The 144,179-nt window shown below is 44.7% G+C and overlaps 3 protein-coding genes across 5 annotated transcripts; 2 read left to right on the top strand and 1 right to left on the bottom strand.

The window, feature by feature from the left end:
• Positions 1–37,541: 37,541 nt before the first annotated feature.
• cherp (calcium homeostasis endoplasmic reticulum protein) lies at positions 37,542–68,244 on the bottom strand. 3 transcript variants are annotated; one of them, XM_061737425.1, is made up of 20 exons: positions 68,076–68,244; positions 62,283–62,456; positions 61,981–62,019; positions 59,245–59,414; positions 56,899–57,036; positions 56,658–56,809; positions 56,351–56,462; positions 55,113–55,202; positions 54,752–54,992; positions 53,512–53,675; positions 50,291–50,545; positions 50,018–50,210; positions 46,478–46,776; positions 44,753–44,886; positions 44,580–44,666; positions 42,843–42,989; positions 40,950–41,063; positions 40,770–40,864; positions 40,512–40,697; positions 37,542–38,104 (listed from the first exon to the last, which is right to left on the bottom strand). In XM_061737425.1, the coding sequence occupies exons 1-20, from the start codon at positions 68,098–68,100 to the stop codon at positions 38,067–38,069; spliced, it is 2,853 nt and encodes a 950-aa protein (XP_061593409.1). In that variant the 5' UTR covers positions 68,101–68,244; the 3' UTR covers positions 37,542–38,066. The 3 variants fall into 3 exon arrangements, with proteins under 3 accessions (XP_061593409.1, XP_061593410.1, XP_061593411.1); XM_061737426.1 differs by having other exon boundaries at positions 55,113–55,193; XM_061737427.1 differs by lacking the exon at positions 61,981–62,019.
• A 5,166-nt stretch (positions 68,245–73,410) lies between these two features.
• Positions 73,411–91,636, top strand: rsph4a (radial spoke head component 4A; the record flags this gene model as incomplete). The annotated part of the gene is made up of 7 exons (XM_061737429.1): positions 73,411–73,516; positions 79,420–79,642; positions 80,478–80,747; positions 87,533–87,982; positions 88,061–88,208; positions 90,057–90,174; positions 91,396–91,636. Coding segments are annotated over exons 1-7 (1,542 nt in total), but the record flags the coding sequence as incomplete, so codon positions are not given.
• A 2,560-nt stretch (positions 91,637–94,196) lies between these two features.
• lonp1 (lon peptidase 1, mitochondrial) lies at positions 94,197–135,157 on the top strand. The gene is made up of 21 exons (XM_061737424.1): positions 94,197–94,773; positions 95,776–95,864; positions 98,255–98,374; positions 98,456–98,612; positions 106,265–106,378; positions 106,482–106,543; positions 107,594–107,723; positions 108,861–108,944; positions 109,021–109,089; positions 109,868–110,019; positions 114,511–114,649; positions 114,736–114,914; positions 117,224–117,311; positions 120,567–120,689; positions 120,768–120,884; positions 123,592–123,732; positions 125,183–125,348; positions 125,429–125,515; positions 128,476–128,603; positions 128,735–128,899; positions 134,417–135,157. Exons 1-21 carry the CDS (start codon positions 94,264–94,266, stop codon positions 134,564–134,566), a joined length of 2,970 nt encoding a protein of 989 aa, XP_061593408.1. The 5' UTR covers positions 94,197–94,263; the 3' UTR covers positions 134,567–135,157.
• Positions 135,158–144,179: the final 9,022 nt, after the last annotated feature.

Genomic DNA, 144,179 nt, shown 5'->3' with positions numbered 1-144,179 from the left:
CCCGCAGCTCAGACGGTGGAATGAAAACAAACACATTCCTGTGCAGTTGTGACAGGTGTGGACGTCCACTGGCAGCGTTGCGGGAAGGCCGAGCTCTCCGCAGAGTGTGAGAACATCCAAACACCTGAAGCTGGGCTGGATCAGCCGGGCACAGGCCAAACAGGACACATGGACTCTTTGATCTCAGCACCGTCCTGCTTAAACACTCAGGTCTTCACACCTTCAGGTGCAACCTCCTAAACCTCTCTGCTGTGTCTCAATGCTTTAATGGAGAAAACTCAGCAGTAAAGCTGAGTCAAACGGGCAAAACTGGAGGGAAACTGGAAGGACAAACTCGTGATACACGGTCAGGAACATCTGGCCTTATCAGCGAGGGCTGTACTTGGACGGTCAAGGTTTCAATCAACGACTTCCAGATGCTTGGACTGGAGCCGAATGATAAAGTTTTTCGGTAATCTTTCTCATGTAATGTTTTTTTTTTCCTTTCTTATCTTTAAAGAAAATTTCACTCCAAAAAGCTTTAAAAAATACCAGCTTGCTTCACTTTATTTCATTTCAGATCTGATTATTTATCTGCACATGATGACGTACACGCACAGACACATTTGTTGCATTAATGAAAGAAAAACCCACAGTGATCTCTGAAGTAACTTGAAACCAACTGAATAATTGACTGAACAGTGACTAATGAAAGTCTGACTTTGTTTTGCCATTTGGTGTTCAACAGATTTGTAGTTGTGTGTTTTGGATCTTTATCCCGTTTGAGGACCATGACCTGTGACTGAGACCAAGCTTTTTGACTCTGGACAGCACATTTGTCTCACTTTGGGGCCGTCCTTATCTTTGAACATGGTTAACATCAGGCTTCTGTTTCCACAGTAAAGTTTGAATCATCTTCAGTGAATGTATCTCTTTATTGTTGTGGTTTCCATGGAAACTCTTGTCCATCAGCTGTGGATGAATGCAGGATGCAGAATGGAGGTTAGGTTTGGTTTGTATGCCTGTGTTTTACTGCACATCGGCACGGAGCCTTTTTCCACTTCAAACCGCACTGTTGCCAAAAGGTGGTGCCTGGGAGTCAACCCAGAAGTTAGACGGTTGCCACTTGGTTAGAACTGGTCTCTGCTGGGAAACAGAGAGACAGGACCTGGTCGTCTCTGATGTGTTGAGGACAGATGAGGACTTGTTTAGGGTCAAAATGTTGGGAGACAGGGTTTAACAGGACTGTTACCTAGACGTGTGGAAGATATGAGTCCTTATCAGGGTTACATACGACACCCTTCCACGTCCTCACCATCTGTCCTCAGAAACGTCTTGTGAGGTAAAGAGGAGAGCGCTGCACTTCCTAGAACTCTTGGGATCTCCATGCTGAGGTCAGTTAGCCAAGCATCAGCTACTTGAGGGTCCCACTGGTGCCTGATTAAAGCTACACCAGATGTTGTTTGTTTTTTACATCTGAACAGAAGAAGGATGGACAAATGTGATCAGAAAGAGGTTTTTCGAGTCTGCGATGAAAACTCAGAGTCAACCGTTTGTTTTTTAGGTTGACCCCCAGGAGATAATCTTAACCTCCTGATGACCTGACATCATGTGCTGGTCGTCGAGCTTTTGGCTGTGACTGAGGAGGAAAGACAAATCTGGGAAGAAGTTACCAGGATCCTTGGCTCAACTGCAGGTGCAGAACCTCCACCACTCAAGACACCCGCGGATTAAAGGACTGCTAAAGGACTGTAGCAGCGCCACGTATGGCCAACGGTGGAGAGAAAATACTAGTCGTGTATATATATTTATACCAAGGTCTGTGTGAATACTCCATTCTGATTGGCTGGCAGGTGTCCATTAAAAGTGTTAATGGACACCTAGAAAACAAGTTCGGTCAAATTGCCTGATAACTTTAATATCATTGCGCTGGATCAACTGCCAGGTGGTAACCACGGCAACGGAGATTCAGAGTATTTGTAACTTAATGCAACGTTTATTTTTTTGAATGGTTGATCATATATGTAAGTTAATAAAACGATTTAGGAAACTATCTGTGGACTTTGATTCTTTGAAACAAATCTATTTCCTGTTTGTTACTGCAGCATAGCCGAGCGGAGCTGAGCGGACTAGAATATCTCCCGTTGCTAAGTTGTATCTGGTCCGTCCTAGTTACTGGAGAATCAACACTGTGTCCATTAAGGAGCTTATGGGACGGTAGTGATTGTTCCAGGTATTAGTCAGACCCTCAGGTGTTACCAAGGAAACTGAGTTATGGCTTGTTAAAAAACTTTGTAATTTACCAGGTTGCAACGGCTGCAGACGAGAGATTAAATAGTCGCTCAGCCGCTCAGCCGCGGCTTGTTATAAAACTAATGATTTCAACTGAAAACACATTAAAGCATGAATAACTGATTTAATATTTATGTTTTTCGGTAAGCGACCGTGTTATAAGCGGGATAATGCCCTTCAAGGTGTTTTGGCGTCGGACGGTTCACGCCCCTGCGTCGTCCATATGTTAATGGACACCTCGTGGGGCATTATCCCTTACATACCCAACTCTCTTTGGAGTGTAATCCCTGTGACCCCAGTGGAGTCCCGGTCCCCTGTTGTCCAGCAGCTGCTCCTGCAGCTGAGACCTCTGGATGGTCAGGGAGCTGAACAGGGAGCTGAACATCCTGGCTGGGAGTCTGAGGAGACACTGAACTCTGCTCTGTTTAGTTTCCCCTCTGACAGCCCTCTGTACTACTGTTGGACCCAGTATGTTGTTTGGACGCTGGAAATACTTTTTTAATGCCCTCTCTCTCAGACGCATGCATACGTTAATATAGTAATTCACCAAAATCAGTATTCGTTCTTAACATTCCATACATTATAATTTTAAAATGGAATAAAAAAAAGAACCTTTTTGACCATACTATATATAGTCATAGTATTGATCTCAGACAAACTCAGGCATACGACAACAACATAGAACATTTTCATTTTTCTATTATTTATTTAACAGAAATATAGCCGAAAAAGTAGGAAGAAGCCATTGGAACAATACGAAGCACATCCTTTCATCCAAGAGCTTGTTGGTCAGCATTCGTAACTTCAATAGATGTTTCCTTCAGCATCAGTAACTTCCTTCAGCATCAGTAACTTCAGTATATGTTTCCTTCAGCATCAGTAACTTCAGTAGATGTTTCCTTCAGCATCAGTAACTTCAGTAGATGTTTCCTTCAGCATCAGTAACTTCAGTATATGTTTCCTTCAGCATCAGTAACTTCAGTAGATGTTTCCTTCAGCATCAGTAACTTCAGTATATGTTTCCTTCAGCATCAGTAACTTCAGTAGATGTTTCCTTCAGCATCAGTAACTTTAGTAGATGTTTCCTTCAGCATCAGTAACTTCAGTAGATGTTTCCTTCAGCATCAGTAACTTCAGTAGATGTTTCCTTCAGCATCAGTAACTTCAGTATATGTTTCCTTCAGCATCAGTAACTTCAGTAGATGTTTCCTTCAGCATTTGTAACTTCAGCAGATGTTTCCTTCAGCATTTGTAACTTCAGCAGATGTTTCCTTCAGCATCAATAACTTTAGTAAATGTTTCCTTCAGCATTAGTAACTTCAGTAGATGTTTCCTTCAGCATTTGTAACGTCAGTAGATGTTTCCTTCAGTAGATGTTTCCTTCAGCATCAGTAACTTCAGTAGATGTTTCCTTCAGCATTAGTAACTTCAGTAGGTGTTTCCTTCAGCATCAGTAACTTCAGTAGATGTTTCCTTCAGCATTTGTAACTTCACCAGATGTTTCCTTCAGCATTAGTAACTTCAGTAGATGTTTCCTTCAGCATTTGTAACTTCAGCAGATGTTTCCTTCAGCATCAGTAACTTCAGTAGATGTTTCTTTCAGCATTTGTAACTTCGGCAGATGTTTCCTTCAGCATTTGTAACTTCAGCAGATGTTTCCTTCAGCATTTGTAACTTCAGCAGATGTTTCCTTCAGCATCAGTAACTTCAGCACATGTTTCCTTCAGCATCAGTAACTTCAGCAGATGTTTCCTTCAGCATTAGTAACTTCAGTAAATGTTTCCTTCAGCATCAGTAACTTCAGCACATGTTTCCTTCAGCATTTGTTACTTCAGTAGATGTTTCCTTCAGCATTAGTAACTTCAGTAGATGTTTCCTTCAGCATTTGTGACTTCAACAGATGTTCCCTTCAGCATTTGTAACTTCAGTAGATGTTTCCTTCAGCATTTGTAACTTCAACAGATGTTTCCTTCAGCATTTGTGACTTCAGCAGATGTTTCCTTCAGCATTTGTAACTTCAGCAGATGTTTCCTTCAGCATTTGTAACTTCAGTAGATGTTTCCTTCAGCATTTGTAACTTCAGCAGATTTGTTTCCTTCAGCATTTGTAACTTCAGCAGATGTTTCCTTCAGCATTTGTAACGTCAGTAGATGTTTCCTTCAGTAGATGTTTCCTTCAGCATCAGTAACTTCAGTAGATGTTTCCTTCAGCATCAGTAACTTCAGTAGATGTTTCCTTCAGCATCAGTAACTTCAGCAGATGTCTCCTTCAGCATCAGTAACTTCAGCAGATGTTTCCTTCAGCATCAGTAACATCAGTAGATGTTTCCTTCAGCTTTAGTAACTTCAGTAGATGTTTTCTTCAGCTCAGTAACTTCAGTAGATGTTTCTTTCAGCATTTGTAACTTCAGCAGATGTTTCCTTCAGCATTTGTAACTTCAGCAGATGTTTCCTTCAGCATCAGTAACTTCAGCACATGTTTCCGTCAGCATTTGTTACTTCAGTAGATGTTTCCTTCAGCATTAGTAACTTCAGTAGATGTTTCCTTCAGCATTTGTAACTTCAACATATGTTTCCTTCAGCATTTGTGACTTCAGCAGCTGTTTCCTTCAGCATTTGTAACTTCAGCAGATGTTTCCTTCAGCATCTGTAACTTCAGTAGATGTTTCCTTCAGCATTTGTAACTTCAGCAGATGTTTCCTTCAGCATTTGTAACTTCAGCAGATGTTTCCTTCAGCATTTGTAACGTCAGTAGATGTTTCCTTCAGTAGATGTTTCCTTCAGCATCAGTAACTTCAGTAGATGTTTCCTTCAGCATCAGTAACTTCAGTAGATGTTGCCTTCAGCATCAGTAACTTCAGCAGATGTCTCCTTCAGCATCAGTAACTTCAGTAGATGTTTCCTTCAGCATCAGTAACTTCAGTAGATGTTTCCTTCAGCATTGGTAACTTCAGTAGATGTTTCCTTCAGCATTTGTAACTTCAGCAGATGTTTATTTCAGCATTTGTAACTTCAGCAGATGTTTCCTTCAGCATTTGTAACTTCAGCAGATGTTTCCTTCAGCATCAGTAACTTCAGCACATGTTTCCTTCAGCATTTGTGACTTCAGCAGATGTTTCCTTCAGCATTTGTAACTTCAGTAGATGTTTCCTTCAGTATTTGTAACTTCAGCAGATGTTTCCTTCAGCATTTGTGACTTCAGCAGATGTTTCCTTCAGCATTAGTAACTTCAGTAGATGTTTCCTTCAGCATCAGTAACTTCAGTAGATGTTTCCTTCAGCATTTGTGACTTCAGCAGATGTTTCCTTCAGCATCAGTAACTTCAGTAGATGTTTCCTTCAGCATCAGTAACTTTAGTAGATGTTTCCTTCAGCATCAGTAACTTTAGTAGATGTTTCCTTCAGCATCAGTAACTTTAGTAGATGTTTCTTCCCCTGCATTGAAGCCTTTCACCAACTGGATGTCCAGTGCAAAGCTTCTTGAAGCTTCATTTGCTCTAGTGGGACATCTACTGGATGCAAAAATATCAATTGGCATGAATTTGAATTGTGTGGCATTTTGCAGAAAGCTTGTGAATAAAATTGTCAGCAAAATAAAGACGTATGCAAGTATTGCATTGTATTGTATTGTATTGTTAAGTATTGTAGTGATGGCAGTATACCGTGTGTGTGTATATATATATATATATATATATATATATATATATATATATATATATATATATATATATATATATATATATAGGTTTCTCCTGCGTTTGGGTTCTCATCTACCAACACGTGACATATTTCTGTTTTATTATATCGTATATCACTATGGATTAAGGCATCAAGGTGATATGCTGCTTTCAAAATACAGTTAAAGGGTTGGAATAAAATTTAGGTAATAGCACATTTATTTATTGTTTTATCTAACAAGAAAAAATGCTTTCTTGCATTGTTTCAGTATTCCACCAATGATGGTCATATCGTTTCTTCGTAGTATCTCCATCAGGGCGTGGCTAACTGGTGCTGCAGGTAAACCGGTTTCAGCCGGTGCATTACAGACCTCTGGCTCTGTAAGGCTTCCTTTCATGGCCATGTTGCACAGGACACAGCTAGCCAATACTATTGAGCACTATTTGTCGATTTTGATTTGATATTTCTTCATATCTATGCAATGTTTTAAGTTTCTGTCAACCAACAGAACTTTGCGTTGAGCACCTAAATACTTGTTAGGGGTTCCATGGATGAGGGTGAAAAAGTAGGGGGATCATTGTTTTGGAGTTGCTGGTTCCAAACTCTGGAACACACTGCCCCCTGAGTTATGAACCTTCACTGAACCTTCTCTGATCAAATCCAAACTACACACACTTGTTCACAATCACATTTGGTACATAATAGCTTTTATTCATATTTGATGACAATAATAGTGTACCTAAAGTCTTTAAAATCCAACAGTGACGGCAACATTTACCCATAGCCATTTACGGAAGTTCTACTCATGGTCTCAAGAAGAAGACACAAGTACATTTTACTCTGCAAACAGTCTACACATAAAAGTGTCATCAGCTATACTGACATTTCTATAGCCATCCCAAATGCCTCTGAGCCCAGAGATGTTGCCTCCTCTGGACACAGTTAACAAAACTCTTTGTTTCACAGTAAAGTTTAAAGTGTGAATGTAGCTCTGTCTTGTGCTGCTTGACGAAGGTTTCCACTGAAAGCCATTAGCTATGAGGTAACATTAGCTGTTGGTGAACTGATTTGTTATATCAGATATTCTGTTGTATACATGTTCAACATGAGCTTTTAACAATAATGCAAAAAAATCAAGAATTGATATGATTTATTCAACATGTAAACAACGAAAGGAAAAGGCCCTGAGAGCGAATCATGTGCCTTCTCTAGTATCCACTCAGGAAAAGTTTCAGGCCTGGTTTGGATCGGCAGTGCCCCCCCTCCCTCCAAAGCCCCGCTCTGTGCTGCAGGAATCCCCTCTTGGCTCCCAGTTGTCTCTTTATCCAGCCGTTAGTTGTGGTTTGGCAGCAGTGTGACATTTCTTCCTTGTCAGAGCTGTTGCGCCATAACAAGCTGATCTGTGGAAATCTAGCCGGAGCCGGAGCAGCCGGGTTGATGCAGAGGAGGCGAGCTCTGGAAAATACCCTGACTTTCTCCTAGAAACGCCTCCCTGGACACGCCTGCAGCTCTCCAGGGATGAGAGAAGTCGACAAGGCGCCCGGTCGGCCGCGTGTTATGTGCTAGTGTGCGTGTAGAAATGTGCAGCTGAATTTATGCTCTGAATGTGTGTGTGGCTGTTGAGAGGGAAGAAAGTGTGTGCGTGAAACTCCCCTCGCTGTGTTTGGGCCCCGTTCCTCCTGGCAACAGTGAAAACATGCCTATGATTCTTTAGCTCCATGTTATTTTATGATGTCTTCATGCTGCGTAGGACGTATGAGAGCATTTACAGCGTAATCGTCTGTCCTGTGTGTCGCAGCAATGAGCTCATGTGGAGTCAATTTTGACAGTTTTCCCTCAGGAATGCTGACTGAAATGAGCGATAAAGATGATGAAATCATGGCCCCATGTTTGTGTGGAGGAGACTACACGTTAAGTGTAACAGTCATGTATGAACTTCACCCTGTACTAATTTGTTGAAGCCATAAAAAAAAACAGCAGAACGCAATGGTTCTTTGCTCTCAGCAAATTGTTCAGATGCAGTTCTGTGCGTGTCTTTTTTGGACAGAAGATGTTTCCTCCTACAAACTCTTCCAAACAAACCAGACTTGTTCATGGACTTTAACATTTAAAATGCTCCGTAAGGCCTGTGAGCTGTAGATGTAGATTGTTTTTTTGCACTTCTCTGACAATTGCACGGTCTGATCTTGAGGTTACTTTGCTGGGATGTCCACTCGTCCTTTTTAAATAACTTTATAACCCAACCTAGAATGATGAGCAGGAATGATTGGTGTTCTAAGACCATTGTTTAGGTGTTGTTAACACACACCTGCATGCTTGTGACCAGCATGCTGACAAAACATTTGCTTTTGTTGAAGTCTTGACACCTGCTAATGATCAGTTCATCAATAACAATTATTAGAAGTTCCAGGCTACAACCTGGCTTACTTCTTATATTCTTACAGACATACAAGACACTGATAATCTCCCTCCATCTGGGGCTCCACCAAGATCTCACCCTGTGGGGTAAAAATGATCACATGAACGGTGAGTAAAGATCCCAGAACCACACGGGGACCTAGTGAATGACCTGCAGAGAGCTGGGACCAGAGTAACAAAGGAACCATCAGTAACTCACTACGATCAGGAACTCAGATCCTGCAGTGTCGGACGTTCTCCTGCTGAAGACAGGACATGTCCAGGTCTGAAGTTTACTAGAGAGCATTTGGATGATGCAGAAGAGGATTGGGAGAATGTTATACGGTCAAATGAAACCAAAATAGAACATTTTGGTAGAAACACAACTTGTCGTGTTTGGAAGAGAAAGAGAGCTGAGTTGCATCCAGAGAACACCAAACCTACTGTGAAGCATGGGGGTGGAAACGTCATGCTCTGGGTATGTTTTTCTGCAAAGAGACCCGGACAACTGATCAGTGTAATGGAAAGAATGAATGAGGCCATGTATGGTAAGATTATGAGTGAAAACCTCCTTCCATCAGCAGCATTGAAGATGAAACTGGCTGGGTCTTTCAGCAGGACAATGATCCAAACACATCGCCCGGGCGAAGGAGTGGCTTCATAAGAAACATTTCAAGGTCCTGGAGTGGCCTAGCCAGTCTCCAGATCTCAACCCCATAGAAAATCTTTGGAGGGAGTTGGAAGTCCGTGTTTCCCAGTGACAGCCCCAAAACATCTCTGCTCTAGAGGAGATCTGCATGGAGGAACGGACCAATCACTGCTCTAGAGGAGATCATGGAGGAACGGACCAATCACTGCTGTAGAGGAGATCATGGAGGAACGGACCAATCACTGCTCTAGAGGAGATCTGCATGGAGGAACGGACCAATCACTGCTTTAGAAGAGATCTGCATGGAGGAACGGACCAATCACTGCTCTAGAGGAGATCATGGAGGAACGGACCAATCACTGCTCTAGAGGAGATCATGGAGGAACGGACCAATCACGGCTTTAGAGGAGATCTGCATGGAGGAATGGGCCAAAATACCAGCAACAGTGTGTGAAAACCTGGTGAAGACCCAGTGACAGCCCCAAAACATCTCTGCTCTAGAGGAGATCTGCATGGAGGAACTGACCAATCACTGCTCTAGAGGAGATCATGGAGGAACGGACCAATCACTGCTGTAGAGGAGATCATGGAGGAACGGACCAATCACTGCTCTAGAGGAGATCTGCATGGAGGAATGGGCCAAAATACCAGCAACAGTGTGTGAAAACCTGGTGAAGACTTACAGAAAACACTTGACTTCTGTCATTGCCAACAAAGGGTATATAACAAAGTATTGAGATGAACTTTTGTTGTTGACCAAATACTTATTTTCCACTATAACTTACAATGTATATACAGTATTTATGTATATATGTTTGGGCCTGTCTCCCCTGTTATATTGAACCTGACCTTGACGTTGACCACTCCAAACACTGCTGCAACTATGTTCTGCAAAACACCAGCTTGAAGTTGGCCTATGGCACAGGCCCTATCCACTTCAGTCAAACGCGGCATGCCGATTCTAGGAGCAAACACCATGCTCACAAGTTCTGCCAATCAGGTGCATGATTGGCACCTGATTGGCAGCAATTGGGGGTACCAGAAGAGTCAATAGCAACAGCAAAATAAGCTGTTTGGCATTGGCAGAGAAAATCTGGCAAATGTTTCATGGACACAACCCACAGAGTCATCGCACAAATGCCTGATTCATTGCCATGAAGCATGGTTACAACAAAGACATTATAGACATACCGGTAAAGTAAATACCGGTAAAGTGTGCATGTGTGTATAAGGGTTGTAAGGGGATGTTTCTCCTTGGTATGAAAATAGCATTTTAGAGGCAACACAGTATTACTAAACAAGCACTTGTAAGAGTGTCAGTGTTCAGGAATGTCAGTGGGTGCCACAGGACTAAACACTGGTCACTCTGCGGTGGGGAGGAGTTTACATTCCAATTACAGGATATGTGTGACTTAAAGTGCCCTCTTGTGTATGTCTGCGTTCAGCATTACTGCCAACTACCACAAACACTCAGTCTGTCTGGTGTGTGGCATGACTCATCACAATCACAGATCCACATCCTCTCTGTCTCTCTTACTCACGACCTCCGTACACCGGTCTGCACATGTGCAGTCGCACCACGTGTGTACGCTTGTGACACCTTTGTAGGTGTTAACGGTTGTTATGAGGAGTTATAGATAAGAGGCTTTGGTGGACGGGGTTTGTGGAAATCTCTGCGGCCTTTTGCTTCATGTCCTCTACATTCTCTCTCTCCAGCCATTTCCTGTCTGTACACTTTGTATAAAGGCCACTAGAGCAGCCAAATTTAAGAATATTATGAACAAGCCCCTTCAAAAGCCTGTTCTAGCCGGTTCAACTAATCAACCTTATATAGTAAATAATCTGACACTAATGAAATTAAATAGCAGACATTTGTATTGTTCCAAAATAAAATATAAACACCACTGGCACAATTGTTTCCATCCATGAACGTCAGAAGCACATTTTCCAAATTTCTTTCCAAGAAATCTCAAACTTAGCATTCTTAGCTTTACAGTTAAGTTTAACTGGCTCGGGGCCCCCTTCTGGCTCGGGGGGCCCCCTTCTGGCCCGGGGGCCCCTTCTGGCTCGTGGGCCCCCTTCTGGCTCGGGGGGCCCTTCCGGCTTGGGGGGCCCCTTCTGGCCCGGGGGCCCCTTCTGGCTCGTGGGCCCCCTTCTGGCTCGGGGGGCCCCTTCTGGCTCAGGGGCCCCTTCTGGCTCAGGGGCCCCTTCTGGCTCGGGGGGCCCCTTCTGGCTCGTGGGCCCCTTCTGGCTCGGGGGCCCCTTCTGGCTCGGGGGCCGCTTCTGGCTCGGGGGCCCCTTCTGGCCCGGGGGCCCCTTCTGGCTCGGGGGCCCCTTCTGGCTCGGGGGCCCCTTCTGGCTCGGGGGGCCCCCTTCTGGCTCGGGGGGCCCTTCTGGCTCGGGGGCCCCTTCTGGCCCGGGGGCCCCTTCTGGCTCGGGGGGCCCCCTTCTGGCTCGGGGGGCCCCCTTCTGGCTCGGGGGCCGCTTCTGGCTCGGGGCCCCAAAAAGTTTCTAAAAAATGCTTTTTATGAACCTTATGAATCGTACTTCCACTTGTAAACACAAGTTCACAGAGTTCATGGCCTCTACTTCCTCACAAATGGATCAATACTCGTATATTGTTGACAAAATCTAAACAGGCTTTGTGAAAAGAAGGTCCAGCGTGAAAGGAGTCCAGCACCAGCTCTCTCCTGACTGCTGCACGAGCTGCTCTCACCGGGAATATTTCCATTTGTTTATCATATTCCTAGATCTGCTCTTACGTAGATGCAGTCTTTCCCATGGCTTCACGGATCCGTCTGACCTTCAACGTGCCTTTTAATTTTGTGTTTTCTTCCCTCGCTGCGGTTCGTGGCTTGGCTTGAAACGTGCACCACTTTCATGAGCTGCTGAGAGGAAGGCAGGCAGAAGAAGAGTGAACGTGAACGGAGAGCAAAACAACATTTTCAGACTGCACATGTAGGAATCAGGAAGGAATTTAACATTTCAAAAGATGGTCTGATCCCTGAAGACTGAAAGACTGAAGAGACTTGATACTGAAGCTTCTGAGCAGCCAAATATGAGTTTGAAGCTACGGGGAGTTAAAGACGTTTGGTGATTAGAACTCCTCTGGAACCTGGTCTGTGTTGTTAATCGCAGCATGAAGGGCAGCCGGTCTTGCTTTCACAGGTTCATGAACATGGTTCTCCATCTCTTCAGATGGCTTTGGTCTCTTGTCTTTACTAGCTTGGGGTTCTGGGTGCTAGGTGAAACTATCCAGTAAAGCTACAACAGCAGCTCCTGTCCTTGTGGGGGTCTCCACAGAGGATCAGCATCATGGTTCTACATGAGACGGCCTTGCTGACTCAGCCCTCCACGTGGATCCAGTCTTGGCACTGGCGTGATGAGTGGCTGGATAAAACTGAGGATTCAGGGTCCGGCTGTGGCTGGGTTCATGGTAACGGCACTTTTCCACCAGCAGTACCTACTCATCTCAACTCAACTGGGCCTGGTTTCTTTTCCACAACAATCCATCACCTGGATCAGAAGTAGGAGGTTGGAGAAGCTGCTGTGACGTATTTGATTGTGGGATCTAAACGAAGACGACAACAACACTAAAGATGTAGATGCAGGAATCGTTAGAAAAGTGTGAGATGACGTGTAAACAACCCGGACGAGTGTGATGGACACACACACATCCAGCACAGCTCTGTGCTCAGGGTGGTGGGGGGGGGGGGGGGGGGGGGGGGGGCTCCGTCAGCAGGGTGTCTGGATTTCATTTGTAAGTCAGATATGTTTTCAGAGCAGTTAGAGCCGAAGCCCACGGCGGCCCGTGTTCCCAGGGTTGCTATGGGCAACCAGGCACTGTGGAAACAACATGAGGCGCGCTGTAAAGGGCGACGGCGTACCTCTGGATCCGGACACGTGAGCGGGTTTGCAGAGGTGGGCTGCCAGGACCTGTCGGGTGCCAGCGGCTGCGTGCACGTTTCTGCATGTTCCTCCGCGCCACTCACAGCTGCCCACCAGTAAAGCCTGGATTATGGTTCTGCGCTACACCAACGCAGAGCACACAACGCTGCCGTGACGCCGTCGTGAACCCTTCGGACTTCTCCAACACTCCATTTCGCTGCGGTGCAGTACCCCCCCAGAGCGCTAGGGGGGAGCGTTCTTTTCCTGAATGGTTTATCCGACTTTTCCGGTCACAGTGAATCAAAGAGATAAGGACAACTATTGTGCAAAAAACCAAAACAAAAAAAATCGCGCACACACACGAAGAAAAGAGCGCTGAAAGTTCAGGACTGCTTCACGAACAGGAACCAGAAATGCGTTGCTACCAAGCGAACCAATCACAGCCCTGTCGGTCTGCGTTGGGTCTGTGTCGCCTCGACGCGTAGTTACAATTTTTGGGAGGTGCACGTCGGGCACGGCGTGGCGTGCGCCGTGGGGTGCGCGTCGCGGCGCAACCTGCGGCGCACGCTCGGCCTGGATTTAACGCAGAACCATAATCCAGGCTTAAACCGACCTGTAATCCGTGATGGCAGCTCCTTCAGGGGGGTCGACCTGTCCCGTTATAACAGCTCACCATAACGTGCACGAATGATGACGTTCCCGCGATGGCGCCTCACGGAGCCTAGTCAGTAGCAATCAGGGCCGGCCCAAGCCTCCATGGGGCCCTAAGCAAAATGTGATTTTGGGCCCTCTATTACTGCCAATAATACTGATTATTGATCATTCACACACCCACTATAAACTTATTTCATGTTCTTCCCTGTCATTACAAATACACTTGTAAAACTAGATGGAAGAACTTTTTGTTGTAGTTAGATTGTAATCCACAGTGATTAAGACCATGGAAGCTACAACAGATTAACAAATTTAAAGAAAAATCTTTCAATTCATATTTATAAATTCAGCAACTGCCCCTACTGGCCACACAGAGAAGCAGCAGGTCAAAGGTCAGAGAGCTGCACAGTTGCAGCAGTGTTGTTTCCATCATCCTACTGTCAGCCTGGCAGGTTTTTACCATCTATGGTTTTTAATCTGAAATGGAGCAAATTCAGCTACAAGAGCAGCCTGGGGGTGATTTACACTTAATATTTAAAGTGATATAGTACTAAGTGTGATGCTGAGTGTCATCTACAGACATCTACTAAAAGAAACAAGTAAAAAGAAATAAAAGTGTTTAGTCGACGCAGGGTTCATACAAAAGGGTGGTTTGTCGCTAAGCGCAGTAGCATGACGATTACAGATGAGGAAGTGATAGCAGCGAGCCATTGGCTGAAATCAAACCATTGAGACCAAAATAATTGACTGTATATGTGTTAATTTCTGCTCTAAAGTTGGACATTTTAAGCTGAAGGTGAAGGAGATTGACTCGCTGTTGGATCCAGAACTTTGTGGTCAGTAGAGGAGCTGTTTTCTATACTGTCTGCTTAAATTCAAGGTTTGCGCTTGGGAGAAAGGAGAATACAGATCTTCAAATGAATTCTAGAGCAGGAAAAAGTACAGATGGTCTTTATTGCTTATAGTTCCTCCAATGATATCCTTTAATTAATCTGTCGATTTGAATACTTTTATGAGTCTAGAATATGGTCTGATTAGAAATCTAAAAGGATTCATTTTTCAGTTATTCTGAATGGACCCAAAAAGAGCACGTTTCCAGTGTAAATTAAAACATTTACAGCCATTACAACAAATGTGACAAACAAACAGCCTCCTCAGTGATCTGGAAAAGGAGCTGAAATAAATTCAATTCAATTCAATTTTATTTGTATAGCGTCTAATACAACAGAAGTTGTCTCTAGGATCTTTCCAGAGATCCAGAACATAAACATAAACATAAACATAAACCCCCGAGCAATTATTATATAAACAATGGCAGGTAAAAACTCCCATAGTGGGAGAAAAACCTTAAACCAAACAGTGGCAAGAAAAACTCCCCTTTAGGAGGAAGAAACCTTGAGCAGGACCAGGCTCATAAGGGGGGCCCTCCTGCCGAAGGCCAGACTGGTGGGTCAGGGACGTCAGCAGCACACAGCAGGCAGGTGGAAGCAGCAGCGGGATGACCGGGGATGGGGGGGGGGGCCGGGAACACAGGCCAGAACGCAGCTCCTGAGGCTCCGGCCTGCAAACATGCACAAAAGAGAAAAAAGGGGGCCAGCACAAGAAACTACAGGAACGATGGACAAAAATGATAGCTATGAAATATTTATAATAAATAAAAATGGTAATGGAGAAGAGAGGCAGGGAAAAGGAGAGGATAGGGAGGGTGAGAGGCACCGCCCAGCGGATCATGTCGGTGCCCCCCTGCAGCATAAGCCTATAGCAGCATATATTTGAGACTAACTATTATAGTCTTGTTCTATAGCTGCAACTATGACTACTGACTCTAACACACTAGAGTTTACACTACCTAGAGATTTACCAACACCAGCTAGAGGTTTACTTAACACTAACTATAAGCTTTACTAAACAGAAAGGTTTTAAGTTTAGTTTTAAAGGTGGAGGTGGTGTCAGCCTCCTTAACCCAGATTGGAAGTTGGTTCCATAGTAATGGTGCCTGATAGCAGAACGCCCGTATGTTGTGTTTTTAGGAGACTTCTCCCAGAAGATGGTCTGTTAGGACATTAAACTGAAGCCATCGGGGTCGGAGTTTGTCTCTCTGGCTTTGCCGATGTGAGAAACTGAGGAAGAGAAACGGCTCCCAGACTGAACTGCCTGACTCCAAATAGCACTCAGGCGTGTATATGTTAAAGGTTTCTATGTTGTATAATTAAAAACAATCTTACCTCACTTTCACGTCCCCAATTTGGAATTGTTCACCTACATTAACTGTAAAAACATCCATCCATCATCTTTACTTGTGTGTTTCTGTTCAGGGTCACGGACCACACAGAGCAAACACACTCACACTCACTGTTTTGTAATTCAGAAGAAGCCGTTAACCTGACGTCCGTGTCCTGGACTTTGGGGGGTAAACCAGAGAAGCCACACGAGCATGAGGAGAGGGTGGAAACGCCTGGCTGGGATTCAACCCCCTAACCTTCACGACAGTGATGACCACCAGCAGAAAACTACATTCACCTTCCAACATTCAAGGGTACTTAGATAGCATATTTCAAAATGATCTTTAAACCAATACCTTTTTGTAATTCGTAAGCAGCAGTTAAGCAGTTGTAAATCGTGAGGCTTGTGTTGATCCTGATGGAGGACAACAGGGAAGGTCAGGAGAGCGTTGTAGATTTATGGAGCTTTTCCACCAGCACCTACTCAGCTCTAATCATCTCAGCTCAGCCTGGTTTCTTTTCCATAACAATCAGCACCTGGAGCAGAAGTAGGAGGTTGGAGAGAAGCTGCTGTGACGTATTTGATTGTGTATCTAAAGGAAGAAGACAACAACACTAACGATGTAGAACCTGGAGGAGATGATAGATGTGCTGCTGGGTCTGTGGCTTGTGTTGGATACCAAGTTAAAAAATGAGAGTAAGAAAAAAAAAAAAAAAAAAAAACTTCAAGCGGCGATGCTTTTTAATTTTTTTGTTAGTTTGTCTCGGTGCTGCTGAAAAGTCATCTGGAGCCGTGAGCAGCTATGAAGTTTAAGATTAAGATTCCCAGAATATTCTAATTTTTTGAGATAGGATATTTGAGTTTTCTTAAGCTGTAAACCATGATCAGCAATATTAAAATAATAAAAGGCTTGTAATATTTCAGTTGATTTGTAATGAATCCAGAATGTATGACATTTTTGTTTTTGTAATTGCATTACAGAAAATCACAATATTCTAATTTTCTGAGACAGTCCTGTAAATTGATGCAATAACAATGTATGTAAAATCATTGACAATAAATTAACTTAACTAAATGAACCTGCAGCCGGAATAAAATAGTAAAACCGAACTAACAGAGAGCAGATAACAGGAATAGTTCAGGTTACCCAACCCACAAATAACCATAAGCTTAGTTAAAAAGTCAGTTCTGAGTTTAGTCATGAAACGAGAGCGCGTCACCATCACCAGCTGGTAGTTGGTTCAGGCAGAGCCTGATAACTGGAAGACCTCCTCACACCCTGCTCTTAGAACCCCTGCTGGACAGAACACAGCCAGACGTTCTCTGACAGGATGGAGCTGGCCATGGATGCTTTAAAAGTGAGGAGAATCATTTTAAATCAATTCAGGATGAGAGGCTAAAATGGGAGTAATTTGACTTCTCCTGTGTGTCTTATTCAGAACTCTGGCAGCAGCATCTTTGGCTGATGGCTGTTTCAGAACAATCCTGGGACATCCTGGTATGAAGCTGCAATAATCAAATCTTGATCTAACAAATGCACAAATCAATTTTTCTGCGTCACTTTTTTGTTTTAAGATGTTTTCATGAAGGATTCTTCTAACTTCAGATGTGAGGTTCAGTCATCAGCCTGGTTTGAAATGTCCCAGTGGTTTACTTTAACTTGTGTTAATGTTGTAAACAGAGTTTATTTTGCACTCAATTAAATTGCAGAGGTTTTTGAATACTGTTACCCGACCCTGTCTCCTTGGGCTGTGATGTCATGTGTGCTCTGCTGTTTCAGCTGCAGAAACACTGAAACACGTGTGTTCGCCGGAGTCGTTTTAGCCGAGTACAAACTTCCCGCGTCCACACTTGATGTATGTGGACTGAGAAATGGCCATAGTCAGAAGAGCTAGAATAAATGGATGTGTGGATGTGATGAAACTCATCACTTGTTTGTGTTGTCTGCAGTAAGGAAAAACATATGACATGTTTAATTTTGAGTTTATGATATATATTATATATTAAAAATGCATATATATATGCCTTAAGTTTGTACCAACTTGGTATTAATCATTAATATCCATGCAGACATGTCTGTGAGTTCCTCCCACCATCAAACCTGCTGGTTTCCTACAGGTTCTGCAGCAGGACGACTGCTGACGTCTCTACTTCTGCTCAGAGGTTAATGGATGGGTTGAGCTGCTGCTAATCGTGTTTAAAGAGAGGTCACTGCTGACTAACCTCCTGGGAGCTCTTTCATTTGGGCAGCTACAGTAAATAAGACCCTCTCCTCATGTTTTCCAGCTTTAAAGAAAAAAGGAACATACAACGCTTTTTCTAATTTGCAGTTGCCCAAAATGTTGGGAAACTGTTTCCTAAAAGATAAACAGAAAGGTTCGCAGTTTTGGGTCAGAATGATGACAGATAGATGTCTAAGATATATTTTTTAGGATGTTCTTCAAAGTCAGAAATGTACACACACGAGTGGGCTGTAGCTAAATCCTTACAGCGAACATACATGATGATGTTTTTACATATCGAGGTGGGGTAGGAGGCTCAGTTGGTAGAATATGAACCTGAAGGTCAGGGGTTCCAGCCCTAGTTCCTCCACCAAAGTGTCCTTGGGCAAGACACTGAGCCCCCAGTTGTCAGGCCAGTGCCGTTGTAAGGCAGCTCAACCGTGTGTGAATGAGTGAGTGTGTGTGGGTGAATGTCTGCAGTGTAAAGCGCTTTGGGGGCTGTAGGAGCACAGCTGGAAAGAGCTGTACAAGTGTTATGGTTCTTTTCCACTAGTACCTACTCAGTCCGACTCTTGGTTCTTTCCCACTAGGGGTCTAACGTGCTGAGTAGATACTTTTCTGTAACTATTCTGCCGAGGTTCTAAGCTGCTGAGTCGGCTGTATCTGACATCATCACACTACAGGCCACCGATTGGTCGGGGGGTTGGAGTCAGACGTCTGAGTCAGGAGGAGGAAATCAGAGAAAGAGACTCTGATGGATTCTTGTTCATTTTATTCAACCAGCAACGGCAGCAAAAGTCTGTTTCATGATCCAACTCTGAGGGTCAGATGTTCATAAACCTGGTGCTGAGGAGAGAATTAAAAAGGGATCTAGACGGTGATAAGGAACGACCAGATCTACCAGGAACTCTGTCTCTTCATAGCTGCTCACGGCTCCAGCTGACTTTTCAGCAGCGCTGAGACAAACAAACTAAAAATAAAAACGTTGCCGCTTGAAGCTTCTTTCACTCTCATTTTTTAACTTTTTAACATCTTTAGTGTTGTCTTCTTCATTTAGATCACACAATCAAATACGTCACAGCAGCTTCACTCCAACCTCCTACTTCTGATCTGGGTGTTGAACAGAAATGAGGGTGAGTGGAGTCGAGCTGAGTAGGTGCTAATGGAAAAGCACCATAAGACTGGACCATTGGAGAAGCTTCTGCTAGGATAACTGACCTCATTTGACTTTTGCACGGTGCTCTGGATGGTTTTAAGCTCAGACTGCACAAAACAAGGGACCAAGCATTCGGTCACGTGAGCCATTGGTTTCTGGTTTTGAAGCCCTGTTTACTTCGTTCGGGGCGCAGCCATGTTTGCTCAGGAACACACCCACCACCTGTCAATCAAAGTGAGCCTCGCTCCCACCTGGTTCAGCCGAACCCTGCAGAAATATCTGCAGAGCTGCTGTCAGACGTTTCCAGCGGGATGATGACTCGACGGTGAAATCAAAAATGACTGAGGCGTGTAGCCGACGCTGGTCAATACAAACAGGTGGTTGTTAAGCTAAGCCCGGGAGCATGAAAACAGCTAGCTATCGGCTGAGATGACTCAATCAGTCACATTAGCAGTACATTTGGGGCCTGATCTACTAAAGGTTTGTGTGCGTAAAAACGTGTGCAAACTTGACATCACCCGCAAACCAAAGTGCCAGCTGATCTACTAACAGCGTGCAAAGACGACTGCGTCTCTCAAATGAGCAAAATAGCACACGCTGTTCATTTAGTACTTTTGCCCTGATGAATAATCAATATGGGGCGTACCCGCCAGAAATCGCTAAATACTGGGAGGGGAAGATGCAAATATGTCCATTTACCACACGCAATGAGATTTACCAAGCCTGAAAGTTTTTGCGGGGATTGTGATTGCGTCTGTATTTAATACGTTCGAAAGGAAGGTGCTAATCTCCACATGCAAAAGGAGAAATATTTTATTTGAATGTTAAATCGAGTATTATTCAGCAAAAGGTTGCCACAGGAGGCACATTCATTTTTTTATTTGTGATAATAAATAAATCACGTGTTTTCATGGAGAAAAAAGTGTTTCTCATTGTGCGCCTATACTTGTTCTGCAGTCTTCATACCCTGGTGTTGTGCCGTATTCAGCTCCCCTGTCGTGAAAAGAACCCCCTCGTCTGACAAAAATGATATTCTCATTCCGTGTCACGTTCTGTTTAGCGTCCAGTTTTGTGTTAATGATTCATGTTTAAATGCGCTCATGGATTCCACAATAGTCATACTTTCCCACAATCACAGTCACAGATAACAAAAATCGGGTAAATGGTTATTGATGTCATTAATTAATAGCCTGCTTACTGTGTTGTCTTCCATAATATTTGTAAATATATATAATATAAACTCCTAAGTATGTGTTTGTGTGAGTGTGTATATATAAATATATTGAAGTGTCAGTGTGTTGTTTTTTTTCTTGGTCTACTTATCATTGAATATACGAGGGGGTGCTTTTCACGGCAGGGGTGCTGAATACGGCACAACAATTTGCCTCTTCCACTAATATCTCTAACTCCAACTCGTCAAATTTCATTTTGCGCTTGCGACTATGTTGCTTTCCATCCAGACTCTCCATGGCGCAAAGTTTGCGCCGCAAACCGTAAGACACGCAACACCTCATTTAAATACTGCTGTTTGCGCCTGTTATCAATTGCGCACGCAATCTTAGTTGATCACCCGCAAACCACGCAACAACAGCACGTGCAAACTTTTTCAGTGCACACGCAATTTAGTACTCTTTATTTAGGATCTTAATAAATCGGGCCCTTAATGCTCTATAACTCTCCTGGTACAGAAACACTCACCCCCTCAGGGCTGTCATGGATGTGAATTCAAACCATTGAGACTAAAGTGGTTGTTGGAACCAGACTAAATATGTTTATTCCAGACATCAGGGGAGATGGACTCGCTTTTGGAGCCTCTAGTGGCCAGTCAAGGAACTGCAACAGATCTTAGTTTCACATGAGCCTCAGTCCAGAGGTTAGATGGTTGGCACCTGGTTTTAAGGTTCACCTTCAAAAATGGAGAAAAAATCAACATCATGGGGGAAAAAATCAACCAAGACATCAGGATTGGCCGTCACAAGTAAAAGTATTTAAGTAAAAATAAAGCTGCACGTTGTGCTCTATTGTGTCCTTATAGATCTAATGTGTCCAGCAGCATAATAATCTACGCTGGTTATCTATAAGACAAAAGGTCTAGTTATACTTTGTTACATTTCCTGAGGAATATACTGGTGAGATGATCTCCGAAACAACTGTATGTAAGATTATACTATCATTTTTTACAGAGCCATAGTTGGCTGGAACTCTATACTAGATCCAGATAGTCAAAGAAAGGGTCCAGAATCCGGTAGAATGAAAAGGGTTTGTTCCTCAGGGCAGAGGAAAAGGCTTCATACGGAATGACATTTGTCGCAGTCAGCAGCCATTGAGATAAAGTGGGATCTTTATCAGAGATCCACATAACCAGAATGCATTTTCGAGCACGGTGCAACAGAATATGTAGAAGATCATTGTTACTGAATTCAGCTGGAAACTCATCCTTTAATCCCAACAGGCAAGTTCTTGTGTCAACTTGTAAAGGGCGCTTCAATTTTTTATGAAACTGTGAAATATTGTAGACCAAAATTGCTGAATGTGAGGACAACTCCATAAACAGTGAAAGTGTGAACCTACATTGGCTTGAGATTTAATACAAGCATCGGAAAAGTTTGGGTTCAGTCTATGCTCAGCCTGAGGGGTGATATAGATCCTATGCAAAATCTTAAAGGGACCTATTATGGCATTTAATACCTATTTTAAACGGGCCTTGAATGTGTTAAAAACAAGCTTTTGATTGTTTTTTCTATATGAATTAGAAATTCAGCCTCTAAACCATGTCTTTATCTACTAATTCTCTAACCTCATTATCTATGCAGGATTCTGAGTGGGCGGGGCTATGATAATGAGGCTCTGTGCTGATTGGCTGCCTGAATGACGGGATACACCGCTACGAAAAAATGGAGGAAGCTCCGGCCGGTGGAGTTAAGCTTGAATTATGGTTCTGTGTTAAATCGACGTAACGCGGAACCATAAATCAGCCTTTACATCGTGTCCTAACTGCATGCGAGCGAGCGTCAGCGACAAAATCAATTCCATTGCTTTATTTTCTATTGGACTGTCCTAACTGGCCGTTTTGAGCTGAACATTTGTCGGACGGCCTGCTTCTATTCTCTTCCTGCAGCTCGCGTTGAAAGCCGATTGAAAGCGCTGTAGGAAACGGTCATGATGAGGAACGGCTGATCCAGTTAGTTGAAATGAGAAGTTATCTCTATGATTCCTCCTCATTTCACTACAAAAACCTCAATAAAGTGGCAGCTGCTGGAGGGAGATGGACAGAGAGACGATGTCTCTCAGTGCTACGTGATAGTCGGACGCTCGCATGCAGTAGGACACGGTGTTTAGTTGTGGGCGTGGTTTGCATTTTCGTTGCGTAACAACGGGAGCAGAATCTGAACGGCTTGTAGATCCACATCAGACTGGACGGATCATCCGGGCGGCTGTACAGACACTGCAGAATTCAGTTACTTTCCTCCTTCTCTGAGTTGGCAGGCTGAGGGGAGACCACTTTATAAATGTTAAAGCAGGAAAAAACCTGGTTTTCATAATAGGTCCCCTTTAAATTGTCTTTCTCATATTGAATTGGATGCAAAAACCCTAGTGGATCGGCTAGACCAGGGGTCGGCAACCCGCGGCTCTAGAGCCGCATGCGGCTCTTTAGCGCCGCCCTATAGTGGCTCCTGGAGCTTTATCAAAAGTGTTTGACCTTTTTTTTCCCTTTTTTCTTTTTTCTTCTTTTTTCCTTTTTTTCCTTTTCTTCCTTTTTCCTTTCCTATTAATCTCGACATTTCTACTTTTTTCTCGAAATTTTGACTTTTTTTCTCAACATTTCCACTTTTTTCTCGACTTTTTTCTCGAGATTTCGACTTTTTTCTCAAGATTGTACTTCAACATTAATCTTGACATTTCGACTTTTTTCTCAACATTTCGACTTTTTTCTCGAAGTGCATAATGAAAAAAAATAATCTTCCCCCAGTTATTACTAATATAGATACATGCAGCATGTGTTGCCTTCATTCTAAGGCTTATACAAGACATATTTGTTTTTTGTGTTTTTCGTCCAATATGGCTCTTTCAGCATTTTGGGTTGCCGACCGCTGCTCTAAACAAAGCATCCCAAGCGGGGTGCAGTTTTACCCGGATCTGGGACCTGGAACTGGTCCTGGTCCTGGACCTGGTCCTGGACCTGGTCTGGGTCCTGACCACCTCTAACGTGTCCACAGATCTGCTTGTGGAGCAGCAGTGAATCCTGCAGGTTTTCCTGCAGGTTTTCCTGCTGGTTTTCCTGCAGGTTTTCCTGCTGGTTTTCCTGCTGGTTTTCCTGCTGGTTTTCCTGCTGGTCTCAGAGCAGCTTGTAAAGATGGGTGTTATTTGTAATGTTGTCAGTGAAAAGCCCCTCGGTTCTGTGTGAGAGCATTCCTGAACCTCCTCGGCTGCGGCCTCTGGCAGCCGCCCAGAAACCTAACGGACATAAACATTAGAAACACACGCCGTTCCAGGCCGTGCACGTGCGCTCCCACGGGGCCGCTCTGACGTCGTCCATCACCGGCCAGCGAGCTGAAGCATGAGCTGAAGCCGCTCACTAATGCCTGCAGGGAAAGATGAGACGTTTGAATACTTCTGCAGAAAACTGGCCCGCTTTCCTCTGAAGTTTGGATCTTTTTTATTAACCAAAGACAGGTTTTACTACTTTTGAACACATTACTCTGTCACATTCTTGTATTCACTTGTGTCTGTTTTACCTCTCTGGACTTTAACAAAGCTTTGTTCCAATAATGTGTCTAAAGTGTAAAGAATAGAGCAAAAGAGGACAGTAATTACTGTGTTTTTACATTCAATTGCTATAAAATGCGATTTGATCTTGATCCGAAAACACAATCGCTACTATTATTCCTCATGTCTTTATTGAACACACGTTAAACTTAGAGTAAAGTAAGTGACGGATTACTTGAATGAGAAGGGGAGTGGTTTTTACACCTGGAGGACAGTTCGTGAGAGGAATTCAGAGTTTAGAGATGCTTTGATTGATGACAACCAGTCAAACATGTGAAGCTTGACAAGCATCTGCTGACGGGAATCCCTCCTCCTGAAGCAGAACTTTGCCTAACCCCAGCCCTGCAGAAGACTGGGAAGAGAGTGTTTACATCCATCAGTCCACAGCTGGACCAGGTCCAGAGAAGAGAGGAACCCACCAGAGACAGCTGAAGACATCTCTGGAACTGGAAACATCTCTGCCGGGAACAGGAATACTCTCTATGTTTACCAACACTGAAACCCTGACCCAGCAGGGAAGTACGGTGGAGGTGCATCATCATGTGGGGCTGCTGCTGCCGCGCAGCCTTCAGTACTTATGGCCCTTTTGGACTAGTCATTACTCAACCCGACTCGGCTCTACCCGCCTCTACCCGTTTTGTCCCTGTGTGTTTTTCCACAGCCAGGGGAGAAGTGTGCAGGTTGGGGTGAAGCTGCTGTGACGTACTCGATTGCGCAACCGCTTTGTTCATGTCGGCGCTGATCAGAAATCAGCTGGAGCCGGGAGCGGCTGAGAGTAAAACAGCCCGTCTACATCCTTTTTTAATTCTCTCCTCAGCCACCAGGTTTATGAACATCTGCACCTCAGAGTTGGATCACCAAACAGACGTTTGCGCTTTATAATAAAATCACTGCGAGCCGCGATTCGCTCTCGCACTGACTCCCGCTTCCTGATTCAAACGTCTGATGCCCCGCCCCCCCGACCAATCAGTGGCGCGGAGGGTGGTGACGTCAGAAATAGTCCCGGCTCAGCCCGGATAGAACCTCGCCAGAATGGTTACAGAAATACTATCGGCTTGAAGCGGCTCTGCCCGTCTCAGCTCCTGGTGCAAAGGCGCAAGACGGGGGCGTGTCGGGTAGAAGCGAGCTGAGGCGGTACTAGTGGAAAAGGGCCCAGAGCCCAACATTTCACTGGTCAGCACCACTCAAGGTGACCAAACTTACTTATGATTTTTGAAAAGATCCATGTCTATAGATGATATTCTGGTATAATAACCTTCCTGAGTGGCAGCTATTTCATAGTTATCAGCTCATGAAGTTACCACCCCCTTCAAAAAATTACATTTTAGATGCTGCATATCCTGGTTTAGACTCATGTACAGGATATCTGTCAATGTTTCACTATATTGTCTTTGGTATCATTTTAAAGGGGACATTTAAAGCATTCATTCAAGCTAAGATGTGAATCTTTCTGACCAACATAGAGGTCACTGCAGCTCTTTAAACTAGAAACAACACACATTTTTACACCCTTTTCGCCTAAATGATATACTATCTTTTATCCCTGTGTCGTCTAGGAACAACAGAGACACAAAATACAAAAACTGGAATACCCACAGGACAATAACTCCCATATACTTCTACTACCATATACTTCTACTCCCCTATACTTCTACTACCATATACTTCTACTCACCTATACATCTACTCACCTGTACTTCTACTCACCTGTACTTCTACTCACCTATACATCTACTCACCTGTACTTCTACTCACCTGTACTTCTACTCACCTATACATCTACTCACCTGTACTTCTACTCACCTGTACTTCTACTCACCTATACTTCTTTGTAGGTTTTGACCGTACAGAAACATAATTCTCGTCAGTTGTGTGAAATAAGAGCTGGAAACAGGTATTGTGGCATAAAATTGTTAAATTGGTTTAATTCACCGTATGAATTGTTACAGATTACTTTTGTAATCCTGTATTTGACCCGGTCTTTGTACGTTTTGACCGTATAGAAACGTTATTCTTGCCATTGTAAGAATGAGATGTACCTGCTGTACTCTACTGCCCTTACTTTTAACAACTTGTACTTTTTATTATTTTACCTCTTTTCTTATCATTTTATTTGTTATTTACTGTTTAATTGTGTCTTGCCGATTTTAATGTTGATGTAAAGCACTTTGAATTACCTTGTGTTGAAATGTGCTATACACATAAACTTGCCTTGCCTATACTTTTTACTTTTAAGCTTCTTTTTTGTCAAATAAATGATGGGATGGTGGGAAAGTGTCCATAAAGACATTTGATGTTAGTTTTAGATTGGAGCCACTCACCAGCAGATTAGTTGTTTTTTACAGAAAACATGGATTAAAAGAGGGATGGAAATGTTTTTCAGTGGAAACAATCTGCCATCAAGACACAAACCTTTTCCAGGAACGTTGTCCTTTATTTGAGCTGCCCTCATCAGCAGCTGGGTTTTTTTTTTTTTTTTTTGTTTTTATATACAGAAAAGGTACAAAACTTCAGGTTAAAATGCAGTTACAAGTTAAGGGCAGTAAATTATATATCAAAATAAAATAGAAGGCTTAAGATTTAAGGAGGAAAAATAAATAAAAACAAAAGATCAGGAAATATATTTTTCACATAGGCTTCTCGTTTTAACCACTTTGGGGTTTATGCTGTGTTTAAGACTGTCTGAATATGATATTAATATAGCTTTGAGAACAATTATATTTGGACGTTGGCTAGCAAATATAGTACAGTGAATATGATATTTAGCAATAATTAAGAGAAGGTTGATTAAATATACTTTGTCTGGGCTTGTCATATCATTTTTTGATACACCAAATAGTACATGCTGAATGCTCAACTTAAAGGAAGAATCAACTTTAGAATGTATTTTATTTATTTATTTTATTTCATTAAGGTAAATCCAGAGAACATGAGTATATGTGCAATTCCACAATAAGTGAGATATTGTTTCATCCACATTACCACAAAAATAACAGTGTGTCAAACAATGTTTATCTTATATTTAATAAGATTGGTCTTGACTGGATAGCATGTATAACGTAACCTCTCACTTTGTTTGTAATCATACATTTTCTTGACAAGATCCATGTGTTTTTCTAATCCATCTCATTATCAGCAGCTGTTGGATCATCTCCCGGGCTGATTGATGACGTCAGCAGAACCACACTCAGGTTCATATATATATATATATATATATATATATATATATATATATATATATATATATATATATATATATATATATATATGTATGTATATATATATATATATATATATATATATATATATATATATATTGTCGCGTTGTGGCTCTGTGTGGAAGCTAAGCTGCTTCGTCGGGATGCGTGGGTGGAAATCACTTCACACGACAAGGGATCTTCTGTTTAGAACTTTACTCAACTTGGAGCAGGTGAGTACAGAACATGCAGTGGTTTATATCAGGCCAAGCAGTTAATGGGTTGTGGGCTCTAGCTCGGGCACAGAACAGCAGTTAGCACTGTCCATGCGATGAGCCGTGAGCATCATTCAACCTAGTTCAAAACCAACAACTAACTCTCATCAAGTCTCGTGGTCCTTGCGCGTTCGTGTCCGGTTCACGAACCAATGAAAACCTCTATTCGTTAACAAGTAACATCCCATGTAAGGGGATGGAGGAGGAACAAACTTCTCTATTGCGACTGCCTTACACTACCCCCCTCCAGGAGTACTGAGTCCCTTCAGTATACAACTAACCATATCTAGGGACTAACTTCACTTAAGTCGAAAAACACTTTAACATACAGTAACTCTAGCTTAAAACGAAATGAATAAACAAATTTAGAGTTTAACTAAACAGTTTCCCTCCATCTAGAGCCTAACTACATCCTGAATCTATCTGGCTTAATAACAATGCGCCCACTGGAGGTTTTAACAGTCTTTTCTGGAATGACCTTGACTGCTCCTCTGTTGTCCTGTCGACCCCCCGGAGTGGTGGGTCGAGGTGTTTCCTCTGGGTCGCATGGCTCTGGAGAAACCCCTTCCTCAGCTGGAACTTGGTCCTCTTCTCCTGGTAATGGCAGCTCTGGCACCAATGTCACATCCTCTTCCAGCTGTAAGGCTGGGTCTTGGTAGCGTTGCAGGACTTGGTTTCTTCTACGCTTAACCCAGGCAGGAACCACCTCTCCATCGAACGGTTTAAGCCGATCATGATGCATAATCTTGCTGCGTTTCAACCCCTGAATCTCATAGAGGACAGGACCTCGACATCCTGAGACAATCAGGGGTCCCTTCCACGGAGCTTGAAGCTTGGGGCTTAGTCCCTTCTTTTTGGTGTCATCCTTTACATACACCAAATCTCCCACAGCGTAACAATGTTCCCGTGCCCGAACGTCGTACATCTTCTTTTGTCGTTCTTGTGCTGTACGGAGATGCTCTCTTGCTGTGTTTTGTGCCTCTTCGAGTCCTTTACCCAGGCCGTAAAGGAAATCTGCTACCTCCATTCGGTTGGATTTGAGTTCTGCAGCCCCGGACTGGATATCATGTGGTTGATGAATCTCTCTGCCAAACATGAGCCTATTGGGTGTGAACCCTGTGATCGCATGACGCGAACTGCGGTAGGCAGAGGTGAGTAGTGGCAGATGCTCGTCCCAGTTCTTTTGGTTTTGGTTCACGTAGCACCTAATCATCTGTAGTAAGGTTCTATTGAACCGCTCCACCTGTCCATTAGATGCAGGGTGGTAAGGGGTGGTCCTGGTCTTGGTGATATGTAGGAGCTTGCATACACTTTGGAAAAGGGAACTCTCGAAATTGCGGCCCTGGTCAGTGTGCAACTCGAGCGGTGCTCCAAACCGAGCAATAAAGTTGTACACAAGCTTCTTCGCTGTTGTTTCGGCTCCTTGGTCTGGAACAGGAAATGCTTCAACCCATCTCGTGAACTGGTCGATTATGACGAGAATGTACTTGTTTCCTGAGCTGGATACAGGAAAGGGGCCAAGGATGTCCAAATGTAGACGGTCCAGAGGTGCTCCAGCTTGGTAATTTTGTAGCCTGGCTCTCTTTAAGGGTCCGGTAGCTTTGCAAGCATTGCAATGCTGGCATTTCTTTAGGAGGAGATGAACATCCTGTGCCATTCCATACCAGTGGTAGCTCTGGCGTAGGCGCTCCAGGGTTTTTGCTTCTCCAAGATGCCCAGAGTGAGGAGGGTTGTGGCAAGCTTGTAGGACTTCTCTTTGCATGGAAACCGGAACGAGTAGCAGCAAGGTTGGGTGTTGCGCTCCCACTCGTTCCCATGAATAGTAAAGAACTCTTTGCCGCAGTATCACCTGAGGCCAGCAGAGCCAGAACTTCCTCACCGCAGGACTCTCAAGCGTCACCTGATCTTTAGAAGGGATGGTCCCCGCCTCTTTCCATGCATAAAGGATGGAGAGAACAGGATCAGCTTTTTGGAGATTGACCAGCTCCTCGGGGCTGACAGACTGCAACCAATTAACTACTGGGGTCCCTGGCTGGCGTGCATGGAACTGCCCCGCTTCCTTCAACTGAAGTTGATCATCACTGGCCTCGGTACCGGATTGGATGCATCTCACAGCCAGTGGCAAAACATCATCAACATCTTCTTCGAACTTTGACCACTGCTCATGAAGTCTTTGGCAGCGCTTACATCCTCGACATGGCAGATCAGACAAGTTCTCTCCGGCTTGGTAACAGTCACATGGGTGTGACTGCTCGTTGCTTTGCCTGGACATGGCATCAGCATTCAAGTGTTGTCGGCCTGCTCGGTGCTCAATGTTGAAATCATATTGGCTCAACTCTTGGAGCCAGCGAGCTAACTGACCTTCGGGGGATTTGAACCGAAACAGCCAGGTGAGACTGCCATGATCTGTCCGCAACACGAACTTTCTGCCCAATAGGTAGTGACGAAATTGGCGGGTGTAGCGGACTACAGCAAGTAATTCACGTCTAGTAACACAGTACCTCTGCTGGGTTGGCGTGAGTTGGTTACTAGCGTATGTTAGAACACGCTCTTCTCCCCACTGGACTTGGGACAGAACAGCTCCAATACTATGGTCGGAGGCATCAGTGTCAAGTATGTACTTGCCCTCAACATTGGGGTACCCCAGAACTGGTGTAGTTGTGAGTTTTTCCTTGAGCTGTGTGAAAGCATTCTGGTGTTCATCTGTCCACAGGAATGTGGTCCCCTTCTTTAGTAGATTGTGGAGGGGGCTTGCCAGCTTGGCGAAGGACGGGACGAACTTGCGGTAGTAGTTACAGAGACCAAGGAAAGCTTGCAGATCCTTTAGGTTGGTGGGGGGCTCCCAGAGAAGCACATCCTTGACTAGGGCGGGGTTTGGACGAATCCCGTCACCACTCACAACATGGCCGAGGAAGAGGACTTCTTCTTGAAGTAGGTGACATTTAGATGGCTTGAGCTTCAACCCATAGCTGTGGAGACGCTGGAAGACCTGCGCCAGTCGATCTAGGCTTTCATCCACTCCTCTGCCAAGGACAATGACATCGTCCAGATAGATCAGCAATGTTTCCCACTGAAGCCCCCTGAGGACAAGCTCCATTGCCCTTTGGAATGTGCTTGGGGCATTGCAGAGCCCGAATGGCATGCGTGTGTACTCATAGAGGCCCCACTTGGTTATGAAGGCCGTCTTCTCGCGGTCTTTGTCATCCATCGCTATCTGCCAATAGCCCGACTGAAGGTCAAGAGTTGAGAACATAGTAGCCCCTCCCAGAACATCGAGACACTCTTCAATTTTGGGCAGAGGATATGCATCCTTGACTGTCAGATTGTTTAGGCAGCGGTAGTCTACACACCACCGCACTCCTCCATCCTTCTTTCGGATTAAGACGACTGGGGCGGCCCACTCCGAGGATGATGGTGTAATAACCCCTGCTTGAAGCATGGCTTGAAGATGTGTCTCCTCTTCACTTTGAAATCCAAGAGGCGTCCTTCTTACTGGCTGCCGCACAGGCTTAGCCGATCCTGTATGAATTTTGTGTGTGACGTCGGATAGGAAGCCTAGGTCGGAGTCGTTTTTGGCAAAGAGAGATTGGTAAGTTAACAGCAGCTGGATAAAACGTTGTCGCTGCTCCTCACTGAGTATCTCACTAGTAGAACCAACCAAGCCCTGCAGATGTTCCGGGAGAGCTGACATTTCTGCTACCGTTCCTGCTACCAGTGACGGTACCATCTTTGATTTGTTCTCCTCACTGGACACTGTATTTTGCTCAGGTGAAGATGATAGCTCCTCCGGGTACGCCTCAACCAAGAGACCCAGGCAGGCTCCTTTAGGCAGGGATGCTTTGCTGGTTGAGAAGTTGCATAATCTGACGGGCACCCGCTTCTCCATGGTGGTAGCAACACTTCCGGAGGCTACAGCTCCTGTAATGTTCAAGGGTTCTAGTACAGCTGGAACACCTGGCCTTGGGTCTTCCACCTCACCCCAGACCACACATTCAGATGTGGCTGGTATGGTGGTATTTTCTCCTAGGGTCACTCTGGCCGCATAATAGTCGGATCCATCCCCGGTTGTGACTTTGGAGGGCACAAGTTCACTTCCGATGAAAACTTTTCCACGGGTGTGGATGACAACATCATGCGACTTCATCAGATCTAATCCAAGGAGGACAGAGTCGCGTATGGGGGCTACATGTACATCCCAATTGATTATTTTGGATCCAATTTTAAAGGTGACACTTAGTCCCCGTTTTGCCTCCATGCCATCCCCCACCCCTGCATTTAGAAGGTAGGTCTTTGACAGGCCTGTTAGATCACTATCAGAGAAACTCTGATACAGTTCCTCGGAAATTACTGTGGTCTGAGCTCCAGTGTCCACCACTGCCTGTGTTTGAATGCCGTTGACCATCACAGGAATCTGCAGACTCTCACCCTTGTTTTTGGTGCAACCAATTTGAAGTGGTTGGCGGTCTGGATTCCTTCCCCTTTCAGGCGGCGATCGTTGGTCTGAGTCTCTGCCACCATAGTGTGTTGGGCTCTGCGACCTGCTGCAGTCCCTCTTGAAGTGTCCAGGTGTCCCGCATTTAAAACACGAACCAGTGGCTCCACGATTTGGACTTGGACTTTGAGAGCGCATTCGGCTCGGTTGCACCTGATTATGCTCCTTTTTCCTCTCTAGAGGCTGTGGAGATTGTGCTGTTGTTCTAGTTTGCTGGTGGGTTGAATACGTAGACTGGAACCGTTCCATCTGGAGCTGTAGGTTCCCTACTGAATTAACTAGGGTCTTGACTTGGTCAGTCAGTGCAGCAAACTGATCAGTAGTTACATACTGAGGGGTCTGCACCCTACGAGAAGTTGCAGTGAAGTCCTCGCAGGTTTCTCCATCATCAGCCCAAGAAATGCGTCTTGCTCTGTTCTTCATTTCAGTGTCACGTCCTACAGTAGCTTTGAAGTTATGTTCATGCGCCTCCACACTCTTCTGAGCTTCTGCAAGGGAGCATGGATCTCGGTTCATAACTTCGTAGGCCACTCTTTGATTTTTTAGACCTTTAAGGAAGGCATCAGTTGCTAACTGATCTTGCAGTTGAAGATCCACTCCTGGATATGCAAATGTGACGAGGCGTCGCACTTCTTCTGCAAATTCAGCTGAGGTCTCCCGACCTTGTCGAAGTTCTCCCAACTTCCTCCGAACTGTGGTAGGGGGGTCCCTTTTTCCAAAACGCTGCGTGAGTTGCTCCACTAACAGAACATAATCCTCTCTTGTGCGCTCTGGCAGTGAGCAAACATACCGTACGGCAGCTCCCCTTAAGCATTCATGAAGCCTGTCCACTCTCTCAGCAGCGCTCCATCCATACTTCCTGGCCTGGCGTTCAAATGGCAACATAAAAGAGTCCCAGTCCTCGCCTCCATCAAATGTGGCCAGTTTAGGCCTGTGCACTTCCTGCAGGGCGTGCTGACTGTTGTGGCCTGAGCTGTTCGACCTCTGCTCATCATGGTAGGTCAACAGGCGTGGAGTTTCACGTTCAGGGTCTCGAGCTTCTCTCCGTCCCCTGTCTGTTTCAGGATTTCCTCCTCTCCTATTAGGACCAGAGTTGCGAGTCCGCTGGTGGATGACATCCAGCTCAGCAGCGAAGGGACCACTAATAGGACGTCTTGGTCTTACTGGCATCTCCCAAGAGACTGAAGGTATCGCATCAGGCTCAGGTGCATGTCTGTCTACGGTGGGAGGTTGTAAACTTCCATCTTCATCCCTGCTGGAGGCAACAAGAACCGGTGGGGCCTGCGGCCCAGCAGGATTTCCTCCACTTATGTGCGTTAGGACAGGGGCCAGCATCATTTGCAGGTGCTTTGTCTGTTGATTTTGGTTATCCAGCAAAGCTTGCAACCATTTGGGTGCTTTATCAGGTTCGGGAGAGCCTGCTGTAGCACCTTGCTGTTCTTCAGTCATTTTAATGTTTTTCTTAGTTTATGTAATTATTATTTATTTCAACTCTGTGGTCTGTTCCACTCCGTTCTGCTTTTGTTTTAACTGGAGTTTCAGCAATGTCCTTTATTTCTTTCTTTTTCTCTTTCTTTCTTTTTCTTTCTTTCCTTTTCTCTTTCTTTTTCTCTTCCTTTCTTTCTTTTTCTCTTTCTTTATTTCCTTTTCTCTTTCTTTCTTTCTTTTTCTCTTCCTTTCTTTCCTTTTCTCTTTCTTTTCTTTCCTTTTCTCTTTCTTTCTTTCCTTTTCTCTTTCTTTCTTTCCTTTTCTCTTTCTTTCTTTCTTTTTCTATTTCTTTCTTTCTGTTTCTCTTCCTTTTTCTCTTTCTTTTCTTTTTTCCTTTCTTTCTTTTTCTCTTTCTTTATTTCCTTTTCTCTTTCTTTTCTTTCTTCTTTCCTTTCTTTCTTTTTCTCTTTCTTTCTTTCTTTCCTTTTCTCTTTCTTCCTTCCTCTAGGGGGCAGGAGGTTGTTATTTTCCTCCTCAGGTAACCGGAGTTATGAATGGGGACGCGCGCCGGCGGTGCGCTTTGATCAGCGCAAGTTTACAGTCAGAGCGCCGGGAGCGAGCGTTGTAACATTCGCGTCGGCATCCAGCCGGTTGGTTAATTAGCTCGGATTGTTTTTCCTACCTCCAATGGCGGTGTACTCACGGATGGAAAGTTTTGGAGATCCCACTTCTGACACCATTTGTCGCGTTGTGGCTCTGTGTGGAAGCTAAGCTGCTTCGTCGGGATGCGTGGGTGGAAATCACTTCACACGACAAGGGATCTTCTGTTTAGAACTTTACTCAACTTGGAGCAGGTGAGTACAGAACATGCAGTGGTTTATATCAGGCCAAGCAGTTAATGGGTTGTGGGCTCTAGCTCGGGCACAGAACAGCAGTTAGCACTGTCCATGCGATGAGCCGTGAGCATCATTCAACCTAGTTCAAAACCAACAACTAACTCTCATCAAGTCTCGTGGTCCTTGCGCGTTCGTGTCCGGTTCACGAACCAATGAAAACCTCTATTCGTTAACAAGTAACATCCCATGTAAGGGGATGGAGGAGGAACAAACTTCTCTATTGCGACTGCCTTACAATATAATTGGCAAAAAACTAAACTAACTTCACCCAATAGTGTTATATCAGGCCCCTAAAAGCCGCTAAACCCCTTCCTCTTTGTACCTTGTGAAAATCCTGTTTTTATATTTAACTGGTTAATGTTTGGACATTGTTTTAATTCTGAATACTATATGGTTGTAAATGTGACTGTTCTCTGGTGATCGATCAGGACGCTTTTTCCAAGCTTATCCATCCTGTAAATCATCTTCATGTGTTAGTGTTTCCCTCCAGACTTGTGGAGCCGCATTTATAACTCTCTTATTAACTCCGGTGTGAGAACAGACGACCACAGACTCCATCATCCCGCTAATCTGCACCTCTCCCGGGGTCATGTGCCGTCCCGGCGTCACTGTTTCTCTGCGTGTTTCTCTGCAGGATGTTTTCTTGGCTGCTTCACCTTTCTGGTGAACAGTCGTCCCTGGGAGGCTGAGTGTGAAGCCTGATTTATGGTTCCGCGTTAAATCGACGCAGAGCTAAAAACAGACGCGCACCATACGGTGCGTGTCGCCGCGTACCCTACGCCGTAGGCTCTGCGTTAGTGTAACGCAGAACCATAAATCAGCCTTCAGTCGGGACCTCCCGGGACGCCCCGGGGGCCGGTGCTGGGTCCACAGCGCCCCCCTGCGGCCAAGGCTGCAACTGCAACTGTCGTTACAAGTGTCATCTACAGTGTAGGCCTACTAAAAAAAAAACAATAATCAAATAGATCATTTATAAACCATTTACTGTAAACACGTTATCTACTTTATTTTTGGTTTAAAAAAAAAAACTGCAACAGCAATGTTGAAGCAATTTGAAGTCTACTCTAGTCTGTTAACATAATATTGTTTAAGTAATATTAATTATTGTTTTTGTACAATAACATACTTTTGATAATGTATGAATCACTCACACTTTAAAAAATATTTTTTTTAACTCTTGGGGGCCCCCTAGCAGCCGCTTAGTTCACTTATGCCTTGGGCCGGCTCTGATTAGGCCTATTATTATTATAAGAAATAATATATATATAAATATATATAAGAATAAATATAAGAATAAGAATAAATATAAGAAAATCACATGGAATACTAAATATCCACTAGTGCTTCTCCAGGATTCAGGAAGGATGCATCCTCTTCCCTGATGAACTGATCATCCAGCCGTTTTCACAGTTTGCTGGTCTGGAACGTTCAGACCTGTGTTACTGTGAACATAATGCCAAGAGGGAAAGACATCAGCACTGGTCGTTTAAAAAAAATAAATAAAATAATTTGAAACAAATGTTCCTCCCAAAAGCATAAGGAGCAGACATTCCAATAAATGTAGAAGCATTAAAAAGAAAAGTATATCCGAGTCCCGTGTCAGAGCCTCAACACCTCACTGAGCAGGTTGAATATTAAAATCATGACAGCGCCGGGAGAAGACGGCTGAAGGAATGCGGTTTGTTGGAAGAGGTGAAGCTCCAGCAGCTCAGGCCGGAGCTGATTCCTGCTCGTCAACATCTCTTGTGATGAGTAACAACAAGAAACAAACAACTGATTAAGCCTCAATGCATTCATTTCATACTGGGATTAATGTACATGTATTCAGGATTTCAGTTTCTCAACTTAAATAAAAGCCAGAACAAGGTCTTAAATCCACCTGGGTTGAAGAGGAGACGTCGTTGATGCAGAGTGGGAGGAGACTGGAGAGGATGAAGGATGTAAAAAAAGCCATTTCTTGCTCAACCATCATGAGATTGTGTCTGTAAGGGAGTGAACCCAAGCTGAGGAGGAAACTGTTGAGCCGCTGGTTCCTGCAGCTGCTCCCTGCCGCTGGTTCCTGCAGCTGCTCCCTGCAGCTGCTCCCTGCAGCTGGTTCCTGCAGCTGCTCCCTGCACCTGCTCCCTGCAGCTGCTCCCTGCAGCTGGTTCCTGTAGCTGGTTCCTGCAGCTGCTCCCTGCCGCTGGTTCCTGCAGCTGCTCCCTGCAGCTGGTTCCTGCAGCTGCTCCCTGCAGCTGGTTCCTGCAGCTGCTCCCTGCAGCTGGTTCCTGCAGCTGCTCCCTGCAGCTGGAGACCACAGGTGATGGGAGGGACATCCATTACTGAAACACGCGTTACAGTAACGCCGCTAGTTTTGTGGTAACTAATAATCTAACGCATTACTTTTTAAATTCAGTAACGCCGTTACCGTTACCAAACGGTGCGTTACTCCGTTATTTCTGGATACAGTGAAGCTTTTTTCCCCACACGCGGAGACCGGAGTAGTGTGCCAGGACAAAACAGAGGTTTTACTCATCGGTCCTGAAGGCCAGAGAGAGAAACTTTTACCAAAGTTACAGGATTTTAAACCCTTAAAATCAGTTAAAATCTGGGTGGGATTTTTGACTCTGAGCTCACTTTTATTGCACATATTAAAAACATAAAGATATGTTTTTACCATCTTAAGAACATAGCTAGAGTCAGTCCGTTTCTCTCTCAGGCTAGTGCGGAGGTGCTAATGCTTTTATCTCATGTCGTTTAGATTATTGTAACGCCCTGCTCTCTGGTCTTCCTAAAAAGAACATGTACAACCTACAATTATGACAGAATTCCGCTGCACGCGTGCTGACGAGGACCAGAGGGCGGGAGCACATTACACCTGTTTTAAAATCGCTGCATTGGCTCCCCGTGCGCTTCAGGATCGATTTTAAGGTTATTTTACTAGTTTTTAAGTGTTTTAATGGTCTTGGGCCTTAAGTTTTATGTTTGCGTATTGTTTTTATGTAAAGCACTTTGTGTTGCAGTTTTATGCATGAAAAACGCTATACAAATAAAGTTTGATTTGATAATACTGGACCAGATCAGTTCATCCCTACTTTCAGGATGTGTGTCGCAGGTTTTTAAAGTCGCAGTAATTCATCTTTTAAATCAAATCCAGATGTTTTAGCCAATTATAGACCAATTTCAAACCTTCCATTTGTATCTAAAATTCTGGAAAAGGTAATTACAAGTCAGTTATGTGACCACCTGTACAGAAATGATGTGAAGTTTTTCAGTCAGGAATCAGAATGCATCATAGCACAGACGGCACTAATGTTGCATTAACCAACGTCAGCAGCACCAAGTCACCAGGATTAACAGACACAACAGCATTTGGGAGTCAGGATGTGTTTATTGATCTCTCTACGACGCGCTCGTGGAGATAAATATACACATTTTGTTTGTACAGTTCCTGTTTTACTACGAACAAAACGACAGACTAACATTTAATGTTGTAAATCCCCCCATGAAACAGTTTTCCAGGAGGGCGCAGTTAAAAACAAACCATATCCATTATTCCCTTGGAGGCTCTGGTCATCTCTACAACTCAAACAAAAGTGGCTTCCTCTTTGATCTCAATGAGCTTAAACAAACATATTCAATTTAAAAGAATGAAGTGAACGGAGTAAGTGACACATTAATCATTAATGTTCAACAATTATGTGTGGGTGTGATGAGAGAAAGTCCTGCCAGGGTGGATTCTGACTGTGAGAAGTCCAGCGTAGCGACGTCAGAACAGGCGTCCAGCTCACACACGGATGAACGAGTGGAAACACCAGCGTGTTGTTGGGGCTAAAGCACGCTGGAGCAGGAAGGACTTGGGAACGGTGACCAGAATCCTGACGGGGGTGGGCCGATCACTCAGGGGGAGGGGTCTCCGGGGGCTCGCGGTTCACTAAACCAGGCAGGGAGGAGAACAGTTGGAGCTTTTTTAGACAATTTTCCAGATCTTTTTTTTTTTTTTTTTTTTTTACAAATCTTTTTTTTTTTCAGTTCACATACAGTCAGTAAACAATAGAGGCAATGCGCATGACGTCACAGATGCAACTTCACAGCGGGTACGCTGTGTCAGAAAGACTGAGTGTCAGAAAGACTGAGTGACAGAAAGACTGAGTGACAGAAAGACTGAGTGACAGAAAGACTGAGTGACAGAAAGACTGAGTGACAGAAAGACTGAGTGTCAGAAAGACTGAGTGACAGAAAGACTGAGTGACAGAAAGACTGAGTGACAGAAAGACTGAGTGGCAGAAAGACTGAGTGACAGAAAGACTGAGTGACAGAAAGACTGAGTGGCAGAAAGACTGAGTGTCAGAAAGACTGAGTGACAGAAAGACTGAGTGACAGAAAGACTGAGTGACAGAAAGACTGAGTGACAGAAAGACTGAGTGGTAGAAAGACTGAGTGGTAGAAAGACTGAGTGACAGAAAGACTGAGTGACAGAAAGACTGAGTGACAGAAAGACTGAGTGGTAGAAAGACTGAGTGACAGAAAGACTGAGTGACAGAAAGACTGAGTGACAGAAAGACTGAGTGGTAGAAAGACTGAGTGTCAGAAAGACTGAGTGTCAGAAAGACTGAGTGTCAGAAAGACTGAGTGTCAGAAAGACTGAGTGTCAGAAAGACTGAGTGTCAGAAAGACTGAGTGTCAGAAAGACTGAGTGTCAGAAAGACTGAGCGGCAGCGTAAACTTTCAGTTTGAGCAACTGGAAAACATCTAAAATGGGAAAGAGCTGTTGTGTGATCGACTGTACTCATAGATTTAGCAAGAAATCTGAGTTATCGTTTTACAGACTGACGAAGAATACGCTTAAGAGACAAATGGATCGCTGCAATTCACAGAAACAACTGGATTCCAGGCACCAAAACGTGGATTTGTGGTTCCCATTTTGTACCAGGTAATGTTGGATTTTCTGGTAGCTAACGTTAAACGGTCAAATCATAAAGTTCGGTGTCCTCATCACTTTAATTTCTCCAACAAATCCTGCCTTGAAGTCGGACCAAGCGTCAAGACTTTTGTATGCCTTGAAGCTTTGCTTTGTGTATTTCCCCGGCGTAGAAATTAAGTACATATAAATATCAGAAACTGGATTCGTGGCCAAATATTAATGTCCATGGACCACTGGTTCTTGGTAACTGTACCAAATATTAATGTCCATGGACCACTGGTTCTTGGTAACTGTACCAAATATTAATGTCCATGGACCACTGGTTCTTGGTAACTGTACCAAATATTAATGTCCATGGACCACTGGTTCTTGGTAACTGTACCAAATATTAATGTCCATGGACCACTGGTTCTTGGTAACTGTACCAAATATTAATGTCCATGGACCACTGGTTCTTGGTAACTGTACCAAATATTAATGTCCATGGACCACTGGTTCTTGGTAACTGTACCAAATATTAATGTCCATGGACCACTGGTTCTTGGGGTAACTGTACCAAATATTAATGTCCATGGACCACTGGTTCTTGGGGTAACTGTACCAAATATTAATGTCCATGGACCACTGGTTCTTGGTAACTGTACCAAATATTAATGTCCATGGACCACTGGTTCTTGGTAACTGTACCAAATATTCATGTCCATGGACCACTGGTTCTTGGTAACTGTACCAAATATTAATGTCCATGGACCACTGGTTCTTGGGGTAACTGTACGGGTCACTGTCAAGTCCAACTGCTTTAATTTAGGCCGATAATCGGCTGTTATCCCGTCTTCTCCACAGTTTCCCCTACTAGTTGCTGCTGTTTTAGCCACTCATTCCAGTGATGCATACCCTCTATTCACTGTGACAAGGCGTTTCCAATAGTAGTTGTTGGGTAGTAGCTGCTACAAGGGTAGTGAACATTAGAAATCTTAACATAAACCAGAACGCAACAACCCTGTATTATCTGTCAACCCTCCCTCCCCACCCACTCTACCCAAATCAGAAATAAAACAAAAACAGACAAGCAAAAGAAATAATAGATAAGTAGCTACATGAAATGAGAAATAAAATGAGAACAAAACAAAAACATAGCAGCAACAAACAGACGGGGGGGGGGGGGGCGAGGTATCTGGTCTATTCATTTGTAATTATTCCCTTTTCACTTATTTTCAAGGTGAATGTTTAAATAATCTATGCAGGGCTGCCAGGTTTTGTCAAAGGCTTTGCCGGAGCGTGAAAGTGAGAACCTGCTCTTTGAGTTTAATATAAGCTAAGACCTTGAGCCAGCTGTTGTGTGAAGGAGGGAGATATTTTTAATTCCACAGCAGATGTAAAAAGAGAGAGATGACATCGGAGGATGAAAGCTCGTTACCTTCCTCTCTCGCTTTCATGCGAGCAACAAAGTTGTAGCTCTTGGCTCTGCGGTAGTTGTCGTACGGGTCGTCCAGGGAGACTCCCACACCTTTGTACTGGTCCCACTTATCCCTGACGTCTCCTCCCTTGATGGGGTCCTGGATTCCCTGCTCTTTGGCCCCCAGGCCTCCAGAGCCGCTCCAACCTGCACAACCAGAGATCATGGTTATGGCCGGGAAAGCAGAGCTTCCTCAGCGTGACTGGGACCGGGCCGTACCCATCTTCATGAGCAGCTGGTGGCCCTTGTTCTCCTCTCCTAGCCGGGCGTCGGTGGGCAGCTTGGGGGGGGCGGCGCCCAGCCCCGCCGTGGAGCTGTGGAGAGCCAGACGGAGGGGGGTCATCAACATCACATCACGCTTGTGGAAAAGCTTCATGAAAGAGCAGGGGGGTGACTTACGGAGGGGAGGTGCTCCGGGATTTGGGGCCGCGCCGGCGCTTGGTGGGGGAACGTGAGCGGGATCTGGATCTGGACCCGGAGTGACTCCGAGACGACCTGGACCGACTCCGGGACCTGGAGAGAGCGGCGGGAGAGTGCACAGATTAGACAGGCCTCTGAAGGGAAAGGAGGAAGCCTAAAGAGGATGTTACAACATTCAATATTTGTACATAAGTACTAAGTTGACCAAAGGCTGGCCTGGAGCCTGGTAACATTTTGTTCAACATCTGGAATATTGGTAAACCTATCAATTTGTCATCACATTTAACACCCATCAATAATCAACATGGCTGTGCAACCAGATCTGATTCTGGTGTTCACTTTCCTCTTCCTCTACCAAGAACCAACGCACTAAAGAGGCTACGATGTTTAGAGCAGGAACATACTGGAATAAGCTTCCACCACATTTAACCATGATAAACAATACAGCTAGATTCAAAAATAAATTAAGAAAAGCAGAACTTAGCAAGGAAGTCAGTTTTAGTTAGTTTAGTCTGAAATTCTGAGTGTGTAAAATGGAATATTTTTGGTTGTTTGGTTCTGGCTGGTTTCAACAATTTAAGGGTTGAAATTAGAGGTGGGTGCAATTCATCGATGCATCGCGATGCGTCACGTGACGATTTGGAATCGATTATTAAAAAAAATAAATAATTTTTTTTTTTTTTTACCCTATCCAGATTCCAGACTGAATAAGCTGCTGAATCATTTAATTTTCAAGAATGCACATTTCTTATTGTTCACTTGAAATATGGCAGATATGTTTACACTAAATAAATATCTTGTTTACTTGAATTAATGAACTCATTAAATCCAGGGCTTGACCGTTTTCAGTGTTTTCCGCCAATAGAGGGCGCTCTCATGCAAGTGCAGCTTTCCCTGGTCAAAGTTAAGTAAGTCAAAGAGCAAATGTTTACATAGTCATAAAATACATTATTTTGTGTCTTTGAAAAATACATGTCAAATGTTCAAAAAACCTTGTTATTTACCTAATGAGTGTTGTTAGAGGAACTGAGTTAATTGATTGGCTATTTATTTACAAATGTAGCCACAGATGAAGACAAAATCAATCTTGCATGGAAAAAAGCATTAAAAATCACAATAATCGAATAATCGTGGCACCAATAATCGAATCGACAATCGTTATAATCGAAGAATCGAAATTGAATCGTGAGGTACCCTTGTTTGCACACCCCTAGTTGAATTCCATCACATCTCAGATAATTTTTGTTTAGATTTAGTTATGTTTTAATTGTAAGGATGGTATATTATTGTTTTAGGTGTGCAATGTTGGACCCAGGAAGAATAGTCTTCACTGCAGTGAGGACTAATGGAGATCTGTAATAAATAAATCTATCTATGTTACGACCAAGCTTGAACGTGGAAGTTAGAAAAGCTGCATTTCCTCTACCGACCACTAGGAGCTGGCACCAAATGTGAGGCCATCTCGACTGACGTCCATGTTAAAAATACTGCTAAAAAAATACTGCTAAACTGCAAAACAATAAAGGGAACACAACCCTTTATTTTGTGAGCAGCGTACATTTACAGCCGGGTATAAAAGACGTGGGGTCTCCATGGTTAGATTTTACTTTCCAAGTGGGTTTGTTTGCAGTACGAGGAAAAGGGAGCGACAAAACCTCCCCTCAGAAAGGCTTGATGTCACAGCTGGTCTGTCTACTTCTTCCGCTTATTGTTGCAGAAAAGACAAATGTGTCGCAGAGGAAGAACGACAACCAACCAACCGAATCCCGCCCTCGGTAATGCTGCGTCTACCCGTCCATGGTCTACATGGACGTGCAGCCTCACCAACACACCAACATGCGTGTCTGACGTCAGTGCGGCGTGTTTACTGACCTGGATCGGGAGTAGGAGCGGGAGCGGCTGCGGGAGTGCGAGGACCGGGACCGGGACCTGGACGACTTGGAGGAGCGGGAGCTGGAGCGGGACGAAGATCTCCCTCTGCTCCGGGAGCGACTCCTGGAGCGGCTGGTTACACGACCGCTGAGGACAAACGTGGAGTTAGAGGAGCACACAAGGACAGGCTGGAAAAACTTCTGAAGAATCTTGGTCGTCTTTCATAGAAGCTTTTGGACTCTCCTGCGTGAGCCATACCCACCCACCCAACTGCCTACACACCTACCCGTCTACCTACTAGGGATGGGCGGTATGGACTAAAAAATCTATCACGATAATTTCTGTCATTTATCCCGATAACGATAAAAATGACGATAAAAAAAATACCAATTCAACTCCATCTTTGTAAATATAAATCTATCACCACATTCAGTCTTTGGAGCCAAATCACTGCTCTAAAAGAATACTAAATACTACTAAACTACACCAATTAAATTGAATTAAGAAAAAAAAACAATTAAATTAGTTACACCTGTACTGTAAAACTGGAATGACTCAAATGAAACAAGTTTGAAATGTAAGAACAGATTCAACATTTATTCAAACTGTACAGTATGGCTTAAACAGTGGGATAACAGCAAACAGTAAAGGTACCATCGACCTTCAAGTTTTCTTAGCTTATAAAATCACAAAGTAGAAAAAGATACAACCTGATAAATAAAGAAACAAGACAAATAAATAAAAGCCATCCTTTGCACTCACTGTACTTTTGCAACTCTGCACATAATAGATGATGTTTGATCCTCGTCACTGTTTTTAAATCCAAACCAGTTCCAGAGCTGGAGCCTCGCTCAACAACGAGCTCCTCGCTCTCAGATCCGCCTTCCGCCATGTTTGTTAAGCCTGATTTATGGTTCTGCGTTAAATCAATGTCGATTTAACACAGAACCATAAATCAGGCTTCACACAAAAACGTCAACAGGAATTTATCGTTTTTACCGTTTTGCAGCCCCCCCACTCTGATCATCCAACACACTGGCTGATTGATACGCCACGTTCTGATGTCGCCACTTCTAAATGTGACGGGTCGTCACTGAAATTTAACCGGGGTGTCCCATCAGACTGAAAGATGGTTAGAATTGTAGAAAACTCAAGGCCTCGATGCCACTTATGGGATCAATGTCAGTCATTTTAAAACGCAGACTTTGTTTATTCAGCCCAAATGGACAGAACTAAAGACCGATGTCGGGTGTCATTTCAGAATCACTGCAGGGCCAGACGTCATTTTGGTCCAGTGTTAAAAGTACAATGCTGATCGTCAGTACCAAGTTTTGTTCGTTTGGATTGTTACATCACTAGATTTGGGTAAAAGCGTCACGTTGGGCCACAGCCATGAATTTGACTGGCGTGTAACTTTGAATGAAATCATCCAATCAAAATGATTGCTACAGCTTGAGATTGTGTAGATGAAACAGTTTTATGTAAATCACTTGAATGGCTTCATTTCACTGTCAGAATTCTGGAAATGTTAGTTCATCTAAAACTCTCGATAGAGCTTCAGCTCTGAAGTGTAAATCACCTCATTGGTTCACCGAGCAGCAAACTTTCAGATGTCAGAGGTCATGTTGCAGCTGAAACCTCTACATGTGAAGCATGTACAGATTTTAGTGCCCACAGTCACAGAAAAGCTTTTTAAACTCCAACATTCAGTAAAAACTAAATGGTATGGAGGCTCACCTGTTGCGTTTCTCCTGCTCCTTTTTCCTCCTGGCTCTCATCTTGGCCCTGAAAAACTCGTAGAGGCCGTTCTGCTCCCAGCCTTCACTGCAGGAGGAACAGAGCACAGCTGTAAACCTCTGCTCAGATGGCTTGGAGGTGGAGGAGACTCCGGCCCTGCAGGGAAGGTTTACCTGTTCCTGGGTCGGTCGTGGGAGGGGGGGCTGTAGAAGGCTTCCACGGCAGCCAGCAGTCGGTCGCTGGGCGGCATCGGGGGAGGCAGGCGGATGTCCTTGGGGTCCAGGGGTTTGTAATCAAAGTCTTCCAGCTGCGTGGCAGGAAAAAACAACACGCCGTCAATGGACGTGCAGGTGTACGGTTAACTTTCAGACCACAGCCTGCACCACAGGTACAGCAGAGTACACAGCAACAAGTATACCGGGGTGGTGTACTACTTCTGGAGAAGCTTCCCACTAACCAGGCCATCTTGGATACCGTATCCCACAATGCAATGGGCAACAGCAGGTAATACTTTAATAGCAGTTGCTGTTTCCACTTATGCTGCGGCGTTCAACAAACTCACTAATGGTGCTTTTCCACTAGTACCTACTCAGCTCGACTCGACCTTTGCACTTTCCCACTAGGGGTCTAAAGGCGGAGTTATGGTTCTGCGCCAAAACGACGCCTACGGCGTGTGGTACGCATCGACGCAGACCACGCGCTCTCGCTGTCGCTGACATTACCTCCCAAAAATTGTAACTACGTGTCAAGGCGACGCAGACCAAACGCAGACAAGAGGGCTGTGATTGGTTCTCTTGGTAGCAACGCATTTCCGGTTTCCAGTTTGAAGCAGTCGTGAACTTTCAGCGCTCTTTTCTTCGTTTATGTGTGATTTTTTTGGTTTTGTCTTTTTGCACAATAGTTGTCCTTATCTCTTTCATTCACTGTGACCGGAAAAAGTCGGATAAACCATTCAGGAAAAGATCGCAAATTAGCGGTCACGGGGGGGAACTGCACCACAGAGAAATGGAGTGATGGAGAAGTCTGAAGGTTCACGACGGCGTCACGGTGACGGCGTCACGGTGACGGTGTAGGCACGGCGTCGATTTGACGCAGAACCATAACTCAAGTTATATCGAGTAGATACTTTTCTGTATCTATTCTGCCGAGGTTCTAAGCTGCTGAGTGGGCTGTATCTGACATCATCACACTACAGACCACTGATTGGTCGGGGGGTTGGAGTCAGACGTCTGAGTCAGGAGGAGGAAATCAGAGAAAGAGACTCTGACGGATTCTTGTTCATTTTATTCAACCAGCAATGGCAGCAAAAGTCTGTTTCTGATCCAACTCTGAGGGTCAGATGTTCATAAACCTGGTGCTGAGGAGAGAATTAAAAAGATCTAGACGGAGATAAGGAACGACCAGATCTACCAGGAGCTCTGTCTCTTCATAGCTGCTCACGGATCCAGCTGACTTTTCAGCAGCGCAGAGACAAACTCCATTTTTTTTTAAAAAGCGTTGCCAATTCAAGCTTCTCTCATTTTTTAACTTGATATGGAACACAAGTCACAGACCCAGCAGCACATCTATCATCTCCTCCAGGTTCTACATCTTTAGTGTTGTTGTCTTCTTCGTTTAGATACACAATCAAATACGTCACAGCAGCTTCACTACAACCTCCTACTTCTGCTCCAGGTGATGGATTATTATGGAAAAGAAACCAGGCTGGGTTGAAATGAGTGGAGCTGAGTAGGTGCTGGTGGAAAAGCGCCATAAGAGTGCTGTACACTGGACAAGCTGCAGGGCCCAGTCCATTCACTCAACTCTCCAACTACAGTCTTCCCCACTCTTTACCCCATCACCCCTACCCACACCCTCCTACCTCCACCCCCACCCTCCCCAACACCTGGGAGACTCACCTTGACCAGCGGGGCCATGAGTCCAGCGGGCAGGTCGAAGTAGGGGACGTTGGGTACCAGACTGGGGTCATCCTGAACCGGATGCTGCTGCTGCTGCTGCTGCTGCTGCTGCTGTTGTTGCTGCTGCTGTTGCTGCTGCTGTCGATGACGCATGTGAGGGGAATGACCATTGAAGCCGTGGGGAGGGGGGCCAAACTCCTGCTGCTGGCACCCCCCCCAGGGGGGATGGTCCCCTGCCATGCCTGGAGGAGGGATCCTCTGGTTGGGGTGGTGGGGCGGGGGGGGAGGACCGGGCATTTCTGCAGAGACAATCAGCTTCATTTACATCCCACACGAGTCACAGCGGCTGATTTACCTGGTCCCTGTGTGTGTGTGCGTGTGTGTGTGTGGCCACGGTTAAATTATGTTTTTTTAATTCGGAAATTAATTATTCCGAATTAAATAATTCCAAATTAAACTATTTTCCTTCGAGTTTACATGGAAATAGTAATTCTGAATTGAGGTTTACATGGAAAACACGTTTGATGGTCTTTCTCCAATTCCTCTCCAGGTCTGGGGGTTGGGAAGGTTCTGATTGGATAGGGGGGGGACCAGAAGTTAAACTACCGGAAGAAAAACTAACTTAGCCGCTACAACTTTGAAAAGTTCACTATTTTGATGTTTCCTGTTTCCATCTGTTCTTTTAATGATTCCCAGGTCCTCCAAGCTATTTATTAAATAAATGGTCTCTGCTCTTGACCAGCGTTTACTGCTGCTGCCATCTTGAAACTTTGTTTGGAAAACAAGGCATATAAGCGTCACGGAGACAGACGGGCAAGTGAAAGAGCAGCGCAGAAAGACCGGAATTAATTTAAAAGAGGAATGAGTGGATACATGATTGTCTCAGAAAATTAGAATATTGTGATAAAGTTCTTTATTTTCTGTAATGCAATTAAAAAAACAAAAATGTCATACATTCTGGATTCATTACAAATCAACTGAAATATTGCAAGCCTTTTATTATTTTAATATTGCTGATTATGGCTACAGCTTAGGGCTGGGCGATATGGACCAAAAGTCATATCTCGATATTTTCTAGCTAAAATGGCGATACTCGATATATATCTCGATATTTTTTCTGTGCCTTAATTGGGGTTTCCCCCAAAGCATTATAGCATAGCATCTCTGTTAGCTTCATTTTTTTCTGAGGCAAACCCTTAAAAAAACAGTCAGTTTTAATACAAAGCCTCGTGCCAAATGTCACACAGGTACATTTATTAACAGAGATCTGCACAATATCAACATGTATAAAACAAATTAAATAAAAATAAACTGCCTGCATATATAGAATAAAAATGCTTCTTGAATAAAATAAAACAAATATCCCTTTCCTGCATAACAATTAAATTAAAATACACTGTACAATTAATACAATGTAGACAGTAACAGGCAGACTTTTCCACTGAGGTTGACAGTTGTGCAAATAACAAAACATTTGTGCAAATCTCAAATAAAACATTCAAGTCAATTTGTCACAAAATAAGCTATATCAAAATCATTTAAAAAAAAAGGAAAAAAAAAATAAAAATTTAAATCGACAAACGATATTGTCTCGTACCATATCGTGATTGAAAATATATCGATATATATTAAAATCTCGATATATCGCCCAGCCCTACTACAGCTTAAGATTAAGATTCCCAGAATATTCTAATTTTTTGAGATAGAATATTTGATTTTTCTTAAGCTGTAAGCCATGATCAGCAATATTAAAATAATAAAAGGCTTGCAATATTTCAGTTGATTTCTAATGAATCCAGAATGTATGACATTTTTGTTTTGTAATTGCATTACAGAAAATCAAAATATTCTAATTTTCTGAGACAGTCCTGTACATGATCACGGAATTATTCTATTGGGATTTAAAATCAGAATAAACCAGCCACTTACTTCGGAATGAAGTAAGACGAGACGTGATGAAGGCGTGGATTACTGTTTCAAAGTGCTCGTGCGATAAAAAAGGCTAAGGTGAAGCCTTTTTTATCGCACGAGCACTTTGAAACAGTAATCCACGCCTTCATCACGTCTCGGCTGGATTACTGTAACTCCCTTTTTCTAGGAGTCAGCCAGTCCTCTCTTGCGCGTCTCCAGTTAGTTCAGAACGCTGCCGCTCGTCTGCTAACTGGAACGCGTAAGAGAGAACACATTACGCCCATACTGGCCTCCCTCCACTGGCTGCCTGTGCGTTTTAGAGTCCATTTTAAGATTCTTTTATTTGTTTTTAAATCTTTAAATGGTCTTGCTCCTCCCTACCTCTCGGAGCTACTTCACCCCCACGCCCCCGCCCGGTGCCTCAGGTCAGCTGACCAGCTGCTCCTCGGGGTACCGAGGTCCAAACGAACACTCAGAGGGGACCGAGCCTTCTCTGTTGCTGCCCCCAAGTTGTGGAACATTTTACCTCTCCACATCAGACAGGCCTCCTCACTGTCTGCTTTTAAAACTGACCTCAAGACCCATTTTTACGCATTGGCTTTTAACCCAGTATGAGACCTCGCTCTGTTTTTAGTGGTTTTATGTAATTTTATTTGTTTATTTAATTGTTTTTATTGTCTTTTATCGTTGCTTGTGTGTCCTCTCATGTACAGCACTTTGTTATAGCTGTGGTTATTTTAAAGCGCTTTATAAATAAAGTTGAGTTGAGAGTTGAGAGTTGAAGTTTAATTCGGAACGGCCATTTTCATTGGGAATTAGGTGTTTACATGGTAATTTTTACTCATTTTAAATCTGATTTAATTTTAATTCTGAATTAAAGAGGAATTCAACTTCCCATGTGAACGTACTGTGTGTGTGTGACTATGTTTACATGCAGTCAAAATTCGGGTTATTGCTAATATTCCGGTTACTGAAACATTAAGAATATTCCGTTTACATGGTAATTAATCATTCAGGATATCTGGATCAAACCAGCGACGCACGGAGAACGTGATGACGCAATTCCCGTAATTTCCACTTCTTCTTCCTGTATCTAAATTCAAAACAAATGCTGCTTCGCGCAACTTTTCTCTCACCTTCTTGTAAATCTTCTATCCCAGTACTTTCTACCGTCTACAAATGCAGAAATGTTCATATCCTTCATTACATTTATGAAGTGATTAGTCTCCTCCTGGTCTTGGTTTCTCCGTGTTTATAAGAACTTCCTGGACTCAAAAGACCAGGATTCCTTGTGAACAGAGCATGAGCAGAAAACAAATTCCTGTTCCGTTTGATGGGGATATTCCGTTTGGCGTTTACATGACCCAATATTCGGGTTTTAAAAGGAGTAACCCAGGGCTCATATTCGGGTTTTTAAAAAACTGAATATGAGCAAATTCTGGTTATTCAAAGGGGTTATTGGTGTTTACATGGCCATGCAAAATTCGGGTTATTGCCAATATTCGGGTTTTAAAAGGGTTATTGATGCATGGAAACGCAGTGTGTGTGTGTGTGTGTGTGTGTGTGTGTGTGTGTGTGTGTGTGTGTGTGTGTGTGTGTGTGTGTGTGTGTGTGTGTGTGTGTTCTGACCTCCAGGAAAGTCTCCCTGAGCGTAGTCGAAGCGATGGGGGGTGTAGGGCCTCTCGTAGTGGTGTCTGGGAGGAAAGTCGTCCTGCATGAAGCGTGGGGGGAAGCGTCCAAACCCGTGTGGTGGAGGGGGGGGCTGGTTGAAGGGCGGAGGCTGCTGGTGGGGGGGGAAGGGCCCTCTGAAGTGGGGGGGTCTCTGTAGAACCAACAGAAATGTTAGGTGTTTCCTGCAGCGAGGGCACCAGGTTGTGATGTGGTAGTTTCAGAAACACGTGCCTGCATGCGAGGGGGGAACGGGGGCTCCCTCTGCCCCCAGGGGGGCTGCTCGGGCTGGTTCCCCCACGGAGGCTGCTGCTCAAACGAGTTCCAGGCCGGAGGGCCGGGCTCCGAGCCGCCGGGGCCGCTCCAGGGCCCTCCTTCTCTGGGGGGCCCCCCGCTCCAGCTGCCGGGGTCCCTCTGCTCGTTCCACATGCCCTCGTGGCTGTTCCACGGGGGGCAGGGGGGCGGCGGCTGGTTCGGGTCAAAGGGAGGCTGGAAGAGCACAAACAAGAGATGTTGGTTGGCAGGAAACAGACGAGTCCGACCAAGAAGCGTCCTCACGTGGACAGATGACTGATCTTTCGTGAACCTTTCCTCCCCTCCTGTGGGTTGTGAAGCAACGCCCTCGGTTTATTTACGTTAAAGGAGAGTGGGATCTCACTGAAATGAGCTAAACCCTCCACCATCACACATGCCCAAGGACGGGCTCCCCCGCCCACCTGGGATGATGACGAACACCAAAGCACATCCATGCGAGCTGCTCCTTATTTAAGCTCAAGACTAACGGATGACGGCGTGAGAGAAGTAGGGATGCCCCGATACAGATACTGGTATCGGGGGCCGATACTGCTCTCATGTACTCGTAAGAATTCTGATACCACTTCATTGTTGTTGTAGTTACTGGTTAGTGACTCTAGGGGGAGATGTTGAGCTGCAGTCAGCGTGGTGATGGGAAGAGTGATACATGAGTGAGAAGAGAGTGATACGCGAGTGAGAAGAGAGTGATACGCGAGTGAGAAGAGAGTGATACGCGAGTGAAAAGAGAGTGATACGCGAGTGAGAAGAGAGTGATACGCGAGTGAGAAGAGAGTGATACGCGAGTGAGAAGAGAGTGATACGCGAGTGAGAAGAGAGTGATACGCGAGTGAGAAGAGAGTGATACGCGAGTGAGAAGAGAGTGATACGCGAGTGAGAAGAGAGTGATACGCGAGTGAGAAGAGAGTGATACGCGAGTGAGAAGAGAGTGATACGCGAGTGAGAAGAGAGTGATACGCGAGTGAGAAGAGAGTGATACGCGAGTGAGAAGAGAGTGATACGCGAGTGAGAAGAGAGTGATACGCGAGTGAGAAGAGAGTGATACGCGAGTGAGAAGAGAGTGATACGCGAGTGAGAAGAGAGTGATACGCGAGTGAGAAGAGAGTGATACGTGAGTGAGAAGAGAGTGATACGTGAGTGAGAAGAGAGTGATACGTGAGTGAGAAGAGAGTGATACGTGAGTGAGAAGAGAGTGATACATGAGTGAGAAGAGAGTGATACATGAGTGAGAAGAGAGTGATACATGAGTGAGAAGAGAGTGATACATGAGTGAGAAGAGAGTGATACATGAGTGAGAAGAGAGTGATACATGAGTGAGAAGAGAGTGATACATGAGTGAGAAGAGAGTGATACATGAGTGAGAAGAGAGTGATACATGAGTGAGAAGAGAGTGATACATGAGTGAGAAGAGAGTGATACATGAGTGAGAAGAGAGTGATACATGAGTGAGAAGAGAGTGATACATGAGTGAGACTGGCAGCGCCGTTTCAGGCAAGATAGCAACAATTAATGCAGCGGGACGTCAGCAGTGTGGACGTATTTCAGAATAAGAGACGATGACAGAAGCAAGACAGACTGAAGCTACTGCTGCTAAGGTGTCAAGAGGAGGGAAGGAGAATACGTGGTTTAATACCAGCAACTTGATAAAACATCTCAAGACGCATCATAAAGCTGAGGATAAGGAGATTACTAATGCTACTGCAAGAACAACAGCAACATTAGCTCAGGTTCTGCAAAAGCAACAAGTTAAAATAACGGAGGCTCTAACCCGTTATAAAGCGCTGGATGAGCAGCCACTGTCAGTTGGAGAAGAAGGATTTCTCTTCTCAACACACTCGAGCCGCGATACAATGTTTCATTGATATGTTATGTGTTTGAGATTTTCTTAAATGTGAAGACAGTGCCAGTGTGGAGACTTTTTATTTACACAGAAAGATTATTTTTTAATTAAAATAGTTATTCTACTAATTTTATTTACCATATTTTCCGCACTATAAAGGCGCACCGCATTATAAGACGCACCTTCAATGAATGACGTATTTAAAAACCTTTTCCATATATAAGGCGCACCACATTATAAGGCGCATAAATAAATATCTGGTAAAATACCGTACTATAGTGGCTGGGGTTGAGTTACGCATCTACCTGATGGAGCTGCGCTACAGGAAATGCTACAAAATCCTACAGCAAATGCAAAAAAAAACAAGTACCACCGTATGTCAAACTTTATTAACAAAATAAAAACCAGCTTTGCTCCATCTCGTCAAAGTCGCCATTATGCGAGTCAGCGTCGCTGCTGTTGTCTCGAACGTCTGTGACGATTCCTGCTGGTTTTTGAGAAAATTAAAGGCTTTTAGGTGCGCCTTATAGTGCGGAAAATACGGTATTTTTATTGAATTTATCTGTTGCAAATGAAACCAATCTTCCAATTCATAGTACTTTTAGCCTAGTTATTTTTGTGGTAGAAGTATCGTATCGGTACAGGCAAGTACACAAATTAAAATATGTGTAAAAAAAAAAAAAGGTATCGGGGCATCCCTAGAGAGAAGAGATGGAAAGTATCTTATATCCCAGGGAACAGGTTTCCTTTCTAAGTATGAAAGTAACAAAAAGGAGTTTATCATAATCATTCAACTGTTGCCACAGACAGTTTCTGTCTCCCGTTTACAGCCAAGACGAAGCGAGGCGTTACAGCAGGCTGTCAGTGAGCACAAGAAGAGAAAAGAGGCAGTTGTTTCATTTTTGTTTGGTTTTCTTCAATCAAAGCCTGATGCTTGAACAGAAACAAAACATTGTGTTTTCCTGCCTGACGACTTCAGCTGCAAACCAGGAAGACATTGAGGTCGTAGACCCAAGTACGGTCTACGAACCAAACAAAGGTTGTATCATCACTGCAGTTTCTGATCCGGCATCAATGTTTTCCTCGTACCGTGCAACCCTCCAGGAAACAGGAAACTGACAGCCCTCTAACTAGCAAACAACCACAGGTGAAGGTTTTGGGGTCCAGCGCTGACTACAGCTGTGTGGCTGGTTGTGGGTGGAGATAAAGATGGCAGCCAGATCCCTCTGGGTAAATCTGATCTGAGCAGTCAGTTATCAGCTGCAGGTGATTTTGGTTTCACACGGGCAGACGGGTTTGTTACCGGCTGGTTGGGGTTCCAGGGTCCGACATGCTGGGGGTCAAACCATCCAGGCTTGTTAGGCGGGATGTCTGAGGGTCCACTGGAGTTGTTGGAGTCCTGGGATCGGGGAGGAGCTCCTTCAAAGTCCCCCGGAGGAGGACCCGACATCGGAGGCTTCGTGTCTCCTGCACCGGGAAGAAAAGAGAAACAAAAGAGAAGCATGAGGTGACGGTGCTGGTGGAGACAACATGCAGCAGCCGGGCTTCTGAGGTTCTGCTGAGGTTCTGGACCTGAATCACTGCAACATCAATAGAAATTAAAGCTGCAAGCAGCAATGAACGGGCCCTCGCACTCATGCCCACCGCCCCCCGGGTTCCCCCCGGGTTCCCCCCGGGTTCCTAGGTCAATAATACTATAAAAAGTGCCTTTGCTGTTCACGTAAAACTCAACTTATCATCATAAGCATATCAGAAACGACACCATCCACGACTCTCTATGTCAAACCATTCAAAAGTTATGGCAGAAAATAGGAACTATCAAATATCCACCAATCAGATGAAGGGGGGGTGCGCTTTTTGGCGTCTATTGTCGCCACGGTAACGCTTTTGACTGAGAAAAGTAATGTGCATCGTCACAGGATGGAGACGCACATTTTAATGTATAAAACACCTGGGTGCACGTTACGTTTCGGGCCGTATTAACTGCCGAAGGAATGGCATAAATTGTGCCAAAATTACACAATTAATTCAAAATGGCCGACTTCCTGTTTGGTTTTGGCCATGGCGCCAAGAGACTTTTCTTTAAGTTGTGACATGATACAGGTGTGTACCGATTTTCATGCATGTACGTCAAACTGTATTGTGGGGCTTGAGGCACAAAGTTTTCTAGGGGGCGCTGTTGAGCCATTTTGCCACGTCCATTAATGCAAACCATTAAATATCACATTTTTCACCAGGCCTGGCTTGGTGCAAAATTTGGAAACATTTGGGGCACGTTTAGGGGACAAAAAGGCCCTCATTTCATCAGAAGGATAAAAACAAGGAAAAATAAATAAAAATTCCTACAGATACAATTGGGCCTTCGCACTGTAAGTGCTCGGGCCCTAACTAATCACAAATACTTGAACTCATATGGCACGATTGGCTTTTTTTAGGTTTTACAAAGTGGTTTCAACATGTTAACCAAGCACTCAACCACCCGACTGCTCTGAGTGGAGAACCGTGTGAAGAGTTGACAGAAGAGAAAGAGTGCGAGTGATTACCGTGTGACGGCTCTATGCGCCCGGCGTGAGCTGCAGCTATCCTGTCGCCGGCCTGCGTGGTGATGGGCGGGGCCTTCTCGGGCTCAGCCGGCGTGGCCAGCGGCGCGGCGGGAGCTGGCTGAGGCTGCTGCTTCAGACTGGAGACGAAGTCGTCGTGCTGCGTCTTCAGAGACTGGATCTGCTGCTGGAAGGCCAGCTGGATGGGCTGCACCGCCGCAGCGTACTCCGTGATCAGGGACGCCTGGCGGGGAGACCACAACCGTCTCGTCATCATCAGAGATGATTCAGAATCCGGGACTTAAAACAGGCCCAGATCTGCCGGCACACATGCTGCGTGCTACCGGATCATGGGTTCACTGACCTGGTACTGGCCGAGCCCCAGAGCCGGGTTCTGCAGCTGTTGAATGGTCTCCTCATCAAAATATCCGTTCTTCTCCCAGAGCTGCAACAGCTGAGGAACAGCATGGAGATGCATCAAACAGAGAAGAGGCACGTTGCAACTAAAGGACGGAGCGGGAGAACGCCGGGCTTTCCATTTTCTTGTCTTCATTGAGCCACACTCATGAAACATGAACCTCTGAGTGACAATGACTGCGTTTCCATGCATCAATAACCCTTTTAAAACCCGAATATTGGCAATAACCCGAATTTACACGGCCATGTAAACACCAATAACCCTTTTGAATAACCCGAATATTCCCTTGGGTTTCTCCTTTTAAAGCAGCACAATGTAACTTTTCCACCTTAATATAATATTTCCAGAGTCATTGTGATGGTACATCAACTTCCAACAGGTTTAATGAACCTGTCATGGTCTGAGGGGTCTGTGTTGCCTTCACTGGCACTATGTAACTTTGAGGTGGATGGTAGGAACCCTGCCACACTACTGGTAAAGCACTACCGCTTTTGTCCAAAGGAGACGCCAAACTCAACAAAAGCTGAAAGTTACATTGTGCTGCTTTAAAACCTGAATATTGGGTCATGTAAACGGCAAACAGAATATCCCCATCAAACGGAACAGGAAGTTGTTTTCTGCTCATGCTCTGTTCACAAGGAATCCTGGTCTTTTGAGTCCAGGAAGTTCTTATAAACACGGAGAAACCAAGACCAGGAGGAGACTAATCACTTCATAAATGTAATGAAGGATATGAACATTTCTGCATTTGTAGACGGTAGAACGGAGAAAAGTTGCGTGAAGCAGCATTTGTTTTGAATTTGGATACAGGAAGAAGAAGCAGAAATGACGTCATCACGTTCTCTGTACGTCACTGTTTTGATCCAGATATCCCGAATGATTAATTACCATGTATACTTGGAAAACCCTGTTTCCTCACGCATGTAAACAGAATATTCCGAATGTTTCAGTAACCGGAATATTAGCAATAACCTGAATTTTGACTGCATGTAAACGTAGTCAATGTTTCATTGGTGTGTCAATAAACAAAAAGACATAGCTTAAAAGCATTTCCATCTGTTATTGTGACTAGGGTGAGATCCCGTGACGGGGTTGGGGTACTTTTCCCTGCCAGTGTATTTGGATGACAACAGGAATCCCTGTCCCTCTAGCCCCCCCTGCTGGGCGTGTGAGCCGGTGTTCACCCTGGTGATCTTCTGCTGCTTCTCCTCCTCCACGGCCAGGAAGCTGGTGCAGTAGATTGGAACCACCACCTTCTGCAGCGCCGCCAACAAGTCCTTCTGCTGCTTCCGCTGGCTGGAGGAAACACACAAACATCAGCCCTTCGTGCTTAAATGAGCTGCTCTGACCCAACAATGGTGTTCACACTCATGACAGCAACAGCCTGGATTCTTTTCTGTTCGCCATTTAATCAGAAATATCCAGACAATCAAATATTTGGCCAAAGTAACAACTCTTTAGTGGACTCATCAAGAGTTTGTAGGTGTTTACCAGTGATGGAGGACGTCGTTGGTTAGGTAGATGAGGTGCAGGCGCAGCTCGAAGTGGGCACCGTCCACAGTGATGCGGTTGCGTAGGTGCGACGCCATCAGCTCACAGTGCGGGGGAGACTTGGCGTTGTTGAACATCCAGTTTTTACCAGCCTGGGAGGAAGACGAGACACGTGACTGATGCAGAGCTCCTCCTGACCTTCAGGAAGCAGCGTGGCGGGCTCTTCACGCGCGGGGCTTACAGAGATGGCGTCCTTGGTGCAGGTGTCGATGATGGGCTGCAGCAGGTTGTCAAACTCCGTGATGTCCAGCTGAGTTTCCAGCAGAAGCTTCTGGGTCTGCTGCTCCATGGCCAGAGCGATGGCCGCCGTCACCTGTTCCTGCAGGGAGACGCGCGTCAGGAAGCTCAGGGACGCTCTAGGAACCACCGGGGAACTACCGGGAAGCTCCAGAAGCACCAGAACCCTCCAAGAAGCTCCGGGAAGCTCTGGGAACCTCCGGGAAGCTCCAGAAATCTCCTCCAGGAAGCTCCAGCCCACCCGGCTTCTTCCCTGCTGCCCCTCACCTGCTCTAACCCTCACCTGCTCTAACCCTCACCTGCCCCACGGCCCCTCACCTGCCCCACGGTCCCTCACCTGCCCCACGGCCCTTCACCTGCCCTACAGCCCGCCCCTCACCTGCCCTACGGCCCGCCCCTCACCTGCCCTACGGCCCCTCACCTGCCCTACAGCCCGCCCCTCACCTGCCCTAGGGCCCCTCACCTGCCCTAGGGCCCCGCACCTGCCCTAGGGCCCCTCACCTGCCCTAGGGCCCCTCACCTGCTCTACGGCCCCTCACCTGCCCTACGGCCCCTCACCTGCCCTACGGCCCCTCACCTGCCCCACGGCCCCTCACCTGCTCTAACCCTCACCTGCCCTACGGCCCCTCACCTGCCCCACGGCCCCTCACCTGCTCCAACCCTCACCTGCCCTACGGCCCCTCACCTGCCCTACGGCCCCTCACCTGCCCTACGGCCCGCCCCTCACCTGCCCTACGGCCCGCCCCTCACCTGCCCTACGGCCCGCCCCTCAAATGCCCTACGGCCCGCCCCTCACATGCCCTACGGCCCGCCCCTCACCTGCCCTACGGCCCGCCCCTCACCTGCCCTACGGCCCGCCCCTCACCTGCCCTACGGCCGGCCCCTCACCTGCCCTACGGCCGGCCCCTCACCTGCCCCACGGCCCCTCACCTGCCCCACGGCCCCTCACCTGCTCCACGGCCCCTCACCTGCTCCACGGCCCCTCACCTGCCCTACGGCCCACCCCTCACCTGCCCTACGGCCCCTCACCTGCCCTACGGCCCCTCACCTGCCCTACGGCCCCTCACCTGCCCTACGGCCCCTCACCTGCCCTACGGCCCCTCACCTGCCCTACGGCCCCTCACCTGCTCCACAGCCCCTCATCTGCTCTACGACCCGCCCCTCACATGCCCTACGGCCCCTCACCTGCTCCACGGCCCCTCACCTGCTCCACAGCCCCTCACCTGCCCTACGGCCCGCCCCTCACCTGCCCTACGGCCCGCCCCTCACCTGCCCTACGGCCCCTCACCTGCCCTACGGCCCCTCGCCTGCCCTACGGCCCCTCGCCTGCCCTACGGCCCCTCGCCTGCCCTACGGCCCCTCGCCTGCCCTACGGCCCCTCGCCTGCTCTACAGCCCCTCACCTGCTCCTCACCTGCCCTACGGCCCCTCGCCTGCCCTACGGCCCCTCGCCTGCTCCTCACCTGCTCTACAGCCCCTCACCTGCTCCTCACCTGCCCTACGGCCCCTCGCCTGCCCTACGGCCCCTCACCTGCTCCTCACCTGCTCTACAGCCCCTCACCTGCTCCTCACCTGCCCTACGGCCCCTCACCTGCCCTACGGCCCGCCCCTCACCTGCCCTACGGCCCCTCACCTGCCCTACGGCCCCTCGCCTGCCCTACGGCCCCTCACCTGCTCCTCACCTGCCCTACGGCCCCTCGCCTGCCCTACGGCCCCTCGCCTGCTCCTCACCTGCTCTACAGCCCCTCACCTGCTCCTCACCTGCCCTACGGCCCCTCGCCTGCCCTACGGCCCCTCGCCTGCTCCTCACCTGCTCTACAGCCCCTTACCTGCCCCTCGCCTGCCCTACGGCCCCTCGCCTGCCCTACGGCCCCTCGCCTGCCCTACGGCCCCTCGCCTGCCCTACAGCCCCTCGCCTGCTCTACAGCCCCTCACCTGCTCCTCACCTGCCCTACGGCCCCTCGCCTGCCCTACGGCCCCTCACCTGCTCCTCACCTGCTCTAACCCTCACCTGCCCTACGGCCCCTCGCCTGCCCTACGGCCCCTCGCCTGCTCCTCACCTGCTGTACAGCCCCTCACCTGCCCTGCGGCCCCTCGCCTGCTCCTCACCTGCTCTACAGCCCCTCACCTGCTCCTCACCTGCCCTACGGCCCCTCGCCTGCCCTACGGCCCCTCACCTGTTCCTCACCTGCTCTAACCCTCACCTGCCCTACGGCCCCTCACCTGCCCTACGGCCCCTCACCTGCCCTACGGCCCCTCACCTGCCCTACGGCCACCTGCTCCCTCCTTACCTGTCGGAGCGTGTGCATGTGCTGCTCCTGCTGCTGCAGGTTCCACAGGCTCTGCTGGATGAGCTCGTCGATGGCGGGGCCGGCGGACGGGGGGATCTGGGGCGGAGCCATCATGGACATGGGTGGAGGAGGGATGTCCAGCAGGTCTGTGGCCCCGGGGTTGAAGGCATCTACAACAACAACGAGAGGAGACACACGTGGACCTGAACCTGGAGCTTTGGTTCTCGGGGAATCCTGGACCTGAGAGACGGCTCAACCCGGGTCGTCAGATTCCTTCAACAACCATCCCCACAAATACAATCAGATGACTGACAGCAGGCAGATGAAGGCTTGCAGGAACCAGATTTAAGACATGCAACGAAGCAAAAGTCTCCCAGTGCTGCTGCTGAGGGGACTGGTAATAAAGCATCAAGGTAACCGGTGGCAACCAGACACAAGTTGCTCTGGGCCGGACTGAACGCTCGGCCGGCCAATAAAGATCAATCTGAAAGTTAGGAAGTTAGGCAGCCACTGCCAGGGACAGCCGCCTACTAGCATCCATCCATCCCTCCATCCATCCCTCCATCCATCCATCCATCCATCCATCCACTGTCCGGTACCGGCCAGGCTTCCGGGCTAACCGGGATCTGGTCGCAGCAGTCTGAGCCAACAGGACCAGCCGCACAGGGACCGGCACGCACAAACCCTGAGCTCTCGCCTCTTTCATGGAGTATTTGCAAACTTTTTTTAAAACAAAAGTTAGCTATCATTTATCTCCACCATTGTTGTGAGTTTACCTCCGATTATGTAGCTACTGAGCACCAGGAGCAAAGTCATAACTTTATAACTGGTGTCAGGTAACTGATAGCAGATCTGAATTTGTGTCTTAATGAATCAATCCAATTAAAAGTAAATTAATCTTCTCCTTCGGTACATGAACAGTGCCGATCCCGGATGTTGTCATCTGTAACCGTAACGACAGCAAGATGAAGCTTCTATCAACCCTATCACCAACCACATCTATGTTTAGATTACTACATATCCCTCCATGACATATTTAAGTCCATCTGAATTCTCTTCAATGAAAAGTGGTCCTTTTGTGTGGAAAACATCCAGAGAGCGGGTTCACACAGGCGGCCTCCATTGTAAATCTGTCAACAACAACAACGCCCAGTTGGTAGCAGTAACTCTGTCTTACTGATAGATCAATAAATGGCACAACAAGCCGGAAAAACTTAAATAAATCACATGTTATGATAATGCTCGCTTGGAGCTTTACAAACCAGTTCAGAAGTCAATCTCAGTGAAGGTGATAAGTAGGGGTGTAACGATACACCAATTTCACGATACGGTACGATACACGATATTGAGGTCACGATAACGATACAATACAATATTATAGCAGTATTTTTTTAACAACCTTGCATGAGGAACATATGAATGGAAAAAATGGTCTTTTATTTGAAAGACACAAAATACAAAACAATACTGTACGTTTGCCCCATTGTTCCAGTTTGTTATTCTTTATAACTGTTTAAGTTTTAAAGAGAAAGCCAGGCCAACCATTTTCCACAAACTGAACTAAAAGTAAATGTCAGGTTTGCATTATGCATCTTCACTTTCAGACAAGTACAAATATTTACCCACAAACTGAATAGTTTCTCTCATGTATGATTTGACTTTTTTCTTTTCCAGAAATTTAACAACTAAAATTAAATAAAAAAAGTAAATAAATAGATACAATTTTACATCATAAAAAAGATTGATTCATGCCCACCTTATAAGTGTAAGAGGAGATTTATTTTTGTTAAGAAGGTTATTTCATTATTTTATAAATATATTCTGATGTAAATCAGGGACTATAATGACACTAGTCAGTTTATCTGTAGCGATTAGTCTGTTTTAGATTGGGCGGAGTGATACGCCACAGTACGGCACTAGGTGCTGTGTTGATGTTCTAACTCAGCAGAAGTTGTCCCCGTGTTTATCCTACACACGACCCCAAAAAGGTTTAATTTAATAAGGTAAGGCTTAACTCTACACCAGTCTTACATCAGTAAAAGTTCAGAGCTCAAAACCTGCAAGAGTCCCGTGATCGGGACCAAAACGGTACTAGTTTCTTCTGAGCGGAGGAAGATTTTGGTCCGCGGGTCGAGGCGTGGTCGGATGTGCGTTACTAGTCAACACAATAGATTAATATTAATAACCCAATATCGCGATACAGTTTGTCACCTCCACGACACGTATCGTGACGTTTTTGTATCGCAAAATTTGTGGCACGATATATTGTTACACCCCTAGTGATAAGTGGTAAAACTAATGTCATTTAATAAAGAGCTTTCGTTTTAGACCACTAGCCCCCCCCCCCCCTCCCCCCTAGTGGCCATGTAAGGAACTGCACACGTTGCCACTTTCATCCCAAAGGTTAATTGTTATTATTGATTCCTTGAACTCAAGACTTTCCTATTTCTTTAACTTGTTGGTTGAACTTTATTGGTAGGCCAGGGGTTCTGTTCGACGAGCGGTTAGGTGTCACCATGGAGCTGGTAGGAATCATGATTTATTTTTTTTTTTTTTTCCTTCTTTAAAAAGAGCTTAATCATGTAAAACCACATGAATATGACAAATGCAACTGAAAACAAACCAGGAAGCTTCCAAGCATACATGAAGTTATGTTCAGCAAAATGTGCAAAAACAAAATGTGACTGTCCAACTGGAATTTTGAATTCATCTGGCAAATCTTGTACAAATAAATACCTTCAGATTTATACTCTTCCCCTTCGTGGGTAGAGGGATCTAAGTGGAGAAAAGCAAACTTTAATGCATTTCAGAGGTATTACAAGGCTGACAGAAGAACTCCATGCAAACCTGCAAGCTGTGGATGATACAACCACCAACCAGAGTCTACAGCAGGGTTTCACAACCGTTAGGTTCTGATAATCGACACTTTAATCTGCTCAGCGTCATAAGGCTGCCAAACACTAGCTGTTTAATATAGCTGAATTCAATCTGTGTGACAAATTCTGTGTTTGAGGCGTCCCGGCCCTTTAACTACATACGCTGTTGGTGCTCCATCGCAAGCTTGCACTTGTAGTAGCTGAAGAAATCTCCCCCGAAGAGGAAGGAGAACTTGGGGTTGTCCTTCTGTTTCTCCATTGTCATCTTTTCAAACTCAGGTCCGTTTCGTGCAACAAATTGGGCCAACTTGTCGATGACATTCTTCAGCTCCTGATCTGAAACACGACCAAACAAAACAAGCATGAGACCAGGGTCAAAATAGGGTTTATTTACATGTGTTGATGTTTTCAAAACTCCTGATGTAGTTGTCAGTCAGGATAACGCTGGGCAGGTCTTATTCTACTGAAGAAAACAACGTATAACTGCAGTACACTGGTACAGTCCTCCTTGCCGTTTTCACACCCGCTTCACTTTGAGAATAAAGCTCACACAATTTGCTGCTTTTTGGGTTAATTTTTGCCACAAAATGACACTACCTACCTCAAACTAACGCCTGCACTATGGGTGGGACGATACGGGTAACTCACCATTCAATACTGTGGCGATATGTGGCCCATGATAACGATAATATCACGACCCACGATATATTGTAAGAAATGTCATCAATGATATATCACAATATACAGGACTGTCTCAGAAAATTTGAATATTGTGATAAAGTTCTTTATTTTCTGTAATGCAATTAAAAAAAAAACTAAAATGTCATACATTCTGGATTCATTACAAATCACCTGAAATATTGCAAGCCTTTTATTATTTTAATATAGCTGATTATGGCTTACAGTTTAAGATTAAGATTCCCAGAATACTCAAATTTTTTTAGATAGGATATTTGAGTTTTCTTAAACTGTAAGCCATGATCAGCAATATTAAAATAATAAAAAGCTTGCAATATTTCAGTTGATTTGTAATGAATCCAGAATGTATGACATTTTTGTTTTTGTAATTGCATTACAGAAAATCCCAATATTCTAATTTTCTGAGACAGTCCTGTATGTGACTGAAAAAGAAAAAATTCCCATAAAAAAGGAAAACGTGTGTAGTTATGCATTTATTCAATGCCAGAACTTCATACAATGTACAAAGAAAGTGCATTTGTATAGAGCCTCACTGCCTCCTAGTCTTGTAAATGTAAACACTGTACAGCTGGTTATGTAAACCAGGACAGTGCACTGCTTTGTTTCTAATACTGAAAAGTCAGTAAGCAACTTAATTTTGCATAGTACCTCTCTGCCTCCTCGTCTAGTAAATGTGAACATTGTACAGCTGGACTAATTGAAGTGCATGAACAATAGTGCGGTGACAACCGCGTAAATCCATCATGTGTGTTGTAATAAAATATCAATATTTGCCGTCAGTTTATCGATTTATTGGGACAGAGAGCGCAACAATATATTGCAATATCGATGTTGATGTTTTCAAAACTCCTGATGTAGTTGTCAGTCAGGATAACGCTGGGCAGGTCTTATTCTACTGAAGAAAACAACATAACTGCGGTACACTGGTGCAGCCTTCCTTGCTGTTTTCACTGAGAATAAAGCTCACACAATTTGCTGCTTTTTGGGTTACTTTTTGCCACAAAATGACACTACCTACCCCAAACTACTGCCTGCACTATGACTTAAATGATCAAAGCGGCCATGAGGTTTGCTGAGCCCTGATTAACCCTGTTCCAGAGCGAGGGGGTTGTAGGACTAGGCTGGAGGACGACCTCAGATCTTCTGGACGTTGGACATACGTCTCTGCTTTCAGGTCTCTGTCCTCGGGGCCTAAAAACAGCCGTCACAGTTTCTTTTAAAGAAAGAATAGTCCAAATATGTCACTTATGAACAGCTGTAAGCCCAGATCACACCTAGCCCCTTCTTAGTAAAAATCATAGAAATGTAAATGCTGGTTTTGATGTTTTGACGGGGGCCCCGAGGACCAGGGTTGGGAAACACTGGTCGAGGGCCAAAACACCTCCCTGATCTCCCGGTTTCCAATTTTATTAATATTATAGCATCTATTACAACAGAAGTTGTCTCTAGGATCTTTCCAGAGACCCAGAACGTGAACCCCCAGCAATTTGTTTTGGTCCATGATGAACCAACCAGAACCCTCAGGTCATCAGGGCCACGCCCACTTCCTGTACCCACAGTTAGAACCAAACACCATGAGCACGTGTTCAGCTTATGCTCCTCACCTGTGACACAAACTCCCAAAATGCATCAGGATTGCTGATAGTGAAGACTGAAAAACGTTTAATTTACTGCTGCGATTCAGTTATCTCCCATAATGCACTGCAACAGTTTTATTTCTTTTTCATTTCATCCGTTTTGTTTTTGTTTAGGCCCTGTGATAGTGGTGACCTGTCCAGGGTTACCCTCCCTCTGGCCTGTGATGAGCTGGGATAGACTCCAGCAGACCCCTGTCACCCTGAACAGGAGGACGCGGGTACAGAAAAATGGATGGATGGATGGATGTTCTTGTTTAACTTATGTCTGTTCACTTTAATTTTTCAATTCTGCTTTTAAACGCTTACTTTTAAATGCACTTTTCAATGTTCTTATGTGAAGCACTTTGAGTTGTCTTGAACATTATATGTGCTCCACACATAAACGTGCATTGCATAACTGGTTTGTTGCAGGGACACCAGGGACGTGCAGTTTATTATTTAAAGTTTGGCTCCCAGGAATTACAATTTTTTCTGTCCCTCTGATGTTCTCATTCCTGATCCAGAGATGCTCAGCCTCTCCAGCTCTGTCTCTCCATCACCAGCTCATTTCAGATAGCTGACCTCTCCATCCATCCTGACCTCTCCATCCATCCATCCATCCATCCATCCATCCATCCTGACCTCTCCATCCATCCATCCATCCATCCTGACCTCTCCATCCATCCATCCACCCTGCCTGACCTCTCCATCCATCCTGACCTCTCCATCCATCCATCCCTCCATCCACCCTGCCTGACCTCTCCATCCATCCTGACCTCTCCATCCACCCATCCTTCCATCCACCCTGCCTGACCTCTCCATCCATCCTGACCTCTCCATCCACCCATCCTTCCATCCACCCTGCCTGACCTCTCCATCCATCCTGACCTCTCCATCCATCCATCCCTCCATCCATCCACCCTGCCTGACTTCTCCATCCATCCACCCTGCCTGACCTCTCCATCCATCCTGACTTCTCCATCCATCCACCCTGCCTTACCTCTCCATCCATCCTGACTTCTCCATCCATCCACCCTGCCTGACTTCTCCATCCACCCTGACCTCTCCATCCATCCATCCATCCATCCTGACCTCTCCATCCATCCATCCATCCACCCTGCCTGACCTATCCATCCATCCATCTACCCTGCCTGACTTCTCCATCCATCCACCCTGACCTCTCCATCCATCCATCCATCCATCCATCCATCCACCCTGCCTGACCTCTCCATCCATCCATCCACCCTGCCTGACCTCTCCATCCATCCATCCATCCACCCTGCCTGACCTCTCCATCCATCCATCCACCCTGCCTGACCTCTCCATCCATCCATCCACCCTGCCTGACCTCTCCATCCATCCATCCACCCTGCCTGACCTCTCCATCCATCCATCCACCCTGCCTGCACTCTCCATCCATCCATCCATCCACCCTGCCTGACCTCTCCATCCACCCTGCCTGACCTCTCCATCCACCCTGCCTGACCTCTCCATCCATCCATCCATCCACCCTGCTTGACCTCTCCATCCACCCTGCCTGACCTCTCCATCCATCCATCCACCCTGCCTGCACTCTCCCATCCACCCCTCACTCTTCAGAGTTTGGAACAGCCTCCAAACCCTCTAAATCTAATCAGACGAGGCGTCTCTTGCTCTTGAAGTCACTGGATCTTGTGTTTAGGAGCCTTTCTATCAATCAATCTCTTTATTTAGACTCAGGTCCATTAAAAAAGACAAACAAACATACAACAACATTTAAAAAAAAGACGGTCATACCAGTGTTTCCACATAGCAGACTGGTATCTTACAGCACTGAGGACTGGGTTGGTTAACATCATAATAATTACAAGAGCTATTAAGTCGACATATGAGTTTGAACATCAATTGCCTCAAAAGAGCATAAAAAGTGATAACTTGTACTTTACAAAAGAGTTCACTTGCACTAGACCATCTTGGTTTCCCAAGCAAAATACGTAGACAATCGTTGTACGCAACCTGTAATTTATGGATGCTGGCCTTCTTAAATGTAATCCATAATGGTGCAGTATAAAAAGGGGTACAGTAATCCCTAAAAAGACCCACTTTCACCCTCTCTGAACACCAGGAAAACCTTCTGGTCAACAAATTAGCCTGCATATATAAAAGACCACGCTGTCTATTCATATCTTCATCATCTGTCATGTCATCAGTGATGATCAGTGTCCCAGGTATTTAGTTATAGAGCAAGCAGGAAGCAGTTGTCCTGACAGGTAAGAGGATGGAAAAGTGAAGTCCTTATCTCCTTTTACTTTGCAAATAAGAACAAAACTCTTTTTAGCATTATAATTCACATCAAATTTTACACCATAATTAGAACATATATTGAGAAGCTCTTGAAACCCAGCACTGCTAGGTGACACAATTGCCAGATCATCGGCATACATAAAATTATTATGAGTTCATAGCCAACCATGCAACCTGTTTCTGAACAATAACTCCATCATTTCTGGACCGGCCCTACGTTTATTGATGGTCCCTGAATGAGAGACTCCAGCAACTGAGGTAAATCACCACTGAGTGTAAAGCTCAGGGCTAAGGATGCCCCAGAAGGATATAAGGATACGGGTTTATATGGTTTCTGTGGGTCTTCAGGTCCACTCTTTGTGTCATTTCAGGTCCTAAAAGCATTTTCACCTGACCATGTTCGGATCTCCTCCAACTATCAACGTCTCGTGGCTTTCAACTTGCGCCCAGCCTTTCATAATTCCCTGTAGATCACCGTGTTGGTTATAATCAGTACTGGAGTTGAGGGGGTATGAGGGGGGATGGCATCCCCCTGAAATAAATATGGTCCAAATCATCCCCCCTGTAAAACTGCCATCCCCCCTTTCCATCCCTTATGTCATTTCATCAATGAATGTGGTTTTACTGCTATTTCAACATTTAGAGTCATCACCAGAAAATAACACCAGAAAAATAACTTATTTGACAATTTTCACCTGTTTCAAGTAAATTTTCACTTGAAATACGGTAAGTAGAAAAATCTGCCAGTGGGACAAGATTGATATTCTTATTACATGCAAAAAAATCTTGTTCCACTGGCAGATTTTTCTACTTATTTCAAGTGAAAATCTACTTGAAACAGGTGGACAATGTTGTTTTTTCCAGTGATGAGTCTTGTTTTAAGTGTAATGGGATTTCTTTTACTAAAATGAGACATTTTAACTAGAAATAAGACAAATATTCTTGTTAAGATTGTGAGTTTTTGCAGTGATCCATGTTACTTATCCTGTGAAGGACAGAGTCATATTGATAAGTTCAGAAAAGTGTTTTTTATTGTTGTGTTTTGATGTATTTGATGTAAGCCCAGTGGATATTTAAAGCTTACAGAAATCTGCATTTAACTGCTGCTATGTCATTCCTGCAGTATTTCTGCAGGTGTTTTGGTCAGTGCTATTATTTGTAATATATTATATTATTTGTAATCAGCACAAATTATCTGTCCCCATATGATAGAATCCACCATCCCCCCTGATCTTCTAATACACCTCGAGTACTGGTAATAATTCACAGTTGTATCCACATGCAGCAGCACACACGGCGCCTGGAGCCGGAGCTAATGCTGCTACCGTTAGCAGCAGTCGGAGCCGGCTCTGCTCACCTTCGGGCGCGTTGGGGACGTCCATGCTGCCCCCCCCGTCTCCGCGGAGCGCTGAGCCTGGAGCAGGGCTGCCGGCGGGCTCGAACACGCCCGTTTAATGCCCGAATCTTATTCAAATGGAAGAAAAGAAGCGCTTGCTTTGACGCCGCGGCACGCCGGAAGTACCGCCCGGAAACTGCGCGGGAAGAGGCCGCTGCGGCTGCGGGACAGCGCCGCCGCTGGCCGGGGGGGGGGGACAGCCATAGACCAGCCCCCGAATCTCGCACTCAGCAGGCACGCCGATTTTTTCCAGTGGCCAGCCGCGGTACTGCAACAAAAAATCCCATGGGGCCCAGAAAGCTTTTTTCCCATAGACCGCAATAGTAAAAGAGAAGCCTCTAAAACTGTTCACAGGAACCTCCAGCTGTAATCACCGGCAATTACTAATAGGGTACTAATAATACTACTAATTATAATTACTATTATAATAATTACTAATTACTAATATAATCATTACCCCTCATTTTCGATGTACCATCTAGTTCTATAATACATCCATGCCATAGACGTATACACATAGACACAGTACTCGAGTTGTAAAAAAAAATCAGGGTGGATTTTATCATATTGGGACAGATAATTTGTGCTGATTACAAATAATATAATATATTACAAATAATAGCAGTGACCAAAACACCTGCAGAAATACTGCAGGAATGACATAGCAGCAGTTAAATGCAGCCTTCTGTAAGCTTTAAATATCCACTGGGCTTACATCAAATACATCAAAACACAACAATAAAAAACTGTTTTCTGAACTTATCAATATGACTCTGTCCTTCACAGGATAAGTAACATGGATCACTGCAAAAACTCACAATCTTAACAAGAATATTTGTCTTATTTCTAGTTAAAATGTCTCATTTTAGTAAAAAAAATCTCATTACACTTAAAACAAGACTCATCACTGAAAAAAACAAACAATTTCCACCTTTTTCAAGTAGATTTTCACTTGAAAAAAGTAGAAAAATCTGCCAGTTGAACAAGATTTTATTGCTTGTAATGAGAAGATAAATCTTGTCCCACTGGCAGATTTTCCTACTTATTTCAAGTGAAAATTTACTTGAAACAGGTGAAGATTGTCAAATAAGTTATTTTTCTGGTGATGACTCTAAATGTTGAAATAGCAGTAAAAACATATTCATTGATGAAATGACATAAGGGATGGAAAGGGGGGATGGCAGTTTTACAGGGGGGATGATTTGGACCGTTTTTATTTCAGGGCGGGATGCCATTCCCCTCATCCCCCCTCAACTCTAGTACTGCATAGACATATACACATAGACATAGACATATAATAATAATAATAATAATAATAATAATAATAATAATAATAATAATAATAATAATAATAATAATAATAATAATAATAATAATAATAATACATTTTAAAGGCGCCTTTCTTAGCACTCAGGGTTGCCGTACACAACATATCTACATAGACATATATACGTAGACATATATATATATATACATAGAAATATATACACATAGACATATATATATATATATATATATATATATATATATATATATATATATATATATATATATATATATACTGTATATACATAGACATGAATATATATATATATATATATATATATATATATATATATATATATATATATATATATATATATATATATATATATATATATATACACATAGACATAGACGCCTCATCAACCGCTGGGGCGCGAGAAATACAGCCGCCATCTTGGACCGGTCATCCTACCCATACGACAGCTTAAGTGAAGATGCCAGAGCAATAATTCATCAAAATGTGATTTGAGCATCAGGAACAATTTGTTGATAATCCTGACTGTCTCTGAGTTCAACAGGAGTTTTTATCTGCCAGTGTTTATGTTATGTTTATGTAATAATTGCTCGGGGGTTTATGTACTGGGGCCTGTACTACGAAGCGGGATTTGGGGTTAGCGAGGTAACTTTAGGTTTAACCCTGGGTTTTCAGGACTACGACGGTGGTTCACTTCTTACCGGGGTACATCGCCATGGTAACTTATGCTGAACAGCTAACCTGCTCCGGAGCAGGTTATGTTCCAGATACAGATCGCCGGGTGTAAAAGCACCGCCCACTGACCAATCAGCTCTCTTGGAAAATGACATGCCCTTTCGAAGAGAATCCAGTGGAGCTCGGTGCGCGGATCGTGAGAGGATCCCTCCGAAGAGAACGCGTATTCAGGGACCCTCCTAATGTCAATGCTATTTCATTGTGCTTTTGTATACTGATATCATCCTAAAACAGAGAGTGATAGAAACACTAAAGCCTTGTACTTGTTGTACTTCTAAGATATGAAAGTGAGCCTACTTACCGCTTTGAATTATGTTTTTATATTTATTTTTTATTTGCTCCCATGTGCGTTTCACTCCGCTGGGGTTGCAGCTGAAGGAATGAGGCTACAATTGTCATACACGCCATACGAATACATCTAAGCAACACATGCATTTAACAGAATAGACAACTGTAATTATAGTCAGATCTACTTATGCCCTAATGATGGGGCAGTGATGTTTATATCCCTGTGAACTTACGCATTTATACAGTCAGCGATCTTTTGCCAGCTGTCTTTCCTGCATTTTGCAGCTGCAACTGTTGCTTTTTGCCGGTATTATATGCCAATACTCATCATATTTCCGTAAAATTATTGTTTGCTCTTCGCTACTGAAATAAGCGGCTCTGACAGCGGACTTCTCCATGCTTGCGATTGGTCATGCGCTGAAAACACCGCCCCTTTTATGTGCACGCGCTCATATCCAGATTGGAGAAACCTGGGTTGATATACCGATGATAACCACCGTCGTGTGACCGCTTAGCATGATTGCAATTGTCCCGCTTAGTGAATCTGGATAAGGAAAAGATATCCTGGGTATGTTGAACTTGCTTCGTAGTACAGGCCCCTGGTCTCTGGAAAGATCCTAGAAACAACTTATGTTGTAGTAGATGCTATATAAATAAAATTGAATTGAACCGAACTGTGCAAAATTTGCTGTAGTACAAACAAAGTATACAAAGCAGTCCTCTTTCAGGGCTTTTAACATATGTGTAAATATGGATTGTGATTTATTTTTATATATATATATATATTTCTATTTATTATATATTTTGTTTGTGTAGAACATATTCAATTTCTACGTTTCCACAGAGCCATTCACATGACATGAATTCATAAAAAACACATGTAAATAAAGTACCAGATTACAAATGAATGTTATAAGATCTCCCTCTTCACTCCAAACACATTTGACAGACCAGACAGTTGTAATGAGCTTCTCAAAAGAAAGCTGACACCTGTTGGAACAATCTGAAAAAACAAGACGGCGGTTCTAAGAAAAGGCCAGTCCATTCCACCGACTTCATGTTCACGGCCAAGGCTGCCCTGCTGTCTTTCTTACTGAATAGAATGTGATCATGAGCACCCTACACAGGTGTGGAATAATACGTAGCAGGGAGGACCATAAACCAGAGGGCAGTTGTTATTATTATGCAAAAACTGTGAATTTTGTGCAGCTGGAACACGTTCAAACTATTGGGCTCCTATCCCTCTAGTGACATCACTACATGCACGATACACTTGACAGATGTGCGTTTGTGTCAAACATTTCAGCAGATGATCAGCCGGCGGCTTCAGTCATGTCTGACATTTTTAGGCATTGCAGTGGTTCTGCCGATTTCTGCTGCTTTTTCGAAAAATGCTACAGCCGCATAAACCAATAGCTTCTGTCTATCGACTTTTGCTACCCTATCAAAAAATGCTACCTAATGGTTTTCTACCTTTGTAGAGCTACACTTGTACTGTTTTACTCCCTAAACCACTCCCTTTCCCCCCAAGTGGTCCTTGTCTCTTGCCAGGCCGTCATTGTAAATAGGAATGTTCTTAATGACCTGCCTGGTTAAATAAAGGCCAGTGACTGAATGAATATCAAATAAAGCCATAGAATTGTTCTTTTTCTCTTTATCGTGTAAATTTCACAAAGTGCAATTCATATAATGGGTAGTGAATTTTGAAGGATCAAATACTCAACATCCCATATTATAAATTTCACATCAATATTTCAGGGTAGCATCATTTGATAGTCCAGTAACATCCTATCAAATAATGGTCCCGTCGCTTAATGCATTCAGGTAACTAATCAACTCACTGCCACTGCAGGATGAATGTCAGCGTACAGTACTTAGTTACAACCCCTAATGTATCGATTTTGTAAACACTATTTTTGGATTGATAATAAATATAAAATATATATCTTCTTAGGGATTTTGAGGATGTTCCTCATTGTTAACAGCAGCCTGGACTGAAGGGATGCAAGAAATTATGGACGTAGCAATCAAACTTTGAAAATCGACTGTGCGCGTGCGCAGAACCTCAAAGTAGCAGTTCTCGACGGGTAGCATGGGTCGACAGAACACCGGCCTCCTCTTCTAGTGCATTTTTTCCCCCTGTAAAAGGTCTCTCCCTTTCCTCTTTTATTCCGGCACTTTCAGTTTAAAAAAAATAAATGGACTTTTTGACCAATCGCCACAACTGACAAGTGACAACTCATGAACACAAAGCCCTTTATTTGTGGCCAGAGCCAGTTTCTGCAGGCCAATCAGCTGCACCCATGTAGTCCACTGTTTTTACTACATTAGGCTACTAGGTTTATCTATGTAAGAAAAGAAAAAATGGTACATTTGAAAAATTAATATAAACTGTACTTTGCGTCTCTTAAACTGATGTGTGAAAAAAAACAATATTTTGAAAAGCTTATCTTTGTTTCTTAATTTTTATTAATACACTTCCCAGTAAATGTATCTTTTTTTCCTCTCTCAAAAAAAATCTATAAAAAAATCTTATATTTTTTTTATTTAATAAATCATATATAATTTCAAACGTATGAAAAAGCAATGATATTAATGAGGAGACTTCCTCATAGGTTTTGTCTTTTTTTTTTTTTTTTTTTTTACATTTTATCAGCAAACGCCTCAATTAAAATTGCCCAAAACAGAGGGGTACAACAACGGTCAACGGAAGAGTTGTGGTCATCTGTTGTTTTTTTTTTAACAAATTTATAATAAAATGTTTCTTTTGAACTTTTAATGGTGTGTTAAATAAGATTAAACGGTTCTGTGTTTCCTGCATCAATCTCCAGTTTGAACCCCCGTCCACCGCTGCGCAGCGGTAACCATAGCAACCGCCATCAACCGCTGCGCAGCGGTAACCATAGCAACCGCCATATACACCAGTGGTGTGAACTCGAGGAGTGCTCGTTTTTACGCGTGTTCGGAGCTTGTTTTACGAGTCAACGATGGACGACAGCGGAGCCGGGAAAAGCAGACAGCTGGCGGCCGAGTCCAAGGCGGCCCTGCTGAGGAGCGGCGGCCGCAGCGGCCTGAACCTGTAAGACTATAAGTAACCTATAAACCTGTAACCTGTAAACCTGTAAGCAGCTCCGCCGGGACCCGCCGCTGTGGCGCAGGGAGGCCTGCAGGGGGCGCTGTTTCAGGCTCCGTTTACACGGAGCAATAACGGTGGTGTTTTCATGCGTTTTGGCCGTTCGTTTATGTATTGTTTTTGTGTGGTGTGGGTTCAATGACAACACCGTTACCTGAAGATGCAGGCAGGTTTATATAGCAGTTGTCCTCATAAGCAGTTACAGGCAGGACGACTCTAACGGTTCTGCTCAGACGCTGTGCGCCCCCTACTGTTTGGATTTATAAACAGTAGCCTATTCCATAACCAACAGATACCAAGCAAATCTCATTTGCTGTTATCATTACAGTTTACACGAAAACGAAGCTCAAAGTCACCAAAAACAATCATTTCTGAAAACTCTGGCCAAAATGGAGATTTGTAAAAAACTCTAGTTTTCACGTTTGCTTGTAAACGGAGGGAAAGTAACGGATATTTAGGCCACAGAAACGTCACCACACTGCAAAAACTCAATATCTTAACAAGAATATTTGTCTTATTTCTAGTTAAAATGTTTCATTTTTAGTCAAAAAAAATCTCATTACACTTAAAACAAGACTCATCACTGGAAAAAAGTGAAAATTTGAAAAATTGACTAGAAATAAGACATTTTAACTAGAAATAAGACCAATATTTCTGGTAAGATTTTGAGTTTTTGCAGTGCAGCGTCATGTGTGCGACCTGTGTTTACAATTTGTTTGGCCACCGTCAATATTTTCTTGTATTTTACCTGTTATATTCTAACGTCACACTTAAAAGTAACTCCACTTCTCTGTCACTCCAAAAGACTCTCGTTCATCTTGGAAGTAACTGGAAGTTACTCGTGTCATTTGTTGATGTTTTTTTCCAGGATTCTGATTGGCTAGCATGACTTTATCTTCTCGTTACACTGCCCCCTGTAGGTTTGGCTGCTCATAGCACCATAACAGATATTTATGCAGGTTTGTGTAAATGATGGTATTTTTTCAAAACGTAGAGGGGGAAATATCCGTTTTTGTAAATACCCGGCTATGTGTAAATGTGGCCTTAGGCTCCAGAACGTCACATTATGAGACAGAAACGTCACCAGCGTCATGTGTGCGACCTGTGTTTACAATTTGTTTGGCCACCGTCAATATTTTCTTGTATTTTACTTGTTTTATATTCTAACGTCACTTTAAAGTAACTCCACTTCTCTGTCACTCCAAACGAAAGACTCTCGTTCCATCTTGGAAGTAACTGGAAGTTACTCGTGTCATCAGTGTTGGGGGTAACGCGTTACAAAAGTAATGCAATTACAGTAATGTATTACTATTTGCTGTAACGCAGTAATATAACGCATTACTAATACATTTTCGGTAATATTTTACTCGTTACAATCTAAGTAACGCGCGTTACAACGCATTTTAACCCGTTTAGCTGTTGTTTTTTAAAGAATTCACCAACACCGCGTCCGCGAGACATCCCGACAACAGAAAAAAGCGTTGGGAACGCGGCGCGGCGGAACGTAGCGCCGCTGGACACTGTTTGTGTGGGGACTGTTCAGTGAGCAGAGCCGGCAGGGAAAAGTCAACAGTGCGGCGTGTCCGCGTGTAACTTAAATCTACCATGGTCTCAGCGTTAGGGCTCGGCCAAGTGAGGCTTTATTAATATATGGGCTTTATACATTTATTAAATATATATGAGCGCGGAGTCGGCGAGGAGCTGCGCGCGGCGAGGAGCACGATCCGGGCTCACAGTCAGTCGCGCTGTGAGAGCGGATTTATGGTTCCGCGTTAAATCGACGCAGAGCTTTCGCCGTAGGGTACGCAGTAGTTCGCGTAACCCACGGCGTATGGCCTGCGTTGGTGTAACGCGGAACCATAAATCAGCCTTAAACCACACCTGCAGCCCATCAGGAGGAGAGGTTAAAACAGCTGCGAGTTGTTGATTGCTGGTTCGTTTTGTTAACTCTGAGAGCTTTATTGGTTTGTTTGTTAGCTTGCTGGTGTTTTTTTTCTCTCTGGGAGTTATTTATGAAGAAGTTCTGAGTTCCGTGTGAGCAGTATTCGAGTTGAGGGGGGATGAGGGGTGATGTGATGGCACCCCCCCTGAAATAAAAACAGTCCAAATCACCCCCCCCCTGAAATAAAAACGGTCCAAATCATCCCCCCTGAAATAAAAACAGTCCAAATCATCCCCCCTGAAATAAAAACGGTCCAAATCATCCCCCCTGAAATAAAAACGGTCCAAATCATCCCCCCTGAAATAAAAACAGTCCAAATCATCCCCCCTGAAATAAAAACGGTCCAAATCATCCCCCCTGAAATAAAAACAGTCCAAATCACCCCCCCTGAAATTTAAAATGGTCCAAATCACCCCCCCCTGAAATAAAAACGGTCCAAATCATCCCCCCTGAAATAAAAACGGTCCAAATCATCCCCCCTGAAATAAAAACGGTCCAAATCATCCCCCCTGAAATAAAAACGGTCCAAATCATCCCCCCTGAAATAAAAACAGTCCAAATCATCCCCCCTGAAATAAAAACGGTCCAAATCATCCCCCCTGAAATAAAAATGGTCCAAATCATCCCCCCCTGAAATAAAAACGGTCCAAATCATCCCCCCTGAAATAAAAACGGTCCAAATCATCCCTGAAATAAAAACGGTCCAAATCATCCCCCCTGAAATAAAAACGGTCCAAATCATCCCCCCTGTAAAGCTGCCATCCCTCCTTTCCATCCCTTATGTCATTTCATCAATGAATGTGGTTTTACTGCTATTTCAACATTTAGAGTCATCACCAGAAAAATAACACCAGAAAAATAACTTATTTAACAATTTTCACCTGTTTCAAGTAAATTTTCACTTGAAATAAGTAGAAAAATCTGCCAGTGGGACAAGATTTATCTTTTTTTGCTATTTTGTTGAAAGTAACTCAAAAGTAATACACAAGTAGTGTAACGCATTACAATTCAGATATAGTAATATTGTAATGTAACTAATTACTTTCAAATGACAGTAACTAGTAATATATAATGTATTATATTTTGGATGTAACTTGCCCAACACTGCGTGTCATCTGTTGATGTTTTTTTCCAGGATTCCCATTGGCTAGCATGGCTTTGATTCTATGACACCTGACACATGACTGATTCTAATTAATGGTCCTCATTAGCTTGTCACCAAGGTCTGCACAATTCTTGATGACACAGGTACTTGTATCACGGTGTGTTGAAGCAGGAAACATCTAAAACATGCAGGACAGGGGCCCACGAGGACCAGGATTGAGAAACACTGGTGGAAATGATGGTATTTTTCAAAACATAGAGGGGGAAATATCCGTTTTTGTAAATACCCGGCTATGTGTAAACGTGGCCTCAGTGTGTGTGATAGGGTCGCCAAACATCCCTTGAAAAACGGAAGGCACAAATATGTTTACAAGTTTTCTACAGACTTTCTGTTTGCACTTTTGTTATTGCACTATTACAGAATGGATGTTCTGCTTTCTTTTTTTTTTTTTTTATTTCGTTTATTTCGGCATGTTTATATAGACACATTTCATCTCCAGAACATTATACATTGCATACTCAGCACATGACGAAAAGGGTACGGGAGAAGCTGACGCTTATCAAAGTCCCGCCCCGTTCTATGTAAGATTCATGATCACATCAACAACAGAATTCAGTAAGATACATAGTTTACCACATAGCAATTTGTCTAATTTCATCCTTCACAGTCCAGATAGCATGTATGTTTGTACACGTGTCCAGTCCACTCATCCTGATCACCGTTCCTGTGATTTACTACTGTGTCCACTGTTCAGTTATTTTTATGTCCAAGTCTCTTTTTGCATGCAATCCACTTTGCAATGGAGGTGCATGTGTCAATGCAGATTTTGATTAGTCGCTGTCCTCTGGCTCTCTAGCCGCCACAGCCTTTGCCCCCTCCGCTCGTACTGACTTCATCTCCTCACAAGCTTTGGACACATCCGACCATACACTGGTCAGTCTCCCCTGGATGTCAGAGAGGCCAGAGAGCAGCTTTGCCTGATCAGCTCTCACTTTTCTCAACTTTTGTAGCATCCAGACCCCGCCAAGCCCTAGGATCACCAGGCCCACCGTCATGCCCGTGAAGATATAGACGTCCTCCACGTCTTCCATATCCAGCACCCCAAGACACACCACTTTCCATTTATTCCAACTGTCCATAGTGTACCCCGCCAAGAATGTCCCATCTGGACAGGCCGGTTCCCCTGTCCCAGCACGCCGTGTAGAAAAAATCTTGTCAATAGCATTTACTGACCAGTTCAGAATCTCCATTCTTGATTTTATGTTCTGCTTGGTCGTGATATCTGCTGTGCTGTGATAGAGCTCAATTTCACACACACACATTTTATAGTCACTTTGTTTTGTTTCCATGTTTTGTTTCCATGCCAGGTGCTCCAGTGCTGATTTTCCCACATTGCCATTGTTTCGTACACATAGCCAGACATTGCCTTCCTGTACCTAGGTTTGATATTCCTTCCTTTCTATTGTTTTATATTAATTTATACAATTTTAAGTTAAGCAGGACAGGTTTCTGTTTAAGAAAGCTACTTATTTTATTCAGTTAATTTTGTTATTTGTATTAAAGTGGGGCAGCCTGGTGGCTTGGTGGTTAGCACTGTTGCCTCACAGGAAGAAGGTTCCCGGTTCGACTCCCAGGCCGGCAGGATCTTTCTGTGTGGAGTTTGCATGTTCTCCCCGTGCTTGCGTGGGTTCTCTCCAGGTACTCCGGCTTCCTCCCACAGTCCAAAAACATGCGTAGTAGGTTAATAGATGATTCTAAATTGCCCGTAGGTGTGAGTGTGAGTGTGTCTGGTTGTTTGTATGTATGTGGCCCTGCGATGGACTAGTGACGTGTCCAAGTGAACACCTGCCTCTCTCCTGAAAATAGCTGGGATAAACTCCAGCAGACCCCCGTGACCCTGCAAAGGATACATCGGGTATAGATAATGGATGGATGATGGGTGATTGTTTTCTTCACAGGGCCTTTATCAGCCCTGGTCGGGGACAACAGATGAAAACTAGCCCTCCGCTAAACCTGGCATATTTAGAAATGTTCCTTTGCTTTTTTTAAATATGCTCTCATCCTGTCAAAAAGATAAATGTAAAAAATAAACAATGTAGGATGAATAAGTAAGTAATAAACTGCTGCTCCTTCACATTGAGAGGAGTCAGCTGAGGTGGCTTGGACATCTGTACCGGATCCTACTGGATCCTCCCTAGGGAGGAGTTCCAGGCATGTCCCTCCTCCCTAGGGAGGTGTTCCAGGCATGTCCCTCCTCCCTAGGGAGGTGTTCCAGGCATGTCCCTCCTCCCTAGGGAGGTGTTCCAGGCATGTCCCACCGGGAGGAGACCCTGGGGAAGACCCAGGACAGGCTGGAGAGACTATGTCTCTCGGCTGGCCTGGGAACGTCTCGGACTCCCCTCGTAAGAGATGGAGGAAGAGATGGAGGAAGAGTTGGAGGAAGAGATGGAGGAAGAGATGGAGGAAGAGATGGAGGAAGAGTTGGAGGAAGAGATGGAGGAAGAGATGGAGGAAGAGATGGAGGAAGAGTCTGGGGTGAAGGAAGTCTGGGCATCCCTGCTGAGACTGCTGCCCCCACGACCCGGTTCTGGATAAACGGTGGAAGATGGATGGATGGATGGATGGATGGATGGATGGATGGATGGATAAGTGCAACATGAGCCAGAAGAATTACAGCCACATTTCTCTCCCTAGCTCGTTTAAATGTGTGTGCACGGATAATCAGGCTTTTCGGGTTCAGAGAGTTGGTGACGAGGCAGCCGATGTGAACTGAAATGAGTCCTGATACTTGTCACATTACAGCTACGACCACCTGACCAGCCTGCTGATGAAGGTCTTGGATGAGCAGCCGTGCGACCCGGTGGACGTGTTGGAGGACATGAGCCTGGATCTGAAGCGGGCCTCAGCCGAGGTCGAGCACAGCCACCTGCGGGACCTTCCAGAGACTTCTGCTGGGGAGCTGCTGACTGAGCAGCAGCGACATCTCTTCTCCCAAGCGGAAAGCCCGAGCCAGGACACAGACATGGTATTGACCAAGTGTTCAACTCACTACAGCGTCACCTGTGAAAGGTTTGAAGCTTCCACAGGCAATGAAGCAGTAGCCCTCTAGAATCCACGTCACTTACCAGCAATATTATGATGTACTACAGTGCCAAATGTGGAAGAGCTGGTACAGTATGGGAAGTGCACATTTAAGAAAAAAGAAAGATGAATGGAAAATACATGCAGTGATTTTTTAGTTTTGTTTGGCTTCCATATCTATCTTTTGTTTTCCTCATTAACTTCGTTGCATTTGTTAATATAAATCTATTTTACATTTCAACGAGAGATTAACACCTCACAACGAGAGATTAACACCTCACAACGAGAGATTAACACCTCACAACGAGAGATTAACACCTCACGACGAGAGATTAACACCTCACAACGAGAGATTAACACCTCACGACGTCAAGTGCTTAAGTGCAAGTGTTGATGCAGATTACACATCGTCCCATTATTTCTTTAAAGTGCTCCAATGCTCAGATTTGTAAAGTGCTAATGCATATTGCACATTGCTTTACTGTACTTGGTTAATGTCACAGCACCATTTAACTGTCCTGGAAAGTAAACGGCAACATTACCAAGTGTTCAAAGTTTTACTGTCGCTACTTTTCTGTTCCTATCAACAGATGAAATGAAGTTGATGAGAAAACAACAACATGAGTTCAGGCTGTTTGTAGAGACCTCAGATGCATGAGGTGTTAGCAAGAGAGGAGTGTTTGTATTTTTCATATGGAACATTGACTGCATCCCCCAGCGCTGCCGACCCCCGTCCCATGTAGTTCACATGTCTGACGCTGTTTCCTGGTCTTCACCAGCTGGACAAAGCCCTTCCCAACCTGAATGAGAGCAGCTTCTACATGGAGCAGGCTGGGGTGGGTGTGCCCAGGGAAGAGATGCAGAGGATCTTCCTCGCGCTCAAGCACCTCGTCGTGTCGCAGGAACTGCCCAACTGCCGCCTGTGGGGCAAGGTTTTGGGAATGGAGAGCAACTATATCGTTGCTCAAGTGGAGAGAGACCGGGATGAAGAGCTGGCCTCTGAGGAAGAAGAGGGGGAGGCTGAGACTAACGAGGATGAGGTGAAAGAGGTGAGGAAGAACTAACGCTACCTAACTCTAATGTTGCCTCCGCAAGTATCACCAGATCAGATTTAAAAAGAAGCATTTAAGTGTGTAAGGAAAGGATCTTTCGTGTGGAGTTTGCATGTTCTCCCCGTGTTCCCTTGGTAGCTGATGTGAGCTACCCTCACAAAAACATGCAGCATACCTGGGCTACACATGCCCCCTCTGGCCAACTGGGACGCCAGATGGGGTGGGGAGGATCTGGCCGGAATAACGTGATCCTTCAACGCGCTACGTCCGGCCAGAGAATCCCCACCCTGCCTGGTGAAAAGATGCGGCCTGCTCACTCCTCAGGTTAAGGAGGAGACCTGAGCTCAGTGCAGGACCTCCCAGGGTTGGTAGAGGGAGAAATGCCCAGGACTGTCACTAGGTAGGAGGTAGGAGGTAGGAGGTGGTAGGAGCACTGGGTGATAAAATGGGGGAAAAAACCGACATAAAAATATATAAAAAAAAAGTTCTATGCAAATGCAGAAACGACTGCCCCCTTCTTTATTCCTATGTTTTTGTTGGTTTGCTTGCTTGCTTGCAAAAATATGATGTGAGTAGTCTGATTGTTTTGGGTCTTGTTGTTAGGCGAAGTCAACAATAACACGTAATAAATTCACTAAAATGTACAAAAACGTATGGCCAATACGATGTACCACACGATGTACCACTTCCAGGCCAGATATGATTTAAGAGTGTAAGCTGCTGCACACGCTGTTAAAAATCAGTCCATTGTGACCTGATCATAGGGGTACAGACCTCTAAGAAAAGCAGTCTTTTTGGTAGGTTTTTGGTCTGGAGGTTTCAGGTGTGTTTGAACACTGCCAACAGGGAAAGACGTCAGCAGTGGTCTTTGAGAAGCAACAATGGGAATGCGCATGACGTCACAGATCCGACTTCACAGCAGGTTTCGCCCACTGAGTGGCCGAAAGACTGAGTGGTAGAAAGACTGAGTGGCCGAAAGACTGAGTGGCCGAAAGACTGAGTGGCCGAAAGACTGAGTGGCAGCGTAAACTTTCAGTTTGAGCAACTGGAAAACATCTAAAATGGGAAAGAGCTGTTGTGCGATCGACTGTACTCATAGATTTAGCAAGAAATCGGAGTTGTCGTTTTACAGACTGCCGAAAAATAAGCTAAAAGAGACAAATGGATCGCTGCAATTCACAGAAACAACTGGATTCCAGGCACCAAAACATGGATTTGTGGTTCCCATTTTGTATCAGGTAATGTTGGATTTTCTGGTAGCTAACGTTAAACGGTCAAATCATAAAGTTCGGTGTCCTCATCACTTTAATTTCTACAACAAATCCTGCCTTGATGTCGGACCAAGCGTCAAGACTTTTGTAAGCCTTCAAGCTTTGCTTTGTGTATTTCCCCGGCGTAGAAATTAAGTACATATAAATATCAGGAAACTGGATTTGTGGCCAAATATTAATGTCCATGGACCACTGGTTCTTGGTAACTGTACCAGATATTAATGTCCATGGACCACTGGTTCTTGGTAACTGTACCAAATATTAATGTCCATAGACCACTGGTTCTTGGGGTAACTGTACCAAATATTAATGTCCATGGACCACTGGTTCTTGGTAACTGTACCAAATATTAATGTCCATGGACCACTGGTTCTTGGTAACTGTACCAAATATTAATGTCCATGGACCACTGGTTCTTGGGGTAACTGTACCAAATATTAATGTCCATGGACCACTGGTTCTTGGTAACTGTACCAAATATTAATGTCCATGGACCACTGGTTCTTGAGGTAACTGTACCAAATATTAATGTCCATGGACCACTGGTTCTTGGTAACTGTACCAAATATTAATGTCCATGGACCACTGGTTCTTGGTAACTTTACCAAATATTAATGTCCATGGACCACTGGTTCTTGGGGTAACTGTACGGGTCACTGTCAAGTCCAACTGACTTAATTTAAGCCCATAATCTGCTGTTATCCCGTCTTCTCCACTAGTTGCAGCTGTTTTTGCCAGTTGGATGTTTTGCCACTCAGTGTGAGTAAGGGGGCTGGTCCAGTGGGGAAGTGACGTCAATGCAGACCCTCTACTGATGCTGATATCCATTGGGACAGGATTGTAAAACGATAACCAGACAATTTGGAGTTCTGTCATGTTGAAACACTCAAGACAGTCTTCTCAGGAGTGGACGTCCCAGCAAATATGAAAACATTCAGACCTGGCAAATGCTTAGAGACATGCAGTACGTCTGGAACAATGTCCTATGGACAGATGAGACCAACGTGGAGTTGTTTGATCCTAATGTCCAGGATCCTGTTTGGTTCTGGACACAGCAAAAGCAGCACTTCAGCAGAATCACCTCACACCCATGGTTAAGCCCGGTGGTGGAGGGATGATGGTCTGGGACCTGGACACCTGCCTGTCATTGAGAGGACCATTATCTCCTCTGTACACCAGTCTTCTAGAGACACATGTGAGAACATCTGTCTGACTAAAACCGGGTCATGTGACAGGAAATGATCCCAAACACGGCAGCAAGTCAGTGATAGAAAAAATAAAACATCACGGTTTTGGAACGATCTGGTCAAAGTCCAGACCTGAACCTGATGGAGACGCAGTGGTGGACCTTGGGAGAGCTGTGGAGACGTCAACATCCACAACCTCAATGACATGAAGCAACTTTTGATAGAACCAGAACTTCGGTCAAATAAATGATGGTGCAGTAAAAAAGTGATATTTTGTTGTTCATATGAGGTTGTATTTGCCAAATGTTAAGCCCCTTTAAGGTCACATGACTTTTATTTCAGTCACACAAACAAAAACATGGTCATGGCCCTTTAGGCCCCACTTAGGCAAGGCAAGTTTATCTGTAGAGCACAATTCAACACAAGGTAATTCAAAGTGCTTTATATCAACATTAAAAGCGGCAAGACACAATTAAACAGTAAATAACAAATAAAATGAAATAAAATGATAAGAAAAGAGGTAAAATAATAAAACCACACGTTGTTAAAAAGTAAGGGCAGTAGAGTACAGCAGGTACATCTCATTCTTACAATGGCAAGAATATGTTTCTATAAGGTCAAAACGTACAAAGACCGGGTCAAATACAGGATTACAAAAGTAATCTGTAACAATTCGTACGGTGAATTAAACCAATTTCACAATTCTATGCCACAATGCCTGTTTCCAGGGCCCTCATTTATCAACAGTGCGTAGAAAAGGTCCTAAATTCTGTCGTAGGAGTGAAATTTAGAATGTGTGTAAGTACAAAAAAATCCGGATTTATCAAACGTGCGGACGCTGGTCGTACGCACATCAGTGATGATAAATCCCACCTGTTCTTAACTGCCGTGCTCGTGCATGGTTACCGTCATTTGCATTCAGAAACGCCTCCAATTCACCATATATGGAGCAACAACAGCTCCCGCTTGGAGGTTTACAAACTTTATTGAACAAAATTCTGTAGAGTTTACAACAAAAGGCAAATGAAACAAAATAATCAATTATCTACAAATATTCAACATTTGGGGGGGTTGAGAGCAAAAAAAAAAATATATATACATTTACTGACAAGCTATGGGAAGTGTATTAATAAAAATGAAGAAACAAAGACATCGTTTCATATAAGCTTTTGGCAATATCGTTTTTTTCACAGTGTTTCTCAACCCTGGTCCTCGTGGGCCCCTGTCCAGCATGTTTTAGATGTTTCCCTGCACCAACACACCTGATTCTAATTAAAGGTCCTCATTAGCTTGTCACCAAGGTCTGCACAACTCTGTTGATGACACAGGTACTTTTATCACGGTGTGCTGAAGCAGGGAAACATCTAAAACATGCAGGACAGGGGCCCATGAGGAACAGGATTGAGAAACACTGGTTTAAGAGATGCTAAGTACAGTTTACATTCATTTTTCAGTTGTACAATGGAGGGTTTGCTGTTATTCCATTTGCATTTATGTATGTGATATTTGGCTTGTAAAAATAATTATGTTGACCATGTTTGATATATTTCTTGGAAGATTAACAACCTGAACAACCAAACAACAACCAAAGCAGAATAAACGCGGAAGCGCGCCGTTTTTAAACAACGTAGCGTTGAAGAAGGCGGTTAAGTTAGCAGACTCTTTTATTATTACATCCATTTATTTAATAATGGATGTAAAACAGAAGCAGCAGTGGTCTACGGTACAATCCACCAATAGTAACGTCTGCTTGGACGCGAGGCTGCGGAGCCCGCCGATGCAGCGGCAGCTCCAACCATTTATTTAATAAAAAATCCTGGCCCGCGGGGACGCCTCCCAGCCCGCGGTTCTGGTTCCACGTTACACCAACGCAGAGCCTACGGCGTATGTTACGGAGGAGGAGAGGAGCTCCTGAGGAGAGGAGAGGAGAGGAGAGGAGCTGCCGGCTCAAATTTCTTAACAGGCGTTATTTGGATAAACTGAGCCCAGGTTGGGGATCTTAAAGGTTACTTTACCTGAAAAAAATATTAAAACTTAATAAAGTGCCATATTAACAGCGCTACAGCTGAAATTAAAACAGCTTTTGGCTCTCAGCTTCCTCATATGGTGTGACGATCGACGCAGAGCCTACGGCGTAGGTTATGCGGCGACGGGCGCCGTACGCCGTACCCTACGCCGTAGGCTCTGCGTCGATTTAACGCGGAACCATAAATCAGCTCCGGAGCCGGCAGTCAGCCAGAAATTCATCTCCGAAAACATCGGGTCAAATTTCTTAACAGGCGTTATTTGGATAAACTGAGCCCAGGTTGGGGATCTTAAAGGTTACTTTACCTGAAAAAATATTAAAACTTAATAAAGTGCCATATTAACAGCACTACAGCTGAAATTAAAACGGCTTTTGGCTCTCAGCTTCCTGATCAGGGTAGGGATGAAAACGAGGGGGCCAGGTGACGTGATGACGTGTCTCTCTGGCCAGCTGCAGGCCAGCACCAGCTGTGTAGAAGCAAACGGTTCTTACTTAAGAACCAACCGCGAACCGGCTCTAGCTCCAGCACTAGCACCAGCCCTGGAACCAGCTTGGTGTAAAAGGGGTATCACTGAACAGATCAGCGCGCTCTTTGAAAACGCGCTCTCTGCGGAGCGTGTTTTTGCGGAGCGCACGGTCTCTAAATCCTCCAACAGTGCAAGATAAGCCATGGTACTTCAAATCAAATCAAATCAAACTTTATTTATATAGCACTTTTCCTACAAATAATGAAACACAAAGTGCTTAACAGAAAAAAAAACAAGAAAAAACAAATAAACATAAAACGTATTAATGCCCCCCCCCCCCTCCCCGCAGACAAAAGCACACTACAATTCACCTAAATTCCTAAATTACACACACAGACACGCACGCAGACACATGGTGTAGACATGGCTAGGCACAGAGGATCCAGGTGAGGAAACGGTAACAGGGAGCCGTCCACGCCAGGAGGTCCCATAGCCCGCAGCTACAAGGGGGGAGGACACAGAGACCATCCCGGCCCGGACGGAAAGAGGAGTCCACACCACAGCGGTGAAGCCGTGGTGCAGAGCTCCACAACCATCCAGGCCAGAACGACCCCCAGGACGACCCCCTGCAGGCCAGAGTCACTCCCAGCATGGAGGCTCCCCATGAGGAAACACTGGAGATAAAAGCTACAAGAAAACAGGATAAAATACACTAAAGGAGTTTATAAAAAACATAAAACATACAAACATAAAATCCTAAAAGTATGTCTAGAAAGTAAGACATTAAAAACTAAAATAATAAAACAGTAAAATGTATAAAATAGACCATAAATAACAACTAAAATATTTAGATAAAACATTGAGATTAAACAAAAATAAAATACGATAAGAAGGATAAACTAAATATAAAACAGAGCAGTAAGATCCAATAAAAATAAGGGTGAGCATAAGAAATGTAAAAGAGTTAAATGAGTCAGTTAAAAGCCTGATTAAAGAGATGGGTCTTGAGCCTCTTTTTAAAAACATCAACAGTCTCTGCGGCCCTGAGGTTCTCCTGAGGTTCCTGAGGTTCTCCTGAGGTTCCTGAGGTTCCTGAGGTTCTCCGGGAGGCTGTTCCACAATCGGGGACCATAAAAACTGAATGCTGCCTCCCCGTGTGTCCTGGTTCTAACTTTTGGTATGGTTAAAAGGCCAGCACCGGAGGACCTCAGGGTCCGTGAGGGTCGATAGGGTAAAAGTAGTGCAGACAAATAAGAAGGCCCAAGACCATTAAGACACTTAAAAACTAGTAAAAGAACCTTAAAATCGTATTTTGTATTTGTACTTGTATTTTCTTTTCAGGTCGTCCTGCCAAAGCTGTCTTTTATAGCTTGTCACACCAATTATTCAAAATGTCTGAATTACTTATGGAGAATTTTTATTAATTGGAGGAAACGGGAACATGTGCACATGTTCCCCGTTCAGTCACAGTTCAGCGATCTCAAACTTCACATGTAAAGTTTGAGACTCTTTTAATGGGTTCTATTTGTAGTTTCACTGTTCTACCACTAGGTTTTGTGTGTACGCATGGTTGGAGCTGTGCGTATATTTACACGTGTTTCTGCGCACAGGTACATGTTGATAAATACCATACTTTGCGTGGGAATGCTCGTACGCACGCTTTACGCACAGATCTGTGCGTAAGCACGGTTGATAAATGAGGGCCCAGGTCTTATATATCAATATTCACTTGAATATTGACTTTTATTGAGCCATATTTTCTGCCTTCATTTCTACAAAGTACCACGAAATGAATCCTCTAAAAATCAGTTCCCTGGTCTTTTGTTTTCAGACTAATCCACTGCCTCAGTCCACATATAAACCCCCTCCCGTGGTTCCGCCGGAGGCTTTGGGAGTAGGTGCCAACAAATGTGTGTACTACGTGTGCTCAGAACCGGGTCTTCCCTGGATCCCGCTCCCTCCAGTTACCCCCGAGCAGATCACCGTTGCTCGGCAGATCCGTAAGTTCTTCACCGGCAGGCCGGACGCCGCGGTGGTGAGCTACCCGCCTTTCCCCGGGAACGAAGCCAACTATCTGAGAGCGCAGATCGCCCGGATATCTGCCGGCACACAGGTCAGCCCCAGCGGCTTCTATACAGCCATGCAGGGAGATGGCGAAGAAGACGAAGACTTGCCCCAGGACGCCATCGAGGTGAATCCTGACTTTGAGGTCATTCCAGACCAGGAAATGGTTGAATCTTTGTTCAACTGGGTTCATAGTACACAACACATCCTGCAGCAGGTAGGTCAAGCCCAGTTCAACTCTCCCCTTGGAAGGATGTTCATGTGCAGACATTTATTGTTTGAAATCTGGCCTCAGGGGCGCTGTTCCTGGGTGAATCTGGCCTCCAAACTAAAAGAAGACTCCGATGAGGAAGCTGATGCTGATGCAGCTGAGGAGGAGGAGCCCGAGGAGCCTGAACCAGAATTGGGACCAGCTGTTCTCACTCCTCTCTCCCAAGATGCAGGTTAGACTTCTCAGGTCCAAAACTCCACATTTACACTAAAGGATCTTCATTGTAGTCCGAGTTTATAGAAATTAAGCTTTGATATATAGAGACATCTCTGCAGAGGTGTCAAAAGTATTCACATTCAATACTCAGGTAGAAGTATAGATACTAGAGTTTAAAAATACTCCTGTAGAAGTTGAAGTATCAACTCAAGTTTTTTACTCGAGTAAAAGTATAAAAGTACTGGTTTCAAAACTACTTAAAGTATAAAAGTAAAAGTAATGTAAGGGGGAAAAAAGCCATTAAGGACAAAAGCCATTGAAAATGAATGTATCTTAGTATAATGCAAATATATTAAAGAACCATATATGTGTACTATTGAGCATTAACATGTGTTTCAGAGAGCAGGAGATATGATGACTAGTTGCCTATAAGTATTGTAATGGTGCAAAAAGTCAAACTTCATGTTCATGTTATCATTTATCCTAACCTTTATTGGAATGTACATCCAAGTTTAGTTGCAGGAATCTGAGGGAACGGATGTAAGAACAAAACTGGACAAGAACATCTGAAACAACCACAACCAAATTCACTCTATCCGGATGGAGCAATTTAACTGGATAGTTTTTATTTAAAGGCCGAAATGAAATAGAGTAACGAGGCTGTTTTTAAAATGTAAGGAGTAAAAAGTACAGATAATTGCGTGAAAATGTAAGGAGTAAAAGTAAAAAGTCGTCTGAAAAATAATTACTCCAGTGAAGTATAGATAACCAAAATTTCTACTTAAGTAAGCTAACGAAGTATTTGTACTTCGTTACTTGACACCTCTGCATCTCTGTCATGTTAATCTTCATCAGTTAAACAGGTAAAAGAACGTGTGTGGAAGCACTATCTGGGCTCGTGAGGGTGCTTGAAAATGTTATTTTTAGCTGCAATAAGGAGTATTTTACAGAAGAATATTAGGGCCATGCAGGAGACAAAATATTTGATTTTATTTTATTTTGCAGTAATATGCAGGTCGACCTCCCTGCCCGCGGTACATAATAAAGTGACGAGCAGGGAAACTACTAATGGGTTTCTATTAGCACGAGTCTGGAATAAAATGCAGGAGCCTGGAGGTGGAACAACGCCAACCTCCTTCTTTCTCTTTTAGCCAACGTGTCTCCATTCCAGTAATGGACCTGGTAGTGGTGGTGGTGGTTTACCACCTGTTTTACTGTTTGTCACCACAAATAAATAAAGAAAAGAAGGTGGTAAAAAGAAAAGAAGCAAAGTAAAGAAAGGGGAGAGGACCAACATTGAGAGCTGAGGTACTGCTGCCCTTATCTTTGCATACACCGTGAAGGCAGCAGTGTACGAGAAAGAACGGGGACATCCAGACAACTGAACAGCATCCGCTGGGTTTTCATAAGTGGAGATCCGGTTTTAGGGGGGGTCTCAGCTCTTGATGGATGTCTCGATTATTAGGAACACCCCCACACCCAGAACCTCAACAGAGGCCTTTTTCCTTTTTCTGGAGGCAAGAGGAAGTAAAGTTCAGCTGTGTCTCCTCTGAGTATGAGTCGTGTTTTGTCATCCATCTGGGGGGATGACTCTGAAAATCACATCACAGCTTTGCTTGGCTAGAAAAACCTTGAGCCCTGGAAGGAAACCCTCAGGGCTGAAAACGTATTTTGTGCTGTTTTTCACTTGATGTTTTTCAGGTAACAAAATGCTTGAACGCTGGATTAAGTGCTTGAAAATAGTTGAGATTGCAACTCTTTTCCTCCATCCGTCCACTGACCTCCACTCATCTGAGTTGGAGTCGTGATGTTTACGCCGAGAGGCCAAATGTTCCTTAAGCCCTTTAATGCCTGTGCATTTCAGAAACATTCAACACCCCTCCCTGGAGCAGCAGGCTGTCCTCCACCCTCACCCCCCACCATGCACTGGCCATGCTGCGCTCCAACATTTGGCCGGGGGCGTGTGCGTACGCTTCTGGAGGGTAACTGCAAACATTATGGCGCTTTTACACTAGTACCTACTCAGCCCGACTCCACTTACAGTACCACCCCTCGTCTGGACTCCACTCTCCTCGCCCTCCTTTCTTTTCAATACCCAGATCAGAAGTAGGAGGTTGGAGTGAAGCTGCTGTGACGTACTCCATCGTGCGACACAAGAAGTAAAGGCGGATGAGTTGATATATCTGCTGCTTGTTCTGTGGCATTTATTTGATATAATTTGAAATTGAAATTGAAATTTTGAAATTGAAATTTTTATTTCGAACATGAAACATTAGTGAATACAAAAAAAAAGAATAATAAATAAATGTAAATAAGAAAACAAAAAAACAAAAATATAAATAAAAACATGCTTCCATCATAATTAACATGCACGAAAAGGAGTGGAAAGGAGTAAAATCTTATTAAATCCTACCCCCAATCTCTATTTCATTATGATCAAAATTAATTTAATTTCTATACAAAAAACAAACGATATACATATATATATATATATATATATATATATATATATATATATATATATATATACATATACAGTATACATATATATATATATATATATATATATATATATACATGTATACTTTATATGTATATATATATATATATATATATATATATATGTATATCGTTTGTTTTTTGCATAGAAATTATATATATATGTATATATATATATATATATATATATATATATATATACATATATATATATACATATATAACACATACACACACATGATTGTACAGGTATGGTGTTAATCCTGCTGAGCAAACGTGCCTGACGCGCCTCCTACAGCATGTATATATATACATATACACATACATACACACACACAAATGTTATATGAATATCTATAATAACACATCCTCACACCTATATATATAAATTTAAACAAGAAGCCGTGAGTCACTCTTTCACTGATGTCACATCCTGACTCAGACGTCTGACTCCAACCCCCCGACCAATCGGTGGCCTCTAGTGTGCTGATGTCAGATACAGCCGACTCTGCAGCTTAGAACCTCTGCAGAATAGTTACAGAAAAAGTATCTACTCGGCACGTAAGACCCCTAGTGGGAAAGAACCAAACCGAGTCCAGTCGAGTGGAGTCGGGCTGAGTAGGTTCTAGAGGAAAAGCTCCATCAGAGTGGCTTCTCACTTCTCTGTGTCTGTAATGCACATTTGTGGCTAACTTTTTCTTCAGGAAGTTTGACAACATTTACATTGGATGGGGTCAAAAGATCACGGGGGGGCGCTACAGCCCAGCAGTACCCCCACCACCACAGGAGGAATACCCCAGTGGACCTGAAATCCAAGAGGCCTTGGAGCCATCAGTGGAAGAGGAACAAGAGTTGATGGGGAAGCCTGGTGGCCAAGATGAGGAGGAAGAGGAGGGGGAGGGGGAGGAAGAAGAGGAGGAGGAGGAGGAGGAGGAGGAGGAGGAGGAGGACGAGGAGGAAGATGATGAGGACGAGGAGGACTAAGAAATACATTTTTAATTAGTTCTATGTTAACTCAGCAATTTTAAGAGGATTTTTTGTGTGTAAAGTATTTAAAAATAATCAGAACTGGCTCCAACCTCAGCAGACGGGTACAAACTGATTATTTGGGTTTTACAATACTTGGTTAAGTTTTGTCTTTTTGATGTTGTGTCTTCTATTTGACATACACGTCCTGGAGGTTTGTCAGGATGGGATAGGTTCTGATTGGGTCACAGACTACATTAAAGGAACTGGACAGACTCTTTGTGACGTAACCTACAGTCGTCCTTAACAGTTCCTTTGAAGTTTCATCACTACAGAGCGCCATGTCGACAGGAAGTGCTGCCACCCGAACCCCATTCATCCAAACATTCCCAAATGGGTGGAAGGAGCAGCCCTGGAGGAAGCTGCACATCTTAGCACAGTTTCAGCTCATATAACCTGTGATGACTACAAATGTTACCTAATGTTCGTGCTCACATCTGTTCATCTGTTCTCATTTTAGATGTTGGCACCGAAATATTTAAACTGTTAAGAGTTAAACCGTTTCACACATATTGTCAAAAAATAAATAAAATAAATAAAAAGCAGTGACTGGCTTTGATATTTCCAGTGTTTCAGACGGAGTTGGTAATTATTACATTAGCTTTACAACATGGATTCTATCCTATTTGTTTTGTGTTTTGTTTTCTGCTAAAAAAATAATAATTGTTGTTTAAGAATGTTTCAGAAGGTTTATTAGGACAATGGATGTAATGTTGCTCCAGAGATCAGTGTTCTGGTCTTCTTCTTGGTTTATACGTTTCTAAGACCATTTCTCAGAACCAAGTTTAGACCTATATGCTAATTACTTCAACATACATAAAGTATGACTTCAGAGAATGTACTTGGAAGGTGTGGTTCAGTCTCTGGTACCGGAACAGCACTGTACTAAAAAAATGTATCTAATTAATTACAGGATTTATAATTAAGGAGTTTGCATGTTCTCCCCGTGCTTGCGTAGGTTTTCTCCAGGTACTTCGGCTTCCTCCCACAGTCCAAAAACATGCATGCTAGGTAAATTGATGATTCTAAATTGCCCGTATGTGTGAGTGTGTCTGGTTGTTTGTCTGTATATGTGGCCCTGTGATGGACTGGTGACCTGTCCAGGGTGTAACCCCTGCCTCTCGCCTGAAAATAGCTGGGATAAACTCCAGCAGACCCCGTGACCCTGCAAAGGATAAAGCGGGTATAGATAATGGATGGATGGACAAAATGTACAAATCACAGGGTTCTTTCTGTTCAAAGGCCCAGCAAAGATGTGCTGAGTCTCCCCTGAGTCGTCCAGGTCTGTCAGGTCTTTGTTAGTTTGACTAGCAGCAGGAGGGAAGTGACCTGCCACTGCCAAGTGAACTACGGCTCCCTCAATGGGACACATTTAAAATACTCGCGCATTTTGCCACTCATAATTAATTGCGTTAATTTTCATAACGCGTTAATTAGCAGTGTAATTAATTAATCTAATTAACGCGCTAAACTGATAGCCCTACACCAGGGGTGTCAAACTCATTTCACATCGGGGGCCACATCCGGCCTCGGTAGATGTCAAGTGGGCCGGACCATTAAAATTATACCATACATGCTATATTATAGCATGTATGGAAGTCGCACTCAAAATATCATGTCTTTCCTTTGTTTTGGTGTAAAAAAAGCGCAAGAACATTAGGAAAATGTTGAAATTCAATGAACATTCCTTTTACAAAACATTTCATGGAACACCTCATATTTCCTTAGACAAATGTGCAATTTACTTTTATCATTCACATATATGCATTGCAACTGATCCCACTGAATTGTGCAAAGGCACAAAACTTTTACAATTAATTGGTATTGAAAAATATAGTAATGCACTTTAAGATTAAATGAGATTTATAAAAAAGCAGATGGCGCATTGATACCGCTGTTGTCTTCTACTCTGATCAAAACAGTGCGCCCCCTCGCGGATAATACATGAATTGCATCTTATTAAAAATTTGAATTCCATGTCTTTTATGCATTTTTTCACTTTTAAATTATCCCGCGGGCCTGATCGAACCTCCTTGGGGGCCGGTTCCGGCCCGCGGGCCGTATGTTTGACACCCCTGCCCTAGCTGTACTTGATGACATCACAGCTCAGCTAGGAGGCTAACATGTATTCAAAAACATCGTTAGTTAAAGTAATCATAAAAGAAACACAGTGTACATAAGCATACATATAGTTAATAAAATTGTCTAATAAAAGTGTTTATGGCTGTTACCAGGAAGTGATATGTGTGTGTGTGTATTTTAAGGGTTTTCTTTTTCAAATAGTCTCAATATTGATACTTTTACACAAATTTGAAGTGAGAAGATCTACATTTCACACTGGTTTATATTTTTGTCAGAACGTTTTCATTCATGATTTCTTATATTACAAAACGCGTTATTTAATCGCCTTTTTTTGTCCCTGCTGGGGAGCCATACTACAAATACAGAGCACGTGGTGTGAGGGCATGGATGTGTGTGAGGGACGTCAGCAAGCGTTGACGGAAGCTGGAGGTCGGCGGGTCACGTGTGTGAGAAGCGTCCAGAACATGTCTTCAGGTGTGAAGATGATCGGTGCCGCCCGGCAGCTGCACTCCAACCCCGGCCTGCTGCTGCGGTTCTACCGGGCCGTCCTCCCGGGGCAGGAGGCCGGCTCCGCGGCCCGGCTCCGGCCGGCGCTGCGCTGCTCCCGGCCCGGGGCTCCAGCCGTGCCGCCGGGCTGCAGGCTGAACTCCGGCACCCAGCGCTGGCTCCGGGCCGCGGCCGCTCCTCTGGCCGGCCCCGGCCTCCCTCCGGGGGGCTCCGGGGCCCTCGCCCTCTCCAGCAGGGCGTACGGGAACCGCGCCTCCGGGGCGGGCTTCTCCGGGGAGGACGGCGGGGAAGCCGCGGGCTCCGGGGGAGAGGAGTCCGGGGGGGACGGCGGGGACGGGGGGGCAGCCTACAGCGGCCCGCAGATGACGGCGCTCACACCCATGATGGTCCCGGAGGTTTTCCCCAACGTCCCGCTGGTGGCCGTCAGCAGGAACCCGGTGTTCCCGCGGTTCATCAAGATCATCGAGGTGATGTAACCTTACATACATATACTTAAATGCTGATGGAACCTGCAATACATATACTTACATGCTGATGTAACTTTACATACTTATACTTACATGCTGATGGAACCTCATATACTTATACTTACATGCTGATGTAATTTTACATACATATACTTACATGCTGATGTAATTTTACATACATATACTTACATGCTGATGTAACCTTATAAACTTATACTTACATGCTGATGGAACCTGCAATACTTATACTTACATGCTGATGTAATTTTACATACATATACTTACATGCTGATGGAACCTAATATACTTATACTTACATGCTGGTGTAACCTCATATACTTATACTTACATGCTGGTTTAATCTTATATACTTATACTTACATGCTGATGGAACCTTACATACACTTACATGCTGATGTAAACTTATATACTTATACTTACATGCTGATGTAACCTTATATACTTATACTTACATGCTGATGTAACCTTATATACTTATACTTACATGCTGATGGAACCTGCAATACTTATACTTACATGCTGATGGAACCTTACGTACACGTAAATGTAAATGTACACATTTACATGTGTACATTTACATGTGTACATCATCGAGGTGAGGCTGATGTAACCTTACATACATATACTTACATGCTGATGTAACCTTTTATACACTTACATGTACACATGTAAATGTACACATTTACATGTGTACATGTGTGCATCATCGAGGTGAGGCTGATGTAACCTTACATACATGTACACATGTGTACGTGTGTACGTGTACATGTGTACATGTGGCTAGTTAGGTGACCTTCTTCCACCTGGAGCCCACGTGTGTTTTCAGTGAGAAAGCAGCGACTGTTCCTGGACCCGGGGACAGGGTGGAGGGGCCGGTTCTGGGGTGGTTCTGGGCGGTTCTGGCCCGGTTCTGGCCCGGTTCTGGGGTGGTTCTGGGCGGTTCTGGGGTGCTGATGTTTGTGGTGTCTCTGGACCCGGCAGGTGAAGAACAAGGAGCTGATGGAGCTGCTGAGGAGGAAGGTCCGCCTGGCTCAGCCGTACGCTGGCGTCTTCATGAAGAAGGACGACGCGTAAGTGGTTCCTGCTGGTCCTGGTCCGGCGGGCCCGGGGACGTTCCCATCGCTGCTCTGATCACATCACTTTGTTGTTGTTTTTTTTTTTTTTCCAAATTCTGTTTATTGATTTTCTCTCAAATAAGCAACATACAAAACATTCATAACAAGAAGCCCAAAAACAGTAGTGTGCATTAATTGGGATGTACTATTAAGAGCGCTCACGTCAGGAAGTGACGTGCACAGCAACAGTAGCAGCACCGCTGTGCTCTTTCCCGTTTATTCTGGCCGAAATAAGATGACATTATATAATATTATTACATACAAATATTATAATATTAATATTATATAATAATATTATTATACTTCATATTATACTTATGACATATATACGTATCACTTAGCAACCAAACACCGCTGCATTGCATTGTGGGAAGTTTCTGCTTAGCTAGTGTCCATCAATCCATACTAATACATTTCTCCTGAATGAGTATGGATAGTACATACTATTGAGTACGTACTAATGTTTCGGACGCACTAAAACATTTTGCATACTCATTTTTAGGGGTGTAACAATATATCGTGCCACGAAATTTCGCGATACAAAAACGTCACGATACGTGTCGTGGAGGTGACAACCTGTATCGCGATATTGGGTTATTAATATTAATCTATTGTGTTGACTAAAAATGCGCATCCGACCGCGACCGCGCGGACCAAAATCTTCTTCCACTCAGAAGAAACTAGTCCCGTTTTGCGGTCCTGTTTTGAGCTCTGAACTTTTACTTATGTAAGGCTGGTGTAGAGTTAAGCCTTACCTTATTAAATTAAACCTTTTTGGGGTGGTGAGTAGGATAAACACGGGGACAACTTCTGCTGAGTTCCAGTGTACTTTAATGTCCCTCAACAGCGTAGGATTTCAGAGCATCAACACAGCACCTAGTGCTGTATCACTCCGCCCAATCTAAAACAAATTAACAACTACAGATAAACTGACTAGTGTCATTATAGTCCCTGATTTACAGAATATAAAGAATATATTTATAAAATAATGAACCCTGAATTACCAAAATAACCTTCTTAACAAAAATAAATCTCCTCTTACACTTATAAGGTGAGCATGAATCAATCTTTTTTATGATGTAAAATTGTATGTATTTATTTACTTTTATTTATTTATTTAATTTTAGTTGTTCAATTTCTGGAAAAGAAAAAAGTCAAATCATACATGAGAGAAACTATTCAGTTTGTGGGTAAATATTTGTACTTGTATGAAACTGAAGATGCATAATGCAAACCTGACATTTACTTTTAGTTCAGTTTGTGGAAAATGGTTGTCCTGGCTTTCTCTTTAAAACTTAAACAGTTATAAAGAATAACAAACTGGAACAATAGGGCAAACGCACAGCATTGTTTTGTATTTTGTGTCTTTATGTCTTTGTCTTTATGTGTCTATAAAAGACAATTTTTTCCAGTCATATATTCCTCTATCAAGGTTGTTAAAAAATACTGCTATAATATCGTATCGTTATCGTGACCTCAATATCGTGTATCGTACCGTATCGTGAGATTGGTGTATTGTTACACCCCTACTCATTTTGCATACTCATTAGGGTGGAAGTGTGGAATTTCGGACGCAGCCTAGGTGTGAAGACATCTCTTTTAACCACTGAGTGGAATTAGGACTCTGAACATCCTTCCACTTCAAGGCTGTTACTCTTTTGACATGTAACAAACGAATATCTATGAGTTTTCTTTTCTTTGCATTTGCACCAAAGTCTTCAGGGTGTATATGTACCGTACAACGAAGCAAAGTGCCTCTTTCTATGTTACACTTGGGACAATTGTCTGGAATGTTGGGATTAAAATGATTTAGCTTAACGGGAGTAATGTAGGTTCTAAAGAGCCATTTGTATTGCAGTAATCTGCCTCTTGTGTTAATATTCTGGGTCTGGGCTAGACGACAGGCCTTCTCCCGTTCTTCTGTGGATATATCTAGCTGTAGATCATTCCTCCAAGAGGAGAAATAAGAGTGGGAACTTTCCTGCAAATTATTCAAAAGTATGTTATATAGTTTTGATAATTGGCCCCTGCCCTGTAAATGGTTAACTGTAAATTGTTCAATAACAGATAATGGCGGTTCCACATAAGTTTTACTTTGAGCATGTACGATGAGGTCACTTTGAAGGAGTTTCAGGAAACTCAGCGTTTTTGTGGAACTTATATCCTGGTTTAAGATCATTAAAACACATATTTAATTCACAGTAGACGTTTTGGAGACAGGTTGCTGCAATCAGATTCACAATGAGCGTATAGTTGTCCTGAAGTCTGTAAAAACACCCACTTTGGTCCGGGGGTCCTGGCGGCCCGTGTGTGTCTAACTGGACCGTTTTGTCCCGGTGTCACAGCAACGAGTCTGACGTGGTGGAGTCTCTGGACGCCGTCTACTCCACGGGGACCTTCGTCCAGATCCATGAGATGCAGGATCTGGGAGACAAGCTGAGGATGATCGTCATGGGCCACCGCAGGTCAGCGCTGCTGCTGCTGCTTCTGGCTCTGCAGGCGTGTCCTCCGAGCCTCAGCGCTCACCGTGTGTTCTGGTCTGGCAGGGTCCGGATCACCAAGCAGCTGGAGGTGGAGGCCGAGGAGGCCACGGAGTGGTCCGAGTCGGAGCCGGAGTCCCAGACCAAAGCCCCACCCAGGCGGAAGTCCAAACGAGGCCGCAAGGACCCGTCGGGTTCCCTGCCGGAGCAGCTGCAGGACAAGGTTTCTAAACAAACACCCACTCCCTACCCCAGGGGTCGGAAACCCGCGGCTCTAGAGCCGCATGCGGCTCTAGAGCCGCATGCGGCTCTTTAGCGCCGCCCTAGTGGCTCCTGGAGCTTTTTCACAAATGTTTGACCTTTTTTCTCTTTTTCTTCTTTTTTTCTGTTTTTTTCTTTTTTTTTTTCTTTTTGTCTTTTTCTTTTCTTTTTTTTCCCTTTTTTCCCTTTTTTCTTTTTTCCTTTTTTTCTCTTTTTTTTCCTTTTTTAATCTCGACATTTCGACTTTTTTCTCGACATTTCGACTTTTTTCTCGACATTTCCACTTTTTTCTCGAAGTGCACAATGAAACAGTTATAACTAATATAGCTACATGCAGCATGTGTTGCCTTCATTCTAAGGCTTATACGAGACTTTTAATTTTTTGCAGCTCCAGACATATTTGTTTTTTATGTTTTTGGTCCAATATGGCTCTTTCTACATTTTGGGTTGCCGACCCCTGCCCTTCCCCCACCCCCCAACACCAGACAGACGGGACAGTAGAACCGCCCACGGCCCGCGTCAGGCTTAGGGATTTTTCCTCAGCTGGTACGATTTGGAAAAATGTATTTCTTACCTAGGGTTTTTTACCTGTAATTTCAGTTCAGTTTTATTTATATAGCGTCTAATACAACAGAAGTTGTCTCCAGGATCTTTCCAGAGACCCGGAACATGAACATAAACCCCCGAGCAATTATTACATAAACAATGGCAGGTAGAAACTCCCCTAGTGGGAGAAAAACCTTAAACCAAACAGTGGCAAGAAAAACTCCCCTTTAGGAGGGAACTATGAGTAAACCGGCGCTCTGACAACAGAGAGCTCTGTTAGGAACATAAGGAACTATAAGGTCTTGCAGATATCACGGAGCTAAGCCGTTTGGGCTTCATATGCAAGTAATAAAATTTACCAGGTTTTACCAGGATGAGCTGCTCTGAGCAGGAGGGGCCTTTAGAGCACCTTTATATTCAGACTAATGTAGGTGTAGGGACTGCAATGTTTCATCCTTTACTTTGCATCACTTTCACTTACTTTTAGAAATATGACGTCATATAGTCTTGTTTGACTTTGTTTCGATTATAGTGAATGATTTGATGTGGCCACATTTAAGCAACACTAGGCTCCTCGGCTCTCTGCGAGGAGCATCCCCTCCCGTCTTTACTAAACCGTCCCAGTTTGCTTTGAAAAGAGTCTGTCGCACGTAGCAACGCGCAGATGAGCTCACGGTGCAAACAGGCCGAGTTTGGGAAAGTTAGGTGGAACTCACCGGCAGTCCCGGACAGCAGCGCTGACACCTGCAACATGTCGTGGGCGTATGACGATACAAGCACGACAGCACGTGACTGACGTGTGTAACTGGGTGCGCTTGTTTTATCTCTCTGAGAAGGAGAGACGACGTAATGTAATGCCCGCGGCTAAAAGCAAATGCGTTACAGTGTATACTTAAATATTCACGATCTGTGCGATGTACATTTTGTACACATTTGTACACATTGCCCAGCCCTATGTCCGCTATGTTTTTTTGTTTGATTCAGTCTGCAAATGATGACGTAAAGCATTCTGGGAAATTTCTCTTGCCCTCGGTCGGTGAGTCAGTATCTGAAATCCCTCACTGTGAAGGGCTAGATTCATACACACTAGCCCTCGTTATGTCCACTAGCCCTACATGCAAAGAGGAATTGGGACACCACTACCCTCACGGGAACCCACAAAATGTAGGGGTAGGACTGAAAAGTAGAATAGGGGGGGATTGGGCCAAAAACATGGTTCATAGGCTGAATTTCTAATTTATTTAGCAAAAACAATCAAAAGCTTGTTTTAAAGACAGTCAAGGCCTGTTTAAAATAGGGATTGGATGCCATAGTAGATCCCCTTTAAATTAATTTGTTTCATTTGTTAACTTTGTTTATTTTATGTTATTTATTAGAGTTATTTGAGCCACTCACAGCTACTCTCGTTGTTATAACCTCAACCACATAATTGATGCGGGAAAGGCGAAATAGCTTGTGTGATGATGACGGTGATGGATTATCATCCAACTTTCAGTCAGGTGACCTATGAACTGTTAATTATCCATCAAACTCCACAATCATCATTGTAGCAGACCTTGGATTTGAAGAAAGGTAGAGAGTCTCGACTGATGCGTAAGGTTTGTTTTATTGAAGTCGCATCCGGAATCATGCCGACAGAGTCCTTACGACACCGTGAAAACTGGAAAAGGATACAAACAATTTATAAAACTAGTTTCCACAGCGCGTATAGAAAACTCATGAATGAAACTGTTCTTAATTTAATAATACAATGTTAAAAACATACACAACTATATCAAATTGTCAAAGGAAACAACCAGAAAACAAATACAAACATCGTACCTCGCTGCGCTCTCCAAGGAATGCGAAACAAACTGGTTTCCTCTCGCACAAACAGAGCAGACCCTGAAAAGGTGATTGTCTGTTCATCACCATCAACACAAAAAAATGTATGGACTGACCGGCACAGAGCCACAGATGACAAAAAGGGACCCAATCCTGTATGAAAGCCCAGGGAAGTTTTAAGGTTTACCCGGCTGTCAGAAGCCAGCTGATCATCAACAGCTGGAGCCGCCCGCCGGACCTTTTAAATAATGTGGGCGGATTTCCGGTCAATTTACATACAAATCATATTAAATACAATATATACACAAAAGAAATTACAATTTTAAGACACATCCAAAGAATAATCAACTGAAATTATACTCATAACAAATCCCATGTTTATCATAAAGAAAAATGTATCAACTAAACAAATTGGCTCAATATGGTCCTTTACACTCCCACCAATCATTCAATCCGAAACCTTTCCATATTTATGAATGATTTAAGTCTTCAGGACCATTTAATCCTTCAAACGTGCAAATTAACATGGTTTACTATGCTAAGGGCCAAATGTACATGTCTGCGTACGCATGTTTCCCATGTCATTGTTCACTTTCCAGGAGCAGCACCAATTTTTGAACTGCTCTCTCCATGATGGTGAGCTTTTCTCCTCAACAACCTCACTCATCCTCGCCAGCAGCTCATCCCTCTCTTGAGTGAGCTGTTCAATCTCATCCTCAAGATGTCGTACCTTATTAGCTCCATGTTTCTTCAGGGCTTGATATTGTACAACAAAGTCCTTTGTTTTCTCACCCAGTTCCGTCTCTACGGTGCAAAGCATGTCCCCCATGTGGTGACACTCAGCTATGACAGTGTTTTGCTCTCTGATCAGTTCCTCACACTGGTTTCTCAACTCCTGGTTCAGGTTTTGATGCTCCTCGCTGTGCTGGGAGTTTTGGTCTTGGGTTGAACTGGTAAGTGGCTCTACATCTTGATCTTGCCGGTCATGATTAATGACCATTACACCTTCAGTAGAAGCACCAGCCATGGCCATTTGCATCTCATGGGTTTTGAACTCCAGCTCCTCTTTTCCCATTTGAAAGTCTTCTTTGGCTCTGCCTCAAGCTCACCCTTCACATTACTGATCAGAGTGAGCTCATCCTGCGACATGGTGTTCTGGGTTTGAAGATCATCAAGTGTTCCTGTTACCTCGCTGATCTCTCTTTCTTCTCCTTCGCCATTACTGGAGTCATCTTGACTGGCTCTAGACAGCTCCAGCATTTTGGCAATCCCAGAACCACGGGCAGGTTCCTCATCTTCCTCTTGAACATCCTGCAGGAAGCTTTCTTTGAGGGCAGGCTGCTCAGTCAGCTCCTCTTGGAGCATCAGGAGACGTTCCCTCTCGATCTCACAGTCCTCCGGGGCTCTCATTTCCTCCTCGTGCTGCAGACTCTTCTGAGCCAGCTCCTGGTGTCTGCATTGGGATTCCTCAATGGTGGTTTCTAGGACTTTGATCTTCTTTTGCCTGTCGAGGTGAGGATTTGCGGCTCCTATTATACTCCAACCCAGCTCAGTTTTCTGTGCAAATGGTTCATTCTCACTGCCTCTAACAACTTCAAGGGGTGCTAAGGCTGAAGGACAGTCGTATCCGATCAACAGCCCTACCTCACAATCTTGAAGCGCTGGCAACTCGTTGGCAAGATGTTTGAGATGTGGCCATTGCAATGCTGTGGACTTTGTTGGAATAGAGGACGTATCAACAGGGATAAAGTCACGTGTGTATGCTTGTCGTAGTTGCAAATGGTTTCCACGATTAAAGCTTCGAACTTGCAAACCACAGACGCTTTGACTTGGCATTACTGTATCTATGGCAGTCATTGTACTGAGTTTTAACTGGAGTGGTCGAGTCATAACATTTAGCTCTTTGATAAGACTTTCCAAGACAAAGGATGAATCACTCTGCGTATCAAGAAGAGCGTATGTGAGGATTTCCTTCTGAGGGTCTCCATTGAATGACAAGAAGACTGGGACGATACTAGAAGTGGCAGACGCCTTACGGATGAGTCTATGTGACAGAGCTTCATGAACTTCCGTACTTGGTTCTTCTTCTGTGGGAGCATCTTCTGCTGTGTCTCCACTCTGCCTTTCTCCCACCATGTGCAGGCAAGTGGGATGTCGTCGACCACACACTCCACAGATATGTCTAGTTCTACACTCCTTTGCAAAGTGTCCTTTGCGTAAACATCCAAAGCAAAGACGATTTTGATGTATAAATGATCTTTTTTCTCCCATTGACTGAGATGCAAAGAGAGGGCACTTAGCGATGCCATGCAGCTCTTCCTTACAGACAATGCATGGTAGCCTTGACTTAGAAACAGAGTCAGAAAAATGTTCTGACATCTTGAATGTCTGATTTTTAGCTTGGGCATTAGTGCTAAGGGACTTTACTCCTTTGGGAAATGTATCATCTGATGATCTAGCGCTAAACAAGAAGGGTGAGGCAATAGGATTACAGGCTATGCGAGCCTCCTTCTGCACAAACTCAGCAAAGTGTTCAAAGCTTGGATACTCTTCAGATTTATCAAGCTCTTCCACAGCAATTCTGCTCCATTTGCGCACAACCCAGTCTGGTAACTTCTTCAAAAGCTTATGATTTTCTTCGCTGTCATTTAAGATAGACAGCCCTTTAACATGAGGCATGGCCTCTACACAGCCTTTTAGAAAGTCAGAAAAATCTCTGAGAGCAAGGGGGTCGTTTGGACCTATTTTAGGCCATTTCATCAGCTTATCTCGAAAAGCTTTCTGAACAACGAATGGATTGCCGTACCTGTCCTTTAAAACAGACCAGGCACCTTTATAAGCGTCTTCAGAGCTCCGATAGAAGAATCCCTCTACAGCCTTACGTGCCTCACCAGCAAGGTAGCTTTTCAGGTACAGCATTTTTTCGCTTGCAGGAATAGGTTTAGAGTCAATCAAAGTTCTAAATGACACCTTAAAGTCCACAAATTTCAAAGGATCGCCAGCGAATGTGGTAGGCTCAGGAACAGGGAGGCGATTTAAGGAGAGTGAATTTGCGATTGTTTCAGCAAAGATGGCTACTGTGTCTAGATGACTATTCAAATTCATAGGCGGAGTCACTCTAACAGGGTCTGGATTGTAAGGCTCATCAGCAGCATCCCCTTCAATTTGATTGTATGTTTGAACACGAGCTGCAGCCACTTTAACATCCATTTTGACTTCCATCAGTTTCAACCTTGTTTTCTCCTCTTGCAATTTCAAGTCAACTTCCGCCTGCTTTTGTTTTAATTGTACCAACAGTTGTGACTCATGGAGTTTCCAATCACTCTCCAGTTTACTAAGTTTGGCTTGCTGGACTTGTATCTCCAGCATTGCTTTTGCTTGCTCGCATTTAGCTGCAAGATCTGCTTCTGCATCTGCTCGTTTTGAGGCTCTAGAAATGACTGACAAGTTATCTTCCCTTTCATCAAAAACAGTCTCGGTGTTAGTTCCGCCAAAGATCGACCCATGATCATCTCGATTTAAAATCATTCTCACTCTTTGTTTCTCAGTTTCAGGGTTAAAGGTGTTTTGATCAAGGCCTCTGTCCAGTCGTCTACTCACGAGGTCAGCGATCTCTGTAGTCAGCGTATTACAAGCATCCATTTTCTGTATAATGTCAGGAGTATTAAGAGAGTTTCGCAGAAGTGGTCCGTAACTTTGGTTTACTCGATCATATCCACCTTGAACTCGTTTGTTTATATCTTCCAAATCCTCCTTGACGCAGAATTTCTTTAGCTTTGTCCTGGCTTCTTTAGCCATCTGCTTCCAGGATTCATAAGCCTTTATGAATGCTGTTATGTGCCATTTAGCTCCTGCTTCACGCATTTGTTTACCCTTTTCTGTGAGCTGCTGCTCACGGCCACTAGGGGTCGGTTCTTGTGCGTCATTAGGCTTTTCATTTTGATTTCCCTCTTTTGATGACATTATTTAATATGATTGATCACTTGACTAAATGCAAGATAATGGACTATAATATGAATGTAGCACAGGTTTTTACACAAAGTCCACAGTTAACTGCTCATCATTTACATAGACCGTCCATATATTTAAAATGAAGTTTCAATCACAAACATTTGAATATTTTCATGTGGCAAACGCATTCAAAATATCATCAAGCAATTGTTACATTTTCTGAAAGTCCATTCCACCCTTTTCAGTCCGTTTGGGAATAATCCTTTTCAAGGTTCAGTTCGTCCGGTGCTTTTATTAAACAACGTCTCTCACCACGCTGAGTTCGCTGCTCCTGCCGTTGACATTTCACTCACCACGCCGAGTTTTCACTGTAGCAGACCTTGGATTTGAAGAAAGGTAGAGAGTCTCGACTGATGCGTAAGGTTTGTTTTATTGAAGTCGCATCCGGAATCATGCCGACAGAGTCCTTACGACACCGTGAAAACTGGAAAAGGATACAAACAATTTATAAAACTAGTTTCCACAGCGCGTATAGAAAACTCATGAATGAAACTGTTCTTAATTTAATAATACAATGTTAAAAACATACACAACTATATCAAATTGTCAAAGGAAACAACCAGAAAACAAATACAAACATCGTACCTCGCTGCGCTCTCCAAGGAATGCGAAACAAACTGGTTTCCTCTCGCACAAACAGAGCAGACCCTGAAAAGGTGATTGTCTGTTCATCACCATCAACACAAAAAAATGTATGGACTGACCGGCACAGAGCCACAGATGACAAAAAGGGACCCAATCCTGTATGAAAGCCCAGGGAAGTTTTAAGGTTTACCCGGCTGTCAGAAGCCAGCTGATCAACAACAGCTGGAGCCGCCCGCCGGACCTTTTAAATAATGTGGGCGGATTTCCGGTCAATTTACATACAAATCATATTAAATACAATATATACACAAAAGAAATTACAATTTTAAGACACATCCAAAGAATAATCAACTGAAATTATACTCATAACAAATCCCATGTTTATCATAAAGAAAAATGTATCAACTAAACAAATTGGCTCAATATGGTCCTTTACAATCATGTTAACATTAAATCAGGTAGATTTGTCTGGACGTTTCTCTTGCGGGGTGGGGGAAGACACTAAATCAATGCATCTCTATTATTGTGTAGAGTTTTGCGGGCGGGAGTGTAACACAGGTGCGGGTGGTAATGGTCATAAATTGAGCGGGATGAAGGAAAGCGTCCTGCTATAGCAGGGCTCTAGTGACAGGGTTGCTCTTTGCTCAGATTTCCGAGGCAGACCTGAGTCCAGAGCTCCAGCCGCTGCCCTCCTCCAACATCCTGATGGTTGAAGTGGACAACATCCAGCACGAGCAGTTCACCGTAACCGAGGAGGTCAAGGTACGCCGCTAGAACTGAACCGTGAAGGCCCACGGAGCCAGAACGCTGGCCCGCTGGAGCCAGAACGCTGGCCCGCTGGAATAACAGCCTCTGTGTTGTCCAGGCTCTAACGGCAGAGATCGTGAAGACCATCAGAGACATCATCGCTCTCAACCCCCTCTACAGGTCAGACTCCTCTCTAGTCTACTCTAGTGTCTAGTCTAGTCTCTAGTCTTCTCTAGTCTAGTCTAGTCTCAACCCCCTCTACAGGTCAGGCTCCTCAGGCTGGGGTTAACGCTGCAACATTAAAACATGTGGGACCGTAATGTTCAACCAACTCTGAGGCTGGAGCTGGTCTCTAGTCCATTTTAGTCTCTAGTCCAGTCCAGTCTAGTCTCTTGAGTTCCGGTCTGGCTGGTCCTGGTTTCTCCAGCTGGTCCTGGTTTCTCCAGGTCCAGCTGGTCCTGGTTTCTCCAGGTCCAGCTGGTCCTGGTTTCTCCAGGTCCAGCTGGTCCTGGTTTCTCCCGGTCCAGCTGGTCCAGGGGCCGGATTCGCCAATATGTTCTTAAGAACGATCTTAAGAAATGTCTTAAGATCTAAAATTAAGAAGTTCATAAGAAAGTTCTTAAGTGAAATTCCTCAATATTTTCTTAAGAACCGTCTTAAGAACTGTCATTTCTTACGAATTTCTTATTTTTCCTACTTAAGAACTTCTTAAAATATGTCATTGCATTGCACGCGCCAACAAACAACATTTATAGGTAGTTTGGTCTTAACCGTCAGTCACTCACTAAACATGGAGAAGGAGAAAAAGAGATGCAGGAACTTTTCAAGGTTATGGTGGATGAGATTAATGTGTTGAAAAAGGTGATATTAGAGTCTTACCTTTTCACAGAAGACATTTTAAGAAGGTTGTCTTAAAGTTAAGAAAAAAGTCAAGAACAAATTTAAGAACTTTTATTTCAAGAATACCATTTACCGGTATTCTTAAGTTTTTTTCTTAAGAAGAAAGTTGAGAAAATACTTAAGAACTTTTTGGAGAATATGACTTCTTCTCTTTTTTCTTCTTAAAACTGAACTTAAGAAAAAAATGACACTTAAGAAGATTTTTTTTCTTAAGAATGTTTTGTGAATCCGGCCCCTGGTTTCTGGTAATATGGTTGGTAAAGGATTGCATAGTGAGTATTAGTGTTGGTGCTGGTGAGGACGGCCTGTGTGTGTGTGTGTGTGTCTCAGGGAGTCGGTGCTGCAGATGATGCAGGCGGGCCAGCGAGTGGTGGATAATCCCATCTACCTGAGCGACATGGGAGCAGCTCTGACCGGGGCGGAGTCACACGAGCTGCAGGACGTGCTGGAGGAGATCAATGTGAGCAGTCGCCATGGCGACCAGCCCCTACACTTACAGGCTTCCTTTGTTATTGAGAAGATAGATAGACTGGGTTTCCAGCATCAATAACCCTTTTAAAACCCGAATATTGGCAATAACCCGAATTTGCACGGCCATGTAAACACCAATAACCCCTTTGAATAACCCCAATATGCTCATATTCTGGTTTTTAAAAACCCCAATATGAGCCCTGAGTTACTCCTTTTAAAACCTGAATATTGGGTCATGTAAACACCAAACAGAATATCCCCATCAAACGGAACAGGAATCTGTTTTCTGCACATGTTCTGTTCACAAGGAATCCTGGTGTTTTGAGTCCAGGAAGTTCTTCTAAACACGGAGAAACACAAGACCAGGAGGAGACTAATCACTTCATAAATGTAATGAAGGATATGAACATTTCTGCATTTGTAGACGGTACAAAGTACCGGGATAGAAGATTTACAAGAAGGTGAGAGAAAAGTTGCGCGAAGCAGCATTTGTTTTGAATTTGGATACAGGAAGAAGAAGCGGAAATGACGGGAATTGCGTCATCACGTTCTCTGTGCGTCGCTGGTTTGATCCAGATATCCCAAATGATTATTTACCATGTAAACGGAATATTCCGAATGTCTCAGTAACCGGAATATTAGCAATAACAGCCGTGAGCAGCTATGAAGTGACAGAGTTCCTGGTAGATCTGGTCGTTCCTTATCGCCATCTAGATCTTTTTAATTCTCTCCTCAGCACCAGGTTTATGAACATCTGACCCTCAGAGTTGGATCATGAAACAGACTTTTGCTGCCGTTGCTGGTTGAATAAAATGAACAAGAAGCCGCTGTCAGTCGCTCTTTCGCTGATCGGTGTCCTGTAGTGTGATGATGTCAGATACAGCCGACTCAGCAGCTTAGAACCTCGGCAGAATAGATACAGAAAAGTATCTACTCGGCACGTTACACCCCTAGAGGAAAAGAACCAAACCGAGTGGAGTGGAGTCGAGTCGGGCTGAGTAGGTACTAGTGTAAAAGCGTCATAACAGCAAGTTTGTTATAATCATGAATAAAATTAATCTTTTAAAAGATGACTTTGGTGTAAGAAGATGTAAACGAGCTTGGTGTTGTCTGTTGGTGTGTGCAGATCCCGAAGCGTCTCTACAAGGCTCTGTCTCTGCTGAAGAAGGAGTACGAGCTGAGCAAGCTGCAGCAGCGCCTGGGCCGCGAGGTCAGAGCCCACACCCCTTCCTCCTCCTCCTCCTCCGGCCATCGCCCGCTCATCCCTCTTTCTGCTTTGTACTCAGGTGGAGGAGAAGATCAAACAGACCCACAGGAAGTACCTGCTGCAGGAGCAGCTCAAGATCATCAAGAAGGTAACGCAGAGGGGAGCAGGAGAGCCCCGTCTCAGTCGGTGGCCGGTGCAAACCGGGCGGGAAAACACTGGCAAGGGAGGGCAGGAGTGGGAATAAGAACAGGAAACTAACAGAACAGAACCACCGGAGGAGGGCAGGAAGCACACGGGACACAACAACTGAGTCGGAACAAAAACTGCATGGAACCAGGACCATCCCAGGAGACAAAAGCAGAACTAAAACTCCAGGGAAAAAAGGACCAAACTGGAAAAAGCAGAAAAAAAAAAAAAAAGAACCAGGAAAGAAAAATTATTTATATATATATATATATATATATATATATATATATATATATACTGTATATATTATATATGAACGGGATATAAAACTCGAAAAAAAGAGATGGAACAATACATGAAAGAAGGCGGGGGATGAATGACAGGATCCTCCTGTGAAGTTCTCCAGGTTCCGTTTATTTTCCAACTTTGAAGTCATTTGACGACTAAAGAAGAAAACCAGGAATTCTAACTGATGTTAAAACTAGGATTTAATTTTTTTTCTTTTTAAACTGTGAAAGTTTGCGTTTGCTTTTTCTCCATTCTATGGCACCAGTTGATTTGTTGGGTTGTGTAACTGTCTGATATTTACGTCGCAACACAACAAAAGGCTTTGGCTGCCAGCGGTGACAACTGGGACCAGGAGAAACTGTTTTCTCCCTCTGCTCCAGGAACTGGCCTGTGGTCGAGGGTAGAGTTTAACGTGTGTGTGTTTGTGTGTGTGTGTGTGTGTGTGCGCTCAGGAGCTGGGTCTGGAAAAAGATGACAAGGAAGCGATAGAGGACAAGTTCAGAGAGAGACTCAAAGACAGGACGGTGCCTCAGCCCATCATGGACGTCATCAACGAGGAGCTGAACAAGCTGGGTCTGCTGGACAACCACTCGTCAGAGTTCAAGTAGGTCTCCTGCTCGCGCTGCTGGCAGCTCCGCTTGGGTTTTGCTGCATCTTGGGTTCTGTGATTTACTTACAGGATGGTCACCTGGTCAGGTCCTCAGTTGTGACTGATCTGAAAAATTGACCTCTGTTACAAAGAATAAAATCCTTTCGTATAAACTGTAATAATGTCTTAGAAACTAAGAGCCAGACAAACTGGAGCCACACGTCCCTCGCCCCCCACGGGACCAGGAGCCGGTTGGGAGGAGTCTGCTCCTGAAATGGTTCCAGTGTGAACATTCAGGGTCTGCTGAACTTATTTGGGTTATTGTAACTCTTTGTATTTTGGTTTTGATCAGTCATCGGTTTTATCATAGAAACACTATTTTGCTTCTTTTTTTTTTTTTTTTTTTTTTTTTTTTTTTTTACAATTTTTGTTGTTATTGTAGTCTTTTACTGGGTAATGTATTGTTCTCAGAATCAGAAAAAGGTTTATTGCCGAGTTTGTTTTAAGAAAACACACACAAGGAATTTGTTGTGGTGATTGGTGCGATTAGTTTATCTTAGTTTAATATTGTTTTTTCTGTGTAACGTTTCAGCACCTTGGTCAGCTCCCTGTCTTAAATGTCCTATATGCAGTACTGGAGTTGAGGGGGGATGAGGAGGGATGGCCTCCCCCCTGAAATAAAAACAGTCCAAATCATCCCCCCTGTAAAACCTCCATCCCCCCTTTCCATCCCTTATGTCATTTCATCAATGAATGTGGTTTTACTGCTATTTCAACATTAAGGGCCCGATTTACTAAGATCCTAAATAAAGAGTACTAAATTGCGTGTGCACTGAAAAAGTTTGCGCGTGCTGTTTGCGTGTGGTTTGCGGGTGATCAACTAAGATTGCTTGCGCAATTGATAACAGGTGCAAACAGCAGTATTTAAATGAGGTGTTGCGTGTCTTAAGGTTTGCGAGCGCAGATCTGCGCCATGGAGAGTGGATGGAATGCACAGTCACAAGTCACAAGCGCAAAATGAAATTTGACGAGTTGGAGTTAGAGATATTAGTGGAAGAGGCAAATAAACACATTCATGAACTACAGCAAAGAAATTTAAACATTACCAAAAGAAACGCAATATCGGAGAAAATCTACGATAGAATAAATGCAGTTGGTAACACAAAAAAACGGAAAAACGGCTGGTTTTTCATATTTCAATTTTAGGCACAGATCAAAAATACGAAATAGAAAAACGGGCCACAAGACTGAATTTGATTTTAATATTTAATTGGTCGGGTTTGCGTGACCCGGCGGTGCTCGGCATGATCTGAGGAGAAAAAGACAATCAGACACAGAGCTGGAGAGCGCTTTGATTCATCTATTTATGAGTTAAGTTTTTATTCAGATGTCCACAGTATATTGCAAATATTATATATTATATAGCAAACACTGACAGTAAATGTGTGACAGACGGGACCATCATATGGCCGTCGATTTAACGCAGAACCATAATTCAGGCGAAGCTGCAGTCTGTCTGCGCTGATCCTGACACAGCGGGTCGGAGCGGATTTGGTCATGATGTTTAACCTGTGTTTTGTGATTAATAAGCACGGGTTTTAATTAAATCTAATTTACGAAGGATGATTTCACGTTCAATAAGATAAGTAATCAATAAAATACAAAGTTTTGGCACAAAGGCTTGGCCTGCTTGTGGGCGAGTGGAGGGGGGCACAATAAAAGAAGGTGCAAGATATAAGGCGGAGAACTAAAGAAAAAGTGGCCTTTTAATAAAACTAATAAAACCATTTTTAAAATAGCATGCAGCAGAATAAAGAGTCTCTCTCTGCGTATTCTTTGATTTTGGATGTCCCTCCTTGCCACAATAACAGCAGCAGCAGATTAGCACCTTCCTTTCGAACGTATTAAATACAGACGCAATCACAATACGCGCAATTACTTTCAGGCTTGGTAAATCTCATTGCGTGTGGTAAATGGAGCAATTTGCATCTTCCCCTCCCAGTATTTAGCGATTTCTGCCGGGTACGCCCCATATTGATTATTCATCAGGGCAAAAGTACTAACTGAATTGCGTGTGCAATTTAGCGCATTTCAGAGACGCAGTCGTCTTTGCACGCTGTTAGTAGATCAGCTCGCACATTGGTTTGCGGGTGATGTCAAGTTTGCACACGTTTTTACACACGCAAACCTTTAGTAAATCAGGCCCTTAGAGTCATCACCAGAAAAATAACACCAGAAAAATAACTTATTTGACAATTTTCACCTGTTTCAAGTAAATTTTCACTTGAAATAAGTAGGAAAATCTGCCAGTGGGACAAGATTTATCTTCTCATTACAAGCAAGAACATCTTGTTCCACTGGCAGATTTTTCTACTTATTTCAAGTGAAAATCTACTTGAAACAGGTGAAAATTGTTGTTTTTTCCAGTGATGAGTCTTGTTTTAAGTGTAATGAGATTTTTTTAACTAAAATGAGACATTTTAACTAGAAATAAGACCAATATTCTTGTTAAGATTTAGAGTTTTTGCAGTGATCCATGTTACTTATCCTGTGAAGGACAGAGTCATATTGATAAGTTCAGAAAAGTGTTTTTTATTGTTGTGTTTTGATGTATTTGATGTAAGCCCAGTGGATATTTAAAGCTTACAGAAGGCTGCATTTAACTGCTGCTATGTCATTCCTGCAGTATTTCTGCAGGTGTTTTGGTCACTGCTATTATTTGTAATATATTATATTATTTGTAATCAGCACAAATTATCTGTCCCCATATGATCAAATCCACCATCCCCCCTGATTTTTTTATTTATTTATTTTTTTACAACTCGAGTACTGCCTATAGGGATAAATTAGACTTGACCTGAACGTGTTGGTGAGGTACCAGCTAGATGGAGTGGGCCTCATCAGAACACACAGTACGTGTCCCAGAACTAGTCTGCTCCTGAGGGTTAGACTGGGGGCATAAGGGATAATGCCCAACGAGGTGTACATTACCATAAATGTATGCAGACGGTTTGCCTCCTCGAAGTCCAGGGCTTAAAGGGAAAGTTCGGTTTTTTACAACCTGGACCTTATTTCTGGCATTTTTTATGGTCGTATACTCACCCAGAAAAGTTTGGTGTCATTTGGAGTCCTTCGGAAGATATTAGGGGTTTTTTTGCGAGCCGCTTCTCCATATAACGGTAGTGAACGGGGCACAGCGGGACACAGACGATGCAGCGTCTAAATAACACATGATTGCCGCGAAACTAGTTAATTTCTTTTATGAATCACTAGATCTGCTTCCAGGACCTGTTGTCTACATCCGGGGCTGTGTGTGTAACAAATAAATCAGTTTGTAAACAAGACCTCTGAACTCATGACGTCATCTCTGTGCGCGCACTCTGTCCTCCGTTCAGTGAGCTCTTCAGCCGTATACTCTGGCTCAAAACGGTAAGGACGTCCATCATATTCAAAGTCGTCGTCCACAACCTCAGAATTTGACAAATATTCAGACATGTTTCAAATAACTATCAGTAAACTAACAGTAGCGAACTCCAGCTGTACACGGAGCTGTGTCTAGGATGCTCGCACAGAAATTGAGTTGAATTGAATTGGAGGTAAAGTCAAGAATTATGACTTCATAAAGATTTAATTCAGTTTCTGAACACAGAAATCCTGACTTGATATAGTCATTGTGAAATTAAAATATTTTCAATTGCAGCGGCAGCTTGCGCCGACTTGCCCCCTTGCTGCCGCGGCAACCCGGCGGTGTGCGCCCTGTTGCGTGCCGCCGACCTCGGTGCAAAGCCCTGCGCCCTTGCGCAGTGGCAGCACATACACAATGAATGGGAAAGCCGGCGCCAGACCAGAAAAACATTTTTTCGGTCGCCAAGCAACTTGCAACGAATATGCGTGCTGCTCTGCGCCGAGTCTGCGCCACCCCGGCGGTGTGCCGCGTTCTATGTGAAAGTAGCTTTACACACTAGAGTTTAAACTAACTAGAGGTTTACTAACACACTGCAGTTAATTTTCAAGCATCTTTTCAATGTCTTTTTTTGTAAAGCACTTTGAAATGTCATATACATGAAATATGCAAATACATTTCCTTTGCCAAATACGTTGCACCAAGTTAAAATTGATCATTTTACCCAATAAATATAAAATAGCTAAGCATACTGTACATTTCTATTGAGCCTGAAACATGTCTGTAGTTTTAAGGCAGGGCTGTCTGAAGGCCCCCACTCCACAAATCTGAAATAATGAAACACGAAAATGCAGATTTTTGGCCTGGTCCCCTGCACACGGAGGTTTCTTCAGATTCTCTGAATCTTTTCAATGTTTTATGTCAATTATTTTAGAGGTTAAATGTTGTTGTGATTGTCACTTACTGCTTCAGCCTTTTTCTTTCTTGTTTCCCAACTTAGACATGTTGCTTCCTTTGAAATTAAACATTTTTTTAAACGAGGGAACAGTTGTAACCAAAAGAGCGTAACTCCAGCATGTGATGCAGGCGACTCTGTGTTTCAGTGTGACCAGGAACTACCTGGACTGGCTGACCAGCATGCCCTGGGGCACCAACAGCGAGGAGAACTTATCCCTGCAGAGAGCCAGGGAGGTTCTGGAGGAGGACCATTATGGTATGGAGGATGTAAAGAAACGCATTCTGGTGAGCAGAACTGCAGCAAAACTGTGGGCACTGAAGGTTGGCCGGCCGTGGACGTGGCAGGACTGAACCTGCTCTCGTCTCTGCAGGAGTTCATCGCCGTCAGCCAGCTCCGAGGCTCCACCCAGGGCAAGATCCTGTGCTTCTACGGGCCCCCGGGGGTCGGGAAGACCTCCATCGCCCGCTCCATCGCCAGAGCGCTCAACCGGGAGTACTTCAGGTTCAGCGTTGGAGGCATGACCGACGTGGCTGAGATCAAAGGGCACAGGTCTGGAAAACTGACCCGGCAGGAAATAAAAACACTTCAATGCGTTTTGTTTGTTAGTTTGTTTGTTTGGAATAGTTTAACAAACAAATAGAACCTCAGACGAAGAACATACCGTATTGGCCCCGAATATAAGAGGGTGTTTTTTGCACTGAAAATAAGACCATTCGGGGTCTAGACATTATACCCATCACAACGCTAGATGGCGCCAGATATCTTTAAAACGAATGCGGAACTTAAAGCGGCACTATGTAACTTTTCCACCTTAATATCATATTTCCAGAGTCATTGTGATGGAACATCAACTTCCAACAGGTTTAATGAACTTCTGTCATGGTCTGAGGGGTCTGTATCGCCTTCACTGGCACTATGTAACTTTGAGGAGCATGGTAGGAACCCTGCCACACTAAAAAACTACACATTTTTACGGCTTTGACTTCTTTACGGCATACGTCTCTTTCCCGATTCGTAGTCGAGACGAAAATGGGCGGGGCGTGGAGCGCAGCTCCGCAGAAGCTGGTAACCTGTTGCTGTGTTGTGGCTGCAGCAGCTCCACACAACAGACGTGGGGAAAAGATCGCTAATGGTTTAACTTTTCACCGCTTTCCTGCTTGGAGGCAGAAGCACGGAGGTCAAGAATCTGAGATAACAAATTAAAAGAGTAAAAGAGTCGTCGGCTCGGTTGGATCGCAGCATAACGTAACGTTCCAAACATAACGTTCCTCAGTAAACAAACTAACACGCACACAGACGGGCGTCGGATCAAAACACAGGTTTATTAAAGGAGCTTGAGGCCGGATTGTGGCAGGATTTATGAAAAAAATCCGTATACATTTTAAGTTTTCTAGTAATAATGTCAGATGAAGCGTTCCAAACCCAAAAGAATGATTCCTCTAGTGTATCTCTCCTTTGCCTTGAACAGGCTGTGTGCTGCAAAATGTGCTGCAATTCGGTCCCGAATTTCCCGCGCTGTCCTGCGGATGTGACGTCACATGACGCTGCATGCACGTTCTCCCCGTTCTCCCGTGCCGGCTTCACTGTTGGCTGCAGTACCCCCAACGGCCGTCGTGGTGAAGGGTGGTGCTAGAGAGTCTCAAGCTCCTTTAAACCACAAACAAACACTCACAGAACGGGGTCGGATCATTCAAACGGGTTTTATTCCCCACTTCTCCAGCTAAACGCAGTTGCTGGCCAGCTCGCTGCGATTAACCCAAAACTTCAGATAAAACTAGTTTGTTGAGGAAAAAATATTAACTCTATTTGTAGCTGCAGAGAAAAAAAAATAATCCCACTCTTCAAAGCAGTCAAAAAAAAGAAAAGGGAAGTAAGAGTAATACAAAACATGTACTGTATGTTGTACTATTATACAAATTTATTGAAACACTTGGCGAGTCAAAGATTTACCAAAGCAGCTGCCAAACACTCCTAAACAAGGTAGTAAGACGTGGGTTCTGCAGAACTGCAGCAGTAAATCCTTCTAAAGAGTGGAGCTCCGACGAGGAGCTTCATTCTTCAGTAGGGATTTCATATGGATCCAGACCGTTAATAATCATTATTTTCTCCATATACCGCTCGCTGGCTTCCTTGTTTAAGGTATCCCGGTAAATTCCAGTTCCTTTACAGCAGTTTAACATCTTATTTTTGTGTTCCGCCTGTTCACTTGGTGAAACAGAAAAGTAGTTTTGAAAGTCCGTCCCGTCTTATTTCATTCACTATCAAAACAAATGCAGCGACGGGACAGGAGTTTTCCGGCAGTACGCGCTGGTGCTCATGGGAAACGTAGTGTTCTTTCTGGTAAAGCACTACCGCTTTTGTCCAAAAGATGCCGCCAAACTCAGAAAAGCTGAAAGTTACGTTGTGCTGCTTTAACTCCACGAAGAATAAAAATAAAAAATAGCGGTAAGAAAGAAAATAGAAGAAAATAAGAGTAGAGAAAATGGAGAAACGTAGCGACAATCTGGAGAAAAGTGGGTGGAAGATCGGCAGGTTAACCGGCAGCTGAGGAGAAGTTATGATGCAAACTTCAAGATAATGATTTGAATGAAGCAAAATAACAGGCTTTTTCTCTCCAATATATTGTCATAATCATTTGTTGCAGATTTACCGTAATTATTTTTTGTATAAAAATTTAATTTGGTGTTCAAAAAATCTTTTTTCAAACTTGAGTCTTGAAAAAGACGGGGGTCGTCTTATAATCAGGGTTGTCTTGTATTCGGGCCGATACGGTATATCTGTTCATGGCGGGGGGGGGGGGGGGGGGGTTACAGTAACATTGGGTTTCTGCATGCTCACGTATGTGTGTGTGTGTGCAGGAGGACCTATGTTGGAGCCATGCCCGGGAAGATCATCCAGTGTCTGAAGAAGACCAAGACGGAGAACCCCCTGGTGCTCATAGACGAGGTCAGTACGTTCATGTTTGTTTTCCTGTAACGGTGTCAGAGTTGGACTGCTGCCAGACATAAGACACGTTTGGACCTGATCTGGCGGACTTTGACGCGGCGACTGCTCACTCTGCTTATCACTCCCTTTAGCCCCCATGTGCTTTAAGTGTGCTTTAATGGGTCGTGGTGGAGAGCGGGAGTGAATAACATAACCAGGTGTGTTCCTCCACTGGTGCTCCACAGGGATGTGTTTTGTCACCCCTGTTGTTCAGCCTTTACACAAATGTGTGTCGCAGCAGAAGGGGGGATAGATTTATTTTCAAATACGCAGATGACTTTTTGTCAGTTTGCTGAAGGAACAATAGTTTATTATTATAATAATAATAATAATAACTAGAAAATTTCGGGAAATTTTGACATGGGCATGCCCTACCGCCCATTCGTCCCCTCTTGCTGCTTTGGTTTGGGGCTGTAGTGGTTGTGTTTAGGGTGGTTCTATGTCAGTTTGAGGTGTTTTTACGCTTGTATTTCATTCATTCCTGTGCTCCCAATAGTTATTAATGGGGCGCGCTTTTTGGCATCTAGCGTTGCCACGGTAACGCTTTTGACTGAGAATAGTAATGCCCATCGAGGCAAGATGGAGACGCATCTAACGATGTATGCCATGCATGGGTGCACGTTCCGGTTCAGGCTATGTTAACGGATAGGTTTTTTTTTTTCACCATGGTACAAAACCCCATCCGAATGAATGGGGCCATTTGGCCTGGATTTTGACATAAAATTTCCTTAAATCCCAGCTTCATGAAATTTGAGTATGTTGAAGTCCACAGCGTGCCGAGTCAGGGGACATTTGTACGATGTCTCTACGATAACCTGTTGCCTAGCAACAAGCGTCCAAATTCAAACAGAAATTTAAAAAAAAAAATGAAAGGTCAATATCGCGAAAACTGTAGTAATTAGCATAATGAGGTTGTAGGGTCCGTTAGTGCCAATCGGGCCGAGTGTTTGAAAGTTTCAACAATGTCTCTACGATAAAGTTCGGCCGAGCAATAAGCGTCCAAATTTTCGCCTTTTTTTTTTGCTTTTTGGCGTCTAGCGTTGCCACGGTAACACTTTTGACTGAGAAAAGTAATGCCCATCGAGGAACGATGGAGACGCATCCAATGATGTATGCCATGTATGGGTGCATGTTCCGGTTCAGGCTATGTTAACGGATAGGTTTTTTTTTCACCATGGTAAAAAACTCCATCCTAATGAATGGGGCCATTTGGCCTGGATTTTGACATATAATTTCCTTAAATCACAGCTTCAGGAAATTTGAGTATGTTGAAGTCCACAGCGTGCCCAGTCGGGAAACATTTGTACGATGTCTCTACGATAACCTGTTGCCTAGCAAAAAGCGTCCAAAGTCAAACGGAAAAAAAAAAAAAGATGAAAGGTCAATATCACAAAAACTGTAATACTTGGCATAATAAGGTTGTACGGTCGGTTAGGGACAATCGGGCTGAGTGTTTGAAAGTTTGAACGATGTCTCTACGATAAAGTTCGGCCGAGCAATAAGCGTCTGAATTTTCGCCTTTTTTTTTTTATTTTTGGCCACTAGCGTTGCCACGGTAACCCCTATTACGGAGAAAAGTAATGCCCATCGAGGCATGATGGAGACACATCCAACGATGTATGCCATGCATGGGTGCACGTTCCGGTTCGGGCCGCATTAACGGACGAAAAAAAGTGCGGAATAAGAATAAGAAAAGGGAAACCTTTTCTAGATACTAATATATCGCCTTCATTTTCATGTTTTTCCTCGTTTTTCCGGCCGTGTTTTAGGTTTTGGGGATTTTTTTTTCCACATCCGAGCGGGGTCATGCTGTACACCCGCTGGTGCGCAGTGGGACTTTTGCGACTTTAGCTTGTTAGCAAAATGCTAGCAACATTGCCCTTTGGGCCATTCTGGACGATTGCAATATGGTCATGCCACTACTTGGCATGCCCATAATAATTAAAGCTGCAAGCAGCGATGAACGGGCCCTCGCGCGTGACAATTTCACCCATAAAGATCAAGTACTCAAAACTAAGTCCTATGACACCACCCACAACTCTGTATGTCATACCATTCAAAAGTTATAGCAGAAAATAGGGACTATCAAATATTGACCAATCAGAAGAAGGGGCGGGGCTAATTCAGGCCAACGAAGGTCAAGTACTCAAAACCGAGTCCGATGACGCCTTCCACGACTCTCTATGTCAAACCATTCAAAAGTTATGGCAGAAAGTAGGAACTATTAAATGGATCCATCCCCTCCTATGGACCAATCAGATGAAGGGGGGGCACGCTTTTTGGCATCTATCGTCGCCACGGTAACACTTTTGACTGAGAAAAGTAATGCGTGTCGTCGCAGGATGGAGACGCACATTTTAATGTATAACACACCTGGGTGCACGTTACGGTTCGGGCTGTATTAACGGCCGAAAGAAGTGGCATAAATTGCGCCAAAATTACACGATTAATTCAAAATGGCCAATTTCCTGTTCGGTTTCGGCCATGACGCCAAGAGACTTTTCTTTAAGTTGTGACATGATACAGGTGTGTACCGATTTTCGTGCATGTACGTCAAACCGTATTGTGGGGCTCGAGGCAGGAATTTTTCTAGGGGGCGCTGTTGAGCCATTAGGCCACGCCCATTAATGCAAACCATTAAATATCAAATTTTTCGCCAGGCCTGGCTTGCGTGCAAAATTTGGTGACTTTTGGGGCACGTTTAGGGGGAAAAAAGGCCCTCATTTCGTCAAAAGAAAAATACAACGAGAACGAGAACTCCTACAGATACAATAGGGCCTTCGAACTGTAAGTGCTCAGGCCCTAATAATAATAATAATACATTTTATTGAAAGGCGCCTTTCTTGGCACTCAAGGTGTCGCCGTACACAACACATTAAAGAATAAAAACAGCAGAACACATTTAAAAACATCAGCAGTAAAAATAAAGAAAAAAAGAAACAGAAGAGTCAGAAATGTTTATGGAGGGAGGGGATGGATTTCAGGGACTTGAGTTGAATGAACTGAGTGCGTGAGAGAGGACTGATGTAAACCAGTCCAGTGGAGTGTGGGTGGTGTCGATGGAAGATAAGCAGTTGAGGAGGGTGGTGTGGCATGTCCATGTTGCATGTATGTACTGATGGTGTCTTGGTGCTGGACTCGCTAGACCACCTTATTGCTAGGCAAATGTACCTTGGAGTACAATAAAGTTGAACTGAACTGTGGTGACCCCACCAGGTGGATAAGATCGGCCGTGGCTACCAGGGCGATCCGTCCTCTGCTCTGCTGGAGCTCCTGGACCCCGAGCAGAACGCCAACTTCCTGGACCACTACCTGGATGTTCCCGTGGACCTGTCCAAGGTGGGATGATGCGTGTGGCGGTGAAAGACGGCTGGAAGTCATGGTGCGGTTTCTGTAAAGCGTTTTTCTCCGTTGCAGGTTCTGTTCATCTGCACGGCCAACGTGACCGACACCATCCCAGAGCCGCTGCGAGACAGGATGGAGATGATCAACGTGTCTGGATACGTGGCCCAGGAGAAGCTGGCCATCGCCGAGGTAACGCCCACTCCTGCCTGCAGGAGGTCGGGATGGAAAACCATTTGATCACATTTAACCAAAGTCTCTTCCTCATGCTTGTAATAATTCAATTTTTTCAATTTAATTTTATTTGTATAGCGTCTAATACAACAGATGTTGTCTCTAGACGCTTTCCAGAGATCCAGAACATGAACATGAACATAAACATAAGCCCCCTGAGCAATTATTATATAAACAATGGCAGGTAAAAACTCCCATAGTGGGAGAAAAACCTTAAGCCAAACAGTAGCAAGTAAAAACTCCTCTTTAGGAGGAAAGAAACCTTAAGCAGGACCAGGCTCATAAGAGGGGACCTTCCTGCCGAAGGCCTGACTGGGGGAGTTGGGGACGTCAGCAGCACACAACAGGCAGGTGGAAGCAGCAGCGGGATGACCAGGGGGGGTGCAGGCAGGCGGAAGCAGCAACAGCAGACATCCACGTAGGCAGGTGGAAGCAGCAACGGGATGACCGGGGATGGGGGGAGGGGGGGCCGGGAACACAGGCCAGAACGCAGCTCCCGAGGCTCCAGCCTGCAAACATGCACAATAGAGAAAAAAGGGGGGCCGGCACAAGAAACTACAGGAACGATGGACAAAAATGATATCTATGAGATATTTATAATAAATAAAAATGGTAATGGAGAAGAGAGGCAGGGAAAAGGAGAGGAGAAGAAGGGTGAGAGGCACCGCCCAGCGGATCATGTCAGTGCCCCCCTGCAGCATAAGCCTATAGCAGCATATCTACCACCAAGCTATATTTGAGACTAACTATTATAGTCTTGTTCTATAGCTGCAGCTATGACTACTGACTCTAACACACTAGAGTTTACACTACCTAGAGATTTACCAACACCAGCTAGAGGTTTACTAAACACTAACTATAGGCTTTACTAAACAGAAAGTTTAATAGTTACTTGGATCCAATGTTTTTTTTAAAGGTATTGTGACATCATTTTTTACATGCTTTTAACACTATTAAAAGTCTTGACCAACATCCCTCAAATGTGTCTAAAAAGGTGTAACAAGAAAAACTTCACTCCAGTACTCCATTCCTGGCTTTTTATGACCTTTATTTTTATGTTTTTTTGCGCCGTGAAAAACGCGTCCTTTTCCCCCTTTCCTGTCAATCATTGCCCCGCTCCTCCTCCCAACCTCCTCCAACCAACTGCTACACGCTTCTGCCGTCTCCACACACGCGCGCGCACAGCGAACCACAAACACCCACACACACAGCCCAGACAGGGCGACTACAGCCCGGGGATGAAGTCCAACCGGGACCAGAGGGCCATAGCTCCCCGCGAGCCATACGCTCACAGCGGCGTCGGAGAGTTAAGCCGGGAGCGACAGGCGAAGCATGCACGGAAAAGCAGCACGGCGAAGCAGTCCACCGCAAACAATCACAAAAATAAAGGCATGCAAGCAGCAGTGTCCCCTTATCTTAAGTCCAGTCAGTGGCCGCGGGTCTTCTTAGCAGTTTTCCTCCGGTGATTAGAACAGAAGAGGCTCTAAACAGCTCCTTGTTAAGCCTCATTTATGGTTCCGTGTTAAATCGACGCAGAGCCTACGCCGTAGGGTTCAGCGTACGGTGCGCGTCGCCGCGTAACCCTACGCCGTAGGTTCTGCGTCGGTGTAACGCAGAACCATAAATCAGCCTTTATGGTGCGCTGGAGAGGAGAGGAGGCAGGGAGCTGGGTGGAGGGGGCGGTGATTTAGCGGGCCTATACGTAACGACCCGCCAGCAAACCAGATGCGCCGTTTTTGCATAGTTATGTGGAAAATCCCAGAAAGCACACAATACACTGAATGTTAAAAGTTCGTTGTTTTTTGGGTGTAATTGATGTCAAGACACCCAACAAAACACAAAAAATCAAGAAAAATGTGTTTTTCATGTCACAATATCTTTAAGCAGTGGTCTGTGTCAGACGGAAACATCTTTGCTCGTTTCTTCTGTCTCACACTTGCCCAGTGGTTCCCAAACTTTTTTTGCCAGGCCCCCCTTTTGTACGTAACAGAATTTACATTAACAGAATTCTCTCTCCCCCCTATTTCCTGTCTCTCTCTCACTGCACATATGTATTGAAGGCAAAATCTTAAAGGAAACAAAAATCTTAAAAACATTTTTTTTTATTTATTTATTTTTTAATTTAATTTTTTTAATTCCAACCTCGCCGCGCCCCCCCTGCAATAGCGCTGCGGCCCCCCTAGGGGGCGCGCCCCCCAGTTTGGGAACCACTGCGCTAGCCGAACACTGTCCTCCCCTCAGGTGTCCCCACATGAAGGACATCTGAGACGAGGACTGTCTGGACCAGCTGGACCCACAGCTTCCTGCACTCAGACCGGTCCTCTTTTAAACCGCTCCCAGTATTAGAGATGTTTGAGTTGTTCTAATAGGTGTTCCTGAATCCCAAATCTATAAACCATCCAGACCTTTTCTAACTTTTTCAACCGGATCTTGCTCATGTTTGTGGATTTATATGATTTTACCTGATGAGATTCCTAAAATGTCCCCTTGATATGGTTGTCGTGGATGTGAGATGTAACTATGGAGACCAAAAACATGTTTTTTCTGCCGGACTGTAACTCATGAACTGCACTGTTGGGTACTTCTGGGCCGGGTCAGTGTAACGTGTTGCTCACACAACCCCACAGTCACCAGGTTTTCCGTCTGCTTCCTTGTGTCTGCGCAGCGCTACCTGGTCCCGCAGCTCCGCTCGCTCTGCGGTCTCACCGAGGAGAAGAGCTCCATCTCCAGCGACGCCCTCAGCCTGTTGATCCGACAGTACTGCAGGGAGTCCGGAGTCCGGAACCTGCAGAAACAAGTGGAAAAGGTGAAAGTCTCCCGCTCACAGCTTCAGCAGACTGTTCCGACTGAACGTTCCGACTAGGGAGGCTGCGATCCGATCCGCAGATCAAAAATATGCTGTGATCCAGCCAAAAAACACTGATCGGTTCGGATCGCAGTGCAGTGGAAAACTGCGATCCAGAAAAATAGCACCTAGCACTTCCATCCAGCACTTGCTTCTCACACGCGAAGAAGAAAGGAGAGGGGAGGGGGATCACGTGATAACAACAACCGGTATAGAGAGCATAACATGTCAGCGGTGTGGCAATACTTTAAAGTAAAGGATGAAAAACTAGAAAGGCAGAGTGAAAAACTTGTGAAGCACAAGTCTCAGGCGGTGCTGCCGATGCAGGTCGGTTTAAAGCCCCTTTCACATAGAGGGCACAAAGCGCAGACCGCCGCCGGCGATCACATTCATTGTGTACGGTATGTGGTACCGCAGCGCAACAGCGGACCGCTCTGCCTGCGCGAGAGGGCGCAGAGTCTGCGCCGACTCCGTGCCCTACCCGACGGTGGGCGCGCTCTATGTGAAAGCAGCATAACACAACAAACCTCATAAAACACTTGAAGAAATATCACACGAACGAGCATGCAGAGTCCCTGCAGCGCTCGTGGACAAACTAACAACAGCACTCTGGCGGCTCCCTCAAACAACCAACGTTGTTACAAACATTTGAAAAGCGTGAACAACTCCAACGAGACAGCAAGAAGGGAAAAGCAATTACAGAAAAGATTGAGCAGTTTGTGCTTGATGACCAGCCCTGTCAGTAGTGAGTAATGTGGGATTACTCAGCAGCACCGGTCGCCACTGGCAGTAGAATTTATCTGACTTTGGAAGTCATGACTTTTATTTATGGTAAAAGATGTCAGACAAAGCCTACTTTTAGTATATTTGTTTTTAAATTTGCTTGATTTTTTCATATTGGCTTTTTCATGTTGAGATGTTATTTATTTTATTTAATGCTACTGCCTAGTTTCTGTTAGAAAAATTAAATATCTAATAAATGGCTCAAGTTTTGTCATAATAACCTACTGTAGTGGATTATTCATCTCAGGAAGTATGTTATTCTCATTCTGAGTAATGTCACTTTATCAAAACTTTTCGATTATTCCACACTACAAAATAATTACTAAAAAAGTGAACCTACTGGTCAGAACAGAGAGATAGAAATATGTGCTGGTATTGGATCGGTATCGGATCGGTACTAGGGCTGCGGTATCGGATCGCAAGTGAAAAAGTTGGATCGCAGCGTCCCTAGTTCCGACTAAATGTTCCGACTCCTGGTTCCGACTAAATGTTCTGCTTCCGGCTCCTTGTGATTTGTGGTTGGAACTCCTTGTTCCGACCCCTGGTTCCAGCTCAGATTAGAGACATTGAAAGTCACCGCTGGTCATCGGCATGTCCTCATCATCTTTGTCCCGGTTCTGTCCGTCAGGTGTTCAGGAAAGTGGCGTTCTCTATCGTGAGCGGAGAACAGACGGCGGTATCCGTGACAACAGACAACCTGCAGGACTATGTGGGAAAACCGCTCTTCACGGTGGATCGGATGTACGACGTCACCCCACCGGGCGTGGTCATGGGTCTGGCGTGGACGGCTATGGGTGAGAGGCGAGCGCTGGTTCCGAGCGCCTGGAGAACGTGTGAGATCTGACGGTGAAAGTCCCGTTTGTCCTCTGTGCAGGAGGCTCGACGCTGTTCATGGAGACGTCGCTCCGCCGGCCTGTCGGAGCCAAGGAAGCGAAAGGGGAGGGTTCGCTCGAGGTCACAGGTGGGTCAGTGGATACATGATCAGAACACAGAATCCTGATTCCCGACCCAGATCAGAAGGAGTTGGGAGGAGTTGTTCTTACTTCCCTTAAACCTTGTATTACTTTGTAATGTTTCCATTCCTTCAGCACTTCGGAGGTCTTCTGGCCTCCACGATATGAGGTGATGGAGTTTCTGGTGTTTTACCCCCTTAAACGTTCCCAAAACACCGGGGTTCTAGTTGAGCTGGTTCTGGAGTCGGAGGACTAGGTTGACAAACCCGGCCCGTTCTCCTGAAGAGTAACAAGCCCCTTTCACACAGCCAGTTCGAGGCGGGAACGTTGCGCTTTTAAGCCGCCTCGCTGTTCTGTGTGAAAGTCACGGAGGCGGAATGGGGGGGCCAAGTGGCCCCACCAATAAGCCGGCAGCGGAGGTAGTCACAGAGCCGTCACAGAGACGAAACGGGGTCTGTGTGAATGACACAGCCGGCATGCCGCTGACATGACGGTCGGACTGACGCTGTCGTCACGCCTCTGATTGCGGAACGCCGGCATGCTGTGTGAATTTACAGACGGGAGCGGCGTTATGCCGGCGTTGTATGGTTCTGTGTGAACCAACAAAGGCGGCGTATTGGCAGGACTTCTTTACACCAATATTGCGGAATCTCTGTGTGAAAGGGGCTACAGATTAACGCTTCACCGCAGGCCATCTTCAAGGTTGGACCAGGACTACAGACAGGCCAGTCTGGTACCAGAACCCTGATCCTCGTCACTGAGGTCTTTGTGATGCGTCCAGAACGTGGTTCTACGTGGCCTTGTTGATGCATTCTTGGACGTTCCTGGGACAGATGTGGTTCTGAAGGCAGCAGATGCGGAGACCAGGAAGAATACAAACATGTCATCTGCATATAAGCTGACATTTGTATTAATTAGATCAGGGATTGTCATCCGGTGGTCCGCGGCCCTCTGGTGGTCCATGGCGGTATTGCAGGTGGTCCGTGAAATTGTAAATGGAAAACAATCATAATTTTAAAAATATATATTTATTCTTTAGACTCAATTTATTTTCCATTTACTATTCATTTTTGTGAATAATTTACCCATCCGAATTATGTCAAATGAGTGAGAGTGAACTTTGTAATATTATAAGCCCTCTTGGCTTCCTATTGTTCATTTTTCATTGACTTTTCTTTTTTTTTTTTTTTTTTTTAATGAATGAATGAATGAATGAATAGCTTTATTGTCGCTGGTCAGCACAGTGAGATGACAACCAGTACAACCCATCAGGGCACAGACAAAACAAATAACATAAGACATGAGTCAACTGGTGAGAACAGATCAGAGAAAGGATGACATTGGGGATGGGGGAGGGAGGAGGGAAAAAAAGGCATCTTCATACTGTGTGTAAATACACAGTGTGAAAGTGCAAAAAAACACCTCTGCACAGAAAGCAACATGACAAATTTAACATCATCATCACAGGACCTGCACAGAAAGCAACATGACAAATTTAACATCATCATCACAGGACTTGCGTGTGTGTGTGTGTGTGTGTGTGTGTGTGTGTGTGTGGAGGGGGGGGTTCTAGGGGTGGGGGGGGATCCCGGCACAGTACCCCAAGTGAGCACCGCAGCCAGTGGCGCGGCTCTCAAACCTGTTGACTGTGTTGGGGGGGGTTGGATAAGAGGGGGGGCCGAGGAAGGCGTTGAGAAGAGGGAGGTGTGGTTATCAGCGAGTGTGTGTGTAGCGGTAAGTCCGTGAACTCCGCTCAGAGCTGCTCTCAGCCAATGTCCTTGATGTTATCAGGCGACTCGGTCAGTTCTGAAAACAGGTCCACAGATGTTCCTGGGAGAGGGGAGGGTTAGTGGGGGCAGAGTCCCTTGTTTACATTCCACCAGGAAGATTGTGACCAGAGCAATCGGCCAAGACCGCTCTGTCAAGGCCAGATTATAGAATCAACAATTATATTGCAAACAGACAGACTCAGTATTTTTCCGTCTGCCTTTAGTCTCTGGTTCATCAATGGCCACTCCAAACAGACGAATTTGTGATCAATTCCCGCCAAGCCGAGCTTCCAACTTCTCCAAGGTCTTCTTCATCTTGCCAATGAGTTCAATGACCGCCACCAGCCTGCGATTCTGTTCAAGAATCGCATCCAGCTTACGGCTTTGCTCCCCCAACGTTAAAGTCTGAGTGTTAGTCGCAGAGCTTATCCCTTCAGCCACGTCCGGCAGCTCAGAAAGGGCCAAAACAGCTGTCGACGACTTGTGCGTTTGTCGGTAGACCAGGAATCCCCCCCCTCCGATTAGGAGAAATCCTGCTATCATAAATCCATAGATCCTGTCCTTGACAGACAGGATCACCAAACACAACGGTTTCCAAAATTTGTAGGAATCCATTGTGTATCCAGCAAAAAATGTCCCGGGGCAGGAGGGCTCCCTTACCCCCCGACTTCTTGTCGCAAAAATGTGGTCAATTGTGCTGAGAGACCAGTTAATCAATTCCATGATTGTAGAGTTTCGGAGGAGTGAAAAGGAGAGACTCTGAAGACGAGACAGGACAAAAGCAGTAGCAGGGCAGATAGATAATGGAGAGGAGCAGAAAAGCGTCCGCCTTCGTCGAGAGCCAGAAGAAGAAGCAAAAGGTGCAAATAAAAATATACACTGATGCAAATAAATAGCCTATATAGGCCCATACTCTTATTTAAAAGCAAGGTGCAAAATAAAACCAGCATCCTCAAAAGTAGTTGGTCCCCGAGTTGCTTCTTCGTTATAATGGTGGTTCCTGGGACAAAACCAGTGGGAAAACCTCTGAATTAGAACATCAACAGGACTAAGAGACGGCCCAGTATCAGGCACATTTGAAGTGTTTACGTGGTAAAAGATTTCTGGTCCAACTATCTCCGGACGTGTTGTCGGTCTGAGCGGTCTGAGGCGTACGGCTGGATGTGTGTTCAGGGTTAAGCGTTGGTTCTCCTCTGCAGGTCAGCTCGGTGACGTCATGAAGGAGAGTGCCAAGATCGCGTACACCTTCGCCAGAGCCTTCCTCATGAGTCAGCAGCCGGAGAACAGCTTCCTGGTCAACTCCCACCTCCACCTGCACGTCCCCGAGGTGACCCCGCCCACACCGCTGGTCTCTGTTGGCCTCCTCTGTGTCCGTACGACCCCCCTCCCGGGGATGGTACGGACACGTCCCCCTGAAGACGTGCTCGTCCGCTCACGTCCGTCCGTCTGTCTCTGTAGGGGGCCACTCCCAAGGACGGACCCAGCGCCGGCTGCACCATCGTCACTGCCCTGTTGTCCCTGGCAACCGACCGCCCCGCACGCCAAAACTTGGCCATGACCGGCGAGGTGTCGCTGACGGGCAAGATCCTGCCGGTGGGGGGGATCAAGGAGAAGACCATCGCGGTACTACACACACACACACACACACACACACACACACACCCTGAAGGATGCCTTGAACGTACTGATAGCTAGACAGGAAACAGGTTGAGGAGGAGGGGGGGGGGTTATTGCAGTATAGAGCGACAGGCCGGGACTCGAACCTGCGCTGCCCAGGAGGACTACAGCCTCTGTAAATGGCGCCCGCTCGACCCACTGAACTATCCAGGCCCCTCGGTGACGAAAACATGCGACCACAAACATGAGCAAACCCATCTCTCCAGAACTGGATGAATCTGTCCACAACTGCCGCTGCTCTCCGCTGCCGGCGGCTGCTCGCCGTACGTTTACCGTACCATCCCCTGTATCAGGCAGTACCGTCAGAAAACTCCAGTTTTCTACTTTCAGGAACCGTTTAAGTGTTTGATTTAGGAGAAACGGTGGGGAGAAGTTGACGTCACAAATGTGACCAGCGACTGAAAATACGTGCAACATGCTGGAAACTCTGGGCCTGTCCATGTTTGCAGGCCGCAGCTTCAGGAGCTGCATGCTGACCTGCAGCCCCCCCTCTGATCATCCCACTGCTGCTTCCACCTGTCTGTATGGATGTCCCCCCCCCCACCTCAGTGTCTGCTGTCTACATCTGTTTACATAGTCCACCTGTAGTGCAGCCATTGTGTCTCTCCTTTCTCTGTTCTTCATTCTCTCTGTCTGTTCTCTATTTTCATTCTCTGTCCAGCTGGTCTTCAGCAGGAGGGTCCCCCTTACGATCCAGGTCCTGGTCCAGGTTTCTTCCCTCTTAAAGGGGAGTTTTTCTTGCCACTGTTACCCCTTTTACACCCAGCTGGTTCCAGGGCTGGTGCTAGTGCTGGAGCTAGAGCCGGTTCGTGGTTGGTTCTAAGTAAGAACCGTTTGCTTCTACACAAGCTGGTGTTGGCCAGCAGCTGGCCAGAGAGCCACGTCATCACGTTACTGTATACGTCACCACCACTCCCCCTCGTTTTCATCCCTACTAGGGTTGTCACGATACCAAATTTCAGTTTCGATACCGATACCAATATGTATTTCGATACTTTTCGATACTTTTCGATACTTTTTGTAAAAAGGTGGAACACTCTCAAATGTCAATATTTTCCTTTATTTTAAAGCAGACTTTGGGAACAATAACAACAATGAATAAAATAAATAATTGGCATGGGATATTAAAATGTTCAAACCTTTAGAACAGTGTGAACAAGTAAAATAAAGCAATGCCATTCAAATTAAAGTCACCATGTTAAATAAAATACTGTAGCAGCAAAAACTCCTGCTTCTGAGTGGGTGGTGTCACCCTCTCTGAGCCAGGAGCACTAGACTTCTGTAATTGGGGGAGGGAGGGGGTACAGTATTTTAATTAACATGGTCATTTTAATTTAAATGCCATTGCTTTATTTTACTTGTTCTCATTGTTCAAAATGTTTGTTTTGAAACTATAGGCCACATGAAACATTAAATGGGCATAACTAGAAAAATAAATTGAGGCTCATTCTATCATCTACAGGACTGTCTCAGAAAATTAGAATATTGTGATTTTCTGTAATGCAATTACAAAAACAAAAATGTCATACATACTGGATTCATTACAAATCAACTGAATAATGCAAGCCTTTTATTATTTTAATATTGCAGTTGATTTGTAATGAATCCAGAATGTATGACATTTTTGTTTTTTTAATTGCATTACAAAAGTGTGTTTCAATATATAATATTAATTCATTAATATAATTCATTGCCTTAATGGTTTATAATATATATGAAACATTAAATAATATTAAAATATAAAAAATATATTAAAGTTATATTCTAGTCTGTGGAATTTTTTTAAATATTTTAAAAATCGCATTTATTAACCATGGACATGTTTTAACTCTCTGTATAGGCTGCTGTAGGTTTACTAAGGGGCTGGGAGAGGCTCTGTACTTCTTTCATTGACATGACAGTGCAGTGAACTGGTGAACAAAGTTATCAGCTGTTGTTCTTGACTGAAGTCGGGGAACAAGTCCGCGTGGTTGTCCTTTAACGTTTCGACAAGTTTGAAGTGTTGCCTCCTTTTGCGAGACACACTTTGTAGCAGCGCTCGCACTGTGGTGCTGCTGGGTCCAGTGGCTCGCCCTTATCGCTCGGTTTGAACCCGAAATATTTCCACACCGTACTTCGGGCCCCCATTTTGTCCACAAGTACGGGCTTTTCTTCAGCTAGCTGCCATCTCTATTTATTATATATTTATTTATTTAACTTTATTTCAACCCGCTCTGTCTGTCTAACACGCGACTCGTTTCTCTCTCCTCCGCATGCGAGTGGGAGGGGGAGGCGGCTCTGCTTCTGCAACTACGTCACACTCGCTGAGCTCGCCGTGCTTAAAGAGACAGGCTCCAATTTACCAATTCGTTTGCATAGAAAAAATGTATAAAAGTACCGTTTGTTTTTAAATGCTGGTATAGTACCGTTTTCAAAACTCTAGTACCGTGGTACTATACTGGTACCGGTATACCGTGCAACCCTAATCCCTACCCTGATCAGAAAGCTGAGAGCCAAAAGGTGTTTTAATTTCAGCTGTAGCGCTGTTAATATGGCACTTTATTAAGTTTTAATATTTGTTTCAGGCTTAAAAGTAACCGTTAAGATCCCCTACCTGGGCTCAGTTTATCCAAATAACGCCTGTTAAGAAATTACTGGAGAGCCGGCAGCCCCTGCTGTGCTGAGGGACACAGCAGCTCCTCAGACGGCTCAACCTGCGCCGTCTTCCCGGGGGAGAAGACTGCAGCTTTGTTGAGAATTACGCTGGATGAAATAAATCATTTAAGAAGATAAATGTTGGTTTAATAGATGAAATATATCAGTTGTAGCTATGCCTGTTAAGAAATTACGGTGCGTGTCGCCGCGTACATCAACGCAGAGCCTACGGCGTAGGGCTAGGACGCGAGGCTGCCGCTCCGCCCGCCGACGTTACTGTTGATGGATTGTACCGTAGACCACTGCTGCTTCTGTTTTACATCCATTATTAAATAAATGGATGTAATAATAAAAGAGTCTGCTAACTTAACCGCCGTCTTCAACGCTCCGTTGTTTAAAAACGGCGCGCTTCCGTGTTTATTCTGCTTTGGTTGTTCAGTAACACCGTCCCCAGCCCCGCCCCCAGCCCCCGACGTAACTGGTTCTTTGAGCTGGCCCAGCAGCTCAAAGGGGCTGGTGTAGCACCAGTTTTGAGAGCCAGGAGCCGGTGCTTAGGCTGTGTAAAACCAAAGAACTGGTGCTAAGTCTGGCTCTAGCCCAGAACCAGCCCTGGAACCAGCTTGGTGTAAAAGGGGTATGTTTGGTTTAAGGCTTTTCTCCCACTAGGGGAGTTTTTACCTGCCATTGTTGATGTTATGTTTATGTAATAAATGCTCAGGGGGTCATGTTCTGGTCTCTGGAAAGATCCTAGAGACAACTTCTGTTGTCATAGACGCTATATAAATAAAATTTAATTGAATTGGTTGTACTTCAGGACTTCAACGCTCACGTGGGTAATGACAGTGATACCTGGAGAGGCGTGATTGTGAGGAACGGCCTCCCGGATCTGAACCCGAGCGGTGCTTTGTTGTTGGACTTCTGTGCGAGTCACAGTTTGTCCATCACGAACACCATGTTCAGGCATAAGGGTGTCCATCAGTGCACGTGGCACCAGGACACCCTAGGCCGGAGGTCAATGATCGACTTTGTTGTCGTTTCATCTGACCTTCGGCCGCATGTCTTGGACACTCGGGTGAAGAGAGGGGCTGAGCTGTCAACTGATCACCACCTGGTGGTGAGTTGGATGCGCTGGCGGAGGAGGAGGTTGGACAGACCGGGCAGACCCAAACGGATTGTGAGGGTCTGGCCGAGCCCTCTGTCAGGGACATCTTCAACTGCCACCTCCGAAAGAACTTCTCTCAGATCCCGGGGGAGGCGGGGGACATCGAGTCCCAGTGGACCATGTTCTCTGCCTCCATTGTCGACGCGGCGGCTCGAAGCTGTGGACGCAAGGTCTCCGGTGCCTGTCATGGCGCCAACCCCAGAACCCGGTGGTGGACACCGGAAGTACAGGATGCCGTCAGACTGAAGAAGGAGTCCTACCGGGCTATGTTAGCCTGTGGGACTCCTGACGCAGTACATGGGTACGGGCAGGCCAAGCGAGCCACGGCTCGGGCAGTCTTGGAGGCAAAAACTCGGGTCTGGGAGGAGTTTGGGGAGGCCATGGAGGAAGACTTTCAGTCAGCCTCGAGGAAATTCTGGAGGACCGTTCGGCGCCTCAGAAGGGGGAAGCAGTACTCTGCCGGCACCGTTTACGGTGCTGGTGGGGAGCTGTTGAACTCGACTGGGGACATCGTCGGACGGTGGAAGGAATACTTCGAGGATCTCCTCAATCCGACTGACATGCCTTCCACTGAGGAAGCAGAGGGTTGGGGCTCGGAGGCGTGCTCATCCATCACCCAAGCCGAGGTCACTGATGTGGTTCGTAAGCTCAGGTCTCTGGATGTCGTAGGGCTGTCTTGGCTGACACGCCTCTGTGACATCGCATGGAGGAAGGGGACAGTACCGCTGGAGTGGCAAACCGGGGTGGTGGTCCCTCTGTTTAAAAAGGGGGACCGGAGAGTGTGTTCCAACTACAGGGGGATCACACTTCTCAGCCTCCCCGGGAAAGTCTACGCCAGGGTACTGGAGAGGAGATTACGGCCGATAGTTGAACCTCGGATTCAGGAGGAACAATGCGGTTTTCGTCCCGGTCGTGGAACACTGGACCAGCTCTACATCCTCCACAGGGTGCTCGAGGGTTCATGGGAATTTGCCCAACCAGTCTACATGTGCTTTGTGGATCTGGAGAAGGCATTTGACCGTGTCCCTCGTGCCATTCTGTGGGGGGTCAGTGAGTATGGAGTCCGGGGCCCTCTACTAAGGGCTGTCCAGTCTCTGTATGATCGAAGCAGGAGTCTGGTTCGCATTGCCGGCAGTAAGTCAGACTTGTTCCCGGTGCATGTTGGACTCCGGCAGGGCTGCCCTTTGTCACCGGTCCTGTTCATAATTTTTATGGACAGGATTTCTAGGCGCAGCCAGGGGCCGGAGGGGATTCGGTTTGGGAACCACAGGATTTCATCTCTGCTTTTTGTAGATGATGTTGTCCTGTTGGCTTCATCAGACCGGGACCTTCAGCATGTGCTGGGGCGGTTTGAGGCCGAGTGCGACGCGGCAGGGATGAGAATCAGCACCTCCAAAACCGAGGCCATGGTTCTCCACCGGGAAAGGGTGGTGTTCCTTCTCCGGGTGGGTGGAGAAGTCCTGCCTCAGGTGGAGGAGTTCAAGTATCTCGTTGTTCACGAGTGAGGGAACGATGGAGCGTGAGATTGACAGACGGATCGCTCCTCTAGATCCTCTCTTCTCCTCCTTCCACTCGTTGTTGAAGTGCAGAGACGGTTGCAGCCGGGTGGCGTGTTGAAGCGCTGCTTTGTTCTCTCCAGATCTAAACCCGGCTCTTGTCTCCATCAGGCCCGGCGCGCTGGTGTCACCTGCATCATCCTTCCGGCGGAGAACAGGAAGGACTTCTCCGACCTGCCGGACTACATCTCCGAGGGCCTGGAGGTTCACTTCGTGGACCACTACAATCAGATCTACCCCATTGTGTTCCCGCAGAACTAGTCCGGACCCGCAGGACCCAGTCGGGTGGAGAGCATTTCAGTTTGTTTACAGAGCTGGTCCGTCTGGTTGAACGTAGGAACAGCTCTGCAGGAGAACTGGCGGGTCCAGATAAACATTCCCTCATGGGTTTCAGCCCCAGCGGGCCGGATGGAGGAGCTGCAGGTGGTGTGCAGGACCGGCTGACGATGAGCACCAACCGTGAGGAGGTGGAGATGATGTCAGGACGAGTCAGGACTCTGCTGGCCGGCAGCTGCACGGTTCTGACGGACCTGTTTTTATACGAGACGCTGATGTGACGATGACGTCAGGAGTCTCACACGACTCCGTCTGTCCTCGTCCAAACTGGACGGTTTTAATTCCCTCAACCAAAGTTCTCCAGGAGATACCGACTTACTTTCAGTCCTGTTTGTTTTCTTCAAGTTTGAATGTGCAGAAATGTGCCTCTTTATAATAAAGTTAATTATGTGTGAATAGGGCTGGGGATCGATTCAAATGTCAAGAATCAATTCAATTCTGATTCAGAATTGATCATCACGCTTTGATTCGATTCCGATATTGATTTGTGTTAGTGTTATTAAAAATGTTTTTTCAGCTATTCAGCATGAATTATATGACTGTGTAGTTCTGCAACATATTAATACTAGTATTATATTGAGATTCAACAGCAAGTATTGCAGCTAATGATGCTGTAAGGACCAATCAGCTCCCAGAATGCTGATAGAACTGCTTTCAGAAACATCATGTGGGTCAGAATTATCAAACAGATCCAGGGAGGAAACAGAGGACGAAAGAAATTTTGTATTTTTTACAATTTATGAGAATTTGGTTTTTAGCATTTTATGCAAATGTAACCCCAAGACAGTATATAAAGCAAAGAAATATAGACAATTTATGCAATTATAAATGAAGACTTTCAAGTTGTAATGTAATGATGAAAAAAAAATGTGATCTTTAGACATACGAATCGATTCTTAGGAATTAATATGAGAATCGATTTAGAATCGGAAAATCGATCTTTTCAACACAGGGCTATGTGTGAATATAGCATTTCTCCCACGTGGGTGGTCTCTTGATCTACAATGCTGTTTCCATGGTAACCTGCGGCGATCCCAAGCTCACAGGTTGTTATTATTGGCTGGACTCTGAGTTGTGTGTTTGTGTGTTAAATCCGCCTCCCTTCTCCCAGATGAACCTGGAAACACAACTATGTCCTGTGTTGTTGAATGTTTGGTGTTCAGAGATGAGCAGAAGCATCTTCACTCAGGGACGGGGCTTTATTAGTCGTAGTTCCGGTAGCAGTATACGCCGGTTGTTGGGCCTGGCAGGGATGGAACCAGCAACCCTGGACGCCCTGTATCAGAAAAGAAATGTCAGAAATGTGAGCAGTGATGAACCAGAGAGGAGCCGACGGCTGGTTGTGAAGGAAGTTCACATAGAGAAAAACCCCAGACCCCAAACGGACCCGGATTCACTGGGTTCACTGGCGTTCAGCCGGTTCTGGGACGTCCAAGACTTTCTTCTGCAGACTGGTAGGTCTGGTTCTCTCAACCCAGTAAAACAGGAGCACATGGGATGTAAAATATTAAAGGAACAAGGCTGAAGTGGACGAGACAAGACTGGGTTTCCAGTTGCAGTCTCAAGCATCTAACCAGCAGTTACACACGGTGACAATAAAATAAATATCTGGTTCAATTAGACTTGAACCTTCAATGAGAGACTGGACCGGGACTAGACCAGGACTAGTGCATAATGAAAAAAAATCTCCACTAAAATATTATTTTTCTCCTGCTGGCCCTATACTCTTCTGTAGTGTTTGATACACTAATACACGGTTATAAAACAATGGGATGAGGAGTGAAGGAGGTCAAATAAAAGGGAAATCATTTATTATTTTGCTATTACACAATTTTTAAATTTTATTTCCTGATGTAAAACCCTGGTTAAGGTATTTTTATACTTCTTAATTATTAAATGGAGTTTATCCTTTAAAAACAATTGTGGGGGTCACGTGATGCACCACGTGACGTCAGAATCACGTGACCTGTCAGATCCGAAGGCCTGTGTTTGACTGCGGAGTTCAAATGTACGTTCATTAACTCGTTTAAAAATAAATAAATAAATATATATATGTATTGTAACAAACTGGAATGTTTAACTGTTTTCTTCTCACTCTGTTACTCCTCTCGTTTTCGTCTCTCACAGCAACCACAAACCGCTCCGTTGCGGAGTGAAATATATATATATATATATATATATATATATATATATATATATATATATATATATATATATATATATATATATATAGTTCAGTTTAGAAGTGTTGAGTTGTCCGGGTGTCCGTGAAGGCCTCACGGGCGGAGAGTTACCATGGTGATGGAAAATAACGGGCACAACGGAGCGGTTGGTGGTTGCTGTGAGAGACGAAAACGAGAGGAGTAACTGAGTGAGGAAAAAAAGGATTTTTGTTTTTGTCGGTTGGCGTTTTGAGGTGAAAAGCAGCGGTGAAGCACATTTCTCAGAGACGGTCCGTGTTTCTATCTGGTGGAAGTGTCCGGGTCCCAGAAATGGAGCGGTCCAGCAGCGGTTCCTCGTCAGAACCAGGTTTCCACGCTCAGGTGGGAGAGGTTCTCGCTGCTCATCCGCACAAATACATCGTGGAGCAGTTCTTGCCTTCTTGCCTGGGGAGTTTTTCTAAAGTGGCCAAGTGCAAGATACTGGAAACAAACAGGTTTGTGGCCGTAAAGGTGGTGAGACAGGACCAGGTGAAAGCAGGCAGGAGAGAAGCTGAGATCTTGGAGGAACTCCGCCAGCTCCACCCCGACACACACACTTTACTCCGCCTCACTGAACACTTCACACACAGGAACAACTTGTGTCTAGTGTTTGAATTGTTGGACATGGATCTGTTTGCGTTCATGGAAAGGAGGGACTTTGAGCCGCTGCAGCTGTGTGAGATCCGACCCGTGGCCCAGCAGATGCTGGTGGCCCTGGACGCCCTGAGGGACGCCGGGGTGGTTCACACGGAGGTCAGACCAGAGAACATCCTGCTGGTCCAGCATCACACGCAGCCCCTCAAGGTGAAGCTGGCTGGCTTTGGTCATGCCTGTGTGGCCTCCAGTCTGCGGGGGGAGGACATCCCCCTGAACTACGCCTACGTGGCCCCGGAGGTCCTGCTGGACCAGCCCTCCCTGGGTCCAGGAGTGGATGTCTGGTCCCTGGGCTGCGTCCTGGCCTTCCTGTTCCTCAGTGAGGATCTGTTCCCGTTTGACTGTGAATACGAGGCCATGCGGATGATGCTGCAGCTGAACACCTGGTCCTGGTTCCCGGACGGCTACATGTGGTCCATCCACGGGCTCCTGAACGCCTCAAGAAGAACCACTCGCTTCTTCTACCTGGATCAGGAGGGTCCCCGTGAATTCTGGTGGATGAAACCACCGGACCAGTACACGCTGGAGACGGGGAACCACATCATGGACCACTTGGGCTTCTCCAAAGACTGCTACTCCCTGGGAATGGTGGTGATGAGGAAGATCAAGCCCAGGAACTATTATCTCCAGAAGGACTGCAGGAAGTTCACCTGGCTGCTCGTTCAGATGCTGCAGATGGATCCAGGAAGACGGATCCGACCAGACGCAGCACTCAGCGAGGATTTCATCACCATGAGACACCTTCCCCTGCAGCTCAATGACCCGTACGTGACGGGAACGCTGGAGAGGATGAAAGTGTGCCACGCTGCGCAGACAAACAGCAGCTGAGGATGACTGACTGTATGTTAGATCTGCTTCAAGTGTGCCTTTACAAACATGTCATTCATCCAAATGGGAGCAAAATAAAGAGAATTATTGTTCAATGACTGGTTGTTTTCAGTTCCTGATGACTTATGTTTTCACTTGTGTCGGGATGTAAAGCCCCAAACCAAACCAGTCAGCCGCAGCGGCGTTGTTGATGGACAGCTGGAGGGAGGAGCCACACGCACCACAACAGTGCTGGTGCTGATGAGAGGAGGAATCACTCTTTCCTCACTCCTTTGTGGAGCATTCAACAATAGATCACACTTTTCCAGCAAGTGAGGAGATGTTGCTTTTGCGCCCAGTTGAGCAGCAGAGTTCTGGATGAGCTGTAGTTGTCTAACTAACTTTTTAAGGTGGATGTAAAGATGCTGTTACAATAATCAAGCTACTAAAGATGAATTCCTGAACTAGTTTTTTTCCCAGGTCCTGCTGAGACATCAGATATTTTAACCTTGATATAATCTTAAGGTGATAGTAGGCTGACTTTGTTATTGCCTTAATGTGTTTTTCCAAATGTAGGTCTGAGTCCATCACTGCATCCAGATTTCTGTCCTCGTTGGTGGTTTTTAGGTGTATAGATTGAAACTCTGTGGTGACCTGTGATCGTTTCTCTTTGGCTCCAAAGACATTTACCTCAGTTTTATTTTAGTTTCGCTGGAGAAAGTTGTGGCACATCAAGTCATTAATCTCCTGGATGCATTTACCAAGAGCCTGTACAGGAGGCTCTGTCTCCTGGTGGCATCTGCTTAGCTATGGTACTTTATTTTGTTGTTTTTTATCATCTATATTCACAGCTCAGTCGCTACACTTGTAAATACTGGGCAGCAAATGTAAATGTAACTGCTCACCATTGGCTGTGCTGGCCGCCAATAGAAAAAACACACCCCTAATTAAACATAAATTTGGTGCTTTTTTTAATTTGACCTGATGCGGTACAACTAAATCCAGCACCTGTACAGCTGCCATGCCACTAAACTGTTAGAACCCGGCTGTAAATGTTTATCTCTTCTTCAAATGTGGACATTTTCATTTGTTCCATTTCATTCATTCATCCAGACGTGTCAAAACCAGACCAATGGGGATTGGGGACCGGGGACTTCCTGGTCCTGTTCTGGTTCTGTCCCGGGGAGATGCTGGTTCTGTTGCTGGGAGGACTGGACTTGGATGCTTGTATATATGTGTATATATGGATGTGGAATGCCTGTATCTATACATACATGGCCAGTAAAGTTTATGGGCCCGATTTACTAAAGGTTTGCGTGTGTAAAAACGTGTGCAAACTTGACAGCACCCGCAAACCAAAGTGCCAGCTGACCTACTAACAGCGTGCAAAGAGGACTGCGCCTCTCAAATGAGCAAAATAGCACACGCTATTCATTTAGTACTTTTGCCCTGATGAATAATCCATATGGGGCATACCCGCCAGAAATCGCTAAATACTGGGAGGGGAAAATGCAAATAAGTCCATTTACCACACACAATGAGATTTACCAAGCCCGAAAGTTTTTGCGGGGATTGTGATTGCGTCTGTATTTAATACGTTGGAAAGGAAGGTGCTAATCTGCCCAGCATTACGCACCGATGCGAGTCAAGGATGTGGAGTCCGGCGCCCTGCGCCTGTGTGATCAGCACAGCTCGGCCTCCACGCTGGTCCTGGAGGCCGGGATCAAACCGGTAGTCGGAGGTCCTGAAGCAGGAGTTCAGGGCCATGGTGGAGCGCCTGCTGGACACGGGGAAGCGGCTGGTCATTTCCGGGCTGCTTCCCCCGCCGCGCTACGGGGACGTCACCACCAGTCGCCTCCGCCAGCTGCACCGGTGGCTGAAGGGATACTGCCTGGAGCAAGGTATCCCATATGTGGACAATTTTATGGCTTTTTTAAACAGACCCCACCTTTTTAAACATGACGGCCTCCACCCAAACCAGGTGGGGTCACGGCTTTTATCAGTGAACATTGACCTGACAGTCCAGTCCTGCAACACCTCATGACTCACTGTTAACACACAGACACATAGGAGCACATCTCACTCACCCCCACCCACCACATACACCAACACCACACACACCTGTACAGCACCACCACCACCCCTGTCACCAGAATCTCTGGACACCCACACTATAAAAACCATCATTTCACACAGGAAAACAAAGCACAGCAATGTTTTTAGATCCAGCTATGTTTTTAACGTTCCATTAAATCGTCATGATGAGCGCACGTTCGGCACAGACATCAAGATGGCTGTGCTGAACGTGCGTTCTCTTTTAAACAAATCTTTTATTATAAATGACTTGATTTTAGACAGGAAACTGGACTGTATTCTCCTTACAGAGACATGGCTTGGCACAGATGCACCTGTTGTTCTCACTGAGGCCTCCCCGCCAGATTTTAACTTTTTATTTTCCACCAGGGGGGACAGGAGAGGGGGCGGAACTGCATCAATAACAAAAATCACTATGTCATCCAATGCAGTTCCTTTTAACAGCTACACATCATTTGAATATCATGCTTTTGTTTTTAGCAACCCCCCAATTCTTTGCATAACAGTCTACAGACCCCCCCAGTATTCCACCTGTTTTATCAGCCAATTCTCTGAACTTTTATCAATTATTCACACCTCCTACAACAGGATCTTAATAACTGGTGATTTTAATCTGCACTTAGACAACATCTCAGACCCAGTATCCAGAGAATTTTTAAACCTTTTAAACTGTCTAGATTTTAAGCAACATGTCACACAGCCGACCCACAGCAGAGGGCGCACCCTGGACCTGGTCATAACCTACGGCCTGTCCCTGGGTGCGTGCTCTGTTGTGGACCTGGCTGTGTCTGACCATTTCTGCGTGTTTTTTAACATCACCAGTTTTAACCAGCGGGAGGCCCCGGTGAGAACGGTGAGGAAACGTAACCTAACTCCTGAAGTGGCTGCAAATTTTATCCAGATTTTACAGAACACTCCTGCAGAGATTTTACCAGCACCCTGTGATTTTATCGTTGACAATTTTAACAAAATACTCAAAACAACGCTGGACTCAGTGGCTCCGATTTTAACCAAAAGAATTAGCAGAAAACCTACACCCCCATGGAGAACTGAGGAAATAAAGAAACTAAAAAGAAACTGCAGGAGTGCTGAAAGGAGATGGAGGAAATCAAAATTAACCATACACTATGACATTTTATGCCAACTCCTTAAAAACTACAATAATACTATTAAAAAAGCAAGAACTTCACATTTCAAAAACTTAATTTTAAATAACAAAAACAATTCCAAATTCCTATTCTCCACAATAGATTTTTTAACAAATGGAAACCCTGACAGATCCCATAAAACAGCAACAGACCGTTACTGTGAGGATTTTGCAGACCACTTCAGGGGTAAAATTGATGACATTAGATCCAGTCTTTTATCTCAACAGATTTTAACTCTTAACACACCTGGATCAGTGCTTTTACCTGAGGAAACACTGGAGAGTTTTGCCTTGGTTGATGCGGGGACACTTTGTAGAGTTTTCTCCAAGGTAAAGCCCACAACCTGCCTTTTAGACCCCATTCCCACACCGTTTTTTAAAACACTCTATGAATTCTTTGAGGAACAGCTTTTGTACTTGGTCAACTGTTCTCTTCAGACGGGTGCCTTCCCCGCCGCCTTTAAAACGGCGGTGGTGAAGCCCCTTCTGAAGAAGAGTGGGTTGGACCCCAATGTTTTAAATAACTACCGGCCTGTATCCAACTTACCGTTTTTAAGTAAAATTTTAGAAAAACTTGTTTTTAACCAAGTGAATGAATTTTTAAACTCAACACACATTTTAGAGGCTCATCAGTCCGGTTTTAGGATGAACCACAGTACAGAGACAGCACTTTTAAAGATTTTAAATGACATCAGGTGCAATTTAGATAACCAAAAACTCACAGTCTTGGTTCTGCTGGATCTAACCGCCGCCTTCGATACAGTAGACCATCACATTTTATTAAACAGACTGAAGCACCTGGTCGGCCTTTCTGGTACTGTTCTTAAATGGTTCACGTCCTACCTCACTGATCGAAGTTTCTTTGTAAGTTTGGATACATGTTCCTCAGGAATCTATAAAATAAGGTGTGGGGTTCCCCAAGGGTCAATTTTAGGTCCAACTCTTTTTAATCTGTACATGCTGCCCCTTGGGGACGTCATCAGGAGACACGGCATCAGCTTCCATAGTTACGCTGACGATACGCAACTGTACATCGCCGTGTCTCCTGATGACACTGGGCCAATTGATGCCCTTTTTAACTGTATTTTAGACATCAAGTCATGGATGGCAGCAAACTTCCTACAGCTCAACCAGGACAAAACAGAGATTTTACTCATCGGTCCCGAAGGCCAGAGAGAGAAACTTTTACCAAAGTTACAGAATTTTAAACCCTCAAAATCAGTTAAAAATCTGGGCGTGATTTTTGACTCTGAGCTCACTTTTATTCCACATATTAAAAACATAACAAAGATCGGTTTTTACCATCTTAAGAACATAGCCAGAGTCCGCCCGTTTCTCTCTCAGGCTAGTACGGAGGTGCTGGTGCATGCTTTTATCTCATGTCGTTTAGATTATTGTAATGCCCTGCTCTCTGGTCTTCCCAAAAAGAACATGTACAATCTACAATTATTACAGAATTCAGCCGCACGCGTGCTGACGAGGACCAGAGGGCGGGAGCACATTACACCTGTTTTAAAATCGCTGCATTGGCTCCCCGTGCGCTTCAGGGTTGATTTTAAGGTTCTTTTACTTGTTTTTAAGTGTCTTAATGGTCTTGGGCCTTCTTATTTGTCTGCACTACTTTTACCCTATCAACCCTCACGGACCCTGAGGTCCTCCGGTGCTGGCCTTTAAACATACCAAAAGTTAGAACCAGGACACACGGGGAGGCGGCATTCAGTTTTTTAATACATTTTATGTTTATGTTTTATGGAAAGCACTTTGTGTTACATTTTTTTTTTTGTATGAAAGGTGCTTTATAAATAAAGTTTGATTTGATTTGTTGGTGCTGTAAGCTTTTTCAACCAGCAGAGAGCGCTCTCGCTTAATCTACCCACACATATTTCAACGTGGTAACAGCGACAGCTCACGTCCTAAAGTGTTTTGCACATGGTTAAGGCACTTTAACTCCAACAAATAAAACCAACAAATCAATGACTTATATTGCCGCCGTACAGACGTGTCTCGCTCAATGATGATTGGCGATCACTGCTGCTCAACAGCGCTCAATGATTGGCGGGTTGAGCGCTCTCCCTGCTGAACAGAGCTCAACCATTGGTCGGCATAGGGACTTGGCTGGGAGATCGCCTGGGAACGGCTCATGACCCCCCCAAGTCCCTATGGTCAACCTGGGGTGTGGGTGATCGTGGGGATGGAGGTGTCCAAGCTGTGGAGCTGTGAAGCAGAAGGTTGCGGGTTCGATCCCAGGCTGTGGCAAAGATGAAGAAGCGCTTCAGGGGTCATTCGTGGAGTCTTTGCAAATTCTGTATTAATGATAATTGATGTATTAATGAATGGAGAATAAAACTCATGGTAAATGCAACATCTGGGGTTAAGTCTCTTCAGTATTTCTCAATTCAAATCTGCTGAAATGCCTCAATATAGAGAAATAAGTATATCAACTCCACTGGCAATGCATTACTGCTGAACAGGGCCAAAAAAAGTCAATTAATCACCATGAAACTTCTGTAGATTACTGCTTACCCTGAGACAACAAAAAAAAAAAATCATATCACAATTTTCAAATTCACATCCAAATTAAGTGTGACGTCATTATGTGCGAATTTGCATCCAATATCTAAAAAAAAAACGTATT

Source organism: Cololabis saira, chromosome 13 (assembly GCF_033807715.1).
Source record: "Cololabis saira isolate AMF1-May2022 chromosome 13, fColSai1.1, whole genome shotgun sequence".
In the NCBI taxonomy this organism is placed as follows: domain Eukaryota; kingdom Metazoa; phylum Chordata; class Actinopteri; order Beloniformes; family Belonidae; genus Cololabis; species Cololabis saira.
This window is presented reverse-complemented; position numbering and strand designations above follow the sequence as displayed.

What these genes read in the sequence shown, in the direction of transcription:
- cherp (XM_061737425.1), bottom strand. Translation starts at nt 68,100, where the DNA reads ATGGACGTCCCCAACGCGCCCGAAG. An exon ending in GCGCATAGAGCCGTCACACG is followed by an intron (nt 53,676 to 54,751) that starts GTAATCACTCGC and finishes TTCCCGGTGCAG; the next exon opens with GAGACACGAAGCCTCCGATG. An exon ending in CACGACCGACCCAGGAACAG is followed by an intron (nt 44,667 to 44,752) that starts GTAAACCTTCCC and finishes TTCCTCCTGCAG; the next exon opens with TGAAGGCTGGGAGCAGAACG.
- lonp1 (XM_061737424.1), top strand. Translation starts at nt 94,264, where the DNA reads ATGTCTTCAGGTGTGAAGATGATCGGTGCCGCCCGGCAGCTGCACTCC. An exon ending in TTCATGAAGAAGGACGACGC is followed by an intron (nt 95,865 to 98,254) that starts GTAAGTGGTTCC and finishes CCGGTGTCACAG; the next exon opens with CAACGAGTCTGACGTGGTGG. An exon ending in AACCACTCGTCAGAGTTCAA is followed by an intron (nt 110,020 to 114,510) that starts GTAGGTCTCCTG and finishes TCTGTGTTTCAG; the next exon opens with TGTGACCAGGAACTACCTGG.